Source organism: Akebia trifoliata, chromosome 13 (assembly GCF_017979445.1).
Source record: "Akebia trifoliata isolate Shusen 1 chromosome 13, ASM1797944v1, whole genome shotgun sequence".
Classification (NCBI taxonomy): domain Eukaryota; kingdom Viridiplantae; phylum Streptophyta; class Magnoliopsida; order Ranunculales; family Lardizabalaceae; genus Akebia; species Akebia trifoliata.
Window position 1 is genome coordinate 14,905,727 of NC_141387.1, and position 139,754 is coordinate 15,045,480.

At 35.5% G+C, this 139,754-nt stretch overlaps 2 protein-coding genes across 7 annotated transcripts; one reads left to right on the forward strand and one right to left on the reverse strand.

Moving 5' to 3' along the window:
* Positions 1 to 7,975: 7,975 nt before the first annotated feature.
* On the reverse strand, positions 7,976 to 63,754 carry RGD3 (ROOT GROWTH DEFECTIVE 3). 6 transcript variants are annotated; one of them, XM_086420029.1, is made up of 30 exons: positions 63,616 to 63,754; positions 63,377 to 63,513; positions 59,233 to 59,362; positions 58,966 to 59,060; positions 42,249 to 42,454; positions 42,006 to 42,060; positions 40,141 to 40,222; positions 38,638 to 38,969; positions 33,346 to 33,454; positions 32,619 to 33,222; positions 32,326 to 32,458; positions 32,109 to 32,177; positions 31,665 to 31,876; positions 23,456 to 23,696; positions 22,618 to 22,791; positions 22,110 to 22,535; positions 21,570 to 22,013; positions 21,164 to 21,283; positions 20,590 to 21,072; positions 18,878 to 19,416; positions 15,845 to 16,334; positions 15,660 to 15,728; positions 10,804 to 10,908; positions 10,496 to 10,726; positions 10,142 to 10,375; positions 10,006 to 10,055; positions 9,431 to 9,540; positions 9,281 to 9,363; positions 8,742 to 8,954; positions 7,976 to 8,430 (listed from the first exon to the last, which is right to left on the reverse strand). In XM_086420029.1, the coding sequence occupies exons 3-30, from the start codon at positions 59,279 to 59,281 to the stop codon at positions 8,260 to 8,262; spliced, it is 6,129 nt and encodes a 2,042-aa protein (XP_086276155.1). In that variant the 5' UTR covers positions 59,282 to 59,362; positions 63,377 to 63,513; positions 63,616 to 63,754; the 3' UTR covers positions 7,976 to 8,259. The 6 variants fall into 6 exon arrangements, with proteins under 6 accessions (XP_086276155.1, XP_086276156.1, XP_086276159.1 ...); XM_086420030.1 differs by having other exon boundaries at positions 63,377 to 63,507; positions 63,616 to 63,717; XM_086420033.1 differs by having other exon boundaries at positions 32,619 to 32,967; positions 33,085 to 33,222; positions 63,377 to 63,680.
* A 12,865-nt stretch (positions 63,755 to 76,619) lies between these two features.
* On the forward strand, positions 76,620 to 77,129 carry LOC147387970 (uncharacterized). Its single transcript, XM_086420261.1, has one exon. It carries the CDS (start codon positions 76,620 to 76,622, stop codon positions 77,127 to 77,129), a length of 510 nt encoding a protein of 169 aa, XP_086276387.1.
* The last annotated feature ends 62,625 nt before the right edge of the window (positions 77,130 to 139,754 follow it).

A 139,754-nucleotide genomic window follows, 5' to 3' on the forward strand; every position in this document is an offset into this window, starting at 1 on the left:
ACTTGATAGAGCAAAGAGATGAAATGACCAACCTACAACAAGAAATGGCTACCTTAGGGCACATTTGGAGGCTCAAGCAAACGACCAGCCACACAAACAATAGATGGTACATCTGATCACCAAAGTACCAATAAACTGCAATGCGGAACCAAGTACAGGAGACAATCTTAGAACCAAGGGAACTCTTCTCCTTGGTAAGCCATATGGGCAAAGCAGTGATAGCTAGCACAAGAGATGGTGTACACCCCTAGGGAAGATTACAAATAGGACTTTTATCAAGTTTGATGGCATCTGGGAAAGTAGATGCCCTATCCCAACCCCAAAGACCTCGATACAAGGAGAATCTTACCACAATGAGGAGAGTAAGGCCTAAGGAGTGCGAAGGGACTCAAAATTTCCACCAGCTCCTTCTAAGATCCCCAAATCTTCGACGAGACCAAGAATTGGAATGGTCGGAATAAAATACAACATCAGAGGAAATCACTCCCTTGTGAAACTCGAAGAGAAAAACCATTACTACAATGTTTCCATCACACCTAAAGTGATATCTACTAGTGTCAACAAGGCTGTAATGAAGTAACTTCATGATGAGAATGGTCAATTACATTAGATGGTGTTGCGAGATTGATCTACTTCATTGAAGGTATCATGGAGTAACCCCTCAAAGTAGTGCCTAGTAAATCAAACCTACCCAAAAGTCATATCGATAACAAACATTTATGTGTAAAAATATGTGCATGTACTGAATCTGACATAATAACCCCAACGAAAGCAATATCACCGAGTTCATTTTCAAACTCTAGTAATGTGTTTATAAGTGTATGTCACACCAATAATACTAAGCACGTTTCAATGACAGTTGCGTATTTGGAAAGGCAAATCTGAGTACCATTAATATCGAGCTCGTCTCAATGTCACTCACGTATTTGGAAAGGCAAATATGTGTACCATGAATACCGGGCTTGTTTCAAAGACACTCGTCTATCTAAAAAAACAAGTAACATTAATATTGAGCTCGTCTCAATAACGCTCGCGTATCTGGAAAGGCAAATCTAACTACCATTAATATCGAACTCATCTCAATGACATTCGTGTATCTAGACAAGAAAATCCAAGTATCATTAATACCGAGCTCGTTTCAATGACATTCGCGTATTTGGAAAGGCAAAACTGAGTACCATTAATATCGAGCTCATCTCAATGATACTCGTGTATCTGAAAAGAAAAATATGATTAACATTAATATCGAACTCGTCTCAAAGACACTCATGTATCTGAAAAAACAAGTAACATTAATATCGATCTTGTCTCAAAGACACTTGTGTATCTGGAAAAAACAAGATTTGTATATAAAGAACATGTGAAGAGTTGAAACTTGTATGAATAAAATGAGAAGCAAAATGGAGGTGGCAATTTGGACTCGGAATAGAGTAACATTAATACCAAGTCATGTTTAACACTTGTGTATCTAGATAGGTTTGAAACATTAATACCGAGGACAATTTTTAACATGTATATCTAGATAGAAAAATCGTTAATACCGAGGTTATTTAACACGTGTATTTTAGCAATATTAAAATGCCAAGATTGTTTGAAAGCACCGTTATTAATAAAAATAGAATACCAAAGTCATTTGATACACATTCATGCAAGTTTGAAACATTTTATGCTTGGGGGCAAACAATACAATTAGTCGAATGAAAACAACTAACACTGATATGAATATATTGAAAATTTTTCTAAGTATTTGAGATTGGGCAAATTAAATTCCATAAACAAGAAAATAAAAGAAAGACTAGAGTACACGAGAAATAAGTTCATTACTGTATTTCTTACATGAAAAGTTCGAATTGGAACCTCAATGCTACGTTGTTGGAGTCGCCACCATTCTTTTTTTGAAATGGGTGTGAATAGGCACCCAAAATATTTTTTGAAATTGATTTTTTTGCCATTGTAGTGACTCGTACATGAAAAAGGTATAGTCCAACAAAAATTTAGGTAAGGAGGTCTGGTTAAAGGATGGGGAAGGTGTTAGACATCCCATCCTCTCCACCAAAGGTGATTACCTTGCTTGGCCATTATTTTTATAAACTTAAGGAAATAAATACTAAAATGCATAAGAATGCATGATAAGGGTGGTGTATGTATTGGAGTGAAATGTCTCCTTTACAAAGGATTTTGATTTCAAAGTGACATTAAAGGCATTCTATGGAAAAGAATGACACACGTAGTCATATTAAATTTATGAATATGAATGTAGGTTTGAGCTTTTAGAAAGATTCTATGATGAAGTTCTCTTGAGACCACAACCTTGATACATGTATGCATGGTTAGAAACTTAATGCTTCACCCCATCAAGAGGGTGACACATTTCTTCATCATTGTTATGCATAGGTGAGTATATGCATTGTGTACAACATGATGCATGAGTTTAAGGTAAAGAGGGCTTCAACCCCCATCCTTTCGATTGAACCTTAATCCAATCTATCGGGGATGGGAATGAGTATGCATTACATCACAAGGGATTTCTAAAAAGAAAATAAAGTAGAGGGTTAGAAGAAGAAGATGCAAGCTTAAAAATAAATAAACTACATCTTAAGCTCACATTGTCCCTTGATAGTTTTGAATGAACTTAATCCTTGAGAAGTGGACTTGAGAGTTGAGGGTTGAGTGAGTTGAACTTTAGAAGATAAGAGAATGAGTAGAAATTTTGGTAGAGTGTTAGGTTGAGAGATGGGGGCTTGAAGCATGAATTGTTCATAAAAAGTGAGGGTATTTATAGAGTTTTTGGAGAACTTTTGGGAATAAAGTGGTCTAACCCTAAAAATAAAAATAATGAACATGAGATTTATGTTATTTCTTTTTAGATTTTTCATTTGTATGAGGGTAAATGTGACATTTGTGAAGAAATCTAAAAAATAGTATTTGATCTTTGATTTTTTGGTAAATAAAGATAAAAGAACAAAAAGTACTTTTGAGAGGGTGAATAGGAAAGTAGCATGTGTAAAGGTTGAGTGGTAGGTGAAAAGTAAATCTTGGTTCATTTGTAAATAACTCATAAAATAATGGTGGATATATGTTTTTGAAATGGACCAATGGGATAAAAGTTCTCTCAACTTTATATATTATTACCAAAGACCAATAATCATTTTGGTTTAACTATACTTTTTGGGAAAGGTATTCTTGGGTTTTCATAAGAGGAGGTTGACTCTTCAATTAGGTAAAAGCATTGGGTATTGAGGGTTTATAAGAGATCAACATGTGTTACCTTTTGAAGGGATGTGAGAGAATGGGCTTGGTGTTGGGCTTAGAGTGGACTTGATTTTGGACTTAGAGAATAGACTTTGTCTTGGGTTTAAGTTGGGCTAGGAAATAGATTTGGGTTATGAATTTAGAATGGCATTGGATTTTGGGAGATAGACTTGATTTATGGATTATGGTATTATGGACTTTGGGTTAAGGTCTTAGGACATGGATTTTGTTGATGGACTTGGGTTAGAATATGAGTGAAGGATCGGTTAATGGAGAATGAATACGGATTTGGAGTGGGTTAGGGACAAGGTTGAGTGTGCAAAGCTATATGACATAATGCGTGTATGCATGAAAAATGATGCCACGTGGCAATACGGGCCCGTTGAGGAACTTGAGTTTTTAGTTGGAATCAATTCGAGAAATTTTGGATTTTCCTAACGGGTTTGTTCAAATTGGAGTGTCTACACATATCTTAGGATTACAAAGATTCGTACGTAAAAATCGAGGTCTTATATAAGCCTCATTACAAAATGCAAAAGAACTAATACAAAATTCCGACGGAAAGTGGACTATTTTGGAAAGCAAGCACTAGAACTTTGAAGAAGCCTACAAAGGATCTACGTATATGATTGGGAGCGTACTTCATTCCAATTGTGGAATGTCTTCTAACCAAGAAATCATTAAAAGGATAAATATCAACCTAGAAGATCTCATCCTGGCAAACATCCTCATCACAACTATCAAACATGATAATGAGAATTGTCAGAGCTTCCATGAAGAAAGAAAACCTCTCAACTACATAGATGACCTCGTGAGTCAAATCAAATTTCCTCTAGGCAAACCTCTTAATAGCATAATCCTAGAAGACCATTGTAGTACCCTCTCTGAAATAATGATTCAAGGGAAGTTTTTTACAAAACACGGTACTACTGATGGTAGGAATATTATTCTCTTCCCTAAAACTCATTATAGAAGGGCAAACAGGGGGTTGGTGTCTCTTTTTGACCATCTAGATAAAAGGGGGGCATCTACCAGACAAGAAGAAATGAGAGTAAAAATGAAGAATAAATGCAAAAAATGGCTCTATAAATAGAAAGAAAAAAATAAAAATAGATGGAGTCATTAAAGGCAAGATTAAAGGCTAGTAAACAAAAATTGTTTTCCAAGACATAATGGAAAGGGAAGGGTGTTCATTGCAACCTAAGGCATTCCAAACCAAAATTAAAGAAGAGGAGAAAGATAAAAGATGGAGATGGAGAGGAGAAAGAGAGGAATTACTACATTATCCTACTCTATTTACCTTGGAAGTTTGAATTCTTTTTTTTTTTCTTGTTCTTCTTAAGTCCTTAGTTAAGTTCTCCTTTTGAGATATGATTTTAAGATGAAGAAGAAAGTGAAAGAGTAAGGGAGATTTAAGTTATAAAATTGCTAGAATTTTAGGTTCTTTAGGGGGTTTGATAGCATGAGATTTTCAATGGGAAAGGGGGGTTTATATTGGTTTAGGATAGCTTTAGGGTTAAAATGGTCCAAGATGAAAGGTGAGGGGAAATGGCATGAAGTTTGAGGATAAAATGTTTGGAATTTTGAGATTAGAATATGGTAGATGTGGTAAAGGAGGTAAATGGGTTATTTTTTACCCATACTCATGGATAAGATCCAAATGGATTGGTTAGATAATCCATACCATAGGTTGAATGGTGGTTAAGTTTGGGGGTATGGGTGTTGGGTTGAGAGGATGGTTAATATAAGAGGTTAGATGATTAGATTTTGAGAGGGAAAGCGTGATATTGACATGTACAAAAAAGTATGGAGGTGTGGGTTTTAGTGAGTTGATTAAGGAGAAAGAGTGTGGTATAGTATAGGGATGACTTGTGATGAAAGTTTGGAGAAAGTGATGGTGTTTGGTAATGACATGTGATGTGGGTTGATGTATGAATGGTGTAACTTTTGAGGGTGTGATGATGAGGTTGATTGGAATGGAATTGAGAGGTTGATTGCAGTGGTGACATGTGTTAATTTTTGTTAAAATGAGCTTTTGAGCTCTTTTGGGGCGTTGACTTGAGTCAATGTACCTTGACTGGAATGAGGTTGGATTTGGGATTAGATGGACCTTGCATTGAGGTAGGTTTTGAATTGGGCTTAAATTTAGGCTTAGATTTATGCTAAGTTTAGAGGTTGATTTATTTAGAAATTGACTATGATTTAGGTTGGAAAATGGTTAAGGGATTGGAAATGACTAAAGATTAAGGATAAGCTTAGGTTAGAATTTGATTTGGAGGATTGGTTGAAGAAGGTAGGGCAATTGGGTTTAGGGAATTGGGCTTGGACTTGAAAGTTGGGCCTAGGTGAGGGATTTAGCTTTGATTTGGCTTAGGCTAGAGTTTGAAAGAAGATTGGGGTCATGAAGTGGAGGCTTAGAAGTGGGTGGCTTAAACAATGCATAGGAATGATGAAAAATTGAATTAAGAAGGAAGGTTTATTTGTAGGCCCACATAAGCCAATTAAAGGCCTAAAGCCATTTTAATTATAACAAAAGGTTGGATTTTTGAATATTTGAGCCGTTAGGCCCTTTGTCGAGTTTTGGCTTAAAATACACTTTTTGTGGAGCTTTTTTGAGGTGGGCCCGTGCAAATTAAGAGAAGGGTTTTCGGATTCAGTAAACCTCCTATGTTCCACATATCCCGGAATGCAATGGCTAATTGTAAATGTTATTTCAAAACAAATGCACAATGAAAATTATTTTTGTCTCGATGAACTGATTTAATGCACTCGACTACAAAGATACAAGATGTGGATCAATTTTCAGCTCTTGAGATGGATTTCAATCAATATACTAATGTATTTTCTTTTGTGAGAGATAAGTAGTTGAAGATGCATCTTCAATATAACTTAATATTAGGGCATATAATTGAGGTTAGGGCTTCATTTGAGTTGAGTTTAGTTCATGTAAAACATGATGCATTTATTTGTAGGTGTGTCATTCAACGTACATATGGGTTACCATTTATTCCTTTATCAACATATATTCCTCTTATCATTTATTCATCATTTTTGATCCGTTGTACCTAGGGGTGCACATGGCTCGGATTTTGACAAAATTAGAATCGAACCAAACATAATCAGTTCTACAAATTTGGAGTCGAACCAATCCAATTACCTTATAGAACCGAACCAATCCAAATCAACCTTGGTTTGGATTAGTTCGGATTAGTTCTCGGTACTCATACTTATTATTTTCAATAGTAAAATTAAAATAGTTAAAACTTAAAACTAAGCAAAATAAATATTAAACAAAACATCATGCACAATACATAACACGTATAAACAAAGCATCAACATACTTATTATTTCAACATAAACAAAGCATCAAGCATAACACATTAAAAATAAAATCATTTAACACTTACCTTATAAGGGATGATTGAAGATCAAAGTCATTCTTAAAATCAAATATTGTTTGTTGCTTGTTCAAAGTCGAAACTAAATGTTTCTTTGTGATTAAAAGTAAGGGGGTGCATTTTTTTGAGTTATTGCTAGAAAAAAAAAAAAAAAAAAAAAGACGAGATGAAGTTGAAGACTTTGATGAGTTACCTCTAACGCACTAAAACAGTTGAGAGAGAGAGAGAGAGAGAATAGAAAAACGAAACTAAGAAATGGTTTTATTTTTAAATATATATATAAATTGGTTCGGTTCTCAGATTGGTTCAGTTTTATTATACCCCTAATCCGGAACCAAACCAAATCAATCAGATTTTTTTTCACAATCCGCACCCGAACCAAACCATGCTCAATCCGAACCAAGCCAATCCAAAAGGCTCGGATTGATTCGGTTCTCAGATTTACCCAATCCAATGTGCACCCCTAGTTGTACCCACATATATTACTATGCATAATGCATTGAACAAAAAAGTGGCTAATCCAACTGATTAGTTGAACCCATTGAAAAGGCACCTAAAAGAACTTTTCAAAGCTAAATCGAATAGACCATTGTACATTTGAGAATGCTAAGCCAGTAGCAATAAACCCATCGGGAAAGAAACTCAAACTCGACAACTACATTTAAAGAAGTTCAACCATGCATATTGATTGGATGAACGACGTCAAAGTTAGTGGTGAACATGTATTTTAGGCAGTGGTTGAACTAAAGGGAAAGATTGATGGAAGTAAGAGCCTAGCTTATCTTTCACAACTATTTACTAAGGATCCACAAGAACGAAGAATATTGTAAATTGTAAATGATCTTACGCCACATGCACCCCCACACATCATAGAACCGTAGGCCATTTACCTCGGGATACACAATCATAAATCTTTTTTTCTTGTGCATCCCGAGGCAAATGATCACAACACAATGTTCCTTTTTTTTTTTTTTTTTTTCATGGATAAGCTGGATTTAAACCCCACGGGAGTTCATAGTTGCTTTGCAATTTTGGTTTAGTTATTGTTGGACAAATATCCAATAAGATAATTGAGTTTAAATATTGATTTAGAATCCAATTAATATCCCTTCAGTTCACAGCCAGATTAAGGACATTGTTCCCAACATCCAAATCGGTTGAGCCAATCAAAATTCTACAAACCCAAATGAAACACAGGACCATTTTTCGCTCACCATAAACTTTCTCATTTGAATGTCTTTGATTTGATAAAAACTACATCCAACCATTAAACGACCAAAGAACTATCCCTAAACTAATTGAAAATACTGAAAAAATTAACTTAGGGGGACAAATGAGCATTAAATCAGAACACTAAAAATTTCAATGAGAAGCTGATGGTATATACAATATGAAAAATTTACATTTGAATTCCCTTTATCCCAGTCCCATATTCCTCATTCCTGGATTGAACAATAAACCCTTCTCCTCTTCCTCTTCGGCCACAGCTTCTCATAAAACATAAATGCAAATTTACAAAAAAGAAAGAATTATAGCGTGATAACGTCAAAATCATGAGCCGATTGACTCCTCTGCCAATATACACTTTGTACACTGCTTTTGACCGGGTTCAACTATTAATCTTTGCTAAGAACTGGTTCAGATCGTACTCCTCTGTATATTGCGATTGGTCCCAGAGCTCCTCCAATCCACCAAGAATAGCTTTCAACCCCTTCCCACCTTTCACTATTTTTGGATCTCCATCCAAGTTGCCATCGGGACTCTTAGAAAGAGTAACACCCTGGTCCATTCAAGGTTTTAAAAAAAGTGTAAGAATTTCACTTGTCTTACAGTCATAATAATGTACGTGTAAGACTGACACCCCATCAGTATTTTGACCATAACTTTCTCAAAAACTCGTTGGAATTGCAAAATCTTTGGCTCGTTAGATACCTAGGTAACTGAAAATGGCACAAAATTTGACCTAATACAAGAAGTTTTGACCCCTCAAAATATAACCTAAATATTTTGTTTCAGGGATTGGCTCTGATATTTAACTATAATAATGTGATTTTATTAGAAAGATTGTAAAAAAAAAAAAAAAAAAAGCACCTTTCTACCAGTCTGCGCAGGTGTGAATAGATCAAGCAACTGGTCTGTATTCATTGTTTTCAGACTGGCATTCTCTGCATTAATGACAGCATTAGCAACTGATACTTTGAACTTCTGAAGACTCATAACCTTCTCTTCAAGGGTTCCACGCATGATGAGACGATGGACATTAACGACTTTGCGCTGACCCAATCTATGGGCTCTATCCATTGCCTGCAGGTGCATTTGTATTGAACATAAATCCATGATAAAATAAGCAAGTTATTTCTTATGAAAATAAATGGCACAAAATGGCCTATCCCTCGTAAAAAATAAAATTAAGATAGAACATAAATCCGTGACACGAGATCTGCTTCTTATCAATTTCAAATCATTGACAGGTCTAAGCTACAACAATAAATCAAAACATCATAAAATATAGTGGGAAATTTCCAAGAGAACGTGGTGCTCAGAATTAAGAATTAGGATATCATGCTAAAGAAAATGGATGCGTTAAACTTTCAGGAGAAGCACCAACGAACACACTAAGATTTAATTACCTGGTGATCTCTCATTGGATTCCAATCATGCTCCACGAAAATGATTGTGTCAGCTGATGTCAGGTTCAAACCAAGCCCACCAACTGTAGATATTGACATGTAAATAAACTCCTTGAATTGATATAACTTTGAATATACTTAAAAACATACCATGTGTCGTCATCAGGAGCACATCAATAGTTGGGTCTGAATTGAAAGATTTTACAATTTCAAAACGCTTTTCTGGTTCGACAGAGCCATCCAACCGCAAGTATGTGACACTGCTTTGAAGTTAAGACTCCAAATATTAGATAAAACTGTGGGTGTCAACAAACATTATGAAGTTGGTTTACAGTTACAAAATCAGATTAGGAAACATACTCAACATCTATACCCCAAGTAATATAATATTTTAGCCGTGTTTAAGAATTTTTTTTGTTTCTTACATAAAAATGACAGACAAAAATATTTAAGTAGATCTGTAAGATGGAAGTCTATCCTATGAGTGCAGAGCTGTGTTTAACAATGTCAAACACATCTGTACCTTTTAAAAATCACTTAACTAAACATCATTATGTGCCTCGAGATATGACATGTGTACTTACATGTTTCTCAACGTGGCAAAAAAAAAAAAAAAAACCCATATAAGTGCTGTGTCGTCAATACATAGCTAATGAATTAAAAAGAATGCAGTAGTTAGAAGATTGATCATTTCTTCACTGGTTGAAAATGAAAAAGACTTTAACCTTTTCATATGGGTGTGAAACAAATCCCTTTCAATTATATCCAGAAATGCCTGCATAAGCACAAAGAGATTATACAAACGCTCTCGTAATTTAATTGCATAAGAAATCAAAGCAAATACGAAAGAGTAAATATTACTTTATGCTGAGCAAATATCAGAACTCTGTGCTGTCCAACACCAATTGCACCTTCCGAACTTGAAGCATCCAAGCCTATTCCACACTCTTCCAGTATTTCTTGAAGAGCAACTAATTTGGGAGAATGATGAAGTTCATGAAGGTTTGAAGCAATGTCAGCAATGAGGGAATCTGGACGTTTCTCACCCACAACGAGCAATGGATGACTACAAAGCTTTAGCAAGTACTGGAGAGCCTGTAATATGATAATGTAAAATAAGTACATCAGATAACAGACCTGCAGAATTGAAGAATCGTTTGCAAGAATACCTGAACACATATCCAACAAAAAAGAAAAAAAAAAGTTAAAAAAAACCTGGAAGACATGTGAAGATGCTTTCGGCGAAGAGCTATTTGCTTCTGCTGTATCTGGTGACTCTTTTGTTCTTACCAAAGTAGAGATATCTTTTTTTACATCGGAACCAGAGAACTGTTCGTAAAGTTTTAACTGGACAGGGCTCAGGTCACAGTATCTATCTTGAATAATTTTCTCGGGCAGATCCGACAAAACTTCATCTTTTGTTCGACGAAGGAGGAACGGCATGACCTGTTGGGCAAAAGTTAGTTTGAGTTTAAGGCAAAGCTGCAATGCTCTAGAGTTTAAAATACTATATTCAAATGTACCTGCTTATGCAATGCTTCCATAGCAAGTGCACCTGCTTCAGCATCCTTGGTAGAACATTTGGAATCTTTAGCTGCTAGAAGTGGTTTCCCATAAGTGGCTTGAAACTGTAGAAGATACTAGAATCAGAAGCTCCAACAAAATATAAGTGACTTTTTTAATATGGTCATGTTCAGAGACGAAACATCAGTTAATAGAGAGTGCATCAAGAATTTACAGCAATGTCATAATTATGAAGATAATCAATGAACATATAAAGTGACTGTCGATGGACTGAAGGCATTAAGCACATAGAGTAAAACATCTACAAGCAGATAACCAGAAATAAGAAGAAACTAAACAATAAGTTCCATGTTGAATCTCGCTACAGAACTTTTCTTCTTTCCTTCTTTTTTTTTTCCCCTTGAGGATGTAGTTGAGATGACCAGCAAACACACAAGAAATCAATGGTCCCAAAAACCACCACTAAGAGGAAGCATACCCAATCCAATATCCTCAAGAAGTCTTCAAGAAAGATCCCCTTGAACTCCCTAAATACCTTAACACCCAAAAAAAAAAAAAGTCATGATGGAGATGATAGGATCCTGCATCAACTCACTCTCCCATTCAAGCACATGGTGATTCCTCTCCTTTCAAATCCACCAACAAATTGAAAATGGGGTGACACTCCATAGCTACCTCTTAGAAGCACTAAAGGTTCCATAGACTTGAGGTAAACAACCAATAAACCAATAAGACCAATATCTCCTTTTTTTATTATTATTGATAAGTAACATCTCCTTGCTTCCTAGGCAAGAAAACTCTGCTCCAATTCATCATATGAAATTTCCTCTTCCCATCCTAATCATACCACAGAAAATCATGAAATAATTAATCTAACCTCACTTCCACACTCCTAGGCAGCGAATGTTTTTTTTTTAAAATTACCATGAATAATCATCAAGACACTCTTGATAATAGTCAACTTAGACCCTCTTCAAAGATATCTAGATTGCAATAAAATAATCTTTCTACTCACCTCTAGCATGGGATCCCAAATTGCTTTGCTATTATAGGGAGCCTTAATGGTAATCCTAGATAAATCGATGAAAGAGAAACCACCTAACAACCCAAGCAAGTTCGCAAAATATAATTCTTCTAAACCTCCCCCACAATAAACACCATACTTTACCATATAAAAAAATGCCAGCCCCCAACACAGCCTTAAAACAAGATAGATCTCTCTAACAACACTCAACAGCCTCTCGGAAGCCTTTAAAAAGATCAACATATCATTTGCAAAATTAAATGGGAAACAACTGGCCCATTGTGGCTAGTTGAGAAGCTTACTAAATCCCCATTCTCTAAAACTTTGGGTACCAATCTCTGAGGAGTTCATGACACACCTGCGCCTCAATCAGCCCAATTATATATGAGGAAACTCCAACTCACATGATCATAAGCTTTCTTCAGATCAATTTTGCACAACACCCCTGACATCCCATATTTCATCTTAGAATCAATACATTCATTGGCAATGAGCACACCATCCAAAATCGCCTTCTTTTAATAAAGTCTCCTTGGGACAACAAAATGTTTTCCAGAAGCACTGACTTCATTCTAGCAGGAAGCTTCATTGAAAATCTTCCTTCGCACATTTGTAAAAAATTGAGATAGAGAACATATCAATTGGCCAACAGCACCTTGGGCTCACCCCTAGTCCTTTTAATTGTTAGACCAACTGAGAGGACCATATCTAAAATATGTTGTATAAGCCAGGCATCCCTATCAGGTCCTTGTCCGTAACTCTCTTTTTGCTCAACTTCTTACAGACCATAATAGTTCTAACACCCACTTCTTGGACCCCAAAGAGTTGTTGATCCACTAGAGAAACATAGGCTCCCTGAGAAACAATTGATTCCAAATAGCCGACAAGCAGTCCTAGACCTCCCAATCAGAACAATTAGTTAGGTTTCACCATCCAAAAAATTCCTTTCCATTCCTCCTAGAACACCTAGGGCTTGAGAGTCCCTGATGGGAATCGTAACAACCTTTGAAGACCTATTCTAAGAGGAAGAAGACAAATAAACAAGCTTTGATATGGCATGACGATGGTTCTAGTGATGTTTTTTTTTTCTTATTTATAGCAGCTAGGGGCATTTTGGTCTTTTACATTTTAATTTTGGGGCCAACAATTATTTTATGATTTTGAGTCTTATTTTATGTATCTTTAAATTTTCAAGGCGTTTGGGTAAGTGGTAAGAGAGTTGAGTCGTTTATGGCCATTTTTAGTCTCTTTGAGAGTCAAGGACAAATCTATAATTTTGCCAATTAGGTTTGGACACTCCATAGTAGCATATAAATATTCTTTTTTGTCCTTTTTTTAGGCTAATGAATAAGATCTGAATTGGTGTTGCCTAAACAATCCTGGTAACTAGTAAGTGATCCCCAAACCCCATAAGTGATTTTTAAGAACCCTAAAGTGACTATAGGGCTTTTCTCTCTCTATCGTCTTTCTCTACAAATTCATATCACTTATTTGTGTTACCATTGTTGCATTATTTATCTTGCAAAGCTTAAAGATGGATTGGAGACTTGTACGACTATTATTTCGCAACATAAATAAAATAATTATTATTGGAATTTTGTTTTCCCCCCGTTTTCTTTTGCTTTTACCCTAAGATTTTCAATATAATAAACACTAATTTCCATTTTTGATTTTTTTTTTTGTAGATAATGAAATTTATTGATAAAGTGGTCGAGAAGACCAACTAAAAGATACGACTACGAAATCAAGGAAAATGGATTGCCCAATCCCATCTAGCAACAAAATCTTCAAAAAAGACACCCCTAAACTCCTCGAACACCTTGCACCAAAAGAAAATGCAAGCAAGAGTCACAACAATCACATCCGATCCAGTGCTTCCCTTGTTTTCAAAACACCTACTATTTTGTTCCTTCCAAATGCTCCAACAAATAGCAAAAAGCACTTTCTTACCATCCAAAAAAGCACTACCTCATTCTTGCCAAGCATAGAATAAAGACAAAACAGTCACCGGAAGATATCCCTGCGGCCCAAATCTAGTTAAGAAAGAGTAACAAATAAACTTTGAACCAACCCCATAAACTTATTCTCAATCCCTTATTTTTATTTTTTAACCAACCCTAACCTTTTCCCCTTCATCCTTAAACCTAAGATGCCAAAAATATTTAAGGTTAGGAAATTTCCGATATCCATCCTACATTCCCTCCCCCCCCCCCCCGAGATATCCAACAATACTGTCAAAGAAGACGAAGTACCCATCCCATGCCATATTTGGGAGCATTATTTTTGGTTAGTGATAGATCCCTTCCCACTCTGCTTGAGGAACCTCGTCGATGCAAGCTCTATGGCACAAGATTTTCAAAACTCATCTCTATACCCACGAAAAAAAGGAAGCTCCCACTCACATCATCTTCATCTCTTATTGTTTCTGGACTAAAAAACCTTCATTTGAACTCTTCTTAGCTACAGAAGATTCCACATACTTATTTATTTGGCCTAGACCAACACTGGTTGAAGGCCAAAATTCCAATCAATAGCACACCTCGACCAGCATAGGAAATCTCTTCGCTACTCATTTCACTACATGGAAACCACATTCTTAATGGACTTAATGGAACCAAAGAGTCATCTTTCTAATCACTCGACCTTCCCTAAACAAACGGTCATGAGTTTGAAAATTTTCTAAATCAGTTTGCCCATGAGCCTAAACATGAGACCCATAGTTGAATACAAATTAAAGCATTCCTCAAGCCCGAGAACTTGCTGTTTGATACTTCAAGGACAAATCAAGCTACACCTCCAGTGCCTTCCCCAGCCCAGAAGCACCACCACAGAGTTGATGTTGATGGACACCCCAACCACAATTTTTCACACCACCCTGCACCTTAAGCCACATGAGAAATTGAGGATGCTATTTGCACCCCACTTCCCACTTTGATGGTATAGACCTCAAGAAAACCTCCTAAACGATTGCCAATTTATTGAAAAGATTGGAGATTCCATTAGTGGAAAGGCAACCCAGAGAGCACCCGCCATGATGGTTTCTGGAACCAATTAAGACCAAGGCCTAAACTGCACACTTTGATCTTGGATCCTTCTCATTCTCAGATCCCTAAAATACTAGGTTCTCCTTGATTGAGCCAAGAACATAGGTTTATTACAATGAAATGGTAATTTTCCCGAGACGTAAATTTCCTATTACTAATTAAAAAATAAAATAAAATAAAATACTCTCCTACTAATTTAAAATACCAAATAATAAACTTCTAAAACAAATAGGACTCAAAAAACATAATATAGGTCCATAACTAAATCCCAATAACTAAAATAAAATAAAACACCAAAATTAAAATATGGCCCAATAAAATAGGCCCATGATCTCTAATGTCCTTATTTGCACACCCCTCATATCCAAATGAGTCAATTCTCTCCAATCTCCTTGGTGATCACCCCTTTCCAAACTACTTTAAAAGTTCATAGGCAAGATAAAGGGCCACTAAATGGTCGTGCTACAGAATAGAACCACAGCATATATGTAATATTTCACATCAAATGGAGTTTTTTTTTTGGAACTGATGACTTCATTTCATCCTGATTCTCTTTGGAAGTTCAAACTTGCACGTAATATGATCTTTAAATATTCAGTTCAATCAATGTGGTAAATGCTTTTGCTTTCATATTCTCTCTTTATGCTCACTTAAACAATAGTAGCATTCCATGACTGCAAAGAAAATGATCCCAAAGCAAGTATCAAACGAATTCAAGAGTGAATAATAAATATGTCAAAGAAAGATGTATTTATAAGTACAGAAAATTTATAAAAACCAAACTCACTTGTCGCTCTGTTCCTAGAAACCCTGGCATTAGAAAATCAAAAAGGGACCACAGCTCCAAGACGTTATTCTGCAAAATATATGAACATATATAAGATAAAACCACTAGTCAGGAAGACTTGAATATAGATTTCAAACTTTTGCCACTCAGAGCTCCAACTGTAACTAACAAGGCTAACAACCAACCTGGATTGGTGTTCCACTAAGTATAAGACGGTGTTCAGCTTTCAATTGTTTCACTGCACCAGTAATTTTAGACTTTGAATTCTTGATGATATGTCCCTCGTCTAAAATACAATAATTCCAAACAAGTTGGCCAAGATATTCGATATCTTTACGGACCACATCATATGATGTTATGATGACATTATGCTTTTCAAAATAATTTCGAAGAGAAGTTCGCTCTTGAGCAGAACCAACGTACTGGAGAGGTGTCAATACAGAAGTGTCGATGTACTTTTCTATCTCATAGGCCCAATGTCCAACCAATGTTGATGGACAGATGATCAAAGAAATAAGGTCCTTGCCATTGTTTGAAGTACGGTTCTCTACTATGTCAGATGCCACAATTGCCGACGCCTGAAGTGTTTTACCAAGTCCCATATCATCACATAAGATGCCATGAAGCTTGAAACGTTTCAAGAAAGATAACCAGTTTATACCCTCTTGCTGATACCTGGAAGCAGCAAAGAATTTTGAAGCTAATATATCAGGCAATAAGAAGCCATGACCAACATTTAATAGTTCTAAATGACATAAGCTATTGTGTGGCGTGCAGATAATCAAGCAAAAATTTTGAGATTTTTTATACTACTTGGTGAGATTTATACAATGCTAAGATATTTCACAATAATTTACCTGTTAAGTGCCTAAATATTTCATGGTTGAGTTATGTAACAAGGACAAAGCATTTTAACTTCTGGTGAGATCAGCACGTGTTTAACAAGGACAAGCGTGCCAAAACAACCAGAAACAGGATTACATATATATATGACCATGTCGTTCTTCAAAAAAAGAGGATTAATGATTTAAAAAAGAAAAAAAAAAATGATCAATCTGAGAGAAAATTGCACACTTTTCACATCTTCATCCAAATCTCTCCAAGCAAGAGGGACCTCTAAATATATAAAGTAAAGAAAATCTGAGAAACTCCTCAACATTCGGCATGAAGGAAAAGAAGGAGAATTGTGTTGCCAGTAGGAGAGGAGGGTAGATATTAGCCAGGTAAGCATTAGAATAAGGGAGTACAAACATATGATAGGATTGGTTACACAGTTGTAGGACGTGGTAGTTATCTAGTAAAGTAGATAATTTGGTTCGTAATATTTGAGTTCAAATCAAAGAAAGCTAGTTATTGAAGTTGGACATTTATGGTGGTTATAGTAATAAATTAATTGCTGTAGCAATGCCTTTACAGTAATCATTATCATCATCGAAGCCTTATCTGAAAATTTTGGAGCTGGTTACACAAATCTTGTTCAACCATTCAATTCTGTCCAATGCCACAACATTGTTACTGTAATTGTCCAAAAATATGTATTGTGTTTTCATTTGAAAATTTATCACAATTTAGTTAATCCAAGTTAGCATGAAACTTCTAGGACATCACCAACACTCAAAATAGTTCTTTTCTCATCCCTTTCAACTTTTATCTTCGTATTTTATGACCATTGAGAATCTGCGTTCCTAACATCTTGTATCAGAGCCACTATCACAACTTGAACCATCATCTAATTGCACATCATCACCTTTCCACTACAGTGTCACACACTATGATCACCATGAATCATAATCATCATCATGTACCAACAATCTGCCAAAACAATAATACTTTTCACCACTATTTAGAAAGCCAATTCCATCTATCATCTCCATGCCATCACTATTTGTTTGATACTTAACATTGTCAATCACCACCACAATCATTTTCTGTGTCCCTATCAATACAGCTCATTGCTGAAATAGCAATTACTTGCTAAGATTATTGCCAAAATAAAAACACCAAGATGAAGATGGAGAACAAGTTGCTGATATGAAAGAAACAGTAAATTCACGAATACTTGAAGGATTGTTAAATACTTAATTATTAGAATTAAGGAGCACAATATCGAAGAATAAGGTGGTGGAATCTAAAAGGAAAACAAAGTTGGCTTTGCAAACAAACTGATAAAGGAAGAAATCTGTAACTTACGAGGCTGAAACAAGGAATGAAAGAGTTCCACAGGGAGTACGTGAAAAAATAACACGAGGAAATTTGGTGGTGGAATGATGCCCAAAAGGTCATTAGTGAATAAAGATGCATTTTAAGTTGTGTAAAATAACTAGAGGTAAAAAAAATTATATATTTATGGGAAGCGTTCAGAGGCCCTAGAGAGAGCCAAACAATTTTCAACATATGGGTTAGAAGCTTCAGAATAGGCTGATTTTTTGGGAGGATGATCTATTTGGTGAAGAGATCAACCTCACCAAAAATCACTTAATTCTGAAACTTCTAACCCTAGTTTACAAGTTGAAGAATCATGGACCGTCCGATTTTTGTAAACCACTTTTGATGGGATGAGAAGTTTCGGAATGGGCTGATTTTTGGTGAGGATGATCTCCTCATCATAGAGACCATCCTCACAAAAAATCAGCCCATTCCGAAACTTCTATCCCAAACATTGAAAAAATGTTTGGCACAATGTTTGACTCTCTTTAGGGCCTCCCTAAATTACCCTTACACCTGAGTACTCCTCCCTTCCATTGGAGGTGAGCAACCATGGGTGTCTCATTGTGCCTTCTACAGCAGAATTAATGTTATCTTTTAGGTTATGAGCAGAATGGGATCGAAACCTTAATAGATCAACTTATGGGACTTGAGCTCACAGTTTGAATATCAAGAGACCATCTTTGTTGAGAGAGAGAGAGAGAGAGAGAGAGACAACGACGACGATGACGATGGTTTTCTTTTGGTTCTGTAACTCTGTTTACACTTTACAGTGAGAGAATTGGTAGAGTTAAGAAGAGGGATTTAATATAAAAAGGAAACTTGAGCAGGGGGGCATTTGTAAAATAGAATATTTTTACTTTAAAACCGTAACATTCTGCGCACCGTCAGATCTTATCAAATCTAACGACCAAGAAAACTTGGAATAAAACTTGGCAACTGTTAATAATAAATAAAGAAGTAAAGAGAGTGGTAAGTGAAGCTAAGCACAGACTTCCATAAATCATAAGTACCTCCTCAATGTCACTTTTAGTTCAGTAGAAAGCTTGTAATCATCTATATGAGAGTTGTCAAGTAGTTGCTCCAGAAACTGTGCATCTTCTGTATTCCTAGATGTACCTTCACTCAGCCCAATTGGTGGAGGGAGGCCCCTTGTTAATGGAAGAAGAGGTACAAGAGCAGCAAAACTATGTGTCACACTTTGTCTGACAGCAAGATCAGAATCACTCATACACCTCAGAAGAGGAACAACTAATAAAGGAGAATACGGGACCAGATCTACTCCTAATCCCTCAACAAGCAAACGTACGAGCATACCGGCACCTTGTCTGGCATGAACAGATGAGGTATCTCCCAGCATAGGTACAGCCGTCTCAATCACAGCTCCCATCACAGTTACTGTCATTGACTTGGCCATTGATGTGATACACCTTGAAGCAGCTAATCTTACTGCAACATGGAAATGACGCACGCATGTAAAGATGCACGGAAGAAGTGTGAGCAATTTGGGTTTTAAAGTCTCATTGAGCAGAGGTGCAATGGAACGTACAACCTGTAGAACAGCAAAAGTTTGGAAGTGAGACTTATAAAAGATAATGAAGATTGAAGCAACTATTATTGAATTTAAAGGTTTGAAGACAACTATTAGTGAATTTAAAGGTTTGTGATTCGGTTCCCATGTTGAGCATCATTTATTGAATTTACAGTAACTCAACTGATTATCATGTTCAATTTTCCACATCAATAAGCACTAAATTTACAACCAATAATAGTTCACCAAACCTTTAAATTCTCATAGCTTGAATTAGCATCTCACTTGTCCTCTGTAAATTTTGGCGTAAAGGCCGTTGTCTAGCATAACTAGGCATTCAACTTTCTTGTACACTCATCAAAAACTATGTAAGAAGGTGCATGTGTGTATGTGCCGGGGGAGGGGGATCTTCAACCTCGAAAAAACTTAAATTGGTATCGCCTTAATCATAAATTCCTTTTTAATTCCAAGCTAGCATTTTGCATTTGTATGGTTTAGACATGGCCTTCGACAAAACTGAATGGAGGAACAGGATTCAGTAAGCTGACTCCAAAATTTTGGAATAAGTTGTATGTGTTTTCAATTTCAGACACAAAGAAAGTGAATTTCTGTTATTTCTCTTCCACTTCCTTCCTCAACTTTGAAACTAAGTATGTTCTCTAGTCTGTAGGTTAAATTTTCTCCAAGGTATCCAACCATAGTAGCAGATTGAACATGTGATGTAACTTTTTTCTGATTGGGCTTCATAGCTAGGAATTGTATATAGAAACAAGAAGATTTCTGATACAGTTGAGAAGCAATTAACTCTACAGGAATAAGAGATCTAAAGTATAATTTATTTAATTAAAAATATATACATTCAGAGCACACTAAAGTGTAAGGAACAGTAATAAAAGAACAATGAAATTTTTTTCACTAAATACACAATGTATGCTGATGCAACTATTCATGCAGACATGCAAGTCCAGACTCAAAATCTTAAAGCATCAGTATGCATCTATGACCTCAAAGCTGCATATAGCTTCCAATTAGGAGAGAATATTGTTTCCAAGTTCAATACAAGAATATTTAAGAAACAAAATCATGACTTGGTAAATGACAAAAAGCATAAAATTATGCAGAATGCCTTTTGGCACCTACTATCTATAATGTCACACCACTACAGTGCCATGCAAAGTGGAAGGGATAATCAACCTGGATATTGTTTATCAAGATCTGCGGATCCTTAACAGAGTCAATTGTCAGCGACACTTGTTGGCAATCTGGAGGTATCAACCCTTCAGCACTCTCAGGCTTGAGAACTTCAGTAAGGCAATCCCACAGTTTAGGAAGCTTATCAAATAAAGAACCACAAAACTTCTCACACAAATACTTCAATGAAAGTTCTGACCCACGTCTGCTTATATAGCCTTCAACTCTTGACCGGTCTTCAGAACCAGCTAGCAAATGAACCTTTGTCTTCTGATTACCAACACTCCTTCCATAAGACAACAGATCTTGATCATCAATAATCTCCATGGAATTTACGACTGCAGCTTGAGGTGTTTCACTAGGATCCATACATGTCAGGCTGCAAAGGTTTTTAATCAATTTATCATTGGGACCAGGCCTACGTGCGATACAATGAGAAATCAGCTCAGCAAGTGCTTCAGCTGCCTTCTGTTGGAGTATTTCCTCCTTCAAATACACGTTTAAAGACAAAATCAGCACAACAGAATTACTTTCTTGATAAATAAAAAAATAAATAAAGAACCTCTACATTTATTACCTGCTCTCTTTTAATAGAAGCCATCAAAGGCAAAATAATTGGATTAAGTCTAGCAGGCAGTTCATGCATCCAAACAACTGCAGCTGCAACTAGGCTTGAGACAGTAACATGCAAATTGCTCTGCAAACATTTCCAAAATAAGAAAGTGGTAGAATAAGAAAAAAAAAAGTAAGAAACTAAAGAGTCCCTTTTCACTAACAGCAACAGTTGAAATAAAATGTACACTATTGAAGCACAGAGTACAGGATGGATCCATATGGAGACATAGGAATTTAGGGCACTAAGAATGTAAATCCCCACTACAGAGACTCTCTAGCAGCAAAAAGATGGAATTTCAACACGGATTGTCATAAGAGTGCCAATGAAACCCTTCATCTCGAATAGAATAAAAAAATTAAGGACATACCTGCACACATTTTAAATAGCCTGTAGTCGTCAAAAGTTGTTGCTTTGATGATTCCAAATTATCAAGAATGTGTCTTTCAATAGTTTCCTCCCCAGCCAAGAGGTTACCAGGCAGTGAAAGTTTCGATGCAAAATTGATAGCATCATCAACATTTAAGGTATCCGGATTAAACTTAATAGTTAACAACATAGTCTTTAATATGCTAGATGAGTCAACCACACTGAACAACAGGCCAGCCTCTCTACGCATCTTTGCATAAGTTCTTGAAAGCTCAGAGTAAGGAAGAGGTGAACCTTTTGTCGGAAATGCAGGATCAGCACATGATAATAATTCCAATAGCCATTTCCTAAAACGATCAACAAAGCCGGATGTAATTTCAAGCATTCCAGAAACGGTCATACTTTTAATCTCTTTGAACCACGAACCAAGAATCATGGAAGCCACCTGGATAAATGGAACATTTCAATGGTAAAGAAAATTTGGAAAAGAAAAAGATCAAGACATCCACTTATGACAATATTACAAACATGGGGAGCTTACCTGTCTACGGACCCCCGACAAAGAGGTAAGATCTTTCCATAATGGGTCAATTACAAACTGCAAAGACACTGGAGGTAACTTAGATGCAAAAATACCCAACGCTGCTGCTGTAATTACACGTGTACGAGTAACTGATTTTTCACCATCAGCACCAACAATTATTTTAATGAAATTGGAAGAAACCACTCCGTTATTCTCCTGCGAAGTAGTTCCTTTTGCAGAGTCAAAACCAAAGTTTCTATTGTTGTCATTCTCTAGCTTTACAGCTCTCATCTTAGCAGCAGCTCTAAAATGACTTTTCCGAGGGAGGGCTATTGGCCAAAACATTTTTGTAGCATCCAATGGTGAACCATATGAAGTAGTTGAAAGCTCTATCCAAGAAGTGAAATATGATCTTGCGGCCATTTCCAGATCCTCCTCTGAACACTGCCATGAATCAAGAACGTGAGAATCACAAAATTAAGCGAAAAGTAATTTTTATGAAAGCAGACACGTGTAGAATGAAAACCTGAAGCAGGCACCTCCAGACTCTCTCCGAACATTGCAGAATTTCCGGATTTGCTTCCAGGAGCAAGTTCTGAAAAACGATCCTAAGGGTATCACCCAAAATAAAAGAGGGCCAGAAAGAGCCATCTGTGAACTCAGATGGGCTCCTTTTACGACCAGCTTCAAGTAGCCGTTCCTGCACAACCAAATATTTAGCAATTCAACATTAGACAAGAATATGCTAATACATACATATACACAAGCACGAAAACAACTGGGAGGTTAATTGTAACAAAATGCATACACAATAACACATGCATGTACATATAGAAAGATAGTCAGCAATGCGGATTTTTATAGAGATAAACTAGAGAACGTGGCACTGGCATCCTCTTCGGGGGAGGGCGGGAGGAGGAGAAGAAAGACAATAAAGTTGAAGGGTGGTGAAAAAGAAAGGCAATAAAGTGTGGGGTAGTGATGACCCAACTCCACTTTATTGAAAAAGGGAGTGGGGGGGGGAGCAGAGGCAAGATAATAAAGATGAAGGTGTTGAAGAGGAAAAGGAAGGCAATAAAGTGGACCCTCACCCCACTCCACCGTAGCTGGAGGGGACGTTTACCCCCACAAAACTGTAACTGGAGTGGGACCCACAGTTGTGTTTTATTCTATAGAATGACTGCTAGAAAGCATATATAAAACACATCAATACAGGCATAGATTCATCAGCACAAATAAACAAAAAAGATAAACATTTAATCAGATCTAACCCTGTAATTTTAACAGATCAAAAAATGAATATAGTCAAGCAACAGATGCATGAATAAGGATGAGCATGTGAAAAGCATATAATATAATTATACCAAAGTGCGTATAGCTGAATGACGGACTGATGTAATACTGTGCCTCATAAATGGCCATAGTCGGGGTGCAAGTGTTGATAACATATAAGGATTCTCCTCGGACTTGATTCCTTCTCCATGTTCATCAACCAGAACTACTTCATTAAGATTGAACTCCTGTTTCTCTTTCAATGTCAATGCTCCTAACATTTTTGTAGCCATACCTTCTTGGGAATATATTTCTGCCAGAAGGTTCATAACACTGCAACACAAAAAACCATTTTATAAGGTTTTATTATCTACTTTAGGCTGCTATATCAAGAAAGATAAGAAGGAATTTATCTAGCATGACTGGAATCTTGCTACTAGGTCTTCTTATATATGAAGCTCAAATAGTGTTTTCTGATGATCAAAACATCCTGAACTGCAGACCAAGGTGGAGAAAAATCAAAGGTGCACACTGATATTAGTGTCTAAAATTTTAGTTGAATAGGATCACTGTGGGACCAAGCATCAAGAAAGGTGCAAACTTTCTGGTCAATTAGTTAAACAACATTTTTTTCTTTTTACAATTTGGCATTTCTGTTTTAGAATTTATATTGTTCTTTGTACAGATATTAAATTTTTTTATGGTTTCTAGAAGTCTCTTTTGCAGTTTATTAACTCCTTGAATTGAAAAATTAAGTAACATGGGAAAAGAAATTGTTTCAATATCCCATGATTATAATTAAGGATGTGAGTTAGTTACAAAAAAAAGTAAATGCCAAGTCTTCAATGATGTGTATAGTTAATGTTTAGGTCTTATAGGCTGACCAAACTAAAGTCTTTTGTTTCCATTAACTATTCATTATCAGGGTGGTTGTTGAAAGGTAGGATCAAGAATGGCAATGAACAAAATATTTTAGAAATTTTCTTGAAAGAATCTAGTTCTTTCTTCAAATTTTAGTTGCTTGAATTAGTGACTTGAAAAGGCTTCTCATTGATTTCCCTTCAAGAAATCTTGGCTCCAATCAAAATATGACTATCTATTGTGGTAAGTGGAATAATTCTCTCTACTTTGCTTCAAGACGTATCAGAGCTCCATTATTTCAAATCTGTGACTATTGTGGATACCATAGTCAGAGGTAGAAACAACTTAAAATGAAATCAAGGGGATTTGGAAGCACCTTAAGCAGTAGCCACGAAAAAAAGATGTGGAAAACCTACAATAGCAACTTGCTCATCTATGAGTTGGGCTTGAGCAAGTAGGGACCTTTGACCCTCCTGATCCAAGCGTTGGAAGATGAAATTACAGTAAACCCAAAAATGAGAGGTCAAACTAGTGGCCATCATGTTGAAGGGTTAATGTTCATCATGGTGGCAACAAGTCCAGACGACCAGGATTCGGTTCAAAAAAAGAAAGAATTCAGCTTTTCCCCCACATGCAAAGGAAGCTACAAAGCAAATTCCTTCATCCAATTACAAAAGAATTTTGTTTCAACAGTACCAAGCACTTGGGACAGTCTGGGAGTATAAAAAAGACTTCTACAAGATATGGCCGTGAGTGCAACTTCCTAAGACAACCACACAAGACACCCACCAATATTTATTGGGCTTACACCTCAATATTCATAACTTATGGAGTTGGAGCCTTGTTGCACACTACCCAATTGGCCACAAAAATTGATGCAAAATTGTCTCATTGCAACTGTGCATGGTGCACTACCAACACAGAATTCAGCCCAGTCAAGGGTAGTAGTCTAAGAGCTGGTCAGGAACACGGTAACAACATCCGACTGACGATCCATCAGCTAACCCACAAGGACATGAAGTTGATAAAGGTGGATTTACTTTTTAAAATGTTCCTAGTACGAGGAACAACAAGAATCGCTTTGTTGGACAGTGAATTGTGTAACACAAGAATGGGAAAGGGCATAAACCCTCCGATTGTAAGAAAGTAGCCGCTAACCTAGTGGTTGAAAAAGATTATGAGCAAAAAAAAAAAGATTTAGGATGGTACAATCATACAACCTAAGTCAAACACGACATACAATGCTGGCTCTGACGACTACCGATGAAGAATTGATTAGCAACATCTGCAAAACACAGTGTTCACCTAGAGGACATTTATGCAACGTCATTATCGATGTGAAGTGCTATCAGAATCTCCAACAAGATACTAATCAAACTGAACCTTAAAGCCCGTACATATCCCAAGCATTATCAAATATCAAGATTCAAGAAAGTAGTTGAAGTTAAACTAACTCCACAATGTCTTATTCCATTTTCAATAGAAAAAATTTCTCTGACAAATCCCTATGTGACATGAATGAAATGGAGACATACAATCTCTTGTAGGGACGGCTAGGACAATTTTAAAAGACAATCCAGCTTAGTGGAAAGAATACTTGTGGATTTTACAAAGATGGAGTTCAAATTGTTTTTGCACCAATGTAGGATAAGGAATTTCCCAAGTCCAAAAAGGAGGGCAAAAGCTATTTGGTTGCCTACAATATGTGGAATAATCTATGGAAAGTAGAGTGGTGTATGTTTTAATAGTTAAGGAGTTGAGAGAGACCAGCCAGTTGTACTTACTAAACTGAGATATCTAATGGAAGAATATAAGGAGGTAATGCCTACTGATTTACCTGAGAAACCGCCACCTATGAGAAACATACAACACCATAATGATTTGGTACCTAGGGCTTGTTTGCCCAATTTACCACACTACCAAATGAGCTCATGGGGACAGCCAAGCAATTAATAAAATAATCATCAAGTATCGTCTCCTGATGCCTCAGTTAGATAATATGTTCAACATGCTACATGGTGCAAAGATGATCTCAAAGATAGACTTTAAAAGTAGCTACCCCCAAATTCGGATTAGGTATGGGGGCAGAGTGGAAAACCGTCTTCAAGACAAAGGAAGGTTTCTACAAATGGTTAGTAGTGCTATTTGTTTTATCTAACACACCCAATACTTTTATGCATTTGATTAGAAGTCTTGAAATCATGTAATAGGGAGGTTAGTTGTGATTTAGTTTGACAATATTTTCATCTGCAACCCATCCAGCTCATATGCAACACTTGAGGGAAGCCTTAAGAGGTTATGCACCAAGAGAAACTCTATGCCAACCTGAAAAGTAGCACTTTATGGCAGATCAAATTCTATTTTTGGTTTATGTTGTGAGTCCAAACGGTATCCTGATGGATGTAAGTAAAGAAGAAGCAATCTGGAGTTGGCCCACACTAACTATAATTGGAGGTGCGAAGTTTACAGTCTTGCAACATTTTACAGGCGCTTTATCAGAAATTTCACCACCATTATCACACTTCTGACTAATTGTATGAAGAAGGGGAAATTTAAATGGATTAAATAAGCCAAGGAAAATTTCTAGTTTATAAAGGAAAAGATTCATACAACACTTGTCCTTGCTCTGCATAGCTTTGACAAGGTGTTTGAGGTGGACTGTGCCACATCTGAAGTTGGTATTCGGGGTTGTTCTTATACAAAAGGTCGCCCGATGTCTTTCTATATTGATGAATTCAATGAGACATGCCGAAGATAACACTTATGATCAAGAATTCTATGCTCTCATTAAGCTCTACGATACTGGAGAAACAACTTGATTCAAGGGATCTCTTATAAGGTTTGATTGGGGAAATGCTTATGCAATGGGAAGCCATTGTCTCTAAAGCCACATTTGCTTTTAAGTACACAAGATATTCTTCTACTGGAGAAACAACTTATGATCAAGAATTCTATGCTCTCATTAAGCTCTACGATACTGGAGAAACAACTTGATTCAAGGGATCTCTTATAAGGTTTGATTGGGGAAATGCTTATGCAATGGGAAGCCATTGTCTCTAAAGCCACATTTGCTTTTAAGTACACAAGATATTCTGCTACTGGAGAAACAACTTATGATCAAGAATTCTATGCTCTCATTAAGCTCTACGATACTGGAGAAACAACTTGATTCAAGGGATCTCTTATAAGGTTTGATTGGGGAAATGCTTATGCAATGGGAAGCCATTGTCTCTAAAGCCACATTTGCTTTTAAGTACACAAGATATTCTTCTACTGGTAATAGTCCTCTTGAGATAGTTTATGGAAGGTAACTTAATCATGTTTATGATCTTGTTCCATTAACACAAGTTGGAAAGTCTAGGTGGAGGAAACATGATTGAGAGATGATGAACTTGCGTGAAGACATCTTTTAAAGATTGAGAAATCCAATGTTACATGCCGACAAGAGCATAACATTCCAATCTTTCAATGAAGAAGAGAGAGGGTGTTTGAACATTGGGGAGAGAATAAGACGAATGAATCTGAAAATCGAGTTCCAAAAGCTAGCTGCTATGGAGAAAATAAGTTGGAAACAAAAGTCGAGAGTTCGTTGGCACAAGAAGGGGGATAAAAATACAACCTTCTTCCATCGCATGGCAAACTTCCATAGTCGGGTTAATTTCCTTTCGAAGCTTAAAGTTAATGGATCGTGGAGGGTGGGTGAGGAGGAGGTGTGTGACGGGGTAGTGCAATTCTATAACAATCTGTATTCTGAAGAGTATGTGAATAGACCTATCCTAGATTTCTTGCATTTTGATAGTATCTCTCTAGAACAACAGAGTTGGCTAGAAAAGTCGTTTGATGTAGACGAAGTGTGGGGAGTCGTTAGTGGTTTGGCCAATGACAGCTCTAGGGACAAATGATTTCTCTATGGGATTCTTCAAAGTTTGTTGGGAGACTATGAGAGACGATGTGATAGAAACCTGGATGATTTTTTCAGGGACGGTTTTCGAACTGCATTCTTCTTGCCTTGATTCCAAAAGTTTAGGGAACAGAAGACATTATGGATCTTAGATCGATTAGTTTAGTGAGCTCGGTGTATAAATCATTTCAAAAGTATTGGCATCTAGGCTAAAGACGGTGATCGATAACATCATTGGTTCGACTCAAGGAGCTTTTGTAGGAGGGAAGTAAATTTTAGATGAGGTTTATTTGTAAAATTGATTTAAAGAAAGCCTACAATCATTTTAATTGGAATCTGGTAAAGTATTTGTTGAAGAGGATGGGATCCGGTGAAGGGTGGGTTTGGTAGATTATGAAATGCATCTCTACATCTACCTTCTCAATTTTAGTGAACAGATTTCCAACTGGTTATTTTAGAAGCTCAAGAGCTTCGTCAAGGAGATCTATTATTGCCCTTCCTGTTTGTGATAGTTATGGAAGCCTTGGGGAAAATGTTGACCAAGGCAGTAGTTGGTGGTGAGCTTTCAGGTTCACAACTGGGGCGAGTGGCCATGTGATTTCGCATCTTCAATTTGCGGATGATACTCTAATTTTTTTGGACCATTCATTGAGACAATTGAGTTTCTTGAATAGTATTCTTGAGTGTTTTGAGGCAATCTCTGGTATTCAGGTTAATTTTCGTAAAAGCAAATTGTTTGCAGTAAGTGATGTAAAAAGGGTGGAGATAGCTACGACTTCTATTGGCTTCGAAATGGGGGTTTTACCATCCACATACTTGGGTCTTCCTTTGGGAGTGGGGCATAGAACTAAAGATATTTGGGAACCGATTCTTGACAGGGTGACAAAGAGGTTAAGCAATTGGAAAGCTAAGCTTCTCTTGAAAGGAGGGAAAATTACTCTCATTAAAAGTACATTGGCTAGCATTCGTATTTACTCTTTATTGTTGTTTTCTTTGCCAAAAAGTGTGGAAGTGCAATTGGATAGAATTTGTCATGATTTCTTGTGGCATGGCAAAGATGGAATGAAAAAACATCATTGGGTAAGTTGGATGAAGTTGTGTTCTCTTAGGAAGAATGTTGGCTTGGGCTTTCAAAACTTTAGTTCTATGAATTCGACCTTGTTGGGAAAGTGGTTATGGAGGTTTTGGGAGGAGGGGGGGAGCCTTCGGAAGAAAGTGATTGTGGATAAATATGGGGTGAGTGGAAATTGGTGGGAAAGTGGGCCAGCTAGAGCTACGTTGGGGTGTGAGGAGTGGAAGGGTATCTTAAGAAGACTTCCGTTATTTAAGAAAAAAGTGAAATTCAAGGTTGGGAGAGGAAATAAGGTGAGATTTTGGGAGGATTGGTGATGTGGGGATGGTCCACTTAAGAACATTTTCCCAAACCCTTTCGATTTGTCTTTGAGAAAAACCACGTAATCTCTCTTTTCAAAAACATTGAGAATGGGGTGGCCAACTAGGACTTTGGGTTTAGAAGGACTTTTAATGATTGGGAGGTAGGGAGATTGATTTTTTTTTTTTTTTTTGTGGAGAATAGCTACATGGAGGGCTTTTTGGACAATCGTAGATTGTGGGGTGGTGCTAGGGATGGAAAATTTTCTGTCAAATCTATGTACGATGTCATTGCTCCAAGGAGTTCAGCGACATTTCCTCATTCATTTGTCTGGAGTGGTAAGATCCCTTCTAAGATCTCAACCTTTATCAAGCTGGAGACCTTAAAGAAACTCCCAACATTGGACCAGTTAATTAGAAGAGGCTTCATTTCTCCAAATTAGTGTTGTATGGGTAGATCTTGGGCAGAAACTTCGGACCACTTATTCATCCATTGCCGGGTTGCTCATCAGATTTGGTCGCACTTCTTATCTCTATTTGGTTTAGTGGGTAGTTTTCCTCGCTCGGTTAAGGCTTTGGAGTCTTGGCTGGCTTGGGGAGGCTCCTTTACTTTATCAAAACAGATTCTTAGGTTCTTGGCACCATTTGCAATTTGTTGGGTTATTTGAAAAGATCAGAATAGTTGCATTTTTTAGGGGCAAGATTCGACGATTGAAGAATTAGTTCTGTCTATTTTGGAGCTCATGTTCTCTTGGAGCAAACTTTACAAGGAATTTATAGGGGTTTTCTTCAAAGATTTTGTTGTGAGATGGGGTAGTGTTTGTTCTTTGTCGCGAGAGTAGTTGTTGCTTGTGGTTCTTTGTTGTTTTTCCTTTATTTACTTTTTTGCGTGGTTTTCCTTGCTGTTTTGGGTCAGTCCCCTCGACCCCCCTCGTTCTCTTTTTAGTTCTCAATAAATATATCTTTATCAATCAAAAAAAAAATTGTAGCATGAAAGATTGCCAGCTGGTGCATTACTCAAGCTTAGCAAGAGAAGATTGGAGCTTATATAAGATTATCAGAAAGATCAATGATAATCTTTGAGACTAACTCACCAAACCACATGGGAATTTATTATACCTCGAACATTTCAGATCTTTATTAAGAACAATCTACAATGCAGGTGTAGATGAGGATGGAATTTAGAGTACTCCTGCCAAGGAGATGCCCAAAAGTTGGAAACCATTCCCAGCAGAGTGCTTGATTCCTTGGAAGGATAATAGAAAAGGAGATGGCATATCGGTTGATTATGAGGACTTGCACATGATACGTCCTAAATCCTTGGAAGTGTATGATGCCATAGACTCAAGGGAGAGTTCTTTCCAAGGAGGGACAGATGAAAATACATTCCAGAAGGATTTTCCAAAATCCAGAAGAAGAAAAAATGACTGGCTTGATTGATTCCAATCAAGTGCAGTTTCTAAGATTGCGGTCTGATTAGAAACTTATAACTCAATATCTCAGACCGTTGGATCAAGCTGATTTTGGGATATGTGAAAGTTTGGAGCATCTTCAATTAGTGTTCATAATTTTAGAGTAATTGGATCACAATAGGGCCAACCATCAAGAAGCTACAAAAATTCAGGTCAATCGGTCAGGCACCATTGTTCTTTGTGAAGAAAATTTCAGATTTGGCATCGTTCTTTATGCAGATATTTTCAGAATTTCTTACGACTCCTCAGTGGGTATTTTCGAAGTTATTTAATTTCTTGTATTAAAAATTAAGTTAATTACTTAAGGAAAGAAATGGTTTCAATCTTACACGTTGACTACAGTTAAGGATGGGAATTAGTTTCTTGGCTTAGTGACTTGAACAAATTTTTCCTTGATTTCCCTTCAAGAAATATTGGCTCCAAAGGAGATTGGAGTGCCTTTTGTTGTAAATGGATTGCTTCTCTCTCTAGTTTACTTCACATGTTTAGAAAGTATTTTCATTTATTTATATATCTAAATAATAATCAAGGAAAATTGTATACCACATGCAACTTAATCAATATGTCTCATGCCATGATTCAAAGAAAAATGGAACCTCAGTGTTGGTGACCCATGTTTATCTTTCAAATATAAAGATTTTCTAATAAAATAAATGAATAAGTAAAGAACAACAGCAGAGAAGCATGGATACGTACCTGCTAGTGGATGGGCTAAGGTCATCCAGGTCAAGCAATATATCCCAAAGTAGCATAACTATGGAATCCAACATTTGACCATTTAGAGAAACTATAGCTGCTGCAGCAGGTATTAAAGCCTCAGCAGCAACTGCTCTAACATCATCATCTGGGTCCTCCAGCCCCGCTTTACAAGAGGGGAGAACATAACCAAGTAAATTGTGGAGCATTTCCTGACAAGTAATTGAAGAATCAATGTAGCATAAAACAGACAACAGAAACCCAAAACACAGAATACCAAAAAATGCAAATATAAGTCCACTATTTGGGACTACCATACAAGAACTGTCAATGATAAACTATCAAAGCAATAACTAATTGACTTATACTTGACAACCACAGAAATTAAATCCAGAAAAGGAACACCCAGCAGTTCTGCAAGCAATAACACATGATGAAACCTACCTGTCGTACAGCAACCAAATATTTGATGCCTAAAACACTCCCATGACGAATCTCCCACTCTGGTCTATACTGAAAGAACAGGAAAAATTATTAAAATTTAGAAAGTTTTACAATCAAATAACAAGGAATAATATAAAAACAAAAGGATAAACCTGAATCCCAAAACTCCAGCATAGCATACACAGAGAGAAGCATTTTCATATATACAAATAGTTACCTGCATTTGTAGCAAGATGTTCAATGTTTCATGAACTAACAAGGGATGCATGTACTTAAGAACAGCACCAAGTGCTTGTGCACAGGTTTCCCTAACCGGGGCAACAACTTGGTCAGAAACATAATCTCCAAAACTGCAGGAACCAAAAGAACAGAGCTTAGACTGCCCATCCAAAGAAGAAGAGTTGAAATGATATTAACATGATTCATTGTCCTTGTTTTAGATGACTTGAAACGATACACAAACAACCCAAGAAATTACTATTGAATACCAAATAAAAGCCATAAGCATACCGATCCAAGGACAATACACATAGGAAACGAATGGCACAATCTTGAAGAAATTCCCAATTTTTAATCCATGAATGCCTTGTGAGTTTGACTAATTTCATCAATTTGCAATTATCTGGAATATTTTTCAGTATGTCCTTTGGCAGGGAGTTCGTCTCTTCACAAGAAATTGTTTGCTGTACCATATTACAAGCTTCTTTTGAATGAAACTGAAGGTCATCCAGACAAGCATCAGGTTCAACCTTAACAGTTGAACTGCTAAGTCCATCATTAACCTGCACGGGAGTTGAAACCCATCCACCATCTTCAATCTTTAAGCAGACACCAAGGTTAACACTGTCCACAGCGGCAGCTGTATTTAACAAGGGACATGATACACCTTCAGATTTGTATCTTTTCCAGTCTGGCTCGGACTCCTCAACTGCAACTTGTACATTAAGATCAAGTTCCCTCTCTCTCTTTAGTTTACCTGAATTAAATTTATCTTCAAACTCGGATAGAAATGAATTTTCCAAGCTCAAATCTGGCATAAATACTGCAGCAGAACCACCTTGCTGAGTTAAAATTTCTCTTAGAGCCATCATACTACCATGGCGCACCTCCCACACTGAAAATTGAAGCATCCAAACAAGTGTATTGTCAGAGAAACTATCATTTCATATGCCCAAAAGGTTCTGATACATCAACAACAGAAAAAACCTAACTGAGATAAAACAAACAAGATGCTTACTGGGATCAAATATATCAATAATGAGTTGCTCTACGAAATTCTGGAAAGGCCACCGCCCATCTCCATCATACTCAAAACCGTCTTCATCAAGAACATCATCCATAAACACCTGTGGAGGAAGACATTTCAGAGAGTGGTTCAGTTAATGATAACAGATCCTTGAAACTGGTGCGCAGAAAGGAAAAAAAAGGTTAAAAAGAAGCAAATATTCGAGTGGTCAATTCATGGCATCAGATCCTCAAAGAGTAATCAGAAAGATAGCCCCAGAAACTCAAGTGTATATGTTAGAACTACAAAATTCTTCCAGAGCTTCCTAAAGAATACGGAAGATGAATCCCAAGAGCAGTACGTGTAAGAAACTCAAACCATTTGATCCAAAACAATCAAATGTATTAGCAGAAAAATGCTGCATAGAACGGATACAAGTGTTAAAATTCGACGTAGGTACTAACTGCGGAAGACAGAGAACCCAAAAAGGGGACTATTAGAATTGGCAGTACATATATATACAATAATAATATGAGTTGAAAAAAGTGACATTATTGGGTACTCAATTGATCATAGCATATCCAGTGACAAGACCCAATATAAATAGTAAACTAATGTTGACGGCACGAATGTCAAACAACAATATAGCTATGGTATAAGATGGTAAAATACACTAATATTACAAGATCATTTCTATGGTTCAAAGTTAAAACAACCAAGGGAAATGATACATCATACATCTAGTTTAGCTTCTTGATAAGTTTCCCCAACATGGCATATCAAACAAGATGAAAGGAAACAGAAAAAAGGATTCGTTATCTAAAGATGTATTCCAACCAGTGTTGTCAAATGCAATCGCATAATCGCATATGCAACATCCAAACCCAAAATCACATATGCCAGCCTCACATATACAATAATGTGCTGTCAGGAAAGCATGCAATGGCATAATGTCCAACAGTCAGAAATATGACTGTTGAACACCTTTTTTTTTCCTTTCTTTAAATCACCCTTTTCCCTATAAATACCCCCTATACTACATCTACAACATACTCTCTACTCTTTACTACCTTCTTTAAGCTCAAATCTCTTTCTTTCTTCAATTCTTCTTAAATTTCTCACTCACTAATCACTATCATTCACTCTCAACTCTCAAGTCTCAAGTTCTCAACTCACTTACTCACTATCACTCGCTCTCAAGTCTCAAGACTTAAAAGACAAGAATCAAGAATCAAGATCAAGTGAAGTCATCTCATCATTCATAAAAAATTTTGAAGATCATCAAGATTGAAGATTCATCATTCAAGTTCAAGAATCAAATGTCCAACTTCAAGCTTCAACCATCAACTTCAAGAATCAAGAAGATTCAAGTCAAGAACTCAACTCAAGAATCAAGATTGATCAAGGATCAAGGCATCAAGCATTCAAGCATCAATCAAATTCAACTATTGTTCTAAATTCAAATTCTATCAACCTTAAAGGCTTCAACTCAAGACAAGACTTAAGAATCAAAATCAACATTCAACTATCAATCGATCATCATCTTTTTTCTCTTCTACTAATACTACTCAAGTTGAGGTGAGGTATTTATAATTTATATACTTTTTTACTTTAATAGTTATTACTTGCAGTTGTTTTTTTTATTTTACTTGTTAGAACTTAGAAATTAGTATGCCGTCCTCGTCGGCCAACTCTTCCCTAAGGACTAAATCTAATGATCCTGGTTGGAAATACGATCATTACCGTAGTCCAAATAAAAAGAATCTAGTAGAATGTGAGTTGTGTGTGTACATTAGTAAAGGTGGCATTGCTATGCCGGGATCAAATGCTAGGGCATGTGAAAAAGTTACTCCCAAAATCCGAAAAGAACTAATGGAGTATATGGACAAGGTTTTAAAAAAAAAACAAGATGAGACCATAAATCTAGAAAGTTATATGGAAAGTGGTGATCAAGAAGAGGATGATGATGATGTCATTGCTTATGATACCCCTCCTACGTCGACGGGGCGTAGTAGACCACTGGTTCCACCACCACTATCTCAAAGAGCTTTTAAAAGAGCTTGTGCCCATGGTCCAATGGAGAAGTGGTGTAGACCACATCCGGAAGATGTGGTCGACCAAAGAGGGAAAGGTAAAGGTACATACCAAACCATCATTGAACATAGCACCAAAGATAAGAAAACCGCCATTCAAGATATAGTCAAATGGCTATATCAAGCTGGAATTGCATTTAACACTGTCAAATTAAAGAGCTTCAAAGTAATGGTGGAGGCAATAAGTCAATTTGGACCTGGCCTCAAGCCACCTTCTCATCATGAAATAAGAGAGTCATGTCTTAAGAAAGAAATGGAGTTCACCCAAGGGTTAATCAACAAATATCGAGAATCATGGAAAACCTATAGGCATACTCTGATGGCTGATGGATGGACCGATAAAACTGGTCGACCAATAATTAACTTTTTAGTTAATTGTCCAACCAGAACAATGTTCCTCAATTCCATACATACATCGGCCCATTCTCACACGACTGAGTATGTTTTTCAATTGTTAGATAAAACAATTGAGGATATTGGTGAGGGCAATGTTGTCCAAGTTGTAATGGACAACGCAACTGCATATGTGACAGTGGGTCACCTTTTAATGTATAAATGCCCTCGTTTGTATTGGTTTCCATGTGCAGCACATTGCATAAACCTAATTTTGGAGGACATAGGTAAAGCTAGGAAGGTTATTGTTTTTATGTACAAACATGCACTATTACTACAACGAATGATAGCATATATTCAAAACCTAATTAGGCCTACAATCACTCAATTTGCAACGACCTTCTTGACACTACAAAGCCCACACAAGAAAAAAGTTCAACTTAGAACCTTCATAATGTCGACCGAATGGAACAATGGGCCTTGGTCAAAGAAAATCAAAGGAAAATTAGTTGCTCAGGCTATCCTGTCCCAAACTTTTTGGACAGGTGTCACAAAGGCCCTAAATAATTCCATGCCATTAGTTTATGTTCTTCGGTTAGTAGATAGTGATAAGAAACCCCCTATGGGCTACATTTACAATGCAATGGAAAAAGCTAGTGAGAAGATTAAGGAAGTACACCAATATCGTAAAAGAAATTATAAAAGTGTTATTGATATTATTTATAAGAGATAGGGCAGCAAAATGAAATCTACATTATATTCGGCTACTTACATCCTTAATCCAACCGAATACTTCCAATATGCCGATCAAGATGAGACGAATTCGATACATATGGTTGGATTTCTTGATGTGTTGGAAAGAATGGTCCCTAATCAGGCAGAACAAGATACAATATCGACACAATTGGATCGTTACAAGAATTGTGAAGGGATCTTTGGAAGAGTTATAGTCAAAAGGCATAGAACAACGAAAATTTCAAGTAAGCAAAAAAGTTAATATTTAGATTTAGACTTTAGTAAATTTAACTTATTTAATTATTTTTATCTTATTATCACTATCCTAATTATATTGTATACTACAGTTGATTGGTGGTTGGCATATGGAGTTAATCATGTTACGAAGAATCCATGTTTGAAGAGGTTGGCCATACGGATTCTTGGCCTAACATGTTCTGCATCGGGCTACAAAAGCAATTGGAACACCTTTGAGATGGTAAAAACTAAGAACAAAACTAAGTAAAACATTAATATTTTTTTCATACTTTCAATAATATAAATAAGTATCTAATATTTATATATAAAAAATTGTATAGAACAGATCCACACTAAAAATAGAAATAGGCAAGAAATTGAATGATTTGGTGTTCGTGTAATACAAGAAATTGCACAAGCGATTCAAGTTGAGGAAAGAGAATCTCAGTTTCTATGATCCCATCTCTATTGATGATCTTAGCACAGATGTACGGGACGAGCCTGTGTTCAAAAGAGAGGATCTAACTTGGGCCCATATTAAGCAAGCAGATTTTGCAACGGCACCTGGAGCTAAACAAAAAGAGGCACTGGTCGACACTCGAGACAACTAGAAGACAAAGTTGAAGATGAGATACAAGAAGAAAATAATGATGAAGATGAAACAGTAAAAGGTCAAAGAGATGAAGAATTGGTGAGATCCGAAGACGAGAATATTGGGGAAGTTGACGTGTATGTGGAGGAGGATAATGACTATAATAACAACGGGAATCGAAGCGATGACGATCTTACTAGAGATGTTCCACAATGGATTATGGATGCTTGTGCTAGACCAGACTATCAAACTTACTATTAGAGTTAGTTGCTTAGACATTTCTATAACTATTTCATGCATTTGTATGACTATTTGACTTTTTTTAGTCTTTTACTTGCATGTTTGAGTTTATGAACTATGATTTATGAATGAAAATATGAAATTTGTGCATTGCTTAATTACTAAGTATTTTTCTGGAGTTTTTATTTTATTTTTTTGTATTTTTTTAATTTTTTTCAGCATTTTTTTCCCAAAAAAATAAAAAATTGCTGAATATGCCATGGCATATGCAAACAGTCAATCATGGTCGCACATGGTCACATATGCCATTTAACAACATTGATTCCATCACTGATGGGTATGAAGATTCAACACACTAAACTATTTTTTATGCTCAATAAAGCTAACTTATGTTGTTCAGTGAAAATAACAAGTTTTCAATTTCATATACATATACTTAGGAAAAGATTTTAATTACTTAAAATCAATTACTAGTATAACGATGCATGCCCTTGTGTGTCATCTTGGTAACTTACCGGAGTGAGATATCTTGGGCCCTAGCCCATGACATTATAAGACAGTAATACTTTCAACCATAAAAAAAAAGTTACCGATTCCATTCTACATCAGCCTTTGCAACGCACACAGCAGGATGAATATGAGTAAAAGCAAAGGCCCTATTATAGGATGCATTATATGCCATTATTATCACCTCCAATGAAATAATAAACTTCCAAACAAAGAAGCTTAAAAAAAAAAAACACAAAATGAACCTTGGAAAGGAGGAAAAAAAATCAATAGGAAATTTGATAAAGGCAGTCATATTATCCAAATTAAACTGTTTCGAACTGATAAGATTTAAGAAGGGAACAAAGAACAAAGGTAGATATCTCAGTGGCAATAAGGAATCAATTTCTTGCCACCTAATGAGAGAATTTTAACAAAGGAATCGCTGCATATTCTACAAAGCATTAGAAGAGATAATTATTTTTTAGCAATACATGAACAAAGAATTTATTGCACGTGTAACATAACTCCAAAAGGAAGCAATCTTCTTCTAAATTACGTATAAAGGGACGAAAATTTTCCTACTACCTTATTGGAATTTAGCGAATCTGGACACGTGACCTTTGGCATCTCCGGATTTTGAGAATATGGTACCTCGAACTCCCCATCCTCTGACCAGTCTTTCGTTTGGTCTTTAGCATTTATCTTCGCTTTACGTTTCAAGAGATTCAATTCCCTTGCACTTGGTCTTTTGAAACTGGGAACCATATTTGCAACTAATTGTTGGATCTGGTTTCCAGATTGGGATGTATAATATCTATGCCCCATCCCATTTCCATGAGAACTGAATTTGTTCACCATGAGATCTTCATCTCTTATCATATCAGTGACATCCATAAACTTCTCACAAACATCCAAACCTGTCTACGGGAATAATCATGTATAAGCAGTATGAGCGACCAAAAGTAGAACATAACACACTTGGCATGCAACAGGATGTACAGTTAAATGTGCATGCATCTTATAAAAACTAAAAAACATAGATACCAGAAAGTCTTTACAGTATATGCTTCTAGATCACTTTCACTTAAGACTATCATGGGAATAAAAATATTTTTCAATCTGGTACGCTGTATTTCACATGAGAGCATGATGAAACCTTATGCTTCTTCACATCTACAATGATATTGGCTTCCATCTCACTGAGCTCGATTATCCATCAATATGGAACACCACCATTTGAATTGGAGAGAACAAAAAATGTATAGAGCACAACATCATACACACTTTTTCTTATGGGAAGATCATCCTTACAATATTTCAATAATCAACAAACCATACAAGAAATTTGTATGATTGGCTAAAAAGAAGGCTACCATATGACCATATAATCATCCAAATTTGGGTAATGGATATATAAAGAGTAAGGATGGCCCATGGACCAGACGTGGATTGATGTGAGCAGTTATTTTCCAATTTTTTATAGAAATTGCAATATAAAACATCTCATATTCTTTCTTTTCCTATTTGCTAAAAAGTTACTCCTGCTTATTCCTGTTTATCCCAGAACATATGGTTGGAAGAATGTAAATTCCAGCAGTATGGCTTTGGTAAGAAAAATGTCTTGCAATGTTAGATTGTTGACAAAAGATGTGTTAGAAGTGGAGTGTTTTTCGAACTAATGGGTCCGTTGGTGCTGCAGTGCCACTAGAACTCTACAAGTGAAAAAGTTACCTTCTGAAAACCAACAATTGGATAGTGAACCGTTGCTACAAAGAGTATTGAAACCTTTCAAGATGTAGTTCCAACGATACGCATGAAATATAAAAAAGATGTAACAAGAAATAACTATATAAATACATCAGCTTCAAGTGAAAAAAAAAAAACAAGGTCATTTGGATCAGTAATACATGATAGAGAACACTGGATAGGATGTGAGATGACCAAAACAGTGTTGATGCTTTCAAACATTTAATGGAGCTAAAAGAAAAGCACACAAAGTGAATAGTAACAAGCAAGACCAAACTATCACAGACCAAATATATTTAAAATTAAAATCCCTGATAGAAAACATCTAAGTAACAAGCTCACCCAAACGACGCAAAAGATTTTGTTTCTGACGAGCTAATCGCTCAGCAGGATTCTTGCTATTATCACTTGCAATATCATATTCCTGAACAAAAACTGTTGTGAGTATTTAAACTAAAATTTTTATGGCGGAAAAATGAACCAATATCACCTAAACTTGCAAAATCTGAGAAATAGCATCACCATTTTAAGGGGCATGCACACACATGAAAAGAATGCACCACAAGATAGATTCACAAGATAATAATTAAAACAAAGATTCGATACTTTTGATCTAGCCTCCTAGCATTCCAATCAATGTTACCCAAACAAATGGCACAAATGCCATGTTTCAAGGAATTGACAGGTGTTTGGCATACTAAATTCTGAAAATTTAAATACATACAGCAAAAAAAAAATATTAAAAACAATTGGATGAATACAATCCAAAAACTACTTTAGAGATAATGCTTATATGAACACTTACTAGTCCCTTAAAAATTGAGAAAGCATAATTGGAGACAGAAATAATAAGAATGCAAGTCATTTGATATGTTCAGATATGAAGCATGTGTTAATGAAACAAATCTAAGGACAATCTTAGAGAGTTGATTCAAAAACCTACTTGGATGAAAATACAAAGTAAAAAACTACATATGTCCGCACCTAGCTTAAATTAGTCGATATCATAACAAGAGTATAGCAATTGTACATATAAGCTCGTTACATAGTTCTTCCTAGAGGACACTTCATATTACCATCTAAATGAGATATAAATATGATGTGCTCACGTAAATCTCTAGAAGTATTGCACCATGTTGAGGAAAATCCAAGTGCCAGGAAATACCGACACTACAAAATAATTTCAAAAGTAAGAGTGCTAAGGTGACATTGGTTCCAAGATGGTTCAAATAATTTTCTCCGATTGATGATGTAGACATGCTTAACAGTGCATATTAGAATTTGAGATAGAAGTAAAACAACTTCTTAATTGGATGGACTGATTTGTGTAAAGTCGTGACAAAAAACAAGGGGGATACACTTGGTTATATTTCATCTGTACGGTAAGTTTAAAATTAAGTATAATGGCCCATTATTATTCAGAAGGAGCAATGGCTAAAAGAATAGGAAGTTGAGGAGACATGTCTATCCAAACAAAAGAAAAACCAGCAAAAGGAAACATATAATCATGAATAACTATTTAACTTAGACAAGGTGTGTCTTCAGAGAAAGAATCAAGTGTCGGACACTTACAAACCCAGTATTCCAGAAAATAGTTACATTTCAAATGTTTTGAGATATGTTCTCAAAATAATCAAGTCTGTGTAAGAATACAATATATAACAAATGGTATTTAGATAAGCTGTGATGCTTCTTATTTATAAGCAAAGCATAGATTCAAGATATTTAGATAAGCTGAGATGCTTCTTATTTATAAAAGCAGAGATTCATTAAATAGCAATAAGGTACAACGAAGAAGTCAAGAAGACATCCTAGCATAAGAAAAGAAAGAAAAAGGAAAACAAATAGAAGAAAATTAAGATGACATACATGAACCCATACAAACGATACATAAATAGTAATTGAAAAGGAAAAGAAGAATTTGTATGAAAATTTGACAGAATAAAAAGTGCCGACATGTTTCTGATACATGAGTATGACACGTTTGTCTCACACTGCAAAGTTTCTAAATATCAGTTGTCTAAGTAAATAAAAAGGGGAAAAAGAACAATTTGTATTTAAGAACATGTAACCAAGGATGAATATAGGTATTAACAACCTCCACACATCCAAAAACATATGCTGATTAAGTTAACTACTGGGGTACCATAGCAAGACAACAGCATAGTAGAATATGTTGAATGGTTCAAAAGATAAGGACAACATACCTGACCCCCAGATGCCAATAAAGCACCAAACTCCAACACCTTACTAATGTCAAAACTGCACAAAGAAAACAACGATTAGCAGCAGAAAGGTTAGATATTTATGGATCTAATGTAGCTTCTGAGAACCCTGAAGTAAACAAAGAGACAAGTTGGGACCAAAAGACAAAAGCACAGGAGAGTAAACTATCTTCATTTTCTTTTAAAAAGAAAAAAAGTTACAACCGAATTCAAAAGAGAGCTAACCTTCTGAAAGAGAGACCTGCCAAGTTTGGCCAAGTCATCACGACATCTTCAACACTCCCAGAAATTCCAGCCTCCAACATCTCTGTTTCAACATAACCAAATAGTTCTTTCAGAGATGTGTGCTTAACATTCTCAGCAATCGCCCCAATAGCATGAGCAGCAGCAACCCTTGTATCCCAGCTCTTGCTACGAAGATACTGAGAAACCTATCATTCACAAGAGCAATTTGGATTTTAGTAGACAAGTTAGTATGGAAAACACTATTACTCTCAACTCTGAAGATAATATATGAAGACTGTATATGTGTGTGCATAGCACAATAAAAAATATTCTTTTAGAGAAGAGAGGTGTTTAAAACATTAAGTTGACAAGTAACAATGATTTTATTAGCATTGACGAAGGAAAGCAATTACAAGATTAAGGAACAGAATTAGACATACAAGGAATCAGCTAAATCAATGGCTTTTCCAAGCATCTGCAACAAAATAATACCCAAGCTAGCCAATCAAGCTGGGGAACTAGGCATGGATTTGTAACCAAAAACTTTATCCCGGAATGTTTGATTTATGAAACTTTAGATTCTTGAAATCAAAATCTTTTGTCTGATTCAACCATGGAATATGCAGTGAATTTCTGGTAGGCTAGTTGGCTACAAGACAAAACTACAATTTTCTTCTCCAATCCTGCAAGTATGGATGAAATGGGCTGAACTTGGATTGGATACACGTAGATTCAAATCAAGGATCGGATCTGACTCAAATCTACTTCCTCTGACCAAGATCCAACCTGTAATCTATATCATGTAGGTAATTATGTCAGACCAACTGGGTTCGGGGAACCCAAATTCATATTAACACAAATACAAGACCCATTCTGAATCTGATCCAAATTGAAGAGCCCAAACATACGGTCTATATATCTGACCCAGATGCTATGAGATCACAACCATATTTAACTCTATTTAAACCAAACCATGGTTTTAGGGTCAAAATCTACTAAATTCGAGAAAGGATCAAATCCTATTTGGGTCAAAACCAACTCAACGTCCAAAATGGCATGTCAAAATGTCTTGCCTCCAGTTAAAAGGTTCCCCTAGATTCAGAGAATTAAAGAGGTGCACCCAACGGTAAAACTTGAAGTACATAAAAAACAGAATGAGGAAAACACTCATTAAGTCCAGAATCTTTTACTACTCCCAAACATGACTAATTTGGATTCAGGAATAAAAAATTCAATCTCATGCATTTTTCCTGATTCCAAAATAGACCCTAATATGATCCTCAACAACTCTTATCTCTATATAGAAGTATTTTCATTCTTCACCAAAAGGATTAGTTGAATCTCGTCTACTTCCAACATAACCAAGAAATTATCTCTAAAAATATGGAGACATTGGAGAAGAGATCATAACTTCTACCACACTTGAATCCACAAAATCAATGAGGCTGGTAAAAACCTTGAGCACATCATTATTTTCATCTCAGATGACAAAATATTCCCTACCCTAGACCGACCTAGTTCCCAAAAGAACTTCCATCAAGATTGAATTTTAATAAAGGCTTTTTCTTAACTCCAGCTATGGTTCAACTTGATATTCAAAGACCCACTCCACCAAAGCCTAATTGGTTGATGCCATACATGTAATCTATCAGAATTTTTCAAATATTATTGAGAAGGTGTATGATAAAACAGTACAATTCAGAGATTAGGAGTAGTTTACAAATTTTTGGATATGGTTGAATGATTTATAAATTATTCCCAAGTTACTGAAAAATGAAATATTTAAAATTTGCACCATTAAAAATAAAAAGAACAAATAAAACTTCATAATTTTGCCAAATTTTTTAATAAAAATTCTGAAATATACTTGAACATCTCTGTAGATAACTTTTGTCATACCAAGACTTAACAACTGACTACAAACCTCCAAATTAAGTTGTGCACTTCTGAGACTTTCCATACAATCAATTATTTTTTGGTTCCATTCCTTCAACAGGCCCCAATACAAAGCATAGGATTTTCCAAAGAACCTTCCCTCCATAATAAAATAAACCGATAAGCATAGTCATCAAATTAGTGTTAGTCAGCACATCCAATCGGGAGTTTGTGGATCATATCTCCGTGCACTGTCCTTTCTCATCGTCAATTGGGTCTCGCTTTTTATCTCTTTTTGCTCTCCCATGGGTGTTGCCAAACTCTACGTTTTCTTTTTTACAATGTTGGGATCAAACAGGTTTCTGTGGCAGGAAAAGAATTCGGTGGAACTTTCTTCCTTTCGCACTATTCTAGAGGCTCTGGTTGGGAAGGAACAAGAGAGTCTTCCAAGCAGAGGAGTCCTCTTTCCAGGATGTAAAATCGTAGATTCTTGGGTTGCTGTTTTTTTTTTGTGTAAACTTTCTTTCAAGTTTGAAGGTGTTTTCTTTGAGGAATTTGTGAGTCTGCTTGTCAGATTCTTCCCTTGTTTTTTTTGTTTCTAGGTCGATCATCTCAAATGTCTGTGGTTAATTCTTCTCTTTCTTATCAATAAAGGTATACTTACCAACAACAAAAATCAATAAAAGAAACTAATTCTACCAGAGATTATCAAAGAAAATCTAATAAGAAATGAAAAAAAATTTGTAGGCAAAGTTGTAAGCCTATAGGACTACTCCCAAATATTAAAGTGAGGGATCCTAAGGGAAATAGAACTTCCAAATTAAACTTAGGTCCCAATCCAATAACTAATTTGAATTCTCTTGATCCTTTCAAGAATCAGTTCAGGCCCAAAGGACTTTATTGGCTTATATGGAGGTTTCAACAATATCAATTAACTAATCTTTAAAGGGATATGCTATAATAAGATTAAAGGGTTGGTATGAGCATGTATCTGATGGGGGTGGCAAGGTGGGAAGGTGGGCTAGGGTTTATTAATTAAGTTAGAGGAAGGTAAGGCTTCGAATAAATGGGCAGCAAGAATTACAAATAAAAATAAGGTCACAAGTAGATGTATAGATCGGTCAGCCCCATGTTTGCTGTAAATTAAGGGACAACAAAGTTCTTGATGATGGAAATGGGGTTTAGAAAGAGTTTGGACAAGAAAATGGTGTCTGTAATTTCAGGACAGCAAGTTATATAAACAAAAACAAGTCAAGAAAAAAAATCTAGAGAAGAAGATTAAGAACAACTAGAGAATGACTCGGCTTTATGTACTGTAGACAATCATGGAGCTGAGAAGTTGTGGGGTCAGGCAGGACGAAGCAAGAGGTGGTAGAATTTCTGGCACTAATCATATCCTAGAAATGGGTTTGTCGGTAGGAGTTCCAATCAATGAGCAGGAAGAAGAATTCTTATTGCAGATCGCTCTCAAGCGTCATGGGATCATTGGGGATTGTTATAACAAAGTCATCAGTGAGGGAGTCCCATCTAGTGGGGAGTAGAGATGTGTTAGGGGGGAAGTTGTTACCTTTATCACAGGTGAGGAAACTCCGGAGAAATTAGAGGAGTGTAGTTCGTTGGAGGTAGATAACCTTAAGGCAGAGGTGAATAGTTTGAAGGTTAAGAAATTGAAGGTTAAGTTGGCTAAGGAAGTACAAGACTTACTGAGGTCAACAAGTAGGTTCCAAGTGAGTTCTGTTTCAGTGCTTAGGAGTGGGAAAGTTTTGCAGGTTCCCAATGTCAGTTAAATTTCTCTCCTGGAATGTGAGAGATCTACATGACAAAGCTAAAAGTGCATCAATTAAAGCATTGATAGCAAGCTAAACCAAGCCTAATTGTTCTCAAGCAACCAAGCTGGAAAAAATCTACTCCATGGTGGTTCGGGATCTGTGGGGCCCAAGAATAGGGGCTGGTGCTACCTTGGAGCTAATGGAACTGCAGGGGGGATAGTAGTAATGTGGGACAAGAAGATGATCAAGGTCTTCGATACCCTGGTTGGAGCTTTTTCAGGCTCAGTGTTGGGTAAATTACTGGGTTAGACATAACAGTGGATCTTTACTAGGATGTATGGACCATCCAAGGATTGGGAGAGAAGCCAATTTTGGGAGGAACTAGACATGGTAAGGAGCTATTGGAACTATACTTGGTGCTTGGGGGGAGACTTCAACAACATCAGATTCTCATTCGAGAGGAGAAGAAGTATGTGAGTAACGAGCAAAATGAAGAGGTTTGATGACTTTGTTTCAAGGAATGAGCTAGTAGACTTACCTTTGAAAGGTAGGTGTTTCACATGGTCTGACAACCAAGAAATGCTGATCATGAATCGTTAAAATAGATTTCTGATGTCCATAAAATGGGAAGATCTGTTCGGATTTATTCTTCAAGAGGCTTTACTGAACCCCGTCTCAGATCATTGCCCCTTACTGTTGCAGGCTGGTACGCAGAAAAGCGGGCCAATGCCTTTTCGCATCAAACTAATGTGGTTTAATCATAGCAACTTCAAAGAGTTAGTTGACTCTTGGTGGAAAGAGTTACCCCCTTTGACAGGAGGCCGGGAGTCATATAATGAAGGAGCTGAAGGCACATAAGGAAAGATTGGTCAGGTGGAATAAAAAGGTTTTTGGGAGGATTGAGCTGCAAAAACAAACCACTTTAGGAGAATCGAGGAGCTCGAAAGAAAAGAAGAGTCAACTTACTATCGTCGGAAGATAGGACACTTCAATTCAATCTCAAAGCTAAATTTACAGAGCTTGCAGACTAGAGTAGATAAACTGGCACCAAAAAACTAGAGTGCGGTGGCTTAAGGAGGGAGATCAGAACATGAAGTACTTCCACAGATTGGCAAACGCTAGGAATAGACTTAATCACCACTCTCGACTGAGGGTGACTAGGGATTGGTTAGTGGGAGAGGAAGCAGTAGCACGAGTAGTGGACTTCTACTTAGGATTATATTCTGAGACTCAAACTAGAAGGTCGAGTCTTGATAACCTCCCAGTTGATTAGATTTGCGAGATGCGGAGAAGTTGGCTCGAAAGGCCATTTGAGGAAAATGAGGTATGGCAGATTGTGAATAGCTTAAGCAATGGCAAGACACTTGGCCTGGATGGATTTCAGATTGAATTCTTCAAAAACTATTGGGATACTATGAAGGTAGATATCCTTGCTTCGGTGGATGATTTCTACAGGGACGCTTTTCTCAATATGGGGTCTAATGAAACCTTCCATCGCCTTAATCCGGAAAATCCTTGGAGATGAAGCCATAAAGGACTTGCGACCAATCAGCTTAGTGGGGACTCCTTACAAGCATCTCTCTAATTTATTGGCCAACAAACTGAAAAGTGTTCTTAGTGGGCTAATTGGCTTCCCCCAAAGTGCCTTTAGCAAAGGCCGCCAAATCTTAGATGGAGTGTTAATTGCCAATGAATGCATTGACTCACGTTTGAAAGACAAGAAGTCAGGTGTTGTTTGCAAAGTGAATTTAGAGAAAGCGAACGATCACGTAAACGGATGGGGTTTGGAGCTTGTTGAGTTCAATGGGTTATGAAGTGTGTTTCTACTACTTCCTTCCCAGTGTTGGTTAATGGCTCTACGCAAGGGTTCTTCAAAAGGCACATAGGGTTGAGGCAAGGAGATCCCCTATCTCCATTCCTATTTATCATTAGGCCGTATGATTTCTAGAGTGGTTGATAACGCTGATATAACAAGATTCACCATAGGGGCGGAGGGGCCTACGGTCTCTCATCTACAATTCGCAGATGATATGTTTGTATTCTTAGATGCTTCTTAGGATCAAGCTAGGAAGTTGGGTGCCTTATTCTGTCTCTCCGAGGCGATCTCAGGGATACCGGTTAATTTGAGGAAAAGTAGAGCATTAGCGGTGGGAGAGGTCCACACCCTACCCTTGATTGTGGGTTGGGCTGCCAAGTGGGAAACTTTCCAACCTCTTATCTAGGCCTTCCATTGGGTGCCTCCTTTAGAAGCATGTTGATTTGGGATTCGATGGTTGAGAAAATCAGCATGCGACTTGACGCGTGGTAGACTAACTTCCTTTCCAAAGGAGGTACATAGACCCCCATCAAAAGCATACTCTCATCCATCCCAGTGTACTTATCCATGTTCCACCTTTCTAGATCAATAAAGTTGAAAATGGAGAGGTTGTTTCGAAATTTCTTGTTGCACGACAGAGAAGGCAAGCGAAAAATCACCTTGTAAATTGGAAACTGGTGACTTTGGCAAAAGAATAAAGGCGGCCTACGTACTAAAAAGCTGGAGGTCATGAATATCGCTCTTTTGGGGAAGTGGTTATGGAGATTTGGGGTGGAAGTGGATAGCCCTTGGAGAAATGTGATTGTTGCAAAGTTCGGGGTCAATGCTCTTGGGTCAGAGAGTGGTTCAAGCCGAGAGCCGTTTGGATGTGGCCTTTGGAAAGGTAACTTGAAAATCCTCCCCAAATTTAAAGTAAGAACCAAGTTTAAAATGGGCAAAGGCGATAGGGTGAGGTTTTGGGAGGATGCTTGGTGTGGAGATAACCCTCTTATGACCAAGTTTCCCTCTCTTTACTCTATGTCATTGAAGAAAGGGCTTCCGATCACAAGTTTTATGCGTAGCACAGGAGTGGACATCTCTTGGGACTTCAACTTCTGCATAGGATTCAATGACTGGGAAGTGATGTCGCGAATCTCCTCTCTTCTCTAAGCTCAACAACAATTCAACCAAATAGGGAAGATACCCACATATGGAAGCTAAACAGAGAGGGCTTCTTCTCGGTGGGCACCTTTTATCGATCCATGTACATTACAGAAGAACCTTTGTTTCCTTTGGTGGCTGTTTGGGGTTGCTACATTTCCACCAAAATTGAGGTTTTTCATTTTGACAGTGGTGTTGGGCAAACTTGTTACAATGGACAACCTGGTAAGGAGGGGTTTTTATGGAGTAAATGGCTGCCCAATGTGCCTTCAAGTCGGTGAATCAATCAACCAACTGTTATTACATTGTCCAATGGCATCCCAAGTTTGGGGTAATTTCTTCAAGCTGTTTGGTATGGTTGGTTGTAACCCAGTCACGGTGAAGCAATTTTTCGAGAGTTGGCTTATGCAGGGAAGTGTTTTTGCGGGTGCTAAGAGGCGATTGTGGAGTCTCTTGCCTTTCGCCATTCGTTGGGGGTTATGGATTGAACGTAATAAGAGTCTTCGAAGCAAAAGCATCAGATATTCAAGCGACCAACTTGACAGTGTTAGGTTTTATTTTTGTTTGGTCGAAAGTTTTTGAGGAATTTAGAGGAATAGGGTTTGATGATTTTGTAGTTGACCAGGTGTGTAATCTACAATTACAATAGGTGATTTGTATTTTGTCATTGCTTGGTTGGTCACCTCGCCCAGGCTTACTTTTATCAATAAATTTTGGCTTATTAAAAAAAAAAATTAAGAATACGTTATCTATCTAGCATCCTTGTGTTCTTTCTATCCTGGTTTTCAATCCCTAAAAGCATAAAAAAAATAATAAAAAAGATTGATAAACTTTTCAAAAAAAATTGTGGCATGGTAAGGATGGAAAAAGAAATATCATCAAATGGAGCATATTGTATGGAAAGAAAATGGGGAAGCTTGGGTTTCTGAAGATTGAAGTGTATTAATAGTGCCCTTCTTGGCAAATGGCTTTGGAGATTTGGAATAGAACGAGAGAGCTTTTGGAGAAAAGTTATTAAAGCAAAATTTGCCAAAAAAAAAAGATGTGGGTGGGAAAGTGGGGATGCTAAGGAAGCTTTTGGATGTGGCATTTGGAAAGGAATCTCAAAGGTGCACCATGCGTTTTGGAATGAGATAGGATTTAAGGTGGGAAGTGGTGAAGGTGTTCAATTTTTGGAAGATCGGTGGTGTGGCCGTCGTCGCTCCCAAAGAAATTCCCTTTGTTATATACCCCCTATCTCAAAATAAGTTTAATCTAATTTCATCCTTTTGAACACCAGTCTAGGACGGGCATATCTTGGGATTTAGTTTTTAGAAGACCCTCAAAAATCTGATTTGAGCCATTAAATTCTCCACGAATATAATATTGTCATCTACAAACTATAAATGTCATGGGCCTTTATTAATTTCAAAATTGAAGAGTCCCCATTTTGGATTGCTCTTGCCATTGGTCAATTCAAAACCTCAGCAACAATCATGAATAAGAAAAGAGATATTGGATCAACTTTTTTGAAAGCTCTTGAGCTTTTAAAGTAAACCACTAGACTTCCATTTACCAAAATCGAGAATGACGCCGACAACGCACATTTCATCATCCATCTTTCCCCAAATCACATACGGCCCATCATATACTTCAGACATTCCCAAATCACGTGGTCGTATTCCATGTCAATCTTACACGCCACTATATCCCTCAACCTCAATCTAGAATTGATACATTCATTGGCCATTAGAACTCCATCCAAAATCTACCTGCCCCTTACACAAATGCCACTAATTTAGGACCAAAACACGACTTTCAAGTCTCATTTCCATACCTTTGAGGGTGTAAAGAATACGCACCTAATCACATTCATACACTTGCCAACTCAAGATACATGCAACCCAAGGAAGTCAAAAAGGAAAATTGCGAGCCTAGCTCTTTTCATCTACGTCATCCATGCGGCATTATTTGATTCTCTGTTACTAGATTTGCTCTAACCATGCCGAATTGAAAATCGGTTCCTGGTTCAATTTGCCCATGGTTCGTGAAAAACTATGAACCAATATATCCCTTTATTTTTTATATTAGAGATGCCCCTCCTCTATTTTGTCACTATTAGAACCCAATCTATATTTTTTCACTATTAGAGTCATCATTTGGGAAATAAAAATCCCCTCCACCTTTGATCAAATTTAACCTAGGTCTTCTTCTCTAAGTAATGCAAATGATTTAAATACCCTTTATGAAAAAACATCCACGAACCAGTTTTGTTCCCGAGTGGTGAACCGCAAACTACGAACCCAAATTCAAACTAACGAAACAAGTAAAATGGATTTGATTTATAACACTATAAGAGCATAAAATATACATGCCACCTTCACAGTACAAGTGTCTTACGGCGAAACAACTTGCTACATATGTAAATGCTTGCAATCATTTAATAAGGTACTTTGTGACTACATCAATATTAACCTGATATGTAACCTAGTATAACAGACCTCATCTTGCCAATCTAAATACTTAGGTAACTTGGGTGACCTGATTGCTCATAATATCGGCCAACCCAGACACCATGCACTATGCTTGCAATCGATTTTCCCCCCACATTTTGGCGACATCTGTGGGGTGTCAAATAACAAGTCATGTTATGCCCTTCCCCATACCATTTTCTAATTGGTTTTTATCCTCCATCAAAGCACTTGGGGTCTCTCAATTCAATTGTGAGGTCAAAGCACACCAATCTTCTCCATGTTTGTCATCGTGACCATGAAGATTGTCACAAGTTCCGAAACATTGCCATTTTGGGGCCTCGATTGATTCTTGCTCATCTCAGCTCACAATTTTCATATCAACCTCTACCTACCTCTCAAGCTAACCTTAAACAAAATTGCATCATTCCAAACAACAATGAATAAGCCAATTCTAAAAAAAGTATTAAAACCTCCTCACAACAGTAAAGTGCACCCAATGATTAAACATATGATTAGGAGAAGTCCACTTCAACAAAATAGTATCATCGAAAAAATTTTGCTTTCCTAATCAAATTACTAAGAGCCTTCACCACTATTATGAATAAAAATGAAAAACAAGGTATCTCCTTCTCAAAGCATTCTCTAGCTTTTAAAATTTCCTTTAGGAGAACCATTTATTGAAAGAGATGCAGATAGACACAAACATAATCCATCACCTCCACCAAGACCCTACTCAATTTTTTATAAAGTAATCACAAACAAATTATATTATAACTTCCTGTTTAACAAATGCAAAGACTATTCCGATCAAGTTTTATATCGTTGGCTTTTGAACCCTAGTCACATTTAATAGAATATCCCCAAGGATACTCTAAATTTTTATTTTATTTTTGAGATTCCCGGATGGCAAATTTGGGAATTTCTGATGGTGTTGGTGCTCAAATTGCCTCTATCGAGCTCAATGACACAAATTATTTACCATTTCGAGCATTTTTATGTGCCAAGAAGAAATCTAAGCTTCTTGTTGAAGACCCCCTACCACCAGATGATAAGCATAATGAAGATTGGCAGAGTGACAATTCTTTGGTGATGACATGGCTTTGGAACAACATGGAATCATCAATTTCCTCTAATGTTATGTACTCAAGCAAACAGATTTGGACAACCATTCAGGAGATGAATTCTCAAGAAAAACAATGTATCACCAATTTATGATCTGTCCGAGGCCACGTTTACTACAAAACATGCTGGCAGGTCTTTTGGTGAGTATTATAACTCTCTTTATGGTATGTAAGAGGAGTTTCAACAGTACCAACCTTTGACCACCGTTCTAGAAACTCAAAAAAGACAGCGTGGCAAGTTGCATTGTTTTGTCTAACTTGAACGCGAAATGCAATCCACCCTCTCAAGCTCCATCTAGAGCTACTTCTTCTAATTATTCTACTCAGCTTGGTGCAATTCTTCAAAAGATGAATACTTAGATTGCAGGACCTTCTCAACCCACAACTACAATGGCTAATTCAGGTAACCCCACACTTATGGCTACCAAGTCCCCTTCATCTTGGGTCATCAATTATAGGGTTAGTGCCCACATGTCTAGTATATCCCACATCTTCTCTAATTTACAATCGCTTAGATTTCATATTGTGTTAGCTAATGGTTCTACTCAAAGTGTAGTGGGGAGATGTGATGTTCATTCAACCCCATCTCTTTCTTTATCCTCCACCTTGTCTCGAATTTTCCTTTAATCTATTATCTGTTAGTTAGCTTAAAAAATTTATACAATGTTCCGTAACATTTTTTTCTTCCTCTTTTGTTTTCCAAGATCTCAAGACGAAGAAGATGATTGGTTTGGGGCACGAAAAAGATGGCCTGGACTACTTGGTAGATGGGGAGACTGCATCTGCTTGAGTACTTTTGTTTTGCCTCTTCAATGGCATTTTCATTTAGGTCATGTGTCTTTGGCGAGCTTGCGTCATATTATTTCATATCCGAGTCCAATGTATGTTTTAAAATGAAAGGCTTGACAGCTAGGAAAACATCACCATAGTTCTTTTCCTCATCGTCTTGAGAGTCTGTAATCAAATTTTTTTTATATAAATCATACGGATATTTGGGGTCCATCCAGAACAAAAAATTTATCTAGTTTTCATTACTTCGTTGAGTTTGTGGATGATTATTCAAGAATGACATGGCTATTTTTACTGAAAGATTGCACTGAATTACCTCATACTCTTCTTGATTTCTACAAAGAGATTTCATTCAATTTGGCAAGCTTATTAAAATCATTCGATCTAATAATGCCCTAAAATACACGCAATCATCTATTCAATCATTTTGTTCTGACCATGGCCTTATTTATCAAACATCATATGCTCACACCTCCCAATAACATGGTATTGTAGAACGTAAACACCATCATTTACTTGATGTTGTTTGCACCCTCATGCTTCATATGCATGTTCCAAAATCCTATTGGGGTGATGTTTACGGCTTGCCTTCCTATTAATCATATGCCATCATCAATTCTAGATGGTCGTTCACCATTCTCCTTTGTTTATCCTCAAGTTGACCCTTTTATTATCCGACCTCAAATCTTTGGTTGTGTATGCTTTGTTCACTCTTTTGAGTCTGGTCTTGATAAATTATCGCCTTAGTCCATTAAATGTATATTTTTAAGCTATTCTCACACTCAAAAAGATTACCAGTGCTACTATCTTGTCTCACAACGGTATTATGTTATTGTTAATGTGACATTCTTTGAATACACGCCTTTCTCATCATCTGTCGGAGCTTCAATTGATTTGGACATTGTGTCTTCACGTCATAAGGAGTTGTCCTCTCCCATTCTTCCTTCTATTACTCATGTTATCCCTACTGTTGTTCCTACAAGTGGTTCTTCAAATGCTTTGCTTCAAGTTTATGAACGTACTCCTCCCCATGCAGTTGTACCTTATGGTACCCTTCCTAAACTAGCCCCAGCTCACTCAACGCTTTCAATTGAGGTTCTTTCACCTAGTATTGACCTACATATTGAATTACGGAAAGGTACCAGATCTTGCACGAAACACCCTATTGCCGATTTTGTTTTCTTTTATGTCTCCTTTTCGACGATTTTCTTTCTCTTTGTCCGTTATTTCTGCTCTTATTACTTATACACAAGCTATGTCTTCGTCTAAGTGGAAACTAGATATGGATGAGGAGATGAAGCCCTCCATCATAATCATACTTGAGATCTTACCCCTCCCTACCAGGAAACAGACTGTGAATTGCCAATGGGTTTATGTAGTCAAATATCTCCCAAACGGTTCTGTTGAGCACTTAAAAGCACGACTATTTACTAAAGGCTATACTCAGATACTTGGGGTGGACTATAGTGAGACATTCTCTCATGTGGCTCGACTGAACTCTGTTAGAGTTCTTATTTATGTGGCTGTTTTTTATTAGCCTTTATATCAACTAGACATTAAGAATGCATTTTTGCATGAGGATTTACAAGAAGAGGTTTATATGGAGCAACCTCCTGGGTATGTTACTTCGAGTAAGGAAGATTTGGTGTGTTGTATAAATAAAGTGATGTAGGATATCTACAGCTCTAAGTAGTTTTCTAATTCTATTAGATTTTGTTTCTATTTTTTAGTTCTATTAGGATTTCTATTTTCTAGTTACTTTAGGGGATCTATTACTTATTAGTTTCTAATTTATTTTAAATTCGTTTTTATTTTTTAGGCTATAATTAGAAGTGCTTAGAAGTGTTAAATTTGAGTTTTAATAGGATTAGAAAGTTAGTATTATATTATAGATAGGTTAGGAATGTTAATTTTTAATATTTTAGTAGAATTCTAAGTTGTTACGATGGAGTTATCTATATAAGGAGCTCCAAATCCGAAAGTAAAAAAAATCAATCAATAATAATTTAATTATTTTTTCTCTTTTAATTACTTTTTAGCTTTATGCTTTATTTTCTTTCAAGCTATTGCTTGTTTATCAATTGAATCTATTGATTTAAATTGATTTTGAGTGTTCCATTGAGCACAACCTATCGAATCTATTGATTCACACACTTCCGCTACATCAAAAAGCCATTTATGGACTGAAACAATCATCTAGAGCATGGTTTGATAAGTTCAATTATGTTGTGCTTACCTATGGTTTCGTACGTTATGTTTGATCACTCTATTTTTATTCGTCGGTCTTCTGTTGGGGTTATTGTGTTCATAGTATACGTGGATGATATTATTATTATTGGAAGTGACTCAGGAGGTATCTCAGACTTGACGATCCATTCGTCTAAGCAATTCCACACTAAAGATTTGGGTCTTCTCCTCTACTTTCTTGGTACTAAGGTCGCTCGTTCCAAGACTGGAATAAGCATGCCTCAACAAAAGTATGTTCAAGCTTTAAGCCAGTTGATATTCATACAGATCCCAACCAATAAACTTGACGCTGAACAGGGGGAGATTTATCTAGATGCAGGTCGTTGTCATAGATTAGTTGGTAAAAAAATTTATCTTATTGTTATTCACCCAAACATCATATTTGTTGTTGAAGTAGTTAGTCAATTTATGCATGCTCCACAATAGCCTTATTGGGATGCAATTTTTTTAATTATGTGCTATTTGAAGGGCTCACCAAGAAATGGGTTGTTATACAGATCACTCAAGTTCTATTTGTCATTGATTTTTCAAATGCTAATTGGGTTGGAAGTCGTACAGATCATCGGTCCACTTCAAGTTATTGTGCCTTTGTAGGTGGAAATTTGGTGTCTTGGTGCAGTAAGAAACTAGAAGTTGTAGCTCGCTTCAATGTTGAGGTAGAATACAAGGCTATGGCTCACACTGAATGTGAGATGCTCTAGGTTTAATTACTTCTCAAGGAAATGGGAATTAAGATTCCTTCTTCTATGCATATGTATTATGACAATCAAGCTGCCTATGTATTGCGACAATCAAATTGCTAGCTATATTGCTAGCAAACCAGTGTTCATGAGAGGACCAAGCACATCGAAGTTAATTGTCACTTTATTCACAACATGGTCTTGGCGAAACATATATCTAATCCTTACATCATTAGAAAATCAATTGGGAGATGTGTTCACAAAGCCACTATCTCAAAGCTCCTTTCTTAATTGTTGTACCAAGTTGGTTATATCTGATTTGTATGCTCTAGCTTGAGGGGGAGTGTTAGAGTTCTTATTTTATATTATCTTCTATTCACTGTATGTGATGGGCCCATCACTATGTGACTATAAATAGTGAGGGTTGAAACCTAGAGAGGGTATCAAACTCACCTTCATCTCTCTTCAACTCCTCTCTCTCTCTCCAAACCCTAATTTCTATCTTCTCACAAATATAATATGAAAAGGTGTTCTTTAAAATTATTAAATCAATGATTTAAAGAATTGTGACTTGCGCAAAAATCCAAAATTTTTTGTCATTATGGCCACCACAAGCAAGTTGTTGATATAATCAAGAAGATTGGCAAAAAAACACAGGTGCCCTTCAAAGCATTCATTGGGCTTTATTTATTGCAATAGGGTTATTAAAAAAGAAACAAATTTATCGTCTAAAATCCTATATCTTTTGGGTAGCTAATTAGTGAAATCATGTGTGATAGAGACCAAATAAACTTTTATGTTCTCTTTATTTTCCTTTTTTGTCTAGGTAGGATTCATTATGTATATCCTTGTCATTTCAAACGGGTAAGTCGCCTTAGGAGAATTCTCAGCATGGATAACCTTATGGCAAGAGGAGTCTATTCAGCCATCTATTGTTTTATGTGCAGGTCTGGTCAGGAATCGATAGAGGACCTTATTCATTTCTCTTTTTCAAGAGAAGTTTGAGCTCATTTTTGTCATTATTTAGAGGCTCTTGGTGTTTTCCCTCTTCTTTGATGGCACTATTTCAGAGTTGGCATCTCAAAGCAGTAATTTACCACAAAAAAAAGTATCAAGTGGCCTTTCACAGAGATTGTTATATGTTGGGGTATCTGGCTTTAGTGGAATAATAGGAACTTTAGAGCAAAAGAGCATTCAATGCACGAAGTTCTCATGTCTATTGCGGGATTGATGTCCTACTACTCCAAGGTATTTCGATGAGTGTTTTTCAGGATTTCATGTTTAGGTGGGACCTCCTCTGTCACTCATGCAAGCATTGTAGTTCATGTTTTTTGGTCTTGTTTATCTCTTTATTTTTATTTTGCTCTTTCTTTTGTTTTTTTGTGGTGGCCGCTTCAACTGCTTTTTTGTTGTACTTTCTTATTATTAGTAGAATCTCTTTTACCTTTAAAAAAAATATTTGTTACTGGTGTGCAGTCAAGGTTCACGATCTCAGTCACATTCATCATCTTGATAAGCTGATGAAACAAGATATCCCAACCGGGAATAAATATAACTTGGAAAAAATACCCTAATATATAATACACTTCACTTTAAATAATTTTAATACTTACCATAACTAAAATATGTTGTTTTTTTGTCACACCAATTAACTTTTGGGTTCCTTCTCAATGCCTTGGTCAAGATGGAATGAGGATTCAAATGATATGTAAAAAAGCAAGCAAAATATTTTTTATAATATTCTTTCTCAAGTAATTTTTATAATGATAGGGCATGAGCATAACCAAAACCTCAAAGGTGTTCTATTAAATCAGAAGTGGATGTGGAGTGAGGATATGACGTGGGGAGACTCCCTTATCATTATAATATCATGTGCTCTTTGAGTTATCCTCCAAGAAGAATATGCCTATATCTGCCTTAGTGACCCAAAACGAAAGTGAAATCTTGTGTGAAATCTTGTGGGACTTGGGTTTTAGGAGAGCTTTCAACGATTGGGGGATTTAGGAGCTAGCGGACCTATCCTCCAAGCTGGACCAAGTGCGTTTTGAGGATTCTGAGAGTGATTGTTGGGAATGGACCCTAAATAAGGAGAGATGTTTCTAAGTAAGCTCGTTCAAGAACACCCTAGTAGCACAAGGCTTTGGGTCTTTCCCCATAATCCCCATTTGGGGGGCGAAGGTGCCTTCAAAAGTCTCTTTTTTTACTTGAATAGTGATTTCTTGTAATCTCCTCGACCACCTAATTAGGAGGGGTTTCATTTCGCCTAATATCTGCATTCTGTGATGTGCAACTGGGGAATCTATTGACCATATTCTTTACATTGCCCTTTTGCGGTCCAAATCTGGTCTCATGTCTTGCAGTTGTTCAATATCTCTTGAGTTTTTTCCTTCTACTTTATCCCTCTCCCAAGGTTGGAATCATAACTTATTCACGGGTAGGAAAAAAAGTCATTGGGCTTTGCTCCCTTTGGCAATTTGCTAAGGTGTGCGGAAGGAGAGAAACAGAAGAATCTTTTCGGGGATGGAAAGATCTGACTACGACATGATTTTGTTTATTCTTGGATTGTTATTTTATTGGGGTAAGCTAGATGGAACTTTCAAAGGGGTCTTTTATGAGGATTTGGTGTTTAAATGGGACTCCCTTTGTAATGTGTAAAGTCTTATCTTGGTGGTGTCTTGTACTTTTGGTCGGTATCCTCGACTGCCTTTTATTAATGATTAATGAAATTTGTTTTACTTATCAAAAAAATAAAACAGAAAGCATTGCAAAAAGATTAACCAATACATCAATCAAAAGCAAAATGGACAGAGCCAAATTAGCAAGATACCTTCTTTAAAAGAGAGTTCAAGTCTTGGGGGTGTGATTTTGCAATATCTCCAATTTGACGAGCCGCTGTGAATCTCGTTGATTGAGTTGAGCCAGCTTAACTTAGATCAAGGAAACAGACGATACAAATATCATGGACAAAAATCCAGGTATCCAAAATGTAGACTACACACATGAACACCAAATCAATTATAATCTACACAGTCAAAGCAACATGCAATAACAGGAGATGAAAATAAGAATTTTTGAAACAGGAATAAAAGGATACTGTCCAACAGAGTGAGCAGGCGCTGAAGACGAGACGACTGCTGAGCCATGGAGCCTGCAAAGATGCAGACTCTCTCATTCGAACTCGTTGTGAAGGCAAGCAAAGCACTCTATCCAGGTCCCAAAAGCCCCTAAAGTACAAAACAGTCAACCCCATTACTCAGTAATAAGTGACATTTATCCTTGTTGGAATTATTTATACCCTCAAAACTTGCAATATGCATCTGGCTAGAAAGTAATCTGCAAATCAAACACATAATACATTCTTTTATATGTCAACCACTCGATAAACCAAGATAATACCAAACCATCCTAATAGAAAGCATATATATGCAACAGAGATCATTACCAAGATATCATTGGAATAAATAAAATAGTTTTCATATATTCTCAATTTTAAGTCAAAAAAGAAAAGGGTAATTTAATATTTTTAAAGACGGCAAAATGGGGGATATTAGTGTTACCCACTCCTCGGACTTTCGTTGACCTGGTCAAACCGTTTACAAAAATGATTGTTAGTTAACAGAGATAATGAAATGTCAAAAATACCCTCATGTTGAAATTATGAAAAGGTCCTTCGATTAAAACAACCCAATTGTGTTTGATTTAATCATTCGAAACACAATAACCTTGAGAACCCTAATCATTTTCAACCCAATTTCTCATCGATCTAAACCTTAATATTGTAGTTTTAAAGCTTAATCTCATTGTTTCCAATCCGATCTCATTATTTTCAATTCAATTTCTTATTTTTCAACCAAATATCATGGTGTTCATCTCAATATCATTATTTTCATCTCATCCCAAAGGTAATCTTTGACCCACAAATGCTTAGAATCTTCACATGGAAAACATTGAAAAAAAAAAAAATATATATATATATATGTGTGTGTGTGTGGTGTGTGTGTGTGTGTGTGTGTGCATGAAACAATGAAGAAAATAAAATTAGTAATACTCCTTCCTGTAAATATTAATATTAGTTCAAACCCCCGCACTGTAAAGAACATAAACAGGTTTTTTTCTTGGTATTTTCTATGAAATCTTAAGCCTTGAGGTCAAAATTGTTAAAAGAGTTCAACCTCCACCCATTCCACGAAATATGTGATCTTTAATTTGATTAACCAAAATCTAACTCAAAATCGAAATCGGATTATGGTAGGGTTTCAAAGCAATGGGTTTAAGGAATAGAACCCTAACACTCTCGAGAACAATCCAACAATAACAAATATAGATCTTAACTAGAGAATATGTGAGATAATGGCAAAACCCTAACTTCATCTTCGTCTTCTTCAAGAAGATGAAGTTAGGGTTTTTCTTTTAATCCAACGGTGTAAAATATTTCAATCCAACAGTTGAGTAAGATTAGATTTTTTTATTATTTCAATTAAAACAATAGCATTTTTGATAATTTAAATGTTACAAGGGTAGTTTGGGTATTCATACATTAAACTATCAACTGAACAAATGTTGGTAATAGTTTGACCGGGTCAACAAAAGTCCGAGGGATAGACCTCATCTTGCGTTTCACAAGGAGGTAACCCTAATTTCGCCTATTTCACAGGGAATGTTACTAAAATACTCAAAAGAAAAGTAAAATTTAAAATGGTTCAAATAGTATACAATGCCATGGGAAACAGAAAATATAGTTCATAGCACATAAAAGTATAAGGTGTGATTCGAACTAAAGACCTCCGCTTCTTGGGGAGTGGTCTTGGCCATCTCACCAACCCTTAGATGGTTTATAACTTTGGATCTAATAATGTTTTTTATGAAATTTCAAACTCAAGACCTCCACTTCCTGGGGAGTGGACTTGGCCATTCACCCACCCTCAGATGGTTTATATCTTTAGATCTAATAATGTTTTTTATGAAATTTGGTTCACAATTCAAAGTTCAAACAATCAAGCTAATTGAGAAGAAACACAAGATGTCATTAATGTAATGTGTATGCATTGTATGGGCAAAAATCGTATCAAACACATGGCACTAAAAAACCAAATCTCGATGATGGATACTATGGAAAATCTAACAAATCTCGAGGCATTGATCTTGCATATCAAGAATATTATAGTGTAGATCCAAGCCATTGATTGGCAACGTTAATAAACCGGATCATTTCTGAATAAAAATGGAATCCTATCCTATCTTAATCATTTTTATTTGGTAGTTTACAAATCCTTGATTTTGCAAGTTGATTGCCTTCCTTTTTCTTCTAATAGATCAAGAAATTTATTAATCATAGAGAAAGGAGGCCGAGAGGCCTACGACAAGAAAGATACAAATAGAAAGAAACTAGGACCTACAAATCTGGTCTCTTCTCAAAGAAAACCCTTTAAAGGTTAGAAACAACTTTGACCAAACAAAAATAAATCCCAAGACATTAATGATAATTTCTAGCAATGAATTAGCGTTCCCCTCAAACATTTTCAAGTTCCTCACATTCCAAATACACCAAAAAATCGAAAAAAGGATAATAGACAAAAGCAACCTCTTTGGGTCGAGCCAATTTGATTTTCCAGCATTGGAACAAGGACAACAAATAATTTGGAAAATACCAAGAGGCATGGTAAAAGGAGTGAAAGTGACACCAAATTTTATTTTAGAAGCAAAAGGACAGTGTGTGAACAAGTAATTTTAAAAAACAATGCCTTTGGGTAGTGTTCATACCATATTGATTATTTCGACAAATATTTTCTTAACTTTGGTCTTGAAAAGGTAAGATGTTGAGAACATACAAGACTTTAGAGACTAGCTTAGTAGGAAATAAGTGCAAAATCATATCCAAGGCCTTGGCCACTAGAATCAAGCTTAGTTACAAAAAGAAAATGTATGTTGGAAGTGGGAACATCATCAAAACCTAGAAATTGAAGTGTTTTATGGCAGGAAAATGGTCTTACGATCTCTAATGAATGTATAGAATCTAGAATTCAATTGAGTAAATGGGGTTTTTTGTAAATTAAATGAGGAAAAATATTACAATCACATCAATTGGAAGATTGTGAATTACATGTTAGGGAGGATGCTTAGTTAATAAATGAAGGTATTGAGTTTAGAAATGCATTTCAACTATACACTTGTCTAGTTTGATTAATGAGTCTTCAACAGGGTATTTTAAGAGCTTTAGAAGACCAGGACAGAGAAATCCTCAATATCATTTCTTGTTTATTGTTGTGGCTTAGGTGTTGATACAATGTTTGCTAGAACGATTGATATGGGCAGTGTTGCAAAGCTTCTCACCACGTAGTGAACACCCAATAAAACTGTGGACCAATAAAGATTTTTGAGGTATCTTTTGCGTTAAGGTTGTGTCAAGACAGGCCATCAATTTGGGGAAAAGTAAAGATTTTGGAGTCTGGAAAATTGGAAAGATGCATTAACTTTAAATATTTGGGTATCCCTTTTTAGATGATAGCTATAAGGCCTTGTGGAAACCTTGGTAGAAAACTTTGTGAGGATCTACTACCATAATAACCAAGTCTGGAATTGGTAATTATTCAGTGGGGGTTTAATTATGTTAATTCGGACAAATTGGGGAATGTTTCTTTAAAAATAAAAAATAAAAAAATCATGAAAATTTTTTAGGGGTTATACAAGTGATGTTTTTGAATTTCTTACCAAAACTCATCATCTTCAATCTCCCTAAAAACCCTATCTTAATCTTGAGATTTGAATGTTGAAAAAACAAATTAAGGCTGAAGGACAGAAATGTCACTATATTCCGAGACTAATCAATCAATTGCTGAATTATTTTCTAGGGCAGTCCCTTATTCAGGGAATTCTACTAATTTAGAGGGAAAAAACAGAGATTTTTGTGCCTATGCCTCATACGAAGTGTTGCTCCCTTTTGAAATTCTCGAGTGAAAGACGAGATTAAAGAACCCTAAAAACTAATTAAAATACAATCGATTGAATATTGTGATGCCTCTGTACGGAACCGCTAAGGTTCACGGTTTGCTTAAACATACAAACCTATAAACTAATCCAAACCCTAGATTGAAACCTCTAGATTTTTGTATTGCATATAGAACGATATAGATAGAGAATGAGAAGATACCGAGTTAGATTAAAATTCTAAAATCTGAAAAACCCTACCCCGTGTGCATGTGCGTGCGTACGTGCGTGTGCGTGTTAGATAGATAGAGAACCTGATTCAGTCCTGCAGAATTGGGAGCCGAGGAGTTGCGTACGACCGATTAGGCTGGATTTGAGAGGGGAGGATCGTTTCAAAACTTGTTTAGATGCGAAATTCAGGATTTCTTTGATAAATCTTTAAGATCTGATGCTACAGTAAACAGATCTAAATCAAAAACCCTAGAAATTCCTGTAAAAGAGGACCACAGCGAATTTTTGTTGTCAAATGGACAAGAAAAGGAAACGAACTCACGAGAGAAAATGGAAAAGAGAGAAACCCTACGGCAAACTGAAAGGCTTCTTCTGGCTGTGGCCTCCCTCCTACGTTTCTCTTATAGAGTTCGTTTATATAAAACCTTGAACGGGTGTCTGCTGCTGTTTCTGCCTATTATCTTCATGTTTTTAAAACTCATTCGCGACCGAGATGACTCGGTACACTAGGTTTCTCAATAGGGCTTAAAATGGGTCGGTTCGGGCTGGATGTGAGTACATCGATGACCAGATCCGAATTTTTTATTCGGATTTGTATCGAAATCCGGATTCAACTCAACTCAATTACTTGATTTGGATTGGTCAGGTCGGATAATTTCAGGCATTTAACATTTTTTTTGCTATATTTCTTTTCAAATTTCGAAAAAAATCCAACCTATTTTATGCCCTATTTCTCAAGACTTCAAATGGGTTGTACCCGAGTCAAATCTGAGTATGGCCATATTCAGATCTGGACATTTTGTCCAAATCCAAATCAAATTCAGATCTTATTAGATAAATTCATGTCCAAATTATTTCATTTTCACTTAAATATATACATTTGAGTATTAAACTTTTATAAGAATAATACAATATTTCTGAAGACTTTTGAAAACTTTGCTCTAATATCAAATTACAGGATCAGGTTTAAAACGTTTGATCGGGGATTTTGATCAGAGTTTTGTGACGCCCCGTTAAACGCTAACACAAATCCCAAGGCCGCCTCGAGGCACTAGGTAGCGCCTCGAAATTTCGGCATGGGTCTCTTCTGTTTATGTTAGCGTTTCACGGAACTCAAACCTGATAAACAAAATCCAAACAATCCTGAATAAAGTAACATATCCACAATGAATAAGAAATGGAAGACGATAGATTTTATGAACAACAAAAAGTAAGGTCAGAGTTGCGCAAAAATGAATAAAGTTATTCAGGATTACAAAATTTTCCTCACTCTAACATAGACCTAACACTCGGTCCCAAAAACATAGACCTCTTCTAGGACGAACAAACTCCTAGTAGAAGTAGTCATGATGCTCACCGGGTAACGGACTCTGGTCGTCGATCTAACCGACTAGGTGTTCCTCGGCTAATAGCTCAACACCCGCTGTGCCAACTGTAGGCTCTGCAACTAAAAAAATGGAAGGAAAGGGTGAGTAACAATAGTTACCCAATAAGTCCACAAACAATTCCCACTAATAACCTAACCTAACATGATCGAATAATCATACTGCATCATTTCAAAACATGCAAGTTTTACAATTGAAGTTACGATTAACTGGTAGATATAGTTAGGGATGAACAACTAAACAGTTTAAAAGTTACACCTACCATCAATCATCCATACGCATTATACATTTTCCATTTTATGCAAATACAGTAGGCAACATTGAAGTAGTAAACATGCTTTTTAGTTTATAGTTCGAAATATAATAACAGATACACAATACAAGTGGTAGAGTAATGGAATTTGAGCGTTGGGATTCACGATTTGATCGCTCCTAGTCGGGACATGATGTTACAACATAAATCTGGCTTTTAGTTCATGATTTTGTGGTCGATCGCTGCGCTTACCACACTGGTAACCATTTATCTGGCTCAGGCAGACCGTTTGACATGACCGTAAGCAATGGGTCTCTTTTCGATGTGTCAAAACGTTCGACTACTACTAGATTGTTAGTGATCACTGACCAATCATTTTCGTCTATGCCTATCAAGCGTGCATGTGATCCCCAAAATAACACTTCACTCGTATACGACCACTTTTACAATACACGGTTACTGGTAAAGATAAGAAATGAATGAACCCGGATTCCAGTTGTGACTCCACTCTTATACGCATCCCATACCACGTATGAGCTTGGTGGTCCTTACCGTACATCCCAGGATAGTGCATCTTTCCAGGTGATGTGACGCACTATTCCTTCAGGCATTCATAAACCCTTTAATAGCTCACAAAATAGCTTCATATATATGTGATTTTTCATTTAAAACAAAAGAGAAATTAACAGAATAGGGTTGAAAATAAATATCCAGTTCCTACCATGCAACTGTGCCCACCCGACCTAAAAATAAATAACAGTACTCAGCGCACGCGCTAACATAATCGTAAATAAACATGCAACCCTTTCATTAATAATCTGGATATCCTTTCACCAACCTACACACAACATACAATGTAAAATGCAGACATCACCCCTCGGGTGTGATTCTGAAATTTTAGCATTTATTCCCTTTTTCCATTCTCTTGACATTCTCACTTTTCGTCTTTTCAAATCAACCATCCATTTATAATCTTTCAAAGTCATTCTTTTGGTCTTTCCATTGAAAACCATCAAAGTTTATTAAAAAACAAGGTCCCGGCGATACACGAGACCAAAGCTGTTAAAAATAAGAAAAGTTGGTGAAAATTTAGCTAAGTGTCGGAAACTCAATTTTTTAAAGTTCTCAAAATTGAAAACGGGTTTTTCGAAATGAAAGTCTCGATCACGAGATTCGACACCATATAGTTTTTGTAATCTAATTCAAAGTAGTGTGAAAGTTATTATATTTTGAAAACTTGCCGAAAACATCGAAATTTACGTTTTGTTCTTGAAACCAAAATTCGAATTTGGATCCTTTGAGATTTGGATCTTGAAACCATTCTCATTGTTCCAAAATGGGGGGTAAAACCTTAATTTTATTAAAGAACTTAAAGTAAATGAAAAGTAAAAGAGGACATTTACTTAAATATTTTTAATGAAATGAAGGGTGCGAAAACAAGTATAGGCAATGGGGAGGTCAAGGCAAAAGTCAGAACACAGTTCTGAAGAAAACTGTTTCTGTCGGTGGTTGTCGGTGGCAGAATCAAGATGTTGTCGGTGGAACCGATAGAATACTCATCGGCAGGTGTCGGTGGGACCGACGGCATCTGTTGACAGAATAAAATTTTCGACGGCTTCTTGATTTCGTCGGTGGCAGAAGCTCCATTCTGTTGGTGGGACCGATAGAATACCTTCGGCAGGTGTCGGTAGCACCGACCCTTCCCGCCTACAGCCTGAACCTCACTCGATGCTTCGAGTTTTCGACCCACCCACGAGTTTATAATTAAAACTTGATAAAACATAATCAAAACATCTACTTCAACCATGAATTTGAAACCAAACACCAATTTCTACGATTTAAATGCAACCACTAAGTTTTGTTTCAAAACCTAAATGCACATTTTCATAAATCTAAAGTTACCAATAGGAATTGAAGGTCCCCTACTTGGTTTGTGGACGTCGAACGTGATAAACTCGCACAATGATCAAGGTTGGTGGTGAAAGAGTTGATGTTGAGCTGAGTTTGATGTAAAGCGAACGAGGATTTGCAACTCCTTCGACAACGGCACTCTTCTCCACTTCTACCCTAGAAGACGAGCCTCTACTAACAAGGTGAAGCTCTGAGTGTGACGATACCCTAAGTTACTCACTGATTTCTGATGGAGGGTGAGGAAATGAACGTGAATGGATTAACAAAGAGGGTGAGGTCGTAGCTATCGTCGTAGCGGACAACTTTGTCTTATTCGTCGGGGTTCAACGGTTATTCGCTCTCAACGAATCTTGAGGAAAAGAAAGGAGAAAATCCTAGGTTGAGAAAATCTGAGTTTTTGGTTCTTTAGAGAAAAGGGAAACAAATGAGAATAAAAGTAAGTTTACTTTCTTTTATAAAAAACTGATGGCATACTTGTAATTTTCCTATCATTTCTAGTTTCGACCGTAACTTGACTATCCGGACTCGAAAAATGACAAACGAGTATACCGTTTCGAATAATTTTTCGTTGCGGACCTAATGGTGTCATCAAATTTTCGTGATTCTCGCTCTAACAAAACTGTACTATTTTGGATCCCACTTAACGCGAAATTCGAGGATTCGTTAACTTTTTCACCCGAACTCGGATTCAAGATTGCTTATAAGCTAAAGTATATATTTCAATCGTTTTGAAACTAATGGCAAATTTAATTTTTAACAAAAATGAATATAGCATAATTCGAGTACTTTACTCTAAGTTATCTTTTTAGAATATTCTTTGAAAAAATACTATCTGATTTCCTCGAGATACGAGTTAAAAACACGAGGTGTTACAAGTTTGGTCGAAGAAGTTGGCGAGATAAGTTGGTCGGAGAAGATGGTCAAAGGTTGGTCGAAGGTTGGTCGGAAAAGGTAGTCAGAGAAGTTGGTGATTAGAAATTGCAAAGAAGAGTTTTTATTTTCGAATGCTTTCTCAAATGAAGTTGCATGGTGTTTATAGGGGTTTCAGATGGGTGTAGAAGGGACAGGTGTTCGGTTGATGTTTAGGAAGGTTCGAGAAGAGACACGTGTTCAGTTAGAATTTTGCCAACATTTTTTAACATGTGAAGACACGTGAAGTGTACACGTGGCAATATTTTATTTGACCGATAGTGCTATAGTTGTAGTACATGTGGAAGCTACAGTGATTTTGTTTGATAGCTTTGGTGACTAAAATACTATTTGATGAATAGTAATTTTGACTTTTGAACAGTGTTTTATTGTTCCCTACGACTTTTGATACACATTTAAATAGTATTATACTACTATTTTAATCGCGGTTTTTGACAAACCAAACTTTTGCACATTTATACAGACCTTTTGACATAATACATACTCTTTGACATATTTATAGATAACTCTATACACCTTCAAACATATATCTTTAAAACAAAAATTATTCTTCATTGTCATCATTAGAAATATTTTGAGTATTTGAAGAGGATGATTTTGCTGCAACAGAACCTTGGGCAAATATTGCATTTTTGAGATTTTTGAATTCTTTGGATATCTTTTGCATTTGTTCAATAGCTAATACAAAGTCTTGGACAGAAACTTTTGTAGGAGATGTTGTACGTGTAGCAGTTGTTGAAGCAGTTGCTTAAGCATAAGATTTTGTTGATTTTACTGAGACTTTTGGTAATTTTGAAAAATTGTCAAAAGTCTTTTATGTCCTTTGAGATGCTTCAGGTGTTACTTTAGTGTGATTATATTTATCCTGCCATTTAACATAGGTATTTTTGAAAAAGGTAGGAAAGCTGTCAAGTAATTCTTTTGAATGATGTCACTTAAGTATCCAAGGATAACTTGCGTAGGCAAAAAACAACATATTTTGATAATTCAAGTTATCAATTTTGAATTTGTTATTGTTGACAAATTCCTCGAAGAGAGAAATTTGCTCACAAGGGAGAATTTGAGGAATAGAACCATAATTTTACCATCATTGGTTAAAGAACCAATAAGGAATTTGATTATTAAACTTTTGACAGAATTTGATGAACCGTGAATGAGATCATTTTGTATTTTGAATCAAGAAAACCGTATTCCCATGCATTTTGGTAGTCCCAATAGGTATATAGAATTTACTGATCGGTTGGAGATTTAATATATTTTGAGGTGTAGAAAGACGAACCCCATTATTGACAAGGGATGTTTCTTTGGAATTTTAATTTGGAATATACTATTTCCCCATATTGATAAAGATTATAAGAAATAATTGCACTTTGAGATTGAGAAATAATTACTTCATAATATTTAGAGGATAAATTGGGTTGTTTGGGATTGAAAAGATTATTGTCAGGGAATAATTACTTTTAAATTTGAGGAATCGTTAAATATTCAAATTGCTTTTACGATAACGAAAATAGGACTTCGCTTATTTTGTGAAGGTATTCAGATTTTGGGGCTATTGGAGAAAATCGAGAATGAGAGATTTGAATCTCGACAAGAATTTTCTCCTTTCCTTTTGATTTTTACTGATTTTTGGAAGACCTCATTGTGGTTTTTGAAGAATTTCTTTGTTAAAAAAGCAGGGAGACTATTTTTAGAATCAGGAATAAATTCAATATCAAACTCAAAAATAAAGAGTACAGCTTGCCATCTAGCAAAAATTTGTTTTGATACAAGATTTTTTACATCTTATTTTAAAATATTTTTTGCAGATTTGCAATCTATTTTTAATAAAAACATTTGATTTAGAACATTACTTTAAAATTTTAAAATTCTTAAAACAATTGCAAAATTTTTTTTTTTTTTGTTAAATAATTTTGTTGACAGGAATTCCAAATTCCTATTGTATATCTTATTATTTGTTCTTCATTTACTGATTTTTGCAATAATATTTCTCTATATCCTATTTCTAAGGCATTTGTTTGGATTATTTTTGAAAATTCTGAATTTGGAATATATAAGCAAGTTAAAATTTTGACATTTTTTTTTTAATTTTTTGAACAGCTTGAGTATGATTTTGAGTCCATGTCTTTTTAGCTTCATTTTTCTTAGATTTTTTAAGGAAAACAAAAAGAATTTTTCGTTCTTCTTTAAGATTTTTTATAAAGTTAATAACATAATTAAGGCATCCTAAAAATCTTTGTAATTATTTTTTATATGTGATTTCATCAGGAAATTTATCAGCAAATTTTATAACATGATTCACTGGTGTATAAGTTTTGTTTTCTAAGAAAAATCTTAAAAATTGGATTTTTGTTTGAAACAATTTAATTTTTCTTTGGGACATAACTAATCCATTATGTAATATTACATTTTTGAATATATATACAAATGTTTCCAATGAAAATCTATGTTTTGTGAGAATATTAATATATATCGTTTATGTAAACTAATATGAATTTTGAGTAATTTGAAAATATATCGTTCATCTAATTTGAAATTCAGTTTGAGCATTTTTTTAGTCTAAAAGGCATTACAATCCACTCGTAATGTCCAATTAGGACTATGAATGCAGTTTTATATTTGTCAGCTTCTTGAATTTGAATTTGCCAAAATCCTGATTTTAAGTCAAATTTTGAAAATACATTTGTACTTATAAGTCGATCAATAAGGTCTTGTATTTATAACAGGAGATCTTATGGATTGTAAAACTTTATTAAGAGGTGTATAATTTATTACAAGCCTAGGAGCTCATCTTTCAAATTCTGTTGTGTTTTCTCCATAGAAAGCGGCACAACTCAAAAGTGATCTTGATTTTCTTATTAATTTTTTATCGAGGATATCTTAAATTTCTTTTTTGCATAATTCTAGATACCTAGAATTCATTTGAATGGGTCTAGCTTTTGTCGGAATATCTTTCTCACTAAAATGTGAAATATAAGGAAGAGCAACTTGATGAGATTTCCTATGCCAGAAAGCATTAGGAACATTCAAACAACAATTTTTTATTAGTGATTCCTCAAAAAAATTTATTTTTGTTTGTAGTTTTGGATTCTCAATATCTTGTTTTATCTTTTGAAATTTTTTTCTTGATTTACAAAATCAAATTGTTTTTGTTTAGATTGAATTAGATTTATTAGTGATTTGACTTGTCCAAAAGTGGGAGGTGATATGAAGTAAAAGAGTACTTTCGTATATCTTATTTTGTAGAGGATTCCTTTTGGAGTCATTATGAATGGTTATATTTGATTTAAGAAAGAATTTCCTAAGATTGTTTCTTGTTAAAGATTAGGTACAACAAGGAAGGGAACAAAAATACAGATTTTTTATTTACAAAAAGTGTCTGTTAATTTGTATTTTATATACATACTTTTTTCATTTGATGTTATTAGAGAAGTTTGAGTTGATTCACAATAAGATATAGGAATTAATCATTTTTGTATACAATTTAGATCAGCCTGAATCTAATAAGATAATAAATTTTTTAGAGAATTTTTTATTTTTTATAGTTATGGTAGTATATCACTTTTGATATTTATAGTGAGTAATTGTATTAAAGAATTTATTAGTTTGTTCTTTTATGTCAGAAATTTTTTTTTATTCTTGTGGAAGATTTGAAGACATTTCTAACTCAGATACTTGTTCTTTCTAGTATTTAATTTCTTCTTTTAATTGGTTGATTTGTTGTTGTAAACTAGAAAGGATTATTGAGGAAGTAGATTTTTTTGAAGAAATTTTATTTACTTTTGAATAAACATCTTTTAAGGAATATAACTGAATTGATGTTGAAAATTTTTGAGTTTTTTCTTTTTCAAGTTTATTGTTTTGGTCTTGATTCTTTATCTTTTCCATGATTTGAATTAGATGCTGATTACGATGATCTTTATCTGGTATTTCATCGAGTATTTTTACCATTAATTTTTCATTTTTCAATAACACATTTAATTGAAGCATATTTATAGAAGATGAAGTGCAAGAAGCTGAGTCTAAATGTCATGGGCATCCCACAATCATTTTCTAAAGAAGTACAGGCTTCATCAGAAGAAGATATTTGTAATTCATTTACCTTTCTAAAAAAAAATTTAGATGACATATGTTTGCAGTATTCCAAGTTTTCCACATTTGTAACAAATTATTGGTTTAATTTTTTTTCTGTTTTAACTTTTGTATTTAAATCTCTTTTTTGCTTAATTTTTATTTTGAAATCTTGGAGGACCATTTTTTGAAGTTTTTTAAACTTATTGAGTTTTTTAAGTCTTTTATTTGTTTTTTGTAAAGATGCTCTAAACATTTCTTTTTCAAATTAATAACAGAAATCTCCTAATTCTTTTCAAGATTTTTGTTTTTCTAATTATTTTTTGAGTTTTAATTCCGAGCAAAGCTTTAATCCTACCATATTGATTATTTGTCTAAGCATTCCAAAGGAATATTGATAATAGTTTTTGTTGTCTTTATTACCTTTGAGACTTTTCTTACTTTGTCGACGAATAATTTTGGTAATCCAGATATAATTTTTTTTTCCAGAAAATATCATTACATCCAGTGGTTAACGAATATAATTTTAATAAATATACATCTTTATACAATTTAAAATCTATTAACGTTGGAGATTTCAAATTCATTAATATTTTTCTATCTTTTTATCCTAATTCATCTAATTTTTTATTACTATGGAGAATTTTTTTTTATATTAAAGTTATAAAACTATGTGGTTGTTTTTTTTTCCATTTTTTTATCGAATTCTGGTTCGTCATGTTCGTTTAGTTTGACATATGTTAATATATCATTTAAGTCAGTATCGCTTAACATATTATGCTACAAACCATATGTAGACACCCCAATTTGAACAGGCCCCTACTCGAAAGGGCCTAAAAATACAGATTTTTAAATAAATTACCAACGGCCTTCAAAAGCTCAAATCAATCGAAATATGACATTTTGATTGAATTGAGGCCCCTGAGACCTTCTAATGATTTAGTTGGCCCATGAAAGGGATCGGACCTACCCCACGCTTTCCCAATCTTCACTGCTCCGCTCTTGCATCCAAAAAAGTACCCGATTTGCAATAAAATTCTCCAACGGGCCTAAAAGGCCCGATTCGCCAACACGTGGTAGTTTAATCAATCTAATAATTTTTTAAAATTTTAAAAAGATGAAAAATGAAAAAATGAGACTTGGTACACCTATCACCTCCCCTACCTTCCACCGCTCTGCCTCCAAATCTACAAATACCTTAAGCCCATTCAAAGCCCACAAACCCTCAACTCTTTCCTAAATTAATTCATCGCCTTATCCCTAACCTAAAATACAAATACTTTAAGCTCATTCAAAGCCCACAAACCCTCAACTCTTTCCTAAATTAATTCCTCTCCTTATCCCCTAACCTAAAATCAATCCCACATCATCTAAACTTTAAAACCATCTTACCCTCTCAAAATCCATTCCAAAATAACCCCCAACCAATTCCTAAAACCCAAAACCATTTCGATAACCCAAGTCCAATACACTAAAAAGCCTACAAACCCTTATCCATATCCAATTCACATCCAACCCATAATCCCCACCCACAAACCACCACCCATATCAACCAATCACCATCTTGATAATTACATATGACACATGTCATCACCCCATCTCACCTCCTTCATCCAACTACCTACCCCCATTAATTTTTTTTTTAAATCTCATCTACCCACACATCAACCCATTACCTTTTCTCTAAAAAATCATATTAACCCACACCCTCCCCTAACCTACCCTCATTACTCTCTATAAACCTCCATTCCCTCAAATCAAACACCATTAACCCATACCCCTAACCTACCTTCATAATTCCCTAACCCCTATTCTCTCAAATCAAACACCTCCCCCTAACCTACCATCATCATACATCTTCTTAATCTACCACCATCATTTCCTATAAACTCATCTCTACAACCTAAATCTACACCCATCCTCTCAAATCAAACACTCAATCTTCTCCATCAATTAAATATAAACCTCTAACCTCTACACAACTTGTCACATGTCACCATCTCCCTCACCCTCCCAACCACCCTCTTACTCTCTCCATTCTCTTAAACCAAACACCACTCAATCAATCAACCACCCTCTTAAACACCCATCATCTCATCTCATCTCGCCAAACACTCCACGCAAATGGTTTGGGTAAAATCCAAACCATTTGGATCAAAACACAACCCATTTACCTACATTACATAATTACCCCTCTTCCAACTCCTAATTTCATACCTCCTATCTTTAAACATGTGACATTCTCTACTCTCTCCTACTTTATCCCATTATATCCTTCAAATAACCCCTCAACATCTATAAATGCCCCATCCTCTTCCCAAAAATGGTTTCCAACTCTCACTAAAAAATAATCTCACCAATTTTCTCACAAATTCTCATTACACAAAATACTACAAATTTCCTCCCCTAAGTCTTACTAAAAAATATATTCTCCACTCATTTCTTTCATCACCTCTTCTCTATTCCTTCATGTTAGAATTTTAATCAAAACTACTTGTTTATTTTAGGTTTTCTTTGAATTAAAATATCTTTTGTGGTCCAATTAAATACTGATTTTTTAAAAGAGATTGAATTGCTATTGGCTAAGAACATTGGGGACCAAGTTATAAATAATTTCTTGCAATCTAAGAAATTTCCATCGATTAGGATATTGTGGTTTCCTAAATACATTAGAGTTCTCATTTTCCTAGAGTTTTTTCCAATTTAGTGATGGGTTGGAATTGGAAAGAAAGACTCTTTAAAGAGGGAAGTGGTTGTCATCCCCTATTGTATATGATTGCAAAAAAATCCCATCGTTTTCATCATACAAAGATAAAGGGTAGAGCACCACTGTTTCGGATTGAAGGGATATTGTATTTTGAAGAAGGGAAATCAACTATTGGTTCGATAGAGAAGCAAGGAGTCAGATCCATTGTTCGGATTTATTCTGTATCTGTTTATAGAACACCAAAGGCTGATTTTTGGATCTCATTCTTGCTGATTTGTTGTTCAATCTTCATCAAAAGGTATGTGATTTAACCCATTCAGATTTAAATCAGATTGATTGAGTATTAGAGTGAAGATCTTATCCAATAAATTGGTATCAGAGCATGGTTGTATCTCTTGCACTTAATTATTTGGTTCAATTTTTAACATAAAAGATCGATTGTAGTCTGCCATTAAAGGGTTCTAAGAAACCCCTTTTTTATTTTATTTTTTATTTGTAAATCCATGGGGATTTTCGTTTTTGCACTCTATTGAAGTCAGAGATGAGATCTCCATGGATTTTCATCTCGACTGCTGAACATTGAACCCACAGTGACTTCTTATAGTGCCAACTTCATCTTCTTCTTAAAGGTTACAGCAAGGTATTTTGGATAAGATGAAGTTTGGTTTCAAACATTGGTCAATGTTGAGTGACTATGTGATTTTGCTTGTTTCTTTAAAACAATCCACTTAAGGTATAGGGTCAGACTTGACCCATGGGTTAGGCCACATGCCGACTTGACCCGCTGACCCGTTTAACCTCGGTCAAATTATTTTGACTCAGTATATTAACTGAGTTGACTCAGTATATTAACTGAGTTGACTCAGCCATGTTGATTATCTCATTTATGTCACTATTCACAGCATGTGTCATATTAATGTTAAATGTTTGTTTTTTTCAAATGCATGATAATTGATTTTTGGTTCAATTTTTTTCTGTTTTTTCCCAAGGGACTGCTTGTTTAAAGAATGCATTAATTTCTATTAAGGGACCGTTTGATAAAACGTCATAAAATCTATTTATTTATTTTAATTGATATAAAATGCTTATTTATACCCTTGGATTATAATTGAAATCCGTTTGAAGCTCATGAGTAGTCGATTTGAAGATCTTTTCGAGACCCATTGTTCTAAATGTGTTTCAAACCCATAAAAACACAATTAGTGTTGAATTTTTTTGAAGTAACTAGAATTACGTGTTTGGAATTAAGTGTTTTGGTGTATATACTTACATTCTTTACTATCAATAAACTAAGTGTTAATAAATAAATAAATAAATAAATAAACCTTGGGAAATATTGAATGTAGGTAAATACGTCATATCTTTAAAGTACCCAGAACCTAAATACGTGTCTAGTCCAAATTGGTTGTTAGGTCTAACGTATAGGGGTTTATGAAAATCGATGAAGTGGTTGTTTAAGGGTTCATTGCTGAAGTAGAATCGCATTCCGCCTAAAGGTGTCCGACCTACAAAAGTTATGTTTTCCTTGAATTTTGGGATTCAATTCTCATTAAAACCTCAAAGTAGCACTGATTTGCATAAGACTACTAATTCTGCCCAAAGGTGATTTAGGTTAGTTTTGTGTAACTCGAGTGAATAGAATAGTCACATGTGTCATAGGGAAACAAAGATAACCCTCTTGCTTAAAGGTAGTGAAAGTGTCTAAGTCAAACTTAAACATAAGTGACTAGGTCTATGCGCATTTAACCAACATGGTCCTGGGAGACATATAGCATATCTAAATTTCTGTCCAAAGGTGATATTAGATGATGCACCTTGTTCGTTTTCTACAGGGTGAAAATTTTTAGCTCATGGTAAAACACCTTGATCAATTTGGCTTAACCCCTAGTACAAATTGAAATAACAAAACAAAAGCCTCCTAAAGTTGAAGTTTGTGACATTAGTCATGTTTCCTTGTCAATGCAATTATGGATGGACTTACTGTTCAGAGGCATTTGGCTGGTATAGAGCCCTAGACTGGCTCCAACTATTCGCAGTGGCGCATGAGTATTGATATCACTTTAGGATGCATGGATTATGACTTTGCACTCACTGAGGACATGCTTAAGGTTCCAACTCTAACTTCTCCAGAATCAGTGAAGGCACATTATGCAAAATGGGAAAAGGCCAACAGGATGGCCATGATGATTGTACGTGCATCCATTTCAGAACCTCTACGTGGGGGTATTGAAGTCACTAAGACAGCTCGAGAGTTATTGGTTGTCATCCAGAAACAGTTCGTTGCCAACAAGATGTCCCTACAATACAGTTATCATGTTAGATTGATGGCCTTGAAGTATAATGGTTCTGAAAGTGTTAAGGAGCACATATTGAGGATATCGCATCTGGCAATTAGCCTTCGAGAGACTGGTATCAATTTTGACGATGCTATGCTAGTGCATATGGTAGTTTTGTCGCTACCTAAGTCTTTTGAGACATTTAGGGTGAACTACAGTGCACAAGAGGCCAAGTGGGATCTCCATCAGTTAACCACCTTGTGTGTGACAAAGGAGGAGCGTCTTAAGGGATCTAGAGCATAGTCAGCTCATCTAGCTATATCTTCTGGAAGCAAGAGGCCCTTCAAGAAAAGAGTTTTCAAGAAGGGAGGAAAGAAGGATTAGAATTCAGGAAGCAAAGGAAAGTTTGAGAAAGCATCAGGGAAAATGTCTAGGAAAGTTGAGAACATTGATTGTTGGTTTTGCAAGAAACAAGGCCATGTGAAGAAGGATTGCTACAAATATAAGGAATGGATAAAGAAGAACAAATGTATTAATATCAGTTTAGTATGTTTTGAATCTAATCTGATAGATGTTCCAGCAAATTCTTGGTGGATTGACTCAAGTGCATCTGTGCACATCACCCATTCTTTGCAGGGGTTTAGCAGTCGGAGAAACCCCAGACTCGAGGATAGGTTGTTCCTTGGGAACTTAGAAGTGTTGGAGGTCGAGGCCATTGGGACTTGCAGCTTGATTTTGGAATCTGGTTTTAATTTGGTTTTAGAGGATGTCTTTTATATACCGTCATTTAGACGAAACTTGATTTCTATTTCTAGACTTGATGCTTGTGGTTTTGGATTTTTGTTTAAGAATGCTAGCTGATCTATTTATTTTAGTATGGATATTATTGGTCGTGGTGTTTTGCTGGATGGATTATATCAGATATCATTAGATAGTTCTTTTGCTTCATCTCTATTATGTGTTTATTCTAGTTCTTCTATGATCAAGCATTCAAGTTCAATAGAAAATTCTTCCATGTTGTGGCATAAAAGGTTGAGTCATATCTCAAGAAGAAGGTTAGATCTGTTGGTCAAAGAAGGCATTCTTCCTTCCCTGGATTTTTCCACATGTGTGGATTGCATTAAGGGTAAAATGCTCAAGAAGCGAAAGCTCGAGGCCACTAGAGCCTCTGGGCTGTTAGATATAATTCATACAGACATTTGTATGTTTCCTACCCCTGCTCGTGGTGGTCAACGGTACTTCATCAGCTTTATAGATGATTTCTCTATATATGCGTATGTTTATTTGATTCATCATAAATTAGAAGCTCTAGATGTTTTCAAGGTATATCAGTTAGAAGTTGAGAAATAATTGGATCGAAAAATCAAAGCAGTTCGATCAGATAGAAGAGGAGAGTATTATGGAAAGATGGATCAAGACGGTGTCAATCATGGACCATTCATAGAGTATTTGAGAGAACATGGGATCGTTCCTCAATACACTACTCTAGGAACACCAGAACAGAACGGTGTTACCGAACGAAGGAATCGCACCTATCTAGATGCAGTTCGGAGCATGATGAGCCATTCTGATTTGTTGGAGTCCTTCTGGGGTAAAGCATTGAAGTTTGCAGTATATATATTCTGAATCGAGTTCCGTGTAAAGCTGCACCAAAAACTCCGTTCAAGATTTGGACTGGAAGGAAGCCTTCACTTCATCATATCCATGGTTGGGGATGTCCTACAGAGGCTAAGTTGTATAATCCAGAAATCAAAAAACTTGATCCTAGGACCACATCATGTATCTTCATTGGTTATCCTGAGAGGTTCAAAGGCTTCAGGTCTTACTGTCCATCTAGACCAATGGAGATTGTCGAAACCAGTCATGCCAAGTTCCTTGAGGATGTCCAGGACAGTGGGAGTTTGAAGCATCATAAGAGTATTTTTCCTGAGTCTAGGAAGAATACTCCTTTATTTACTCTACCTGTGGGTTTTCCTATATCTTCAAACTCTACTTTTCCCCCTCCTAGAGTTGAAGATGAGAGCACTGCACCTGAGGATACAGTTCATCCACTAGTTGTTCCCATTACAGAACCAGTTCATCCACAGGCAACCTCTCATATTTCAGAACCTATCCCTTTGCGGAGATCCTCTAGAGAGGGCAAGTCTGCAATTGCAGCAGATTATGAAGTATATTTACAAGAAGATGAATTGAGAAATCTAGATGTGAATGATCCCTTGTCATTTGCGGAAGCCATGAAAAGCAATGAATCTCAATACTAGCAAGAGGCCATGAGGGAAGAGTTGCAATCTATGAAAAGAAATCATGTATGGGAACTGGTAGTTCTTCCAAAGAATCGTAAAGTTATTGACTGCAAGTGGGTTTTCAAGACAAAAAGAGACTCAGAAGGAAATGTTGAAAGATTCAAGGCAAGGTTAGTTGCAAAAGGTTTTAAGAAAAAACCAGGTATTAATTTCTTAGAGACCTTCTCTCCCGTATCATCTAAGGATTCTCTGAGATTTATTCTGGCCATAGTCGCCCATTATGATCTAGAACTACATCATATGGATGTAAAGACAGCTTTCCTTAATGGTGACCTTGAGGAGGACATCTATATGGCTCAGCCTAACGGATTTGCAATCCAAGGCAAGGAACACATGGTGTGTAGTCTGAAGAAATCCATATATGGACTAAAGCAAGACTCTAGACAGTGGTATCTAAAGTTTGATCAAGTTGTTACCAGGCATGGGTTCAAAGAAAATGTGGTAGATAAATGCATTTACCTCAAGGTCAGTGGGAATAGATTTGTGATTCTTGTTTTTTAAGTGGACGATATCCTACTTGCATGCAACGATATTCACCTACTTCATAATACGAAACATTTTTTATCATTAAATTTTGATATGAAGGACATGGGGAATGCTGAGTATGTCCTAGGGATCAAAATTCATAGAGATCATTCTGCTGGGTTATTGGGTTTGTCTCAGAAAGCTTATGTTGAGAAAGTTCTCAAGAGATTTCACATGCAGTCTTGTGCACCTGGTGAGACCCCAATAGTCAAAGGTGATAATGTTAGTGAGAAACAATGTCCCAAGAATCAAATCAAAAGAAATTAGGTGGATTCAAAAGTATATGCTTCAGCGGTTGAAAGTTTTATGTATGTAATGATTTGCATCCGACCGGATATCAGTTATATTGTTGGCATGCTTGGTAGATATCAGAAAAATCCTGAGATCGATCATTGGAAAGCATTGAAGAAAGTATTCAGGTACCTATAGAGGACAAAAGATTTTATGTTGATTTTCAAGAGGTCAAGCAAGCTTAAAGTAGTCGGTTATTCAGACTCAGATTTTGCTAGATGTTCCGACACTCGGAAGTCTACTTCTGGATATGTTTTTACACTCGCTTGTGGGGCAGTTTCTTGGAGAAGCTCCAAACAGTCGATCATTGCGGATTCCACCATGTATGCTGAGTATATCAGTTGTTATGAGGCTACTTGACAGGCTATGTGGCTAAGGAACTTCATCATGGAATTTGGCATTATGGATTCTATCCACAGGCCTTTAGTCATTTTTTGCGACAATGAAGCTGTCACCAAGTTTGTGAAGAACGAACTACTAAAAGCAACAAGCACATAGACATCAAGTATCGTCTAGTGTGTGAGAAAGTTTGAGAGGGCATTATTTAGTCTGTTTGGAAAAGCTTTCTCACGGCTAAAATCATGCCGAACTCCGTCCGTTTTTGAAACTTTAGTGTTTGGGATGGATTAGAAGTCTTTTTAATTGCCGATTCCTTCGTCAAAATCTGCTGATTCACTCGACCACTAATAGTTCATCGAGCATCCGCAAAATCACACGGGAACCACAAAAAAATAGAGTGAAAAATTAGCGCCAATCTCTCTCTCTCTCTCTCTCTATCTTACAATCAAGAACATCTATTTCCATCCTCTGCAACTCTATCAGGTAAGCAAATGTTCCTCTTTTTTTTTTAATGTTAATCATCAAAAAATTCAGGAGATAAAAAGGGAAAAAAAGAGAAAAGAGAAAGAAGAATAGCTCCATTCACCCATCGATTTCAATCCTCATTCACTCACAAATCTTCAATCTTAACACCATTGTCATCTTCTCCAACAACTCAATTGAACCCAAACTCACCCTCATTCTCTTCGTCCCAACACCTCCAAGAGCATCGTATTCATCTCCCTCACTCAGTCATATTCACCATTAACGCACCAACATCCTTGTCTTCATGATACTCACAAACCATTCATCGTCAAGTCTCCTTTAACACAATAGTATCTCAGCTGCACAACAGCACCGCAGCTCTCCATTAATGGCTAACTCTCTCAACACCCTCTCTCACTCACAACTCACCCCAAAACATGAGAGAGCGGTGTGAATCAGTTATGATCTCTTCTACTGGTTCACGTTCTTCTCCGAATCTGAATTGAGCTTGAGATGAAAAGAGAAACAACAATGGAGAGTCCCATTCTACGCCACAGCCACAGAATGTTTCTGTGGTTAGAAATTTGGGTAAAAATAGAGATAATATTGCCACACCAAATTTTGTTAATGCAACACCAACTGTAGCAACTCTTTGGAAAATAAATCATTAACTATTCTCTTATTATTCATGCCACCTTAACAATGAGAATGATCATCACCATCTGCACATTTTGTTTTCTAATTATTTTTATTTTTATTATTTGAAATAGGGGGTGGTTCAAGGGACATATGTAAAAATATATGAAAAAACAATGATTTTTCAAAATATGGGTTAGAGGTTTTGGATTGAGTTGATTTTTTGCAAGGATGGTCACTATGATGAGAAGATTATCCTCACAAAAAATCAGCTCAATCAGAAACTTCTAAATCCATCAAAAGGGATTTACAAATTATTGATAAAATTGGCCAAAAATCGACGGTCCACATTCTAAATCACTTTTAATGGGGTTAGAAGTTTCAGATTTGATTGATTTTTTTTTCGGATGATTTTCCCATCATAGAGATCATCCTCACAAAAAATCAGCTAATTCTAAATTTCTAACCCATATTTTGAAAATTTATAAATGTTACATTGTTTTTACATATGTTTTCTCATATGTCCCTTGAACCTGACCCTTTGAAATAATCATTAACTATTCTTATTATTCATGTCACCTTCAACCAAGATTTTGATGGAAAAAAAACCATTATACACTATTTTGAGTATATTTTTAACTTTCAATTGGGGATGGCATGAAGGTGGTATTTCAACCGTTGGATTGAGAATGATCTTATATGACGGTTCAAATATTTATCGGATTAGATTGGGTATCGGAAAAATATTCAATTCATTGGCAGGCTGGGATCTCTATTAAAGGGTGGTTGAGATAAATGAAGTTAAAATTTTCCAAAGATGAATTCTTATCTTTTAGGAATTATTTTAGATTTACAATTTTCTAAAACTCCTTGGGACTATTCACCCATCTCAACCGTTTGTTTAATGGACATTATTAAAGCACCTTTAAGACTAATAATAATGTTATTTTTAAAGAGACTCTACTGTTTGAATGATTACTATAATATTTTATTCTGTTAAGATTGTAATTAGAGACAAACCTTAGTAATAAATAAATAAAATAGGTGAATGGTTGAGAATAAGTAAAAGTTGGGGTGCTAATTGAAAACCCTCATTTTTTTTCCCTTAGATTATTTTGTTTTAGGTTTAAGATTCTATATGAACCTTTTATTTTTAATTGCAAAAAATTATTGAAATTATTTGAATGAGTGCTATAATATTTTATTTTGTTAAGATTGTAATTAGAGACAAACCTTAGTACTAAATAAAGAACTTGATGCTTAAACAATACTGTTGAGTTACAGTAATTTTTTAATTAGAGTGCTTGGTGACATGTCTACAAGTAAGTTGAACAAGAACTTAGTCAAGTTGATGCATAGATAAATTTGTATGTGGATTTATTTATTACTTTCATTTTCTTAATTTTTTTTTTTAAATTTAAATTTAAATTTTATTTTTATAGTTTTTATCAAGATAATGTCTAGTCAACCATCAGTAAAGGCATATTGGGATTCAACAATACATTAAATTTGGGTGGAATGTTATGTTGAAGTAGTTCAAAAGTATGGTAAAGGAGGAGGGGGCCTAACCTCAAAAGGACATGATTATTTTATAACTATTTTTGAAGAAAAATCAAAAAATCTTACACCAAAATTCAATACAAGCATCGTTGGGATTACGTGAAAGATAGATGGAAAGCATGGAAGAATCTTAGCATGAAATCTGGATTAGGATGGGATGTAAATACAGGATCCTTTGAAGCAATTGATGAACTATGGAAGTCATATGTTTTTGTAATTTTTTTTATATGATAATTGAAGTTAAATGAGTTAGTTAATTTTTTTTTTGATTATGTTTTATATCTTTTATTAGTTAAATAAACATTCTAATCAATTTTGATATTAGGCACTAGAGTACGAAGATGAACTAGACCAAATATTTGGTAGGACCGTTGCAACTAGAAAATATTGTATGACTCTAAACGAGACGTCTTATTCAATCATGCAAGATAGTCGTGTTTCTCTCGATGATTTGGATGCAGATATTGATGATGTGAATAAAGGGTCAATACCAAATACTTCAATGATCCAGTTGAAAAATCTGTTGAAGAGATGCCTAGAAGTCGTCATAGGAGATCGAGTGAGTTTGACCCCTCTTCTACTACAAGTGTGAATACGAAAAGGAATGCAAAAATAGGCGATATTGAAGTCCATAGAATGCTTCTGTGATGACTGATAGTATAGAGGCGGATTTGAAAAAATAAGAAATGACATAGAACGCAAAGAAAGACACTTCTATTATCTCATGCATCAACTTGTTGAGTACTTTCAATGACATGGATCGATGTGGACCAGTATAAATGTTTTTAGTGGACAAATAATTCAACGAGTCTTCTAATAGGGAGATTTTAGTTGGATTGATGGATATTGACCGTATGTCTGCATCAGAGTGGATTAAAATGAAGTTTGAAGAGGCTCATGGGATCTCGTAATGGACAATCTTATGAGGATAGGGTAGATTTATGATTACAAATTATATTAAATACTATAATAGGATAGTGATATTTTTTTTTATTACCATAGCTGTTAGAAGACATTATTTTAGTTTATTGAATTCTTAAATTTATTTTTTACTTAATAGTTTTACGTTATGGTTGGTAGAAATATTTGTGTTTAATTTTTTTATTTTTCATTTAAACTCTATATGATTAGATAATTATGAATTATTATCTGTTTATAATTATGTGATTTGCATATATATAATATCAGATGGATGATATCATAAAGAAGAAAATTTTCTTTTTCATTTTACTGTGGCATTACTACCGTACAAGGAATCGACGCATAAAGCAACCATGTCGAAGTTCACTACTTTCTGGTGATTTATATGTCAGAGAAATACTTGATTCAGATAATCCAGTGCTTTGTTACGATAATTTTCGTATGGATAAGTATGTCTTCAATAGATTATGTTATTTTATGAGAGATAGAGGATTACTTCAAGATAGTAGAGCAGTGAGAATTGAAGAACAAATTGTAATTTTTTTATATACAGTTGGACATAATGTTAAGAATAAAAATAATCATGATAGATTCCAACATTCTAGTGAAACAATAAGTCGATATTTTCATCACGTATTACAAGCATTATATAGTTTTACCCATGACTTAATAGAAGCACCTGACTTGAGCGTCACATCACCAAAAATATTAGTAGATCGACGATATTTTCCATGGTTTAAGGTAATTGATTATTTAATATTTGAATTAATATAATCAATAAAATAATAGTGTTTAATGTTTACTTTTAAATGAATAGGATTGTGTGGGTGCAATTGACGGGACTCATATACCTGCAGTTATACCATTTGACAAATAAATACCATTTCGATTAGGAAGAAAGACTGAATGTACACAAAATATCTTGGCTATTTGTTCATTTTACATGCAATTTACTTTTGTTTTGGTTAGATGGGAAGGTTCAGCACACGATTGGCGAGTCTTTCAATCTGCGCTTAGCGATCCGAGTTTGAATTTCCCACATCCTCCTGTTAGTAATAAAATGTTATTTTATTTTATTTTATTTTTGATATTTTTAATATCCATTAAGGTAATTTAAATTTACTGAAAAAAATATCTTAATTGTCTTAGGAAAATATTACATGGTTGATGCGGGTTATCAAAATATGCGAGGATATCTTGCATCATATCGTAATACACGGTATCACATTCATGATTTTCATAGAGGAAATGGACTAAGAACGAAGGAAGAGTGGTTCGATTATTATCACTCTTCGTGCAGAAACGTTATTGAGCGTTGTTTCGGTGTACTGAAAAAACGATTCCCAATTTTGAAACGGATGACTTCATACTCCTTTGTGACTCAGATACGTATTGTATGTGTGTGCATGACCTTACATAATTTCATCCGACAACAATCAGTTACTGATAGTTTGTTTATACAATATGAGGATGAAAATATTGACATTGATAGAGGAGGCGCATCTAATACAACACCAAATGAAGTTGATGATGAATTGATTGCTGATATGAATATTGTACGAGATGAGATTGCTCAACAAATTTATAATGCCATATATACATGATGTAAAATTTTATTTAATTATTTATTTGATAGACATTAAATATGTTAGTATAGAAAAAATGAAATTGAATTTTTATTTTTATTTTTTAATATTAAATCTTATGTTTATACTTATTGTTAACATATTATTACTTATATTAGATAAATAATCTTTTTTTTTAATATTATTTTTAATTTCATTCAGTAATTTTTAGAAACAGCAGGTTACCAAACAATTCAACATCTTAACAACACAGTTAGACAGCATGTTACCAAATAATATAATCAATTCAGCAAGTTGCTTCAGCAACAGCAACAGTAACTTTCTCTCAGCTTCAGCAACTTAATTCAGCATCAGCAACTTTACAAACAACTTTTCCAAACGGAGCAATTGTAGTACCGCATGTGTCTACAAACCAAATGATTGCAGACCCTCTCACTAAAGGGCTCCCGCCTAAAGTATTCACGGAGCATGTTAGTCGTATGGGAGTTTTGGAGTCTTTTGACTATGTAGCCTAAATGGTTTATCTTGTCTTTATTGATGTTTTATTTGTGACTATTATTTTTAGTTATTAATAATAAAATTTTATTTAGTGCTCCTCACTACTGGCATTATTGTTGAACCATGGTATATATATATATACTTGTATCTTGTGCATTATGCAATGAGGATAAAGATTTGGCCTGGGAATACAATTAAGTGTTCAGGAGGATAGCTTGGGTTAGATGCACTTGGGCAATGCATTATTAAAGCCTTCATTCTGATAGGATGGTGATGGTATTCACATAGCGGTTGATGTAACATATCAGAGTGACACATTCAATATGTGAAGCTTGACGAATTTAGAGAATGTACACAAGTGATTGCATGAGGAGTGTACATTATCTCTCGATACTCTACAAAACCACTATGAGGATAAACTCTCAATTCCTTGATAATCCTGTTTTGTGACCATGGAATTGTCTTGGTGCCGACTCTAAGGAGCGCCAAAGCATTCATGATCCACTATTGGCATTGTCGTTGAAATTGGGTGAAAGTTAAAGTGGTAACCAATTGTCTTAGCCAAAGATTTCTAAAACTAAGAGTAGCCACTCGATCTTAAAGTAAAAACTTTTCAATCCCCAAGTCTTTTTCGCAAAACAAAATTATTTATTGGACCAAGTGGGAGATTGTTAGAATTTTAATCAAAACTACTTCTTTATTTTGGGTTTTCTTTGAATTAAAATATCTTTTTGTGGTCCAATTAAATATTGATTTTTTAAAGGGATTGAATTGCTATTGGCTAAGAACATTGAGGACCAAGTTGAAAATAATTTCTTGCAATCTAAGAAGTTTCCATCGATTAGGATACTGTGATTTCTTAAATACATTAGAGTTCTCATCTTCCTAGAGTTTCTTTCAATTTGGTGATGGGTTGGAATTAGAAAGAAAGACTCTTTAAAGAGGGAAGTGGTTGTCGTCCCCTATTGTGTATGATTGCAAAAGAATCCCATCGTTTTCGTCATACAAAGATAAAGGGTAAAGCACCACTGTTTCGAATTGAAGGGATATTGTATTTTGAAGAAGGGAAATCAACTATCAGTTCGATAGAGAAGCAAGGAGTCAGATCCATTGTTTAGATCTATTCTACATCTGTTTATAGAACACCAAAGGCTGATTTTGGGATCTCATTCTTGTTGATTTGTTGTTCAAGCTTCATCGAAAGGTATGTGATTTAACCCATTCAGATTTAAATCAGATTGATTAAGTGTTAGAGTGAAGATCTTATCCAATACTTCAATCATACAAAAAAAATTTACATCTTCTTAAGTCACCAAGGACTCAAGAAGAATTTAAGAAGAAGAAGAAGAAGAAGAAGAAAAGAAGATTGAAGATACAAGGTGGGTGCAACAAAAATAAACCCCCTTTCTCTCTTTACCTTATCCTCCTTCCTCTTCTATCATCCCTCTCATCTTCATTTTTATTTTAAATGGATTTAGGATGAATGGACCCCAAGGCTAAAGATCTATAAGGATCATTTCCATCAATGGAATGATCCTATAATCAAGTCGAAAGCAAATCCCTACTTAGGGAACAAGCCATCGACACGTGGCATTTCTTTTTGTTTACTTTTTCCTAAAAAAATGATCGAGTTCTTTGAGGTTACCGCCACTTGACGGGGAGAAAAGGGTACCTAACACCTTCCATTTTCTCCAACCGAGCCACTTACCCCGATCTCAAGGTTGGATCGATACCTTATCCATCGTAAGTCACTAAATGCCAAAATATCATTTTTTCTAAAAATGTACATCGGGTGACCATTCACACCCACTTATAAAATGAATGATGGCGACTCCAATTCTCAGTAGATGTGGTCGTCGTAATCGCGAAGCCACGTATCTATACCGTATAATTGACCGGTGAAACCACCAACCACAACTTTGGTCATAAGTTTTATTGATAGATTATATCGAGTGCAAGTATTTCCAAACACAATCATTTGAGATAGAGTATTCAAAATTTGATATTCTGTTTGTCCATTAATATTTCATTCATATATTTCGTTTTCATTATAATGCTTAGTTGGATTTATCCTTTCTTCAAATTGGACATCGACTGGTGTTGGTCTATTATAATAATTTTTTGTTTTATTATAATAATTTGGTCTAGAATAATTTGTTCTTAGATATTTAAATCTTTTGATTTTATTTATTTGAGAATTTTCTTGATTTAAAAATTAGGATTCTATTTTTTCTATTGAACTATTTGAAGATATCTCAGAAAATTCTTTTTTTTTTATTCAGATTTTTCTTCTATGTCTTCCATATTTGAATTTTCTATTAAGACATTTATTTTCAGATTTCTTCGTAGTCTTTTTATTATTTTTTTAAAATGAAGATGTTGTTCCTACAGAAAGTATTCCGTGTTGTAAATGAAAGAGATTTTTTTACTTTTGTAGTCATTGAAAATGATGATGATGATGAACCTATTAATGTTAGTCTTTTTATATTTATTTTTGGCTTATCAGATATTGATCCTATTTACTATAATAATTGGTGAAGATAGGTGTTTGTATAATTATTTTATTCTATTACATGAGAAAGATCTTTTTGTGTACATGAATTTTCTTTTTGAAATTGTATTTCTGATTTAAAGAGAGTTGCAATAGATCCCATGGTTTTTATTGCTCTAAAAGGGGAAATGTTGATTTAATTTTTTCATTTTTTGTGATTTTCCATATTTATATTTTTTATTTTAACATATTTATTGAAAACTTTTGGTTTGACTTTGTCTATGTTTCTAATCATATAAATAAAGGAATATGGGCTTGTTTCTTATTCATCTCTTCAAACATTTTTTTCCTGATTATTTTTTGTTATGTATTAGAGAAATTCTTAAAAAAATCATTTATTTAAATGATTTTTTAAGATTTTTTGTTTTAGTAGTTCCCTATTTGTGGTAAAATTAGAAATTCTAGACTTATTGTATTAACTTATCTAGGTAGACTACCGAAGTCAGATTCAGTAGGATTGTATTTTGTTTCGGGTTCTTTTTGTTTTTGTATAAATTTGATTAGATATATGAGTTGGCACAGTATTATAGGTTTTGTTTGTCATTTCATCAAATGATTTTCTTGATGAACTCGTAGACGGTCTAGAGATCATATAATTTTTTTGACTAACGGTGTCGAAATTAATTTCAATAGTGCCATCAAAGTGCTCTACTGTGTTTTCTATTTGATCTTCTTCTTTTGGTACTAGTTCTTGAACTTCTTTTATCTTCCAAGAGAGATTTAAATCAATAGTATCTCATGGAATTAGTTTTGATGTTATAATCGTATTTCTAAAATTTGTCGAGAATAGAGGGGTTAAACCTTTGGTTTAACTTTGATTAACAACATTTGGTATTAGGGACATCATAGATTTATAGTATATTCTATAAATTATGGTAATATTTTCTAAATTTGGCATATTAAATCATTTTGTTTGTACACCAAAAGTTAAAGATGTTGATATGGTTGGGTCTGTCAAAGAGACAGAAAGGTTTGGAAAATAGTTAAAGAATACAAGACCATTATTTAATGATGCTTGTATCATACATATTAATTGATCAGAAAATTTGAGATGTCTTCTATCTCTGACATTAGTCAGAGTAGATGTGTTTAAGCTTATTCTAGTTAAAGGAACGATTGCTACCTAAATTAGGCCAAAATGAATATAATTATACTTTTGATTTTGAAGTTTTTCTATTAGATCATGAGGAAGTAAAGATATATTTTCTAATTTTGTAGAAATAGGCATGTATTGCTCTATTATATTTATAATATAATCATATTTTAATTTTAATTTGTCCTTATAAATTTCTTTTGTAGGCATTTTTGGAATAGTCCAGTTTTTAATAGATTGTTTTATATTCTCATATGATACTTTATCATTTTGTTTGATAGATATTGTTCTTATTGGTCATGTTTAAGAAGAAGTATTGTCTATTTTTTTTTTTAAAGGTTTTAAAATCATTCCATTTAAACCAAATAAAGATTTTAAAATATTTTATTTTTAGTGGCTAGTCAAGGATTTACTAGTAGTCTTAATGAACACAAACTGTGAGTTTTACTACTTAACTAGGAAGCCTCGAATCTAGATCTAATTTTTTTTTTTAAATTCTAATTTGATTTTAATGAAACTGAAAGTAGAATAGTAAAAGAAAATACAGTAAACAATAACAAACATAAAATATAGAGAATTATTTGTATGTAGAATCAAGGGGATTAACCAAGAGGCTTCGACCTATTATCTTATAGACAATCGATGAAAGATAGTTTCGGTCTAACGGTGATGGAATCCCGTGTTATCTATCTTTGACTTTACAAAATTGAGGATAATTGAAACTGTGATAAGTATTGAAAATATATACATTTGAGTATTGAAGTTTTACAAGAATAATACAATATTTCTAAAGACTTTTAAAAACTTGGCTTTGATACCAAATTACAGGATCAGTTTTAAAACGTTTGATTGGGGATTTTGAACAGATCTTATTAGATAAATTCATGTCCAAATCATTTCATTTTCACTTAAATTAGATTCGACCCACCCTAAATTGCTTAATTCAGGTTCAAGACGGGTAATTCTAGATATTTTAAAATTGTTTAAACTCAACTTATTTGTTAATTGCTATGCTATTTCATTGTACTATTATAATCATTTTATTATTTTATAAAAATTCGTATTGTATTAAAGTAATACAAAATGATATTTTCAAAAATCTAAAAGCATAAATTTCAAAATAATATGACATTCGAATATAGACAGATATAGGGGGATGGATATATATCTGAGATGGATCCGACTCTGATCAAGAGGGGAAAAATCTTCAAAATTTTGAAGGAACTCTTTCCATTATATTACACATGGCAGTTCCGTGGAGGTATTTTAAATTTTGGCAAAAATGTAGGGACGTGAAATAAATTCAAAAGTCCGCATGTCTTGTAACGAGGAGGGTTCCTTTAAAATTTGAAGCAAGCTGCCTGTTTCAAAGTCAGACTCGATCAAGACACATTAAATCATATTCAACCTATTTTTTTATTCAAATATACTCCAAGGGTCCAAATCCGCTAAATTCGGATTTTGAATCACTCAAGTTTCGAATAAAATCTAATCCATTTTACATTTTATGCCCTATCTCAAAGGCTACAACTAAATTGGGTTTTGTATTTTTAAAATAAAATAAAAATATTTTTATTAATTTAGATTAGGGGTGTCAACGGGTACCAATTTAACTAAAATCGAAAACTAAGCAATGCTTTAAAACACTGATTTTAACATTTTATCAGGGCTTTTATCATACTCCTAACCACTTTTGTATCATAATTATCAAATAATCCTGCATATGCCCTATGTCATCACTTTACATGCTTTATCATATTAAATAGGCATAATTGCATAAATAATTGAATAATCTATAAAATCTGATAATCTTGTATTTCGATTGTGCAAACTTGAAATCAGAAGATCGAATATGAACACGTTAAAGAAATTCGAACACACCAAAGATATCAAGAGAAGAAAATGAAAGCAGTAGACTAAAAAGCAACCATTTCCATCGCACCTTCACCGTGCCAAGCTGAACCCCAACCACACCATTGTGGAAGGGGATTAATCATGGTGAAATTGCATAGCCATGCATCACACGTCGGGGCAATTTGATTGTTGAGAGAGAGAGAGAGTGTGTGTGTGTGTGTAACAATTGATTCATCAATGGAAGGAATCATCTTCTCTTTTACTCTTCTATTTCTATTTATCTTGCAATGATCTTTGGTTAGTTCTCCCTTTATTGGAGAGGTGGAAAAGCCAGAGCAAGTTTCATTTATGTTTGTTTAATTGCATTCCTCTTGCTTATTATGCTTGTTTTTAATAAGTTGTCTTCAAGGTTTATCCAACTCCTATAGATCAAATTCTTGGATGAACCTTTGCACCATTTATGATTAAATTAGATAGATCATACTTAGATAAGATTCAAAATGATTTATGCTTAACTTAGTTATTGGGTAGTAGGGATTCACACCTTATGAATGAAGGAATATCTTTGTCAGATTGATTGTGTATGAATGTGAATGTGTTGTTATTGTACGGATGTAGGTATTGTAAGACTCCATTCGAACAAATAAATTTACCTTACTCAAAGGGCAAGTAAGGGTTGGATCCACAAGAATAAGGGTGGAACTCCAACTCGAATTAAGAAAGAATCGAAATAAGATTAATATCAATTTGTTTATTGTTTGGATAGTGTGGTGCCCCGCCAAATGCTAACACAAATCCCCATGTCAAATCTCGAGGTATTAGGTGGCACCTCGAAATATCTGCATGGTCTCCTCTGTTTATGTTAGCATTCCAAGGCGTTTAATCTGCACCTGATAAACGACATACAATCCTGCATATATATATATATACAAAATATAACAATAACGGAAGCCTATATACATCTAATAACGAATAAAAGATCAGAGTGCGGAAGAATAACCAGAATACAAGATTATACAAATATTTCTCACTTTAATAAAAGTCCTAACGCTCAGAACAAAATCTATAATACTACCTAGACAAACTAACACCACTAGAGGGGTGTAGCCCCAATACTCACCAAGTGACAAAGTCTGGTTGTCTATTTGACCCACCAGATGATTCTCACTCGTGCTCTATACCTGCTTCGCCAAGCTTTAGATCTGAAACTAAAAAATAGAGAAGGAAAGGGTGAGTAACAATGGTTACCCACTAAGGAATCAAACAATTTCTGTCAATAACCTCTCCTAACATGAACGAATAAACGTATTGAATTATTTTAAAATACGAAAAATTTTACGAAAGAAACTACGATTAACTGGTACATATAGCCAGGGATGAGCAACTAAATATTTTAAAACTCACATTACATCGATCATCATTACTCACTATAAACATTCTCTTTTTATACAAATCTAATTGATCAAATGGAAACAGTAAACATGAATTTCATTTTATATATTAAAATAAGCAACAGATACATAATACACAATGGTGGAGTATTGGAATTAGAGAGTTGGGATTCACGACTGGATCGCTCCCAGTCGGGACATGATGTTACAATTCTTCTCTGGCTTTTAGTTCTTGATTTTGTGGCTGGTCGCTGTTTATCACGCTTGGTTGACCATTTATCCTGCTCAGACTGACCGTTTGACGTGACCGTAAGCAATGGGTTTCTTTTCGATGTGTCAGAACGTTTGACTACTATAGATTGTTAGTGATCACTGACTAATCATCTTCGTCTATGCCTATCAGGCGTGCATGTGATTCCCAAATATACAAATCATTCGTATACGACCACCTTTACATAACAAGTTCACTGGTAAAGATAGAGAGGAATAACCCGGATTCCAGTTGTGACTCCACTCTCATACGCGTCCCATACCACGTATGAATTTGGTGGTCCCTACCGTACATCCCAGGATAGTACACCACTCCAGATGATGTGACGCACTATCCCTTCAGGCATTCACAAACTCTTTAACAGCTTACAAAATAGCTACATATATATATTATTTTCATTTGAAAACAAAAGAGAAATTAACAATACAAGGTTGAGAATGAATATCCAGTTTCCTACCATGCAAATATAGTCACTCGGCCTAAAATAAATAACAAAACGGAAACGTAAACAGTGCCTCGCGCTAACAGAAAGTAAATAAACATGCAACCAGTAACATTATTTCTGGATATTTGTTCACCAACCTACACGCAACACAACAACGTAAAATGCAGACATCACCCCTCGGGTGTGACTCTGACATTTTACCGTTTCATATCCTTTTTCCCTATTTCCGATTTTTACAGTTTTCAATCTTTTCAATAAAACATCCAATTTCTGATATTCATCAACTCAATATAAGTTCATTGAATATTAAATCACATTTTCCAACTAAAGAATTTATTTTTATCAATAATATTGAAAAAAATATAAATTTTTTTTATCAAAACGGGGTCCGAGCAATGCACACGACCCAATTGATAGAAATAACCCGTTAAAATACTCTACCCACGTATAATTTGTTAAAAATTACAATTAAACATATCAAACATGCAATTTCTGGCGTGAATTTTTAAATAACAAAAGAATCCTATATTTTGAAAATACATCCAAAATTTTTTCGATAAAATTCTAAATACAATTTTCACAATCTACGATTACTAATAGAAATTGAAAGTTTCTTACAATCTCTAGGTGAAAGGATTGAAGCGCGTGCGCAAAAATCGAGATGATCGGCACGAAAATCGAGACGGACTGAACTTCAAAGCGGCTGATTTTCGAAACCGGTCCGATGGTTTTGAAGATCTCAACGCCGTCGTCCTTTCTCCCTTCTGCGACGGAGGATGGTTTAACCCCGAAATCGATGAAATTCGAGGTCGAAATTTTCAAAATCCACGTATATACGTACGGCTGATTTTTGACGATACGGGTTGAAAAAGACGAGAAAACGGAAGGAATTTGATTGGGTTATGTAGAGAATGAGGCTGCGGACGTTTCTCCCTTCTACGTCGGAAGACGATTTGACCCCGAAAAGGACGAAATCCGAGGTCAAAGTTTCGCAATTCCCGTATATAAATACGACTGATTTTTGACGATATTGGATGAAAAAGAAAATGAAATGGAAAGAGGTTGGGTGGGTTTTGTAGAGAACGCAACTGTGGATCTTTTTCTCTTCTGCGGCGATCGTCGAAAGTGGACCGTTTGCGAGGGATTTGAGATGGAAGATCGGAAGAAAAAATGAATTTTTCGTTTATTATCGCGGCTGTATGGACGAGTTGGGGAAGATGAGAGAAAAAAATATTAAAAATTTTATTTATATAAATTTGGGACGAATTTGGCATTTTGTCAATTATTTTGATCGACGATAACTTGACCGTCCTGACTCCAAAACTGACAAATGAATACTCTATTTCACCTAATTTTTCATTCTGGATCTAATGGTGTAATCGAATCTTAATAATTCTTGCTCTAACAAAAAGTCACTATTTTAGTCCGGTCCGACTCGGTATCGAGGATTTTGTAATTTTTATGTTCGAACTCGCATTTGAGGGTGCTTACAGGCTAAAGTATGTTTTTCGATCATTTTGAATCCAATGGTGAGGTCAGATTCCATTAAAAATGATCAGAAACATCCTAAAGTTTTATCCCTAAGTCCCACTTTCAAAATTTTCTAAAAATTTCACTATTTATTTTTCCTTGAGATACGAATTAAAAATTTTCTGGGTTTTACAGATAGTAAAACAGAAAGTAAAATACTAGAATTAAAATGAAATAAGATAGAAAAAGCTCATTTAAGATATGGATCTACCTAGAGTATATCAATTACACAATTCAATTGCAAATCTCATTTGAAACTTAATTTAAGAGCATACTAATATCTCTTAAGTTGGAAGATATAACTTTGAAAATCAATAATAGGATATTAAGGCTAGGATTAATTCACTCAAAGGTGTGAATCCCTATTACCCAATATCTAAATTACGCATAAAACATCTTGAGTTTTATTTAAGTATGGCCTATTTAGATTAAGCATAAAGGGTGCAAGCTATTCAACTAAGGGTTTAATCCATAGGAGTTGGAAAAACCTTGAAAATAATTCATTAAATAATAAGTATTAAAATAGGAGGAAAAAAATTTAAAAGTATAATTGAACTTGCTCTAGACTTCTCCACCTCTTGAATGGTAGGGGAATTTAACCCATGGTCATTGCAAGATGAGCAGAAAGAGTAAAAAAGAATAAATATTCTTTCATTAACAGATCAAAGGTTACACCATCTTTATTTCATTTACAATTACAGAGAATTTTATAAATTAAACCTAAACTAAATTGGGGGGAAAAGACATAAAGCTAAAATAGAAGAGGAGTTAAAAGAGAGAAATTACAATGGACTTAAAGTCCTAATTATAGGTAATTCTCGATTTCTAGAAGATTTGATACGTGCGGTCATCAGCAATCAAGTCACCCTTATGTGTGAAAGATAGCCATGAAAATTTACTTTGATTGATCACTCTTTCACTGTGTCGCGGTTAAGATCCCCTATGGTGCGGTTGGGGTGTAATGGAAATGTGTAATTTTTGGTCCACAACTCTATTATACATCATTGATTGCTCTAGTTTACTTGAATTTCTTTACTTTGTCCATGTTTATATTTCTGACCTAAAGCATGCACAATCAACCGAACGATCATTAGATTTTTCCTGTTTATTCAATTATTCATGCAATTATGCTTAATTACTATGATAAAGCTCGTAGAGTATTGATATGAGGCATAAACATGGTTATTTGCTAATTAAGAGTGTAGACACCCCAATTTATCTGGACCGAGTCCGAAAGCTCTTGAAATCCAACAAAGATAAGCCCAATCCAAATCTTCAAAGTAGATCAAGTGGGGCCCACTTTAGTAGAGCCCAACTTTCCAAAATAATTGTCAAGCTCAGGGTACCCATGGCATAGAGGAATTTTCCTCAGGGTCATGGTTCACTTACTGCCCTATGTATTTTGCTTATAGAACCTTGGGTAAGTCATCATTATAGGCAAAAATTGCATTCCAAAACCCCTCTCCCAAGGACAATTCAGTTGAGTTTGTTAGAGTACATATGCTCACAAGATTTTATAAGGGAAATGACTTATTAAACCCCCTTTAATTATCTTATTCTTCAAGAAACCCTCCCCAATTACTTCAATACCCAAGCATTAATCCTTCTCTAGTTTCTTTATTAAGGTCTTTTTGTAAATTCATCATCTTTCTAACTTTGACTTCAAGTCACATTTGATCACTACTTAAATAGAATTACTCCTCTAACCTTGATTTGTTGAGACTCTGATAAGGTCCCAATTATTCAATTTTGGGACCACAATTGCACTAAGATTACCATTACATAAATGTTAGTTCATTTAAATAATTGCAAAATTATTTTATTTATCCAAATTAATAGAGCTAATGATATATTAGTGTTAATTGTAGCGCACGTGGAAGCTAACAAATCACGAAACAATTACGGTTACAATACACGAGCCGAAAGGAAGCATCCAGAAAAACCTCGAAGGATTTGGGCGCCACGTCACCGCGCCGCGGCTAGGCATGACCGCGCCGCGGTCATCTCGAGGAATTTGTCCTCGAGATTTTCACAGAAGCTTCCAATTGCTTCGGTGGTTGTAACTGAATGGGTAGTTCGAAGCAAATCATCCGAAAAGTTGACCCGATTACCCGAATACAAATGTTATAAATTGAAGGGTTGATTTTAGAGAAGGGTCCCTCTCCTTGCTCTCTTCTTCTCCAATTTTTGATTGTTCCTCTCTTTAATTTTCTGTAATTTTCTATTGAGAGATCTCTTGAGTGTAGTGAGAACATCAAGAGTGCTCAATTCTTTTTCTTTGTAAATTGTTGGGAGAGCTATAAAAGAAGAATTCGGATCGATCATCATCTTCATCTTCTTCACCTATTCTCTCTTTTCTCTTTTATTATTTTTCTGCAATTACAATGCTTGCAATGATTGGCTAAATTCTCATTAGAGAAGTGAAGGAAGCCATAGCAAATTAATCCCTCTAGTGTAGATTTAAATTCTTGCTTGCTTACATATTTTAATTCTGAAAATTCTATTCTGATTAAGGTAATCCAACTTATAATTCTGATCCAACTTAGATAGCCATTACTTAGATAAGTTCAAGAATGGCTATGCTATGTGAATAATCAGAATATAAATTGGGCAATCTCCATCATATTAGGATTTTCATGAATAGCTTCTAATTTCTTTCAAAAATTTAATTGATCCATCTTCCGATCCATGAGCAATGACTTGCTCCATGGATTGAGTTAATTTCAGAATTTATCTACACTATGGATTACTTGCAAAGGTTTACTTGACCTCTCTAATCCCTCTCTCTTAGAATTTCAATCTTTATTTTCTGTTTAGATTTCAATTTAGTTTCTACTACAACTTTGTTTTGTTTTTAAAACTAATCTGTTTTTGTTTCTAAATTCTGTTTTGTCATTTTTATCCGAATGAATCCTTGAATCCTCATTGTCCCTGTGGAACGAATTCGACTTACCCAAAGTCCATTTCTTAATCTTAATCTCTGCATCTCTATTGCAAGCTTTACAATCGATCAGACTCATTAAGAATGATTTAGGTTAGTATCCCAACCTTACTCACCCTAAAAAAAGATTCAATGTAAATTAACCAAGTCAGAGAGGCTCTGATAGTTTGGCCCACCTAAGGGAAGTCTCTAGAATCTATTTGCAAAAATACTCATATCCCTAGATTGTTAGAAGCCTAATCAAGTAGAAAATCTAGAAAGTCAAAAAATCAAGTACCAATTTACATGTCATTTGGCCGAGTTTTTTTTCAATTGACTCAAAGTCTAGGGTCTAGGACCATTTTAACTCCCCTCAAGAATTCTCTAGAAACTAGTGGGTTTTTAATATTCTATCCCTTGATCATCATGATTGCTTAAAAGACCATCAAAACCTAATTGACGAGAAGCAAAAGAGGTCATTTTAATTGAGAATATTAGTGTAACACCCCGTATTTTTAACTCGTATCTCGAGGAGACTAAATAGTATTGATTTGAAAAATAATCTAAGAAAGAAATTTAGAGTAAAGTGCTCAGATTATGCTATGCTCATTTTTGTGGAAAATCGACTTCGCCATTAGTTTCAAAACCATCGAAATATATACTTTAGCCTATAAGCAAGTTTGAATTCAAGTTCGGGTGAAAAAGTTAACAATCCTCGAATTTCGCGTTAAGTGGGACTCAAAATAGTAAATTTTCGTTAGAGCGAGAATCAGGAAGATTCGACCATACCATTATTCGAAATGGTATACTTGTTCGTCATTTTTCGAGTCCGAATAGTTAAGTTACGATTGAAACTAGAAATGAGGGAAAAATTACAAGTATGCCCTCAACTTTGCTATAAAAGAAAAATCTGATTTTCTTTTATCTCATTTCATTTCTCTTATTTTCTAAAGAACCAAACATCAGCCCTTTTCTCAACCTAAATTTTCATTCTCTTCTCCTCAAGATCCGTTAAAAACGAAAGATCGTTGAACTTCGACGAAGAAGACAAAGTTGTCGGCTACGACGATAGCTACAAGCTCACCCTCCTTGTTAACCCATTCTCATTTGTTTTCCCCATCCTCCATCAAAATTCAACCGTGTGGTTCGAGTGAATCTTAACACATCTTCACCGAGGGTTCCATCGAGTGACAGTTAGGTCCACCATTCATTGGGAAGCAAAGGAGTGCCGTCGTCAGGGGTTGCAAACCCTAGCTTACTTTGCATCAAACTCAGCTCAACATCAACTCTTTCACCACCAACTTTGATCTTTGTACGAGTTCATGGCTTTTGGCGTCCACAAACAAGTAGAGGACTCTCAATTCCTATTAGTAACTTTAGATTTCTCAAATGTGCATTTAAGATTTTGAAACAAAACTTATTGTTTGCATTTAAATCGTAGAAATTGGTGTTTGATTTCAAATTCATGGTAGAAGTAGGTGTTTTGATTATGTTTTATCGAATTTTGATAACAAAATCGTGGGTGGGTCGAATGGTTCGAAGAATGGAAGAAGAAATCGAAAAGGGGATCAAAAAATCGAAGGTTCGAGTGAGGTTAAGGCTGTCAGTAGGAAGGGTCGGTGCCACCGACACCTACCGAAGGCATTCTATCGGTCCCACCGACAGAATATAGCTTCTGCCACCGACGAAATCAAGAACCGTCGAAAATTTTGTTCTGTCGGTAGGACCGTCGGTCCCACCGACACCTGCTGATGTGTGTTATGTCGGTTCCACCGACAGCATATTGATTCTGCAGCCGACAGCCACCGATAGACACAGTTCTCTTCAGAACTAAGTTCTGACTCTTGCCTTGACCTCCCCATTGCCTATACTTGAATTCCCACCCTTCATTTCATTAAAAACATTAAAGTAAATGTCCTCTTTAATTTTTACTTTCCATTTACTTTAAGTTCTTTGATGAAATTAAGGTTTTACCCCCCATTTCGGAACAATGGAAATGGTTTCAAGATCCAAATCTCAAAGGATCCAAATCCGAATTTTGGTTTCAAGAACAAAACGTAATTTTCGACGTTTTGGACAAGTTTTCAAAATATAATAACTTTCGTATTACTTTGAATTAGATTTCAAAAACTATATGGTGTTGAATCTCGTGATCGAGACTTTCATTTCGAAAAATCCGTTTTCAATTTCGAGAACTTTGAAAAATTGAGTTTCTGACACTTAGCCAAATTTTTACCAGCTTCCTTTAGTTTTAACAGCTTTAGTTCCGTGCATCGCCGGGACCTTATTTTGAATAAACTTTGATGATTTTCAATGGAAAGACCAAAAGAACGACTTTGAAAGATTAAAAATGGATGGTTGATTTGAAAAGATGAAAAATGAGAATGTCGAGAGAATGGGAAAAGGGATGAATCGGTAAAATGTCATAGTCACACCCAAGGGGTGACGTCTGCATTTTACATTGTATGTTATATGTAGGTTGGTGAAAGGATATCCAGGTTATTAATAAAAGGGTTGCATGTTTATTTCCGATTATGTTAGCGCGTACGCTGAGTACTGTTGTTTATTTTTATGCCGGGTGGTCACAGTTGCATGGTAGGAACTGGATATCCATTATCAACCCTGTTTTGTTAATTTCTCTTTTGTTTTTAATGAAAAATCATATATAGACGTAGCTATTTTGTGAACTGTTAAAGGGTTTGTGAATGCCTGAAGGGATAGTGCGTCACATCATCCGGAGGGGTGCACTATCTTGGGATGTACGGTAGGGACCACCAAACTCATACGTGGTATGGGACGCGTATGAGAGTGGGGTCACAACTGGAATCCGGGTTCATTCCTTTCTTATCTTTACCAGTGAACATGTATTATAAAGGTGGTCGTATACGAGTAGAGTGTCATTTGGGAATCACATGCACGCCTGATAGGCATAAACGAAGATGATTGGTCAGTGATCACTAACAATCTAGCAGTAGTCGAACGTTCTGACACATTGATAAGAGACCCATTGCTTACGGTCACGTCAAACGGCCAGCCTGAGTCGAATAAATGGTCACCCGTGTGGTAAGTGCAGCGACCAGCTACAAAATCAGGAACTAAAAGTCAGATTATGTTGTAACATCATGTCTCGACTGGGAGCGATCCAGTCATGAATCCCAACGTTCTTTAATTCCAATACTCCACCATTTGTATTATGTATCTGTTGTTGTACTTCGAACTATTAATTGAAAAGCATGTTTATTATTTCAATGTTGCGAACTGTATTTGCATAAAATGGAAAATGTATAATAAGTATGAATGATTGATGCTATGCGTGACTTTAAAACTGTTTAGTTGCTCATCCCTGACTATATGTACCAGTTGATCGTATTTTATCTTGTAAAACCTTGAATGTATTAAGATGTTCAGTATGCTTTATTCGATCACGTTAGGTGAGATTATTAGTAGGAATTGTTTGTGGACCTACTAGGTAACCATTGTTACTCACCCTTTCCTTCCCTTTTTTTTTTAGTTGCAGAGCCTGTGCCTGGGGAGGCGAGCATTGAGCCATCCGCTGAGGAGCATCTAGTTGGTCAAATCGACGACCAGTGTCCCTTACCCGGTGAGCGTCATGACTACTTCTACTAGGAGTCTATTCGTCCTAGGAGAGGTCTATGTTTTGGGCTGAGTGATAGGGCTATGTTAGAGTGAGGATAAATGTTGTAATCCTGTATAACTCTATTCTTTTTGCGCAACTCTGACCTTACATTTTGTTGTTCATAAAACCTTCCATCTTCCGTTTCTCATTTTATTGTAGATGTGTTGCTATATACAGGATTTGTTTGGTTATGGTTTTTATCAGGTTTGAATTCCATGGAACGCTAACATAAACAGAGGAGATCATGCCGAAATTTCGAGGCGACATTGGGATTTGTGTTAGCGTTTGGCGGGACGTCACAATTAGGAACTCTAGGATTTAAGACAAATTTATCCTAAAGGATCTCCCAAAAGCCTATAAATAAGATCCATATCCAAGGAAAAAAAAAGAAAGAAGAATTTGAGCCCCAAAACTCTATTCAAATTATTTTTCAAAACCTTCCAAACCTTCCTAAAGTTATTTCAACTTTTATAAAAGTAAAAGCTCAAGAAGAAGAAGAAGACCAAGGTAGAGCTAAGCAACAATCCCTTCTAATCCCCCCATTCTCATATTTCCCTTATTCACTTTTAAGAAAATTTATCTATTTTGCAAGCTTAATTTCTATTTCCTAGTCTACAAGGCTTGGGGGTAGAGAATAATTCTTCTTTAAGGTAATCTTTTCCTTTAAGTCCTTAATAACCTCCTTGAGAGTATTTACATTTAATAAGCTTAAATGTTCTTACATTATGTACTGCCATGCAATTTAAATTTCTAGATTAGTTGTCTTTACTTTCATTTACTTTATATGCCATTTAAATTATTAGAATAATGGTTCTTATTTTGTTTCCTTGATGGTCATAGAGCGAGAGAGTAAACCATCCTAGGAGGCAATCTTTTCTTGCTAAGTGATGAGATTATCGTTGTTCTTCCCATAAAAATTAATATTTATATAAGTTTCCTTAACTTGAGGGACAAATAAAGAGATCAAACCCGAGAGAAATGGGGTAAAATCAAGCTAAAATTACAAAATTAATTTAAGTCAACAAATAAATTTATTTTTATGTTTTTGAAGTAACCAAAAGAAAATAAAACTTGTTGGAAATTAAATTAGTAGAAAGTAAAATAAAGCTGAAACTATGGAAGGAAATACTATTGGAAAATGATCTACCTAAAGCAAATTATTAAAGCAAAATCTAGTTCCTAACTTTTTTGATAACTTAATCATAAGTGCTTAGTGTTAGCTCCTTAGATCAAAAGATTTAGTAATAAAAAATCAGATTTAATGAACACTAAAGTAGAAATCTTTCAATCCCTAATATGTGAATTTTTACTATCAAATATTTAGATTAAGCACGCTACATCTAGATCTTATCTAAGTATGAAACATTCAGGTTAAATATAAAAAGTGTAAGAGTTCATCTTTAGTCTTAATCCATACAAATAAACAAGCTTTGAAGAGAACTCATGAACATTAAAGAAAATTAATAGGTAAATAAATTAAATACAACAAAGTAATCTTACAAAAGGCTTCTCTACTCTTCAATGAAGGGGATATTAGTCTAAGATCATTGCAAGTGATAGAGAAAGATGAATAGAGAAGAACAAGTCTTGCTTCATTGAATAAGGATAGTTATACTCTCTTATTCCCTCTTTCGCTTACAAATTTATAAAACTTTAATGGAGAACTTAAGCTAAAAATTAAAAATAAAAGAGAAAATACCAAGAGACTTAGGTTAAAGGAAGAGGGGCCAAAAGTCAATAGATGGCAAAAAAAAGTCATTTCTATATTGAGAAATGCCTTATTTATAAAGATCCTAGGTTATGGAAGAATCTATTTTTAGTTGCCTTTATTATTACAGATAAGATCATGTGATAAGCACACTTCGGAGATTTTAAGACATTCCAATCGAAGGCCACTATGCCAACCAAAAGGCTCACCACGCCATAGTTAGGTTGAAACCCTTGGTTTTGAAGTTTGGTCGTGATGTTTGATTGGTCTTTCAAATTATAATGCTGTAGACACATGATTTCGTCATTACGATGACCACATCTACAATGGTTTGGAGTCACCACCATTCATATTATAAGTGGGTGTGAATGGTTACCTGATGTGCATTTTTTGAAAAAGTGACATTTTTGACGTTTTAGTGACCTTCGATGGATAGGAACTAATCAAACAATGAGATTTGGGGTAAGTGGCTCGATTGGAGAAAAGGGAAGGTGTTAGGCACCCTTTTCTCCCCACTAAAGAGTGGTAACCTCAACTCAACTCGGTTTTTTTTTATTTAAAAAGATGTGAAAAAAAAATGTGCCACGTGGGTGCATTTGTACCCTAGATAGGGGTTCATTTTCGGCTTGATCATAGGGTCATTCCATTGATGGAAATGACCCTTATAGACCTTTAGCCTTGGGGTCCATTCATCCTAAAAAATAAAATGAAGGGGAGAGGGGTGATAGAAGAGGGAGGAGGAGAGGGTGTAGAAGAGAGAGGGGGGGGGATTGCCTTGAACCCACCTTGTATCTTCTTTCTTCTTTTCTTCTTCTTGAGTCCTTAGTGTTTTATGAAAATACCATTCTTGTATGGTTGAAGGAGTAGAGAAGAGATGATGAGAGAGATGAGTGGAGTATAATAAAATTTTTTTTGAGACTTGGGGAAGAGAATTTGTAGTATTTTTTTTTGTAAGAGTGGGAGGGGAGAATTTTTGTAGTGAAAGTTTGGGGGCCATTTTTGGGAAGAGGAGGAGGGTTATTTATAGATGTTGAGAAGTTATTTTAGGGATATAATGGGGTGATGCGAAAAGCTAGAATGGTTATGAGTTTGAGAGAGAAGGGGGTGTAATTTAGAGGAGATTGGAGGATATTTAGGTAAGGGGGGTAAATGGGTGAGTTTTGACCCAAATGGTTTGGATCCTACCCAACCCATTTGGGTGGAGTGTTTGGTGAGGTGAGTTTAAAATGGTGATTGTGATTAAATGGTATTTGATTTAAGAGAATGGAGGATTTAAAGAGGTGGTTGATGATATTTTGGGAGGGTGAGGGAGATGATGCCATGTGTCAAAGTGGGTGAAAATGAAGGGTTGAGATAGGTTGATGGGAGAGGTTTAGTGTTTGACTTGAGAGGATGATGTAGGTTTAAGTTGTAGATGTGGGTTTTGTAGGGAATGATGAGGATAGATTAGGGGATGTGTAGGTTAGGGGTGTGGGTAGATGTGTTTGATTTGAGAGAAAAGGTGATGGGTTGATGTGTGGGTAGATGAGATTTAAAGCAAATTAATGGGGTAGGTAGTTGGGTGAGGGAGGTGAGATGGGGTGATGACACGTGTCATCTTTGATTATCAAGATGGTGATTGGTTGATGTGGGTAGTGGTTGATTGGGTTGGATATGAATTAGATATGGATTTGGACTTAGGGGCTTTGGAGTGTTTTGGGCTTGGGTTATGAAATGATTTTGGATTTTAGGAATTGGTTGGGGGTTATTTTAGAATGGATTTTGAGGGTGTAGGTTGGTTTTAGATTTTAGGTGATATGGGATTGATTTTAGGTTAGGGGTAAGGTGAGAAATTGATTTAGGAAAGTGTTGAGGGCTTGTGGGCCTTAGGTGGGTTTAGATTTTTTTGGATTCAGAAATGGAGCGGTGGAAGGTATAGGAGGTGGTAGGCATCCCAAGTCTCGTTTTTTTAGTTTTATTTATTTTTTTGAGATTTTTGAAATCATTAGTTTGATCGAGATGCCACGTGTTGGCAAATCGGGCCTTTTAGGCCCGTTGGAGAATTTCATCGAACATTCGGGTATTCTTAGATACAAAGGCGGAGTGGTGATGGTTTAGACAAAATAGAGGATAGGTCAAACCCCTTTGGTGGGTCCTTTAGACCATTGAGAGGTCTCAGGAGCCTCGGTTTAATTAAAAACATCACTTTTTAGTGATTTGGGCTTTTGAAGCCCGTTGGCCAATTTTGTCGAAAAATCGATGTTTTGAGTGGAGCGGGGTAGATGGGAGCATGCCAAATCTTTTTGGTGGACCTACTAATCCATTGAGAGGTGTTAGAGGCTTGATTTGTAAAAAAAAGTCATACTTCGATTGGTTTGGGCTTTTGAGGCCCGTTGGCAATTTTTATTGAAAAGTCTGTATTTTTGGGCCTTTCGAGTTTGGGCCCGTTCAAATTGGGGTGTCTACAAATGCAATATCCATTTTTTTTTATTTCGGGACCTAATTTGGTAGTTTGATTTTTGATCTACATAGTAAACACACATAATCGGTATTTTTCAACAAATATAATTATTTGTGTACAATTAAGTCTAATTAGTATAGAAGAACATGCAATGTGATATTTCAAGTCTTAACATAATTATTTACTTAATATAGAAAAATATAGACAAAAATCGAGATAAATATCTTTAAAAAGTACGGATAAATCAATGTTTTGAGATATTGATTACTAAGTCCATCAAATGCACACATTCACATTTAAAATGGATATTGAATCAAGGTGTAGGCTCATATGGATCTACATCTAGCTGTAAAGCAACAAAAAAGATTATCTTCAAATGAATAACATCTCATTCATAAGTCTTGACCCCTTCATGATATTGTTCAACTCATAAACATTGCCTATAGGTCAAACCAATAAAGAAAATCTTTTAAGGGAGCAAATCAGTTAGAATTGTAGCTTTAAGATCCCAAATAATGAAATCCAAGTGGATTTATATCAAAGTCCCAAGCTCACAAAAAATCTAGCAAGCACCTACTTAAAGTAAGGTGTAGATACCCCATTTGGCATTTGCATGATCCGACAAATCTGTTACTCGGTTGTTGTGGACTCCTCATGATAAGCATAAAATATGTGAAAAATTCAAAATTTATGAGAGGCTCCCTCTTGATTTCTTTCGATCCTTTCTCAATCTTCATGATTTCATGTCTCTCTTTCTAAGCATGCTCGACGTAGAAATTACGGATTGCCATACTCTACAATCGATTTAGCAAGTACGTACGATTAGGAGTGCCACGCATTTTGATACTTAAAGACCTCGCAATGATAGGAAAATAAGACCTTGAGACTTAAAAATAATCACATTTGGGACCGAAAGAAATCTTATGTCGAAATTGATACAAATTGACAAAATGACCAAAATACCCGTGACATTTGATTTGCACTTAGATGCTTCACTTTGATAGGAAAATATAATTTCAAAATAAAAATAAGTAAAATCTAGAAACTCTTGATCACAATAAAATTTTATATAAAATTATGATTTTCATTTATGTGAAATGACATTAATCGTCACATAAAATGAATTTTTTTCATGAAATGATAATTTCCTTTTAAATGGAAGGACAAAATCTAAAGCATTGACTCAGAAAATCGAAACCTAAAATCAAAATTGTTAATTCAAAATTAAAAAATTTAAACTCAACTCAAAATTTTAACTAATTGATCAATCTTAAAAATAATAAAATCTAAAAAATGATCAATTAATGTGAAATTTATGACAACCAAATCTATTGATCAATAAAATTTTCATCAATTAATCAAACCTCGAACCATTTAATCAAACCAATTACCAACCAACAAATAGAATTTAAACTTGAGCCAATTGATTAAGTGATAATCATTAAAATTGCCAACTATTCTCAAAATCACTTAATCTTTGATCAATCGTCACTTAAAATTTAAATCAATCAATAAATCTTAAAAATCCATGAATCGCTAACTAAACTAATCAAATGATCTGATGAAAACTTTGAACAAATTAAACTAGTCGAGGAATAACTAAATGATCAAAACATTCCTATTCATTAACAACGAATCAACTTTTAGCAAATCGGAGTGTTATCAAAATCACGAAGAGCGTGGGATCATTACCCCATTTCTAATTTAGACATCGTGTCCTAACCTTCTAGTTTGGCTAAGAGAAGAAGAAAAATGAAAGAAATAAAAATAAAAGGGAAGTGGATTTAGAGAGATGCTCAAAGATGAAGTCTATATAAAGGGGACACATGTTCGAAAGGGGGGATTGGCACAAGCCAATAAAGAAAAAATTCGAAAAAGAAAACGAAGAAAAGAAAAGAAAACTCACTTTTTTTCTTCTCTATCACAGCCATTAATGCTCATTTTTCATGTTCTCACGAACTCCATCTTCTTGTTCCAACATCCCAACAACAGCTCCCTTCTCCCTTTTGGCCATCTCATTTTTTTCCAACGTCCCAATGACAGCCTTGGCCCATTGCTTTCTCTTATTCTTTCTTCATCTCTCATCACAGTAGCATACCCATCTTTTCCACTCATTCACATTTTTGCAACTCTTAAACCCTCCACTTATTCCCGTTTACACCCCATCCTCTGCACTTATTCACTTTTCTTCAATGCTTAAACCCTCTACTTTATTCATGTTTTTTGCAGCCATTAAACCATCTATTTCATTCATATTTTTTTGCAACCCTTAAACCCTCCACTTGTTTATTGTTTTGCAACCCAAAATAATCCATCTTCCCTTCAGTTTTACAACTCAAAATAACTTCATCATGATTTTGATTTTCAAACTCTCCAAACATCTTCTTCACTTTGATTTTCAAGTTCCTCAAAGACTGTCTTTCATTTTGTTTTTCAAATTCCTCACTCGTGATTCGGCAGGTTTCTAAAGAGAAACCCTGGCAACCAAACCTTTATTTGGCCAAGATAAGTTGGTTTTAAAAAAATTTCTTTTGTTTTTTATTTTGTTTATTTTTTAGGAAAATCGAGTCAACCATTTTTGCATTTTTTGGGTATTATATTTTCTTCTTAAGTAACACATTGATTTTTGTAATTCACTAATTTTTTGATAGAAAGAGGCATGTGTCAACAAAATATTTTTTTTTTATTGAATTGACTCATTGATATTGTGGTTTAAATCCAATATGAAAAATCATCGAGTCATTCATTTTTTATCCATAGGTCATGTAAATGAATTTATCTAAAAATATGATGAATCGACTACTTAATTTCTAATATCATGTTCAGATGGCTTTTATTCAAGATAAATTAATTAGTGTATTGGAACAAATTCGATCGAATTTTTAACGAAAAAAAACCTCTAGAGTCAACTCATCAATTTTTAGGCATGTCAAAGGTAAAATGCTTTTTATAAATAAAGTCGACTTGACTCACTTATTTTGAGCACATTAGTGTTTAAATTGATTTTCTTTTTACTAAATGTGGCCGAGTTGACTCGTTGATTTTTGTGCACGTGGAAGGGGTAAAATTGTTTTTCTATTCATTAATTTTGGCTATCGAGTTAATTCGTTGATTTTTTGTGTGCATGGAATTGTCAATTTTTCTACATGAGTTGGCCAATGGGTTGACTCGCTAAATTTTGTGTACATTAATTCATAGATCAATATTTATGCATGTCATATGAGTCCAATTAAATTATTTAGAAATTATGGTTTTCCATAAAATTCTCAATTTGATTTTGAAAGGATTTCTTTTATTTGTTTGAGAAAATTGTAGCCATAGGATTTGATTGGCCGACTCGATAAAAATTGATGATAATTGGATCCTTGACCTTAGTCTCTTCTAGTTGACTTTATGATTACCTTGACCTTAGTTTGACTTTAATCTTACCCGTTAATCATAGGATAGTTTTGAATTGTAGTAGAGACCGATCATCTTGATCGGGCAAGTTCGGTGTCTACTACCTTCCGAAACCTGTAACTCGAACATTTTCACATATCTCTTACCCCTCGTGAATCGATTCAGATCCATTTGGGATTATTTTATGATTCTTAAACGTAAACTAGGTGGTGACTCCTCAATCTCTAAAAATCCCCCCAATAATCACTAGATATTTTATAATATATTTTGTAAAGAGTGGCGATGTGTTTTCAATGACGACTTCGCTGGGGATTTTAGGGTCAAACTTGATCTTATCCAATATTGTCCTTAGGTTGACTTACTCTTGAGTCAACCTAGTTGACTTACTCTTGAGTCAACCTAGTTGACTCAAGAAGACTTAGAATAGACTAGTTATTGTCATTTAGTTTGGGGGTTTTCTTTTATGTTTTTTTTTGTTGTAAATATTTGTGAATATTCTTATTTGTGTATGTTGATTACTTTGGGAGCTATTCTCGAAAATGCCTCGACACACCCTATCCCTTTGCATATACTTAGCAGCATGCATATTCTTATTTGCATCACGACATAACCCTATAAGTCCCGTAATTGGATTCAAGCTAGCCTGATCCTTTGGGACACGGAAGACATACGTGAAGGTTATAATTTTAGTACTATACCTTCGAGTATATCAAACTAGAGCACTACGTAATGTCCAACCAAGTGAAACTAGGAGGTATGTAGGCGTTTTAGGCTAAAGTGACCTAAGCTTTGTCTTATCCTAGCCTCAATCATGTAGTGAGCCTAAAAATCCAAACTTAGATGTAGTTTCATTAAGCTACGATTCAAACCGATTATGGATGTTCCTGCGTTAGAATTATTTAATCCAAAAATAGGTAAGTGGGTGGACCGGTCCACACCGTTCAAATTGAACCCACAATACCTGTTCGACCTAATAAATCTAATTGGTAAAATATATTGATCAATGTGAACTAATAAACTTAGTTGGCACAATTGGCAAATGGATCTAATCGATCAATACTAAATCAATTGGACCAATTGATTTTATGTTCAAATATTCATTGATTTGATTATCACTGGACGTGAGTTATTTTTAAGGACTTAATTCATGTTCAATATTTGTTTGTGTGGTTAAGAGTCAATTTTTTGAAATCAATAGTTGATTTAATTTCTTTTCGATAAGGTTATAATTATTTTTAGACGTTTTAAACTACCATCTGTGCTACTTTTTACCTGTCAAAAGAGTCGTCTTACTAGAATACGATCATCAAATTCAAGTAACTTATCCTTTTCATAAGAAAGAACGACAACCATGGACGAAGTAACATTCCACTAGACTTTGGAATCATTTCAAACACAAATTGATGGCCTAAAGATTGAAAAGAAGAAAGATAAAACTATAGAACCTCATGTTGTATTTTATCTTTCTAAAGATCGATTACTTATCGATCCTGTCTTAATCTATCAAATAACTCATATTGAAACTACTTTGAAGAATATCAATGACCCAAATGATCTCGTCTTTACATTAGGGGTGGTGACCTTATTTCCTATTGTTCGTTTGCCCAGAAATTCACAATCTTAGATATAAATAATTTTGATGGGATTGGATGTTCTATAACTTACTTAAAAGTATACATTGGCATAATGTAATCTTAACGATTAAGTGATGAATAGATGACTCAACCTCTTTAAAGAATTCTCACAAGGCTTAAGTCATTGAACTCGTCCTGTATAAAAACATGACATGAATTGATGAAGAAATTTATCGGTCAATATTAATTCAATACAGACATCAAACTCACAAGAAGGGATTTAGAAAAGATAAAACAAAAGCCTGAGAAGACTTTCACTGAGTTCATTTGCCCAATAGAGAGTTAAAATTGCTCAATTATAGGATCAGTCTAAAGAAAAAGAACAACTCAATATCATACTTAGAAACCTCATTCTCACTTATGCCAAGTACCAGATGCCTCAGTACTTTCCCACTTTTCAATTCTTCATTGAAAATGAAAAGTAAGTTGAAAATGTCGTTTCTTTGGGACTCTTTGCTAATTTGTTTGAGTCAAAACCTAAAAGTTTCAAACCTAATGCCACTTCTTTACCATTGGCCAATGCCTCTTTCGCACCAATTCCTCGAGCTACTCAACCCTGGCAATCTAAGCCCCAGAGACAATTTTCAAACCTTGGAATGCCTCTTAGTAGCGTATATAAAAAGTTAATGAAAAAATGTATTTTCACACCTCTACAACTTAGGCCTTTACCTAATCCCCTTCCGCAAAATCATATAGCCAAATAATTATGTGAATACCATCAAATGCCTGGTCACCACATAGACAGGTGCGTGGCTTTTCGTCATGTTATTCAAAATCTAATTGACTAGAAGAAAGTTACCATACACATTCCTACCATATCTAATGTTACCACCAATCTTTTGTCTACCTATCAAAATTAGCTTCCACTCACTTTGAACTTGATCTCCTTAATCAAACTTGTGTTGATTGACCCAATTTCCTTCATTCACTCGATCGATCCTAAGGATTTATCTTCATTCTATCAAAATGAGTAGAGTTGAAAGACAAAGAGTTTGTTAAAGCAATGGGTTATTCTGCATTTAACAGGTTTAAATCAGAACATGAAATGATGATAAAAGTAGATGAGTTCAAATCGTCCATCATGAAGATATCCAAAGTGGCATAGACCCAAATATCATGTCCATTCATTCAGAATGCTCTCCCAACTTTGTAGTTAAGCATCTATAAGTCTTGTCTCAATTTAGTTGTGTTAGTTACTAAATTCAATTAGTCATCTTAGTCTTTATTAGTTTACAAGCTTTAGTTGTGTCTGTTAGTTTATGTTTTTTTTTTAATTTAAATAAAATAAGAAAGTCTTATAATTATCATGTGGGTAATAATAATTTGAGTACAAAATCTAATATGAAAAAGAGTACATAGTTCAATAATCAAAATTGATAAATATTTGAATATAAACAATACACTCAAGAAGTGTGATTTGGTACTACCTTGTCCCCAAAGGAACATGATAAATAATAAACTTGTTTGAAAAATTTAACAACATTTTCACATGGTCTTATCAGGATATGTCAATTATAAACATTGCATCGTTTAACACCAAACATGGTTGCACCCAAATACTAGGCAGATCAAGACATGAAGTCAAGGTTATCAGCCAAGAATGATGTAGTTGAAGCCACAGACAAAGATGTCAAGACCCATATTTTAAAAAAAAAAGAGCTATCATACTACTTGTAAAACCCCGAGTTCTTGATTCGTATCTCGAGAAAAATAAATATTAGAATTTTTAGAAAATCTTGAAAGTGGGACTTAGGGGTAAAACTTTAGGATGTTTCTGATCATTTTTAATAGAATCTAACCTCACCATTAGATTTAAAATGATCAAAAAACATATTTTAGCCTGTAAGCACGCTCAAATGTGAGTCCGAACATAAAACTTGTAAAATTCTCGATTACCAAGTCGGACTAGGCTAAAATAGTGATTTTTTGCTAGAGTAAGAATTATTAAGATTCGATTATACCATTGGATTCATAATGAAAATTATTGAATATGGACTATTTATTTGTCATTTTTTGAGCACAGAAAGTCGAATTATTGTCAAAAACGAAAATAACGTCAATTTTAAGGGTCACCTCAAGTCAAAAATATAAATTTTTGTTAGAGATAGAATTTGTAGAAATTGACCATATCATTAGATTCGGAACAAAAAATTAGGCAAAATAGAGTATTCATTTGTCATTTTGGAGTCTAGATGATCAAGTTATCGTCGATCGAAGTAATAGGCGAAATACCGATTTCGTCCCAAAATTTATTTAAATAAAATTTTAATTTTTTTATTCTTCGTCTTCTCCAACCCGTCCAAAACAGCCAACGAAAAGTTAAATTTTTTTTTTTTATAACTTAAACCTCAGATTCACGACAAATGACTCGCCGTCGTCGACCGATGTAGAAGGGAGAAACGTCTGCAACCGTGTTCTCTACAAAATCCACCCAACTTCTTTCCATTTCACTTTCTTTTTCATCCTGTATCGTAAAAAATCAGTCGTATTTACATACGTAGATTTCAAAATTTTGACCTTGATTTCGTCCGTTTCGAGGTCAAACCGTCCTCTGTCGTAGAAGGGAGAAAGGACGATGGCGTCGAGATCTTCGAAACCAATGGGGTAGATCTAAAAATCTGTCGTGTCAAAGTTTGGTCTATCTTAATTTTTGTGCTGTTCATCTCAATTTTCATGTCGATTGACTCGATTTTTGTGCATGTGTTTCAATTCCGTCATCTATAGATTGTAAGGAACTCTCAATTTCTATTAGTAATCGTAGATTGTGAAAATTGCATTTTGGATTTTATTAAAATTTTGTGGTGAGTTTCCAAAAATATAGAATTCAATTGGTTATTTCAAATTTACGTCAGAACTTGCATATTTGATATGTTTAATTATATTTTATGATAAATTATACGTGGGTAGGATATTTCAACGGGTTATTTCTTTCAGTTGGGTCTTGTGTACAGCTCGGACCCCGTTTTGATCTAAATTTTTGTATTTTTTCAATGTTATTCATAAAAATAAATTTCATAATTGGAAAAATGATTTAATATTCAATTAACTCATATTGAGTTGTTGAATATCAGAAAGTGGATATTTTATTTGAGAGATTGAAAACTGTAAAATTCAGAATAAAGGTATGAAAACGGTAAAATGTTATAATCACACCCGAGGGGTGATGTCTGTATTTTACATTGTTGTGTTGTATGTAGGTTGGTAAATGAGTATCCAGGGATAATATTACTGGTTGCATATTTATTTACTTTCTATTTGCGCGAGGTGCTGTTTACTTTTCCGTTATGTTATTTATTTTAGACCGGGTAGCCACACTTGCGTGGTAGGAAACTGGATATCCATTCTCAATCTTGTATTGTTAATTTCTCTTTTATTTTCAAATGAAAATAATATATAAATATATGTATAGCTATTTTGTGAGCTGTTAAAGAGTCTGTGAATGCCTGAAGGGATAGTATGTCATATCATCCGGAGTGGTGTACTATCCTGGTATATACGGTAGGGACCACCAAGCTCATACGTGGTATGAGACGCGTATGAGAGTGGAGTCACAATTGAAATCTGGGTTTATTCCTCTCTATTTTTACCAGTGAACTTGTAATGTAAAGGTGATCGTATACGAATGATTTGTATATTTAGGAATCACATGCATGCCTGATAGGCATAGACGAAGATGATTAGTCATTGATCACTAACAATTTATAGTAATCGAACGTTCTGACACATCGAAAAGAGACTCATTGCTTACGGTCACGTCTAAATGGTCAATCAAGTGTGGTAATTGCATCGACCGTTCACAAAATCAAGAACTACGACTTTATTGAGGAATATGATGTACTGAGATTGGGAGCGATTCAGTAATGAATCTCAACTCTCTAACTCCAATACTCCACCATAGTGTATTATGTATCTGTTTCTTTACTTTGATATATAAAATGAAATGCATGTTTAATGTTTCTATTTGGTCAATTAGATTTGTATATAAAAAAAATGTTATAGTAAGTACTGCTAATCGATGTAATGTGAGTTTTAAAATGTTTAGTTGCTCATCCCTGGCTATATGTACCAGTTAATCATAATTTCTTCTATAAAACTTTGCTTATTTTAAAATGATTCAGTACGTTTATTCGTTCATGTTAGGAGAGGTTATTGGCAGAAATTGTTTTCTTTTTACTGGGTAATCACTGTTACTCATCCTTTCCTTTTCTAATTTTTAGTTTCAGATTCAGAGCTTGACGAGGTAGGTATAGAGCACAAGTGAGGATCATCTGGTGGGTCAAATAAACAACCAGAATCCGTCACCTGGTGAGTATTGGAATTATACTCAATTTTTCCAAGACTGTTATAGATTTGTGCTGAGCGTTAGGACTTTTGTTAGAGTAAGAAATTTTTGTATAATCCCGTGTATAAATTTCTTTTTCCGTACTCTGATCTATCGTACATTATTAGATGTATATAGGCTTCCGTACCATTCTATTTTATATTTATATATATAGGATTGTATGTCGTTTATCAGGTGCAGGTTGAACGCCTTGGAATGTTAACATAAACAGAGGAGATCATGCCGAAATTTCTTGATGCCACCTTATATCTCGAGATCTGACATGGGGATTTGTGTTAGCGTTTGTCGGGGCACCACATTGCTCACTTGTGAAAACAAAGTTTTCCTTTATGAAAAAACAAGGCTTTTCAAAGTTCTCAAAGGTTGAGCGATTCAAAGTCAAATACAAAGAACTCAACTTTGTGAAAGGAAAATATCTTTATCACACTCAATTTCACAGAAAAAGTATCATTCATGTCTTTGTTCGAAAATGTAAGAATTGAAGACCTAACTCAGCAAATCAATCAAGATATCAGGTTCTTAGAACTTTGATAAGATCAAGTGGCATTTCACCAAAAAAGGCCTTATTTACTCGAACCATCTTCCTTTCTTAAAAAAAACTTTTATCAACGCCTTGCAACTTATATAAAATGAATAGTCTCTTCTTTCTAAACCACATTAATCAATCTTGGGAGGGTAGCATTTTCTTTGAATGACATTTAACCCTATCTCAAAAGAGAAAATAAAAAATTAGGGTATGTAAGCAACTTGAGAAGTTACTTTAGGCCGAGTCACGCAAAAAAAAAAAAACACGATAAATATTTTCTCAAGAAAAGCGCCATTCAAAAGAAAATCTCCTTTTAAAAGATATTAAAAAGTAAGAATACCAAACTAGGGACATTCTGAAAAAGAGAACAAAAAAATTGATATGAAAGTAGAATACTAAACTAAAGACATTTTGGGAGATTGAGCTTTACACCTTTTCTTTCTAAACTTGGTCCCAAGCCTACATCTTAAATCCTCTTGAATGCTAACTGATTTGGTTAAGGTGTAAGGAGCCAAAAGTTGTCAAGCTAGATCTTGGAGATTATTATAAAAAAAAGGATGCCTGCCAAATTGAAAATCAGAATTGAAAATTAGAAAGAGTGACTTAGGCAAAAGTTAGGGTATAACCTTAAAAAAAAAGCCTATTAAGTTGAAATCTCGTAAAGGGCGAATTAGGAAAAAAAATCAAGGCACTCCTAGAAAAAGAAATTCAACGTCCATTACGTTAAAAGTTTGAAAAGATGACTTAGGAAAAAATTAGGACACTAAAAAAGGAAAAGGAGAATCCCGTTGAGTTGAAAGTTTGCAAGGACGACTATAGCAAAAGTAATGGCAAATATCATGACTTGCTCGAGTAGCAATATTGATCTTTAAAAAAAATAACTCATATCCAATCAGAATGATATTGAAGCCTAAAGAGACTTTCAAGCCATCATAAAAATGTTGGCTCTTCAAGAATAGGTTTATTCGTTCAAGTATTTTGGAAGAAAAATGGTAGAACCATTGACTTAGTTTGAAGGAGAGGATATTTCATTCCAATGATTATCAAAATTCCAAGTCTATCTCGAGCATTTTTCAAAAGAAAGTGATCAATTCTTTATTGTGCATATGGTAATCTTAAAAATCTTAAAAATTTAAAGGAATATCAATTCTTTTGTCTGTCATTTGTCAAAGTCTATAGTCTCTCGTCTATACTTTTCAAGTGTAGTGCACTTAATCAACTTCGCAGTCAAGCTCCAATTAGAAGTCAACCTTAAACTAGAAGCATTTTCAAAGTCATCATGATTCAAAAATTTCTTTCTTAATTACATGATCAAAAAGAAAATTATTATTCTAATGGCTAAAAGTCGGGTGGAGCGCAATACTAGTTATGAATCCAGATGCATGATAAGCTAATATAAATGCCAACTGATCCAAGCCCTACAACACCATGACTCCAACAATTTAAAATCCAACACTATTTGGGTTTATACCATTTTTGAGCCTGACAATATCGAGGCTTCCATTCACCTGAGTTCGACAATATCACGACTCTATCATTTATGAGTTAGATAATATCGAGACTCCCATCTTAAGCCCGATAGTTTTGAGGCTTCCAATCCACCACAATCCGACAATACTATGACTTCCATCATCTCAAGCCCAACAAAATCGAGGCTTCAATCCGAGTCTGATAATACTACACTTTTATCACCCCTAGTTCGACAATACCATGACTCCAATCCACATGAGTCTGACAATACCACAACTTGCATCATCTCAAGCCCAACAAAATCGAGGCTTCAATTTGAGTTCGACAATACCATGATTCTTTCACCTCGAGTTTGACAATACTGTAATTCTAATCATCTTGAATCCGATAATACTATGATTCCCATCATCTCAAGTCTAACAAAATTGACACTTCATTCTGAGTTTGACAATACCATGACTTTATCACCTTAAGCTTGACAATATCTTGACTTTAATCATTTCTAAAGCTCGATGATAGTGGGGCTTCAATCTAAGTCCGACAATACCGTGATTGTACCACCTGAGTCCGATAATACTACTATTTTATCACCTTGAGCCCGATAATATCGAGACTTAAACTAATTCTAGTCTGGCAATATCGAGACTTCAATCCTAAATTCGATCATACTGTGTCCCCAAGAGTTTTGACTCAGACAATACCATGATTCCAACTATCTCAAAGCCCAATCATACAATGGCTTCAACAAATCCAAATTCAAAGTCATATAATTTTTTTCATTGCATGTGTGCACCTTAATTTTTATCATTTTCATTAGTAAGAGAAGATTTCTAAGACCTAACATCTTTCAAATCAAATAGATTTTATTCTCAAATATTCAATGAAAAATGCTCCAAAAGAATCACACCCTTGCACACATGGACATGTTTTCATCAGTTAGGGATAATTGTCAAAATTCAAGAATCTGACACTTTCACCGTCAGTGAGAGCTCATGCTCGAGGATTTGATACCTTTTAGTTTGGGGAGAGTTTTACCCTCAAGGATCTGGATGTCCCAATGAATTATCGAATCAAGCTTCAAAATGAACTATCATTAGATTTAGAATTCGTATGTCGTATTATCTACCAAAGTAGATTTTCCATCTAGTTTGCGAACACCTTCTGCCAAAGAGGGGCATCACTGAAAGCATATCGACACTTTTTAATAAATAAATTATAAAGTATTTAGTAATTAATGGGGGAATTTTTAAAGATTGGAGAGTTACTACCTAGTTTAAGTTTAGGAACTATAAAATAATTCCAAATAGATTGGATCGGTTTACGGGTAAGAGACATGGGCAATGGGTCGAGTTATGGGGTTCAAAAGGTGTTAGGCATTGAACTTGCCTGATCGAGACAATCGATCTCTACTGTAATCCAAGATTATAACCAATTTTTTTAACTTCAATCATCTCTTCAATTCTCAAAAAGCCCAAAAAAAAAATTTTAAGTTTTATTTAATGGTTATTTTGATAACTATCAATAGATGGGAGGGACAAGTTGTCTAACATTTTCCTTCTCCCTCAACCAAACCTCCTTACCTAGCTCTCTATACAGACCTATACCCTTACCATTAAAAATGAGTCACTATAGAATTAAAAAAGAATTTAAAAAATCATTTTAACGATATTTATTCACACCCAAACTCTTTGAATGGTGGCGACTCTAAAACCCAAGTATATTATATCAAAACTCTGAATTTTTTTGAATCCTCACATATCTATAGCTTGACAACTCCACTGGGGATTGCTAACTGGGTTCAAACCAAGTTCATTTTGACCCCTTTTAAAGAAAAACAACTTATTTCTTTTTTTCTGTCATCTTTTTTATTTAGTTATGGAAATACTTGTACTTGTTGGGATTGGGAGTTTTTGTTTATTTTGCTTTGTTTGGCACATCTCAATTGTAAGGAGCATGTGCACCCGAGAACATAGCCTATTACACAAGCCACCCCACCCCAATAAAAGTTCAACCCCCGGATGTAAGTAACGTCATGCCTTAAGGTCTCTCATTTTTGGAAATGTGGACTAAAACATCCATCTCACCACCAACCTATGAAATGCATGGTTCGATTTGCATGGAGGTTTGAAGGTAAATTCCCTTTATATCCCACCTATACTCTTATCCAATGCCTTGCGTTTGAGATCGTAAGATAAAAAAATGAGTGTGCCAAATTTGTAAGTCAAGTCGGTCCTTGGAGACCAAGTTGTAATCAGGTCGGAGCTGATCAGTATCTTAAAATATTGATTTATCTACACTTTTTCATGCATTTATCTCAATTTATGTCCTTATTTTATTATATTAGATAAATAAGTATATTAAGTCTCAAATTATAATATTTCATGTTATATCATGTTAATTAGGCTTAATTGCACAAATTAATTATAAATATAAGAAAATTGATCGTGTCTGATCACTATTTAGGTCAATGATCAACTCATCCAAATGAATAACACATCACTTAAGCAACAGTGCACTACAATCAGGAAGTTAGATCAAGAAATCAGGCAAAAATTGAGGTCTGAAGGTCTCTTGAGCAATACGACACAATCAACCTTCAATGAAGCACAGTCCACCTCGGTTGGTTCGTCTGAAAATTTCTTATGTTTGCTTCGCATGTGAGATTATATGCAAAAGTGATGGCAACTATTTTTGGATCCTTCGAGAATACCTCAAGTCTATACATAGATCATTTCCCAATTAGGAAAGAATCATTGGCATTTTCTCTGTAATTTTCATTTTCTAGTTAGGTTTTATTTTAACAACTTCTGTAATTTTTCAAGTAGATAATGTATCTTGGTTATCATGAATACAAGTGTTGTTTTTTTTTTACTTTCTCTTGTATCCTTGCCATGACCGTATACTAGACTCCCTCTATTAGTGAGAGGAAGAAGTCTAGGAACAAGTTTTAATTCTATATTATTTCATATAATTTTTGTATGATTTACTACAAGGTTTTATCTAACTCTAATGGATCAAAACTTTAGTTGAATCTCTACATCTTATATATTTAACTTAGATATTTTATTCTTAGATAAGATTAAGATAGAACATGCTTAAACTAGATATTTGGTGGTAGGGACTTCACATATTAGTGAGTGAAGGAGTTGTAACTATAGTGTTTTCTCAAAAAACTTCATGTTATATCTTCCAACTCAAGGATCTCACACCAAACCTTTGTGATTAAGTGTAAAGAAGGATAAATTCAAATATAATTTTATGTGGTAATCATAGGTTATTCTAATCACTAATGGTTTTATCTCTTTAGTTTACTTAGTATAATTTTCACTTCTAGTGTTTTAATTTCTTACAACATTTTAGTCTCTATTTTGTTTCACAAAAATACAAAAACAGGTTTGAATTGTAACTTAAATTAACTTTATTTCTTACTAACTTGGTAACATCTACCCTTTCTTTTGGGTTCAATCCCTTACTTGCCCATAAACTAAGGAGAGTATAAATATCAATTTCTGATGAGATGACAACGATAACATCATAATTTTTGCGTCGTTATCAAGGAAATGTGTAATTGTTATAAGTTGGTTGAAGTTAATTTTTATTGTTATTTTCTTTTTCTTTTTTTTTTATTTTTTTTTTATTTTTATTTTTTATCAATCTACTTTTTTTTTTTCAGAAAATAAAAAAAAATCTATGTTCATTGTAACCAGTGAGAAAATCCAAGATCTTAGTGAAAAGTCAAACACGGATCCCGAGATTTCAATGTGATGTAGTGAATTGTTTACTATGTCACATTGAGTCTCGAGAGTTGAGTTTTCAAATTTTAACATAACTCTTATTTTTTTACTTTTGGATTGAAGTAGTAGGTTCAATTTTAGTTTTTTTCTTTTCTATTTTATTCAATTTTTAACACTCTATTTCTTTTGTAGGTTGGAGAATTGTTGGATAAAAATATCAAGTTCAATCCATTATATCAAATATTCTTTCCATTTTGTTGATTTTTTAATTTTAATTTTTATATTTTAGTTAAGTTTATTTTCTATTTTAGATTCATTTGTGTGGCGCCCCGCCGAACACTAACACAAATCCTCATGTTAGATCTCGAGGTACTAGGTGGCACCTCGAAATTTCGGCATGGTCTCCTCTGTTTATGTTAGCATTCCAAGACATTCAACCTGCATCTGATAAACGACATACAATCCTGCATATAACAAATAAAATATAATACTAGCGGAAGCCTATATACGTCTAATAACGTACGAAAAATCAGAGCGTGGAAGAAGAAATTATAATACAGGATTATACGAAAATTTTTCTCTAACATAAGTCCTATCGCTCAGAACAAAATCTATAATACTTTTTGGACAAATCGACACCATTAGGGGGAATAACCCCAATACTCACCAAGTGACGAACTCTAGTTGTCTATCTGACCCACCAGATGATTCTCACTCGTGCTCTATACTTGTCTCGCCAAGCTTCGGATCTGAAACTAAAAAAATGGAGAAGAAAAGGGTGAGTAACAATGGTTACCCAGTAAGGAATAACACAATTTCTGCCAATAACCTCTTCTAACATGAACGAATAAGCATACTAAATCATTTTAAAATATACAAAATTTTACATAAGAAACTACGATTAACTGGTACATATAATCAGGGATGAACAATTAAACATTTTAAAACTCACATTACATCGATCAGCAGTACTCACTATAACATTCTCTTTTTATACAAATCTAATTGATCAAATGGAAATAATAAACATAGATTTCATTTTATATATCAAAATAAGCAACAGATACATAATACACAATGGTGGAGTATTAGAATTAGAGAGTTGGGATTCACGACTGGATCGCTCCCAGTCGGGACATGATGTTATAATTCTTCTCTGGCTTTTAGTTCCTGATTTTGTGGCTGGTCGCTGCATTTACCACGTTTGGTTGACCATTTATCCGACTCAGGCTGGCCGTTTGACGTGACCTTAAGCAATGGGTTTCTTTTCGATGTGTCAGAACGTTCGACTACTATAGATTGTTAGTGATCACTGACTAATCATCTTCGTCTATGCCTATCAGGTGTGCATGTGATTCCTAAATATATAAATCATTCGTATACGACTACCTTTACATTACAAGTTCACTGGTAAAGATAGAGAAGAATAACCCGGATTCCAGTTGTGACTCCACTCTCATACGCGTCCCATACCACGTATGAGCTTGGTGGACCCTACCGTACATCCCAGGATAGTATACCACTCCAGATGATATGACGCACTATCCTTTTAGGCATTCACAGGCTCTTTAACAGCTTACAAAATAGCTACATATATATATATATATATTATTTTCATTTGAAAACAAAAGAGAAATTAACCATACAAGGTTGAGAATGGATATCCAATTTCCTACCATGCAAATGTGGTCACCCGGCCTAAAATAAATAACATAACGGAAAAGTACACAGCGCCTCGCGCTAACAGAAATTTAAATAAACATGCAACCAACCATATTATCCCTGGATATCTGTTCACCAACCTACACACAACACAACAACGTAAAATGCAGACATCACCCCTCGGGTGTGACTCTGACATTTTATCGTTTCATACCTTTTTACGTTTTTTCGATTTCTACAGTTTTCAATATCTTCAATAAAATATCCATTTTCTGATATTCATCAACTCAATATGAGTTCATTGAATATTAAATCACATTTTCCAACAGAAGAATTTATTTTTATCAATAATATTAAAAAAAAATACAAATTATTTTTCAAAACGGGGTTCGAGCAGTGCACAAGACCCAATTTATGGAAATAACCTGTTAAAATATCCTACCCACGTATAATTTGTTAAAAATACAATTAAGCATATGAAACATTCAATTTCTGGCGTGAATTTTTGAAATAACAAAAGAATTCTATATTTTAGAAATACATCCAAATTTTTTCGATAAAATCCTAAGTGCAATTTTAACAATCTACGATTATTAATAAAAATTGAGAGTTCCTTACAGTCTCTAGGCGAAAGGATCGTAACACGTGCACGAAAATCGAGGCAATCAGTGCAAAAATCGAGACGGACCAAACTTCGAAGCGACTGATTTTCGAAATCAGCCTGGTGATTTCGAAGATCTCGATGTGGTCGTCATTCTCCCTTCTGCGGTGGAAGACAGTTTGACCCCGAAACCGATGAAATTTGAGGTCGAAGTTTTCAAAATTCTCGTATATAAATACGGTTGATTTTTGACGATATCGGGTGAAATAGAAAGTGAAACGAAACAAGGTTGGGTGGGTTTTGTAAATGTCGAAGCTGCGAACATTTCTCCCTTCTGCGTCGGAAGACGGTTTGACCCCGAAATGAATAAAATCCGAGGTAGAAGTTTTGAAATCCTCGTATATACGTACGGTTGATTTTTGACGATACGGGGTGAAAAGGATGAGAAAACGGAAGGAATTTGAGTGGGTTATGTAGAGAATGAGGCTGCGGACGTTTCTCCCTTCTACGTCGGTCGACGACGGTACATCGTTTGTCGTAGATCTACGATTGAAATTTGAAGAAAAATGAATTTTTCATTTTTTTAAAATTTTCGTTGGCAATTTGACGGGTTGGAGAAGATGAGCTTTAAAAAAAAAATTAAAATTTTATTTATATAAAATTTGGGACGAATTCGGTATTTTGTCAATTGTTTTGATCGATGATAAGTTGATCATTTGAATTCCAAAACTGACAAATGAATATTCTATTTCGCCTAATTTTTTGTTCCGAATCTAATGGTATAGTCAATTTCTACAAATTCTTTCTCTAACAAAAATTTACATTTTTGGCCTGAGGTGACCCCCTAAACTTGATGTCGTTTTCGTTTTTGAAGATAATTCGACTTCCTGATCTCCAAAAATGACAAATAAATAGTCCATGTTCAATAATTTTTTGTTATGAACCCAATGGTATGATCGAATCTTAACAATTCTTTCTCTACCAACAAGTCACTATTTTAGCCTGGTCCGACCCGATAATCGAGGATTTTGCAACTTTTATATTCGGACTCGCACTTGAGCGTGCTTAGAGGCTAAACTATATTTTTCGATCATTTTGAATCTAATGGTGAGGTCAGATTCCATTAAAAATGACTAGAAGTAAATCCTCCAGTTTTACCCTGAGTCCCACTTTTAAGATTTTCTCAAAATTTTAACTACTTATTTCATCGAGATACGAATCAGAAATTCAGGATTTTACAATTTGTATTAAAAATATTGAAAAACTTTCATTAGTTCATTAATTATCCAAGAAGGCTTGGATTGTAATAGATTTGGGAAGGACGACGGTTGGACGATACCGTCATGACTCCTTAGGTTGACACACAAAAATTGGAGTTGGTGGCCTAAGTTGACTCAACCTGTCTTCACCCCGTCTAACATGGGAGGTAAATTCGAAACACTCATGCCTTTCATTGCTGGTGGGTTACTAGTTATTTTTATTTGTTATTTTTCACTTTGCACACATTTGGATTAGTTAATCAAGTTTAGTAAAGAATACCCCTCTTCTAGGGATGGAACCATAAGATAAGGATTGGAGGTCATTACCATTTCCTTACTCTAATTAGGAGAATCAACTCACTACTCATCCAACCGAACTAATTAGAATAAATTACACTTGACTATAGGGGCCATGAGCTCAATAGAAGAAATTGGCTTCAAGTTGTGCCAATTGCGTTTCTTGATCATATTTGACATCTAATAAGATCTTGCCCTTTTAAGGGGATAAAATCAGTCTATTTGAGAAAGGAATGTGATTTAAGAGTGTTATTGCTTACGCATTGTGTGCTGTCTCCAATCTGGATATCCAAATGATCTGAATTTGATTTCATAGAACTGAGTTGGAAGGTTAGTTGTACAATTTCTAACCAGTTAGGATCTGTTTAGAGTTAGTTAACCTATCTAGGTCTAGTCTTTCCTTTTGTGATTATTTGAAATACTCCATGAATTGCATGTTTGGTAGTCGATCTAGGAGTAACACATTAGAACCATTGGATCCTGAGATCGAGTGTACCGTTAGTAGAATTTGTAAGAAACATGATGGATGATCGAGAGCAAACACTCAATGAGCTTTTCGCTTATATTTCTACTACCCCACATACGTGTATTATGTTACCATTAAACAATGCATACCAATTTGAAATTAGGACAGCCACTATAAACATATTCCCTACATTTTATGGTTTAGACGCTGAACAGTTGTACATCCACCTCAATCGATTCTTGACCATATGTTAAATATTTAAAAATTAGAATTTAGATGAGAAAAGTGTTAAGCTCATGCTATTTCCATTATCTTTGGAGGATCATGCGGCTGCATAATTGAACTCCCTAGCTTCCAATTTCATAAATACATGGGATGTTCTATCCATGAAATTCATGGTCAAATTTTACCCAATGGAAAAAATCGAAAGAATGTAGGATGCAATTAGGAATTTTAGAGGGCATCTGGATGAAGAGTTTTGTAAAATTCCTAGTTTTTTATTCGTATCTCGAGGAAATAAATAGTAAAAATTTGAGAAAATTCTGAAAGTGGGAATTAGTATAAAAATTTAGGATGTTTTTTATTATTTTTAATTAAATCTGACCACACCGTTTGATTCAAAATGGTTGGAAAACATACTTTAGCCTATAGCATGCTCAAATGCAAGTCCGAATAGAAAAGTTACAAAATCTTTGATTTTCGAGTCGAACCAGGCCAAAATAATGAATTTTTGCTAGAGTAAGAATTTTTAAAATTTGATCACACCATTAGATTTATAACAAAAAATTATAGAAAATAAACTATTTACTTGTCATTTTTGGAGCACAGAAAGTTGAATTATCATCAAAAAGAAAAACGACGTCAATTTTAGGGTCCCATTGGGTTGAAAAAGTGAACTTTTGTTAGAGATAGAATTTCTAAAATTTGACCACACCATTAGATCCGAAACAAAAAATTAGACAAAATAAAATATTCATTCTTCACTTTTTGAGTTCGGACGGTCAAGTTATCGTTGAACGAAATAATAGGTAAAATGCCAATTTCGTCCTGCACTTATATAAATTATAAGTTTCATTTCATTTTCTTTTCTTTTCACCTTGTATCATCAAAAATTAGCCGTATATGATACGGGGGTTTCAAAACTTCGACCCTAGATTTTATCTTTTTTGAGGTCAAACTGTTATCCGTAGTAGAAAGAAGAAAATACAACGGCATTGAGATATTCGACACCATCGGGTCAAATTCAAAAATCAACCACCTCGAAGTTCGATCCACCTCGATTTTTTTGTCGATCATCTTAATTTTCGTACACACACTTCGATCCTATCGCACAAAGAATGGTAAGGACTCTCAATTTCTATCGGTAATCATAGATTGTGAAAATTGCATTTAGGGTTTTAACGAAAACTTGTAATGTGTTTTCAAAAATATAGAATTCTTTTTATTATCTCAAATTCACGTCAGAACTTGCATATTTGATATGTTTAATTATATTTTATAACAAACTATACGTAGCTATGATATTTCACTCGATTATTTTCGCCAATTGGGTTTTGTGTACTTCTCAGACCCTATTTTGATATAAGTTTGTAAATTTTTAATTTAAATGATAAAAATAAATTTCAAAATGTGAAAAAGGATTTGATATCGAAAAATAAATTTTTGAGTGAATGAATTCAAAAAATGAATGATGTGTTTGAAAAAGTAAAAAGTGTAAGAATCGAAAAAAGGGAAAAATGGATAAAATAGTAAAATAGAAGAATCACACTCGAGGGATAATGATTTTACATTGTCATGTTGTGTATAGGTTGGTGAAGGGATATCCAGGGATAATGATTGGTTGCATGTTTATTTGAATTTTGTTAGCGTAGAGGCTTTGAGTTTTATTATTTATTTTAGGCCGGGTGACCACAATTGCATGGTAGGAAACTGGATATTTATTCTCAACTTGGTAATGTTAATTTTTCATTTGTTTTCAAAGAAAATTTCCTAATTATTTTCAAAGAAAGGAAATGATATATATATATATATATATATATATATGTAGTTATTTTATAAACTATTAAAGAGCTTGTGAATACCTGAAGGGATAGTCTGTCATATCATTCGGAGTGATATACTATCATGGGATGTACGGTAAGGGCAACCAAACTCATACGCGATATGGGATGCGTATGAGAGTAGAGTCACAACTGGAATCCTAGTTTATTCCTCTCTATCTTTACCAATGAACTTATAATGTAAAGGTAGTCGTATACGGATGTTTTGACACATCGAAAAGAGACCCATTGCTTACGGTCACGTCAAACGGCCAGCTTGAGCTAGATAAATGGTCCCGCAAGTGTGGTAAACACCGATCAGCTACAAATTTAGGAACTAATACTTTATTATGAAACATCATGTCCCAACTGGAAGTAATTCAGTCATGAATCCCAACTCTCTAATTCCACTATTCCACCATTGTGTATTATTTATCTGTTGCCTTATTTTGAAATATAAAATGAAATGCATGTTTAATGTTTCCATTTGGTCAATGAGATTTGTATAAAAAGAAAGTGTTATAGTGAGTACTGTTGATTGATGTAATGTGAGTTTTAAAATGTTTAGTTGTTCATTCCTGACTATATGTATCAGTTAATTGTAGTTTATTTTGTAAAACTTTGCAAATGTTAAAATGATTTAGTATACTTATTCGTTCATGTTACGAGAGATTCTTGGCAGAAATTGTTTGTTTCCCTACTGGGTAACCATTGTTACTCACCATTTCCTTATCCATTTGTTTAGTTTCAGATCTAGAGTTGGCGAGGCATGTGTAGAACATGAGTGAGGACTATCTGGTAGGTCAGATAAATGACCAAAGTCCGTTATCTGGTGAGTATTGGAGCTATACCCCCTAGTGGTGTCGATTTGTCCAGGAGTATTATAAATGTTGTATTGAGCGTTAGGACTTTTGCTAGAGTGATGAATGTTTGTATGATCCTGTATTTTGGTTATCCTTCCTCACTTTGATCTATTGTACATTATTAAATGTATATAGGTTTCCGTTTGTATTATATTTTGTATGTATATATGCTGGATATAGTGTATATCGTTTATCAGGTGCATGTATTTAACGCCTTGAATTGCTAACATAAACAGAGGAGACCATGCCGAAATTTTGAGGCGCCACCTAGTGCCTTGAGATCTGACATAAGGCTTTGTACTAGCGTTTGGCGGGGCGCTACAAATTTTCTCACAAACTTGGGAAAGATTTAATGATTTGTTAGTCAAATACGCATTGGCAAAGCACAATTGGTATAATACTTCTATCGAGGATTAACAATGAATTAATGTACCTTAGTTGAGTATATGCATAAACGTCAATTCATAAACCAAACTCCTAACCAATGTACGATTTTCTAGTTGAACTAGTCGAGAGTGCTCAAAATTGAAGTACTAATAACGAATAATTTGATCGAGAAGATCCCAATAAGAAGCTAAGAATGTACGAGATAAAGGTAAATCATAATCTCAAAAATGTTATATCCAATTTAGTGACAATCTTATAAAGAAGTTAGACACTTTCAACATCTCAACATCTAACCCTCACTATGATTCTTGATCAGTTTCATAAGTTTTAGTTGAAAAAACTTTTTTATGTGTCTTGTCCAACAACAATGACCATTTGATTGAATGTTGTCCCAACTTGTCATATGTTAAGGCCGAACAAGCCAATGTTGTTAATGGCTATAATACTTTTAGGAAGTCCACTCAGAATTCTTATAGTCAAACGTATCATCTAGATAATAGGTTCCATCTATTCAATCTAGCGATATGCTAGGTTAAAATTTTCATGTCCAATTACAATTTACCTTGGCTAATAACCGTCATCTTTAGAATTTATGATGGTAGAGTTGATGAAGCAACAACAACAGTTCATTCAAACTCAATAGCCAACCAAGCAAAACCAAACTCAGATTAATCAGGTCATTGATCAGTCTATAGTTGATATAGAAGTTCAGTTGGGTCAATTAGCTCTTTCCCTTGAAGAGAGTGGGATAGGGCAATTCCCTAGTCATACTATTCCCAGTCCTAAAGGTCAGTCCACGATTTCCAACGGATCGAGAGGTCAATACGAGGTAGGAAACCATTTAAGAGAACCACAAGACTCCGTCCAAGCTATCCACATCTTAAGGTTAGGAAAGAAGGCGGACAACAAGGTCTAACCTATTGATGAGGAAAATGATGTCCTAGAAAATGACAAAGTTCAAGTAGAAGAAATCGTAAAATCTCCTAAAGAGAAAGATAAAGATTTGGAGAAATTTTCCATCATTTCACCAATTTCTAAAATTCCATTTTCTTGTCATCTTAGAGACAATAAGAATAGTAAGCAATTCAAGGGTATCCTTGAAGTTTTTTAAAATGTGCACGTCAATATTCCATTCTTAAATGCCTTTAAGCAAATACCTTCCATGCAAAATTCTTGAAAATTTTGACCATAACTAAGAGAAAAATACCATTTCCTCCAGAAGTCATCATGGCAGTCCAAGCTTCGTCTCTCATCCAACAAACGACTAAATCGAAATTTAAAGACCATGGATATCTGATAATTTTCACTCACATTAGAGATCAAGTGGGTGAAAAATATCTCTTAGACTTAGTGTAGACATGAGAATGTTCACCTTTGAACCTCAATGCTACGTGGTTTGGAGTCGCCACCATTCTTTTTTGTAAATGGGTGTGAATGGGCACCCGAATCAATTATTTTGAAAACCATTTTTTATGGAATTGTAGTGACTCTCAATCATGGAAAAGGCATGGTCTACCTAGAATCTAAGTAAGGGGATTCGGTTAGAGAATGGGGAAGGTGTTAAGCACCCCATTCTCTCCACCTAAGGTGGTTACCTTTAGATTTGGCCATTTTTGAAAAGAATGGAATAACAAGTAGAATGCATGGGATGCATGAAGTGGGTGGGTGCATATAGTGTGTATGTACCTCATTGGAAGAGGTTTTGATGTTGGTGTTGACATAAGAGATATCTTATGGAAAAAGACATCCTATGGAGTCAACACACTTTTGCATGAGTTGAAATGTTGGTTTATGATTTTAGAGAAGTTCTATGAATGGAGTTCTCTTAGATCTATAACCTTAATGCATGCATGTTTAGCTAGAAATTTAATGTTTTAACCCCATCAAGAGAGTTACACATTTCTTCATCATAGCCAACATGTGTGACGTGTGTGCATAGTGTACATTATGATGCATGATATGATAATGGGTTAGAAGGGGCTTCAACCTCCATCCTTTCGACCAAACCGCCTCAAGCATTCCATGCCCAAGGTTGAGGTTCAATCTACTCGGGATGAAGGAGGGTTCTCCATTACATCCTAGAGGCTTCTAAAAATAAAAAAGGAGAGGGATAGAAGAAGAAGATGCAAAAATAAAAGAAAATAAATAGCTAACTACTATCCCACCTTGACCCTTTTGGAAGTCTTGAGAGAACTTGAGCTTGAGAACTTGAGAGTTGAAGGATGTAGTTGAGGGTGGGTTGAGAGAGTTGAAGGTTGAGAGATGAGAGATGAATAGAGAATTTGGTAGAGTTTTAGGTTGAGAGATGGGGGCTTGAGAGCATGACATGTGTAAAGATAAAGTGGTAGGTGAAAAGTAGATCTTGGTTCATTTGTAAATAACAAATAAAGCAAGGGTAGAAGTATAATTTTGAAATGGACCAATGGGAGAACTCTATGTATGTACTTGAAGATTCCCACCTTTTGAGGGCATAATGGGAAGTTCTCTCACCTTTATGGATTATTACCAAAGATCAAATAACCTTTTTGATTTGACTAGACTTTTTGAGAAGGGCATTCTTGAGTTTTCACAAAAGAAAGGTTGACTCTCCAATTAGATGATGCATTGGGTGTTGGAGGCTTATGAGGTATCAACATGTGTCATCTTGTGAAGGGGTGAGAGAATGGACTTGGAGTGGGCTTGGTGTTGGGCTTGGATTTGGATTTTGTCTTGGGCTTAGGTTGGGCTAGAAAATAGATTTAGGTTAGGGGTTTAGAATGGCATTGGGTTTTGGGCTTAGGTTGGTTAGGGAGTGGACCATGGTGATTGGGTTTAGAATGGCATTGGGTTTTGGGCTTAGGTTGGTTAGGGAGCGGACCATGGTGAGGGTATGGATGATGGATCGGTTAATGGAGAATGAATACGAATTTGGAGTGGGTTAGGGACAAGGTTGAGTATGCAAACTATATGACATGATGCATGTATGCATGAAAATGATGCAAAATAGCAATGTGGGTCCGCCGAAAATCTTGAGTTCTAAATCGGAATCAATTCGAGGAAATTTGGATCTTCCTAACTGATTCGTGCAAATTGGGGTGTTTACAGCTGCCCCTCTTTGTAGGAGTTGCTTGCAAGGAACTACAAAGAATAATTTAGACCCTTTATTTGCACGAATCCGAAATAATTTATTGCATAATGATTAAAAACATCGGATAGATTGAGGAATTTTTTGTAAAATGTGGCTACCCAAGCACGGGGTCTGATAGGATTAGCCTTTTTGACACCCTTGATTTCGTGGTACGGAGCTCGTTTGAAATCTTGGATGTAATTTTTGATGATTTTGAAAGTGATTGACGTTTTGAACCATGCAATGCAATTTTGAGATTTTTTTATTTATTTATTCCGAACTTCGAACTTCCATCTTCCCTTTTCATGGAAGTTACAGGATCATCTTGAGAAAGCTTAACGTAGTGTGATCGTCCTTGAGAGAGACTTGCATGATGGTATGATATTTGAGTATTTGGTATGTTGTCATGCCTCGGATATGGAGAGAATCATCATTGACCAAGCTGCTTAGATCAAAGTCTTTAGAGGATGACTTGTTGCCTTATACGCTTGCCAGAGAAATGCTTGAGTGGTTCTTTGCCCGTTATTCCTTCTTGTACCCTGCATCTAATGATAATGGTGTAACACTATTTGAAATGAATGAAATAGGTTTTTTTACGTAGTGGCCTCAGATATATCTACTGCTTTCGAAAACTCTTGATTTTAAGAAAAGTCCTAGATTCTTCGTCATAGGCCAAAAATAGTAATTTTGATTATGCATTTTTTTTTTGGGTCATTTTTTTATTTTTTATTATTTTTATTATTTATTTTTTTTAGGTTTTAAAAGATTGCCTTTGTCGAATAATTTGTGACAGACTAATGTTTGATGACTCTACATGTCAACGATCATGGTGCCTTTGCCAAATGTCGAGGATATAAGTGTCAGCTAATCCTTAGCCTCTTTAGAGTCATCCCCGAGACTGAGAATTTTGACTGAGTTATCTTCGTTGTATCTGTTGGAACATTGAGGATTTTGAGATTTTTGTCGTTCACAATTTATACTCTTGCGGGCCAGGAGTTTTTTTTTTTGTTTTGTTTTTTTTGTTTTTTTGTTTTTTTTGTTTGTTTGTTTGTTTTTTTTTTTTTTATTATCATTTTTGCCCCTGGCGCCAGTTACGGCCCGATTTCCACATTTTTGCGCATCGACTCCCTTTTTGGGTTTTCATCGTGCCGGTGGTTTTGATCTTGCCATAGCCTGATTTTTTTACTCACAGTGCCCTGACGGGTTTTCACCATGCCCTTTCAGTCTATGCGATTTTCACTTTGAATACCTCCTTGATTTCTCCGTGCCCCTCATGGCTTGGTGACTCAAGTTGAGCTACGAGATCGAACACGAGATCGAACACTGTACTCTTCTAGTGACGCTCTTTCTTGAGTAACAAATCTGGATTCCCCTCTCGAGTTCCTCCGACGATTTTCATGGTACGGTGACTCAATTTGAGCTTCGAGATTAATGACTCTACACTTCGAGTCGCTCTTTTTTTTTCGAATATTCGATCTGGTTTCCCCTCTCGGGTCTTCCAACGACTTTGGTGGCTTGAAATCTGACTTAAGTAGCAAAATCAATTATACCCTGACGATGTTTTTCATGACATGCTTCCACCGTGATCGGATTACCTTGAGCCATTCCTTGATCTGAAAGGACTTTAAATAGGACGAAACATAGGCTTAGGCTAGGGTTGTGAAAGGATGTAATAAAGGCTGAGTCTGGATTTATTGATGGGTAGATTGGACATGGGGTTTGTCTATTTTTGTTTCGAAAATATGATCTATGTCTCCTCCCATCGTCACACGAACTTGTTTAGGTAAGAGATTTGGGTCGAGCTTAAGATCAGACATTCGAGGTTTTTGACTTTTTGATTTTTTTGTAATTTTTAGCCGTTCACAGTTTATCCTCATGCGGGCCAGGAGTTTTTTTTTTTGTTTTGTTTTTTTTTGTTTTGTTTTTTTGTTTTGTTTTTTTTTTTTGTTTTTTGTTTGTTTGTTTGTTTGCTTGTTTTTTTTTTTTTTTTATTATCATTTTTGCCCCTGGCGCCAGTTACGGTTTTCACCAGACCCGATTTTCACATTTTTGCGCATCGACTCCCTTTTTGGGTTTTTATCGTGCCGGTGGTTTTGATCTTGGCATAGCCTGATTTTTTTACTCACAGTGCCCTGACGGGTTTTCACCATGCCCTTTCAGTCTATGCGATTTTCACTTTGAATACCTCCTTGATTTCTCCGTGCCCCTCATGGCTTGGTGACTCAAGTTGAGCTACGAGATCGAACACTGTACTCTTCTAGTGACGCTCTTTCTTGAGTAACAAATCTGGATTCCCCTCTCGAGTTCCTCCGACGATTTTCATGGTACGGTGACTCAAGTTGAGCTTCGAGATTAATGACTCTACACTTCGAGTCGCTCTTTTTTTTTCGAATATTCGATCTGGTTTCCCCTCTCGGGTCTTCCAACGACTTTGGTGGCTTGAAATCTGACTTAAGTAGCAAAATCAATTATACCCTGACGATGATTTTCATGACATGCTTCCACCGTGATCGAGTTACCTTGAGCCATTCCTTGATCTGAAAGGACTTTAAATAGGACGAAACATAGGCTTAGGCTAGGGTTGTGAAAGGATGTAAGAAAGGCTGAGTCTGGATTTATTGATGGGTAGATTGGACATGGGGTTTGTCTATTTTTGTTTCGAAAATATGATCTATGTCTCCTCCCATCGTCACACGAACTTGTTTAGGTAAGAGATTTGGGTCGAGCTTAAGATCAGACATTCGAGGTTTTTGAATTTTTGATTATTTTGTAATTTTTAGCCGTTCACAGTTTATCCTCATGCGGGCCAGGAGTATACTTTGGTATTTTTGTTTTGACTTTTGACGATTTTTTTATTTTTTTGTTTTTTTTTTGTGGTGGTGACTTGCCCCGGTCCTAGGTTAAGAAATGAATGTGATGGCTCAAAGAGGGTTAACTAAGGGTAGATAATTGTTCAGGTAGTAGAAAGATGGCCTCTCTTCATTTCAAGGAACGACTTTAGGCGTAATATTTTTTTACGGTATCAGCATTGATCGGTTGTGGAAAGACTTCCCATCCATCTCTGTAAGAATCAGCGCTCCACCGGACAGTACCTTTTGGACGACGAATGGCCCCTCGTAATTTGGACGAAACTTCCCTCTCGCATCTTCCTGTATTGGCAAGATCTTCTTCAAGACAAGATCTCCCGACGAGAACTCTCTAGGTCGAACCTTCTTGTTATAAGCTCGTGCTATTCTCCGTTGATAAGTTTGCCCATGACAGATTGCTGAAAGTCGTTTCTCCTCTATTAAGTTCAACTGATCGAATCGGGCTTGGACCCATTCTGCTTCATCCAATTCTACTTCCTTTAATATCCGAAGGGAGGGAATCTCGACCTCAACGGGCAAGACTGCTTCCATTCCGTAGACCAGTGAATAAGGCGTTGCCCCAGTCGAAGTCCGGATTGACGTTCGATAAGCATGTAGAGCGAATGGTAACATCTCATGCCAATCTTTATAAGTAACGGCCATTTTCTCGATGATCTTCTTGATGTTTTTGTTAGCGGCTTCAACTGCTCCATTCATCTTTGGTCTGTAAATGACAGAGTTGTGATGGGTGATCTGAAAATCCTTGCACATCTTAGACATGTCTTTGTTCTTGAGATTTTTGGCGTTATCGGTTACTATCCCGCTTGGGAGGCCGTACCGACATATGATGTTGTTTTTCACAAATTTCAAGACATTGCTTCTCGTGACATTGGCGTAAGATGCTGCTTCTACCCATTTCGTAAAGTAGTCTATGGCGACTAAGATGAAGCGATGCCCATTGGAAGCTTGAGGATTGATCTGTCCGATGACATCCATGCCCCAGAGTGAGAAGGGCAGGGAGAAGTCATATTGTGCAATTCTGAAGGTGGCGCGTTGATCTTGTTGGCATAGATTTGACACAAGTGACATTTTCGAACATGTTGATATCCGTCGCTCTCCATAGTCATCCAGTAGTAACCCATTCTCATAATCTTCTTTGCGAGCATATGTCCATTCATGTGAGGTCCACAGACTCCTCCATGCACGGTCTCGATTAAGCGTTGAGCTTCTGTCTGTGTTACACACCTGAGGAGGACCTCGTGATGCGATTTTTTGTACAAGACTCCGCTACTCAAGAAGAACTGTCCTGCCAATCTCTGAATAGTCTTTCGGTCTGTCGTCGTAGCATCGGGTGGAAAAGTTCGATCCTCTAAGAATGCCTTGATGTCTGCATACCATGGTTTTTCTTCAGGTTCTTCGATCTCCACCGGCAAGCAATATGCTGGCTCATCTTGAATACCAATCTCAAGAGGGTCGACTATGGTGTCTTTAGAGATGCTGATCATTGAGGCCAGAGTAGCCAGTGCATCTGCAAACTGGTTCTTAGCCCTCGGCATATAAGTAAAGGAGATTCGGGTGAAGTTTGAGCTTAAATCTTCGAGATACTCATGATACGGAACCAGTCTCTGCTCTCGGGTCTTCCATTCTCCTGTTGTCTGGTAGACTACCAGACTTGAGTCTCCAAATACATCTATTTCATCCACTTCGAGGTCGATCGCTGCTTTCAACCCCACAATGCATGCTTCGTACTCGGCTTCGTTGTTCGAACATTGAAACTTTAGTCTGACTGCAATGGGGATATGCGTTCCGTCTGGCTTAACCAAGACTGCCCCAATTCCGTTTCCCTTTTGGTTTACTGCTCCATCGAAGTACATTTTCCAACTAGATTCTTCATCATCGTTCTCGACTTCAGCAAATAAAATGGCTTCATCAGGAAAATTTGTCCTTAGCGGCTCATAGTCAGGTAAAGGGTGCTCTGCTAAGTGGTCAGCGATAGCTTGTCCTTTAATGGCTTTTTGAGTGACGTAGGAGATGTCGAACTCAGATAATAGTAGCTGCCATTTTGCGGTGCGTCCCGTTAGCGTCGGTTTCTCGAAGAGGTACTTCAAGGGATCCATCCGAGCAATGAGCATAGTCGAGTAACTGAGCAAGTAGTGGCGTAGTCGTTGTGATGCCCAAACAAGGGCACAACACGTTTTTTCGGAGTCGAATAGTTCACCTCGTAACTTGTGAACTTCTTGCTAAGGTAATAGATGGCACGCTCTTTTCGACCTGTTTCATCATGTTGCCCCAGTACACAGCCCATGGAGTTTTCTTGCACGGAAAGATACATCAGTAGAGGTCGACCCGATGTAGGTGGAACTAAAACTGGTGGATTAAGCAAGTATCTTTTAATCTTGTCGAAAGCTTCTTGACAGTCTTCATTCCATTCTTTCGGTTCATTCTTCTTCAGCAGTTTGAATACTGGCTCACAGATCGGAGTTAGTTGCGCGATGAACCGACTAATGTACTGAATTCTTCCAAGGAATCCCCTGATCTCTTTCTCTAATTTTGGTGGCTCCATGTTTATGATGTATTTCGTTTTAGCTGGATCGATTTCGATGCCTCTTCTACTGACAATGAACCCCAATAGCTTTCTGACGTGGCCCCAAATACACATTTTGCCGGATTAAGTCTTAAGCTGTACTTCCTTAATCGATCAAACAATTTCTTCAAGTTTACCAGATGATCCTCATCGAGATTGGATTTAGCTATCATGTCGTCCACGTATACCTCTATTTCTTTGTGGATCATGTCATGAAATAACGCAGTCATGGCTCGTTGGTAAGTTGCCCCGGCGTTCTTGAGACCGAATGGCATTACCTTATAGTGAAAGGTACCCCAAGGTGTAATGAACGCAGTCTTCTCTTGATCTTCTTCCACCATTTTTATCTGATTGTAACCCGAGAAGCCATCCATAAAGGAGAACATACCGTGCCCTGCTGTGTTATCGACCAAAGTGTCGATGTGTGGTAATGGAAAATCATCTTTCGGACTGGCTCTGTTCAGATCTCGGTAATCCACGCACATATGTACCTTTCCATCTTTCTTCGGTACAGGAACGACATTAGCGAGCCACTCAGGGTAGGTGGATACTGCGAGAAACCCTGCTTGGAACTGCTTCATTACTTCATCCTTGACCTTAAGTGTCCACTCTGGTTTCAACCTTCGTAATTTCTGCTTGATCGGCTTGCTTCCTGTTTTGATAGGTAACTTGTGAACGACTAGATCTGTGTCTAAACCGGGCATGTCTTGGTAGGACCATGCGAAGACATCTTGGTACTGTTGTAAGAACTTTGTCATCTCCTTTTTCTGTTCAATCGTTAATAGGACTCCGATTTTAACGATCCGTGGGTCATCTTCAGTGCCTAGGTTCACTGAGTCTGTATCCTCTATATTTGGCTGAACACCTTTCTCGTGACGTTCTATGAGTTCTTTGATTTCTTTTGGAGGATACTCAACCTCTTCCTCTAACTCTTCTTCAATCCCCATGAGATCAAAGTCGAGCTCGAGGTCAAAGTCGTATTCTTCTCTTTCATATTCTGTTCTGTCACAAGGCTCATTCAACTGAGGAAATTCTTTGAAAACCTTGGGTATTTTGAAGATTTCTGATTTTTTTGAATTTTTGAGAATATTTGATTTTTTTTGAATTTTGAAGAGTTTTTTTGATTTTTTGGATTTTGAAAACGTTTTGATTTTTTTTTGGATTTTGTGGACTATCTGTATTCCTGAAACAAGATAAGAAAAATCATGCAAATTCATTAGCAACGAAGGTGAGCCCCCAAAACAGTCTTGCTCCGAGGACGAGGGCTCATTATGGTCCTCGGGCAGATGAGATTTTGCTAATGACGTTTTTTTTTGGAGGCCGTAGGGATTCTGGACCCCATGGCGGCCTCGTAAGTGATTGGGTATTCCTCCCAATTCTTGAAAACTTGCCCTTCTTCTGCAGGGCGGATAAGTTGGGAAGTGACTCCCTTGATGGTTCAGATATAACCATCACTTCCGGGTGACTGTCGTCAAATCCGGGCGCAGTAATTTGTAGGTGGGTGGAATTATGACAGATCCCCAATCGATTTGAAAGGGAAACAGTGATTTCTCTTCTTCGCATATTGCGACTTCCGCCTTGGCGGGCTCTCCCTCTTCTTCCTTTTGACTCCATTCGGAATCCCCTCCAAACAAGATGTCCATGCCATCTATAAAGGAATGTGGGGACTCAACGAACGAGTCTTCTTGCGAATGAACGGGCTCGATACTTACAACTCTTGGTTCTCCTGTGTGGTTTGTCGGTGGCAGTTCTGCTGAGTCATTTGACTTCTTCAAGGATGGTGGGAAGCTGATGTTGATGTGTGGTACTTTGCCCAAGTTCCACACATTAGGCTCTCGGTTCTGTCTTCGTGCAAGTCGAAGCTCCCTCTTCTTATCCTTCATATCAGAGATGTCCTTCCTTGTAGGCTTGAAGCCAAGACCAAAGTAGGGAATGTGTTTTCGTATGCTGATCAAAGTGGCCCTGCCTTTTCCTTTAGGCCCTAACCCTTGTTTCGGACGATATCCCGCCTTCTTCATCACTCGTCCGACCATTAGGTTTGCTTTTGACCACCTTGCCCTTGTCTTCTCTTTTCCCCTTTGGATGTGATTGATAGATGTAAACTGAAAGGCGTGAAACCCCTCTTTATCCCCGGTCATCTCTACATCGATATAAGGCACATCCGGCGATCGATCGGCTGGTATAAGATTTTCTGCGAGGACCGATATCATCCTCTCCCATGATGAATTTGACTCGCTGGTGCAAGGAAGAGGGGACTGCCCCTGCGGTGTGGATCCAGGGTCTTCCTAGAAGTAGATTGAATGCAGAGGGTATGTCCAGAATCTCGAATGTCACTTCAAACGTGCATGATCCAATAGTGATTGGGAGATCTAGTTCCCCTAACGACTCAGTTTTTCTACTATCAAAAGCCCTTACAGTCCTTCTAGTTGGCCTGAGGTAAGATAAATCCGCGTTTAACTTGTGCACAGTTTGTAGAGGACAGACATTAAGAGCTGAACCATTGTCGATCAGTACCCTTGCTACCATCATACCTTTGCACATCACCATAATGTGCAATGGTTCAATGTGTCCACATCCTCCGCTAATAAGTTCATCCTCGGTGAAGGTGATCGGATTGGGGGCCATGATCTGACCTACTGTCTTTTCCAACTCTTCTGGTGAGGTGGTCTCAGGTACATGTGCATTACTAAGGACTTTGAGTAGTGCTTCCCGATGATGCTCTGAGTTTAAAAGTAGGTCAAAGATACTG

Bases quoted from the DNA above. Each gene is read 5' to 3' on its own strand.
- LOC147387970 (XM_086420261.1), top strand. From the start codon at position 76,620: ATGGATTATGACTTTGCACTCACTGAGGACATGCTTAAGGTTCCAACT.
- RGD3 (XM_086420029.1), bottom strand. From the start codon at position 59,281: ATGGCTCAGCAGTCGTCTCGTCTTCAGCGCCTGCTCACTCTGTTGGAC. The intron at 33,223-33,345 runs GTAAGCATCTTG...TTCAATTTTCAG, and splicing joins TATTGATATATTTGATCCCA to TGTGGGAGGTGCGCCATGGT. The intron at 22,536-22,617 runs GTTTTCATTCTA...GATTCATGGCAG, and splicing joins TCTGGAGGTGCCTGCTTCAG to TGTTCAGAGGAGGATCTGGA.